Below are 144,179 nucleotides of genomic sequence, written 5' to 3' on the forward strand. Positions count from 1 at the left end.
CACCACAGAAAAGAAGCGACACCGTCATAAGGAAGATAGAAAGACACTAAAACTTTTTGATTTGATGAGTAAATTAGGATAATAAGGATTCAAAAGAAAGTACAACCATGTAAAGCAAAGTAATCAGCAAGTACAAGTTTGCAGGTTTAAAACCAGATTTCTAAATTGTCCAAAAGGCTATTTAGTGCCTCGTCAATACCAAAAGAGTAAGACGTCCGGTATACTTGACATTCCCGACCCGTTAGGAAGTCAGCGAGATCGCCTTTACTATTTATACGGCTGCGGAGGAAAAGGACTAAAAACAAAACTCCCCCCCAAAAAAAAAAAAAAAAAAAAACTGCAAAAAAAAGAAAAGAGCAGCATTGACTTCAATCCGACGAAATAGGTTATCGACAACGATTCCATGACCTACTTAGTCGGATCAAGCCTTTCATTCGCCATAAAAGAACTCATCTTAACTCGGTGAGTTAACCAGAGAGACTTGCAGTCACTCTGAGAGCCCTGGCATCCAGTTACCCTCAAACTCGTCCATGCTTCCTGTTTCTGCTTTGTCGTGCACCGCTGAAAGAAATAGAGTGGTGCACGACCTCTGGCGCCAGCGAGATCTACTATCCAATGCGACGTCATTTTGACACTGGCGCTCGACAGGTCGGGTGCGGCGACTGCAAAGAGGCCTTAAGTCTCATCAGTTGTCAGTAAGCCAATAAACACGCAACACACTTCTACCAAGATCAGGACTCAACGTTAGGTTTTCTTTTTCACTTGTCTGGTCAGGCAAGTGAAAAAAAAAAGTTCTACTTGCCCAAGGTCTATTTTTACTGGCCCCTATACAAATAGTTTTTATCGAAAAAAGGGTGAAAAAATTCAAAAGCTTAAAAAAAAGCATAAAAAACGGGAAATATAAACATCAAAATATTTATTTATGAAATGATAACGCTCAAACAGGCAAGTGGGTTGTTATATTAACTTGCCCGTTGGCGTTTTAGTTGCCCCGGGCCGTCGGGCAACCTTTTGTTGTTGAGCCCTGAAGATCCATCTACATTTCGTAAAGACATGCAGGAAGAACTCAGTACAGCCTCACAGAGCTGTTAGCATGTAGCATGTAGCTGTAGACTCTTCAGAGTCAGAATCAGAAAAGCTTTATTGCCAAGTACGTTTTACGTTTTACACATACAAGGAATTTGTTTTGGTGTTGATGGTGCATGTCACACATTCTCTAAATATAAGAAGCCATGTGTCCCATCTTTCCTGATTACCTAATCACTTTGGTCTTTTTTGCAGTGGACGATCCAGGAATGCAGAACAAAGCCCAATACCCATCCGTAAGTTAAAATAGAAATGGCAGACAACTAAGTGCATTCATTTTTGTAATTGTCACTTAAATTATCTTTATTTTCTGCTTGTTTGCTTATCCACATTTTTCACAAATTTTAGAGATCAAACAAGTAATTTATGAAACGCTCCTGGTTTTTTATTAGAATTAAGGACTGATATGGTCGTACTATTTGGAGACTTGTGTGAAACACTGTTCAGTGATGCTGCAACAGGAAATCAACATGCGTTTTTTTCCCCCCAGGAAAGTCTGATTTGATTAGCTCACATAATTATTTTGCTCGTATTACGCTTTTTGCCTTTCCTTTATTGTGCATGTTATAGGTTTACAAAGTGAAAAAGCCCAAAATTCCCACCCAAAGGGACTTACCATCTCCAACAGAAAACACTGTTCACAAACCGCTCCAAACAGCTCTATTGTAGTCCAGCCTTTACTTCAGAGACAAACGTTATAATGCTCGCCTAGCTGCTAGCGTGGCACGCCCTAATACTCTGCTTCTGACTGGCTAGTAGTCCTTACCTAGGTACTGTCAGGGCACGCCCTCATACTCTGCTTCTGACTGGCTAGTAGTCCTTACCTAGGTACTGTCAGGGCACGCCCTCATACTCTGCTTCTGACTGGCTAGTAGTCCTTACCTAGGTACTGTCAGGGCACGCCCTCATACTCTGCTTCTGACTGGCTAATAGTCCTTACCTAGGTACTGTCAGGGCACGCCCTCATACTCTGCTTCTGACTGGCTAGTAGTACTTACCTAGGTACTGCGCATGTGCGAATCCCAACAAAGATGTAACATAAGTGAGATGTCTCACTCTGTAGCTAAAACGGAGAGCTCAACACACAGGGTGAAAAGAGGAGCTGCAGCAATGTGCAGTACAATAAAAATATGGTGTTTTTTGAAAATTAAACCATGTAAACCTATTCTGGTACAACCTCTAAATAGAATTATGAACCTGAAAATGAGCATAATATGAGCACTTTAAGTATTTTATTTTCTGTTTTTTTTTTTTATTCTTTTGCTTTCTTTTTCCATAGATACCGAACCAGAGCCAAAAAAGTATCCCGGTAAGTAAAAGAAAAAAAGAACCCACAACAGCAGCTAAAGGGACAGACAGTAGAGACCAAAAACCGCTAAAAGAGAGAATATTAGACTGACATTCATCAGGTGAACACAAACACAAAGAATCCTGATGGATCATCATGTTGTTCTGTAACGGCTCAGTCTCACATTGCCAGACCTATCTCCACAGCGCTGCGGAGGAAGGTCTGGCAACGGGAGCATACACTCCTTGAAAGGGGTAAAAAAAATGCTCTGGGTTGTTTGCAGATATGCAACTATCCTGTAAGTGAACAGTCGTCGAACCAGACTAATAACAGACTAATAATGTCTGGATGTGGAAATAAGCAACAGTTTGCTAACAAATTAACATTTCAAGTGTTCAGGACTCAGTTATTACAGGTTGGAATATTTACTCAGATTGATTTTATTGCGTCTTTCTTGTTCCTTTTTTTTAAAACTCTGAAGTAAGTAACAACCCACATATCTCATCAGTTGAATGAGTTGGTTCAGGATATGTTTTGGAATCCCACAGTAAAGAACTAATCTTGACACATCACATCTATTCTCCAGGACGTGACAGTGACATTGGTATTGGCTACGTTTGCATTGCTGTGTTTGCTGCATTACTAGAGAAATATGGAACGATCAGTAAGTCACACATTTCTCCTCTCTTCATTCATCAGCTTTATCTTGCCATAATCGTTCCTTTTTTTCACATCGGACATTAAAAGATCCTTTGATGTGCTTTCAGTGGAAGTGATGGGAGTAAAACGATAAAAACTGGTTTTGTGTCACATAGGTACGAGTTCAAGAAGAGCCAGGAGAGGACGCAACGGTCAGACAAGAAAAGAGAAAATTAATATTCCTACCAACCTAAGCCCAGACAATATGTAAAAACACTTAAACATAACTCTTCAGCTACAAGCCAATATAAGCTACCAAATAAGAAAAAGCTTTTATTACATCCTTGTCTTTAATCAGGTGCCTCCAGGAAAACACACTGGTTGCTACAACAATGATAAAGCATTATTTTTCTATTTTTCTTCTCAAAAAAAGGCAACCCATAGTTTGTTTATTCTCTGTATCCTGGATGTACCTGATAGCAGCAGCTCCTCTGTTGGACCTCATGATGGTGCTGTTGGCGTACTGTTATTTTGTTTGAATACAGCTGCTCTGGGAGATAAAATGCACCTGAGACTACAGTACTGAGATTGCACAAACTAGTACGGATGGGCAAAAGAATAAGATACTGCATTATATCGCACATATTTTTTGTGGCAATACTGTATCGATACACAGATGAAAGTATTGGTCTTTGCTTGAATTGTACATGAGATTTTAACTTTTAGGTACTAGATGAAGGAAATCAATTGTGTTTACAGTCCACTACATGTTTTATCTTTTTAGATAACACAGACGTTGACCAAGTTTTCGTTTGGGGGTGTAATTTGAAGCTGAAAGAAAAAGGTCATAAATTGCAATATATCTGAATATATCGTGACAATATCGCATCAGGAAGGCCTCTGGTGCTTCCCACCCCTACAAACTAAGTTGCAAGGATGAAGGATGAAAGAAGGGATTACTCTGCTGCCTCAGTGTTTGGAAGGTCTGTTAGGTTATAGTTTACAGTTTAATCATGAAATGTTTAATTTGATATACGTGCTTTTTGATACTTGAGCTTTTGATACATTAGATCATGATTTTATAAATCATCTCAGGGATTTCTTAAAGTCTATATTGATTTTTAAATAGTTTTCCTTACTGTGCTGCCGTTAACAGTGCTTTTGCTTCACTTCATTGTATCATTGTTTTTTACTGACTGTGAAGAACTTTACATCTGTTCTGGAAAGCACTACTTAAGGTTGTATTTTGGAATTGCTCATTCTTTTATTCCACAACCAAAATCACACAACAATTGTGAGCTTTGTAAGCTGTGAAATATCTGGACACAGGATGAGGTGCTGGAATTTTTGATTGTTCGTTAATAAAAATATGTTTTCATCATGTAGGCTACGTGAGATTTTTCTTACAGTTTTAATTGAATTAACATTTCCTTCCTCATTGAATGATAAGATCTTTTTTTTCTTTTTAACACTTTAAACGTGTCAGATATATGGAGAAGACATTTGCAGTCTGTTCCCTAAAAGTCAATTCACCTAAAAGATACTTTTAGTTTTAGATTAGTTGTTGTCAGGAAGAGATTCACTTGATTTCTAGTTCAGTTTGTCATGAATGTGTAACAGCTATGCAGAGTAAGGAAGCTTGTTGTTGAAAAGCAAGAGAGAGAGAGAGGACAGAGAGAGAAACAATAAGAGAGCAGAGATCATCGCTCTACTTCGCAATGCCTGCAGACTGACTTTTTGAAACTAGAACTACTACCTTGCGATTGTTTGCTTCCACCAACCAGTCAAGTTGCAGTTTACATCGATCAGTACGTTTACATGGACATAATATTCCGGTTTTTGCCCTAATTCCGTAAAAGACAATATTCCGACTAAGCAGTTTACATGGTTAATGAAAGAGAATATTCCACTAATATTCACGTTTAAATGTATTCATGCAAAATATGATTTTTTTCAAAGTTTACCAGTGGTGGCTGACTTGTTGGACCGTGTGAACACAGTGTCCCTCTTTCATTCCTTCAACCAGCTTCTCGAAAAGGTCGTTGTAGCGATGTGTGCTCATATCCAAAAACCTGTTGATATCCAAGTCTTTGATAAGGTTTAAAAGTAGCTGTGTTTCTCCTTCTTATCGGGTCTGCAGCCCTGCAAACCGTTGGCTGGTTGGTTTGTGTACAGAAACCATAGCAACGCGCAGAGCTGACCATAAGCCTGTGGTAAAAACCCAGATTGAGTCACATATTCCAAATGTTCTGCATACATGTCCAAAGAATTCCTCTAAAACCCGAATAATACCGGCATATCCCATATGTCTTAATCAGAAAATGCTATATTCGGAAAAAGGCCTCATTCTGAATATCCAACCAAAATATGCTGTTTACATGACCTGTATCACATCCGGACTATTGTAATATTTGGAATAATAGTGGAATATTGGTGTGCATGTAAACGTACTGAGTTTCTGTCGGACTCATGTGTAGTGAAAACCTCGAAGCAATTTAATAAAAGGTATTAAGTGTATTTTTTGGTGAAACATGGATGCTTCACACCCATCTTTAACCTGGCAGCACAGAAGATCTGTACAATCACCATAGTTTCAAGACTAGTGCCAACCATTTAGTTTCCGAACAAATGTCTCCACTTTGCAGAGCGTTTTAGCAGAACGTTATGATGCCACGTTGAAGTTTACATTTTTCCTTTTGGATGTAAAATGGCATCACCTGATTATTTTATCCTATTAGAGATTGGTGTAAAATTGTGTCATAATTAGCGCAGGGATTGCTGAGTTATGGCCAAAAACATGTTTTGTGAGGTCAGAGTGACCTCTTGACCTTTGACCACCAAAATCTAATCAGTTCATCCTTAGTCCTTTCCCAATTCCCATCTCATCGCGTCTTAGTCCCGCCCACAGGAGATTCGAGCCGAGGAGTCGGGGCAACAGGCATAACAAACACAAGACATCTCTGCCTCCAAGCAGTCATTAAAAGCGAAGGCAATTATCTACATATGACGTGCCGCACCACTGCATCAGCTGTCCGTGGTTTTGTCATACGCTGCATTTTATGATCTCTGACAGAGGAGCAGAAGTGTTCATGACAACTTCTATATATTTACTTTGAATTCAATTCACAACGTGGATAAGAATGTACGGGGGTCATACATTTTTATTTGTTGTATTTAACACACACACACACACACACACACACACACACACACACACACACACACACACACACACACACACACACACACACACACACACACACACACACACAGGCCTATATATTTATAACAGCCTTGCCTACATACAAAGTATGGCTATATATTTACAAATGTTTGTTTGAAAAGAACTATACAAATATAAAGGCTAGTCCTATATTATATACCCACAAACACACTATTAATGCATGGATCAGCTCTCTATGCGAATCTACCTGTAAGCTTAACATCTACCACCTTCCACCCACCTGAATGAATTATTTTCTCCGATTTAGAAACCTGCATGGACGTTTAACTGGCCCTCGGGAGTCCCCATTGCATTTTAAATGATGTATTGTATACAGGTTATCTAGGTTATATAGTGTTGCTTTAATGTAACCTATGAGTGTTTTCTACAACAATTTCGTTTAAAGATCCAGGACTTAATCAAAAAAGTTCAACATCAACAACTTCTCAGTCCCTCCCCCCTTTCTGCTAAAGCCCAAAACGGTCTCCTAAGCCCCTCCCCCCACAAGGGAGAATGAATACGTGTGCATGAGCAGTGATTGACACGCAGTTAGACACCCCCCCGGCCCTGGTTGGTGAATCTGAACAGGGAGCTGTGGATTTTTGCAAATCACACTACAGGCTGTAGGAGGTGCCAGAGGAGCCAGATTTTTTTTTATTTTTAATGACCTGCTTCATGTAGTTCTACTGGAACATAGGATCAGTTTCAGCAAATACGACAGAAAGTTAGTTTTATAAGTCTTACCTACTGCACCTTTAAACTGATTAGAGATGCTGCTTGTAAACATTTCCATCCATCCACTGCAGTTGATATCGTCGGATATTTAAGCAGCAAAACCAACTGTAGTTATATAAACTGGAGAGAGTAAACAGAACTAGACCTTTAGATTCTGAAATAATCCTAATGAAGTTAAGATGCTGTTTCTCAAACCTCTCTGTCCATCTGTCCGACAGCAGCTCTGCTATGTTCACATTTTAGAGAACGTTAATACTATTTTCCTCATTGATTGTGTATTATTTCACCCAACCGCTATCAATCAGAATGTTAATTTGTATGATCTGATCGGCCTGATCCGTAATGTTAACCACGGAGCTGCGGACATTATCGCGCTCTCTCTCCTTTCCTTTATCTCTCTCTCCCTTTCTCTCTCTCTCTCTCTCTGCCCTTTTCTCTATCTCTCCTCCGTTCACTCTGGTACGCCTCTTTGTTTACATGCGGTGGGTGAAAAGTCTTCCACGAGGATATATCAGTGTATCCTAGATTTTAACTCCTCAGAGGAGCCTCCTCGATGCTCAATCCTCCCTCCTCGATGTGCATTTTAGGAATTGGGATGTCCTTCAAGGCGCGCTGAGAATTATTTCCGGGTCACAAGCTGGAGGATCGAGGAGTCAAGGAAGTACAAATTTGCGAATTGGGAAAAGCCCCTTGAGTCTCAGTGGACGTTTCTGCAAAAATTTGAAGAGATTCCCTTTAGGTATTCCTCAGATATCGCATTCACATGAATGGGACGGACGGACAACCCAAAAACATAATGCCTCTGGCTACGGCTACCGCTGGCATGAGGCATACTGTAAAAAGTGAATTGAACACAATTAAGCAGTAACTTTTCTCATTTACTTTAATTTCACCAAAAAACAACAAACAAAAAAACACATTTCTATCATACTTGCCAACATTGGGCTGTGAAAAAGAGTTTGATCCATTTTTAGTTCAGTTGACTCTTGACTCGAATGGAAACTTGAATGTTACGAGTGATGCACGGCACCTCAGGCGGGGTAGTTACATATCCTACAGTCTGGACATATTACAGAAACTGTGAAACACCCATTTGAGTCATATCACAATGAAATCAGGAGATTAGCGGGACAAATTACCAATCAGGGGCAGGGCAGGAGAAAAGGTTAAAAGCAAGTAGACTACTGCATATATCGAGAGTGTTGGCAGGTATGATTTTTATCCCACAAACATTAAAAGTATGATGCAAATGTGCCTGCTTATGCATGATCAACAATAAAGATCCCTGTTTTTTGTAGTTAACAATAAAAACTTAACAGTAGCAATCAACAGAAAACAGCGAGAGTAAAAATAGAGAATATGTGTTTAAGACACGACATGAAAAGGAATTTGATTTCATTGTAAGGCTTCTAGTTGAAAAAGTTTCCACCACATCCTATGTAAAAAAAGGTTATTTTGCCATTCAGGTTAAAGGATTATTAATATAGAGTTTACAATATGATTGAACAGTTGTTGAGTTAGAAAAAAAAACAGGTCTGTGTATTGCTATGGTGACAGAATTTTCTGACAGCATCAGAAAATTGCCGTCTTTGTATTAAAAGACCTGTTGATCAATTTCACAATGAAAGCAGATTACAAATTCTGCAGCCTTTGGTAGTAGAGCATTCCTTTTCTGACCTTAAATGTAAAGTAATAAAAATGGGCTGTAAATTATTGAAGACATAATATATTAAATTATACTATAGGATTGATTTAACTTTAAAAACACCAAAGCTTATTTGATCTGACATTGTGCAGCTTATTTTTGGGTAAGTGCACTTGCAACTTCTTCAATTTTAATTCAAATTGGCGATTTTCTACGTCATTCATTCAAATGTGACGAGAAAAAAGTTCAAAGTCGTATGATGACTTTGTCATAACTATACTATTCTTGTGTATAACTCCAAGCATATATGTAGTAATTAAAAGTGAAACATTTAAAATATTGCATGCACATTTTCTCAATTACTAAACATGTAAATGTGATTATAAAATGTGACAAATGGACAACATGAACTATCCATATTTGACTGGCATATTTACTGTAAAACTGATATAAAACACAACAGCTGTAGCTCCAACTTCTTGCTACTTTTACTGAAGTTGTCTCGAACGCTGTTCCTTCACCATTTTCTTCATGTCATTGGCTGGTTTGAGATCAGCTACGGTGAGCAAATCTTCTGGGTCACCCTTTGGATCATGTTTGTTTCTGTAAAATGATGTTCAGTTACTAGAAAATACAAGGAAGCATGCCCAATTTAAACCTTGGGGCCTTCTTTTTACGATGGGTGTAGTTTCAGGCTCACTACCTAATCAGCCCAATTGTGACCTATCCGTACATGCAATCTCATACAGTTCATATTGTACCTAAGCATTTGCATGGTTCACAGGTTTTATTGTATTATGACATTAAATTAAAATAAATTTAATGAGACGTTTTTGACACTGATCAACAGAAAAAAACCTTTAATCTCAAAGTGAAAACAGATTTCTACCAAGTGATCATAATTCAATTTTATATTTCATGCCAATCATCATTTCAGGACACTTAACAGATAGAGTAGGTCTAGACCACACTATAATTTACAGAGACCCAACAATTAAGTCTCCAGTATGGGTCAAGCTCCAAAAAACACTGGATGCTGCATTACCTAAAATGCAACTCAATGATTCAATGATGGGGGATCCCTCTCATTAGCAAAATGACCAATATATATCCCCCTTGTTAACCTACCATTACCCCTCTCCATCCCATAGTGTCATAGAGAGTGCAGGGGCAGACGGGGTTGCTTAGTTTTATATATGTTCATCGAGTCTGCCTGACTCATTGATCCTTTATCTGACTGAATATTGTGCAAAGAAAATTCTAACTTCTTTCAAACTCGCTTAACTTCGGTGAACTTTGACCACAGATTTGCACCTTGATCAATAACAAGCAGTCTTGACAGTTCCAACGTTTGAGGGACCACCTCCAGATTTGCTGTATTTAAAGGGAAACTTCACCGATTAGCATTAAGCTTTGTATCAGTAGAGACCTCGTAGTATTTTTGAATGACCGTGCTTCCCTCCCTCATGTCCCCCTGAGAAGGGAGACCTCTGTATTGTGGGTCTGGAAAAAAAGCCTCAGATGACGCAAAATGACGATTTTTGCATCATCTGAGGCTTTTTTTGCCCAGAGGCAAAAGACTACAGCCTGTAGTAGGAGCCACTTCCGCATAGCCCAAAGGGGGTTCACTGTCGGCTTTTTCCGGAGATTGCCGAGGAAAAAACGAGTGTCAGCCATCTTGAATCCTCGCTTAGCTTCTCAGCAGGAGCAGAAACTGTTCATCCCGACGGAAATTTTAGAACAACAATTATGTGCATTCAAAGTACCACACACGTGTACCACTGGGATACATTGGAACACATCGGAGAATATGCAGGACACTTTATTACAGACGCAATACTCCACACACTACGCGAGCTTTGCCTGCACGGAGACCAGCGGTGGTGCTCGATTCTTGTGGACGGTAAAGTGACCTCATCAGCGGGGAGCGTTGAACGAGTGTGCCGGTGGAAAGCTAACGCTAGCCGGCCATCTGTTCACCAATCCTGCTTGCAAGTGTCCGCTCATTAAACAAACTGGACTACATCCAACTTTAACGAAACTCCCAACGCGAGTTCAGAGACTGCTGTGCTGTGTTTTTGTTGTTGTGGAAATATTGCTGTATAATGCTGACAATTCTAGCTACATCCCACGCAAATGTACGGCTGTGTTTATACTCTATGTTTATACCACAGCCCACCAAGAGCTAATGCTAGTAGCTATGTGTTGGCCTTCTTTTATTACATGGCTTGTTTGAATTCTAATGTAGAATGCGGTCTGTTATTTCTTGATAACAGACCGTTGCTAAGGATAACACACCGTTGCCATGCATAGCAGAGCGTTGCCATGGACACAGTTCTGTTCACTCTGGAGCTATCAATCAATCCGCTGAAAGAAGTCCGGATAATGTATCAGCTGTGGCCAAAAAAAAGCATGTTTTAAATGTGTAACACCACTTGAGCCACGGTGAAACGTTTTTTTCGTGTATATGGTTGAAATGACAATAAAACACACTTGTTGAGTTGATCGTCTCACTGTCTGTCTGTAAAGGGTAGGCGTGGCTTGGGAGTGGCCTCATACAGCAGCAAAGCAAGTGCATTCTGGGATTTGGTGTCTTTCATCCATATGAGCCAAAAACACATTTTCTGGCTTATCTGGCACCAATTTCAATTTTCTTTTCACATTTCTACTACATTAGTGACCCAATTTACAGATATAGTCAGCTTTCCAGTGGTGAAATTTCCCTTAAGTCTCAGGTCTAAATCTAGATAACCCTGATTACATCCACAACAAAAAAAACTATAAGATATGTATATTCTGGCCTGGTACTTTCTTTTTGTGTTTTTGTGTGGTTGTTACAAAAATACACACAACTGCCTATCATAATGAGATTGTAGTGTATCGAGTATGGTATAAATGTTTCAGGTATTAAAATAAAATGAAACCCCAACAATAATGAAGGAAAAACACACAAACTTACGTTTTGAGGTATTCTTCAATGGCCTTCCGTTCGTACACGTTTCCGTTTTTTGTTATCACTGGTTCAACAAACATCTTTTTGGTGAATGAACAGATTAGATGTTGGGGTACAAGCTGCTTCCCAGGATCCACCAATTTCTTTTAAATTGGAAGTAAAGACAGTAAATATTAACACATCTTATTGATGTAAAAGTGTACCAATAGTGTGATACATAGAAAATGATATGCATGTTGCATGGTAACCCTAACTTTTGATCATAGGTGGTTTATAACCTCTTCTCCTAAGACCATCAATTATCTGACAGGAAACAAAACCAGTGCACAGCTTTGACTGTATACCCAATGATTCCCAAACCATCACTGACAAGTCATTGATGCTTCGACAGAACATTGCCTCTATTACCTTTTATTAAAAACGGTAACTACTGGACCAACTCTCTCCTAAGAAATTATGTTCCTATACAACGTAACTGGATTCTCACTTACGTTTTAAGAGAAAAGTATCTTCTCCCGGATTACACTAATTCGTACCAGCGACAGGCGCACATTGTTAAATGATTGCAGTTTTAAACATGTGAATTGAAACAAAACTATATTGTCAGGAGCGCCTGGTAGTTCACCGGGTAGAACATGTACCATCAAACTCAAGATCTCGAGTTTGTGACATGGAGGAAAAAAAAACAAAGAAATAAAAAATAATCAATATGGATGCTGGACTTTTGTGCTGCTTATGGATGCTTGAACGAAAGAAAAACAGCAAGGGATAACATTTCCCTGGTGAGAATGTGTTTTATGATATCGCCTTCGACCTGCTGATCTGAGCTCCAGTGGCAGCGGGGGGCGGAGAGTTCCGTGGCCGGCGGCAGCGTCTCTTTCCACGGGCAGGAACACAGCTTCGCCTCGCTGCTGCGCCCGTCCCCCGGTCATGTTTCGTCATCCACAGTCCGAGTCCCGCCAGACTCCCTTTAAGAAACCTGTGATTTAAACTTCAACAAGCTGTGACAGTCCGCTCTGCTAAATCCTAGTACTGGTTCTACCGGGCTTCCCTTCCCTCCAGAGGGCCCAACAGTACGTATTCCTGTATTCCTGCCCGGGGGAAGAGACGCTGCCGCCAGCCACGGAAATCTCCACCTCCCACTGACATCTGGATCACTTTGAAAGTCGAGATCTCGAGTTTGAAAGTCGAGATCTCGAGTTTGAAAGTCGGGATCTCGAGTTTGAAAGTCGAGATCTCGAGTTTGAAAGTCGGGATCTCGAGTTTGAAAGTCGAGATCTCGAGTTTGAAAGTCGAGATCTCGAGTTTAGTGTTTGCACCCTGTACATGTGTTTTTTATTTTTTCTCCATGTCACCTCCGGGGCTTCGTAATTAAGAATGCAGCTGGACTGTATAGGATTGTAATCTTTAGGAGCTGTCGCCCTTTTTGACACTTTGATCATTTACCTTCTCCATATCATCCCGTGATTGAGAGGCACTTTCCTCCGTGTGTTTTTTGGCCTCCTTTTCATACGTCTCACGGCTGGTCATGAATTCCTCAGCCAGAATGCTTGAAGGAAAAAGACACGTTATTAAATCAAATGCTTCACTGCCACTGGGATCTTAACATACTTGCATGGTTAATTGCAATTTTAAACACAATTACATGTATATATTAAAATACAGTAACTTACAGTATATTCATTATCCACTAGTTTTGTCTTTCTACCTAATGACAGGATTTAATCTTTATCTTATTATTAATTGATCATATAGCCTAGTAACATGTGAGTCTGTGCTATTTACACACGCACGCACGCACGCACACACCTGTTTAACACGCCCATCTCTTAAGACACACCCAGCACGGTGGTGTGGACAAGACAAAATTCTCACACACACACACACACACACACACACACACACACACACACACACACACACACACACACACACACACACACACACACACACACGTTATTCACTCCTATCTGTACTGACACACCCAGCACGGTGGTGTGGACAAGAGCAAATGTGAGGTTCCATTTACACAAACGGTCCTGGAATCCCCTACCTTTACTACCATAAAACTAGAGGCCTGTATGTCTCTTCTTTGGAAATGCATACATTATTAAAAGCACACAATTAGCCTATTAAGATCACAAAACATAAACTGAATGAATATTAAGTTACAGAGAGAGCTTATGAAGCCCTCCAGCCCCACCGCTCATTGTTTTTCTTGACCACATGAAGTTTGTGATAAATTTCTCACCAATATTATGTATTTAAAGTAATGTGAAGTGTTACGCTTATTTGTGTATTACTTTGTTCACATAGGGTTTCAGGGTTCAGCTAAAAAAAACACACACCCAACTAGAAATGGAGACTGCAGACCTCCACAAAGGCCTCGGATGGTCCCATTTCCCAAGTTGGGAAGTTGTTCTTGCGACTTTGGTGTGTTCACGAGCATTCAAGTCAGACACGTTGTTGTTCAGATTGTTTAAACAACACGTTGATAGCGGTTTCCATTATTTGAGTGACAACGAAGAGCATGGAAATGTGATCGAAAATCATTTTTCAATCATTTAACACCATGTGCAGGCAGCACAAATGCCCTATGTGGCAATGTTAACAAAAGTGAAAAATTATTTATGTATTCGCCTTTTGATTCAACTTTGCTCTAAAATATAATTGGTTCTTCCAAGGCCAATGCTTCACCCTTCCACCAAGTTTCATGAAATTCAGGTAAGTAGTTTTTCTGCAGTCCTGCTGACAGACAGACAAAGCAACCATCCAATAAACAGACGGACAAACCAAGCCCAAAAACATAACCTCCTTGGTGGAGGTAGCAAACAATGTATGGGTTTGAGACTGTGAATCAGCAGGTAGAGCTGGTTAATTAATAAAAACAAATGCCTACTCAGTTCTTGGAATATGATTAAAACTAAAATATGGGCATGCACAGTATTGGTGTATTATGTGTGTGTGGGGTCTTGAATCTAACCTGTCCAGTGGATCATCAGGCTCAGGCATGATGAGCAGTCCATATACAGCATTGAGGATATCTCTCATAGTGATTTGGGCATTGTAGTTCCGGTCAAATATGTTGTGGCAGATGCGCCCAACACTGTTGATGTTACAGTGGTACACCTTTGTTCATGTTAAGAAAATGACACTGCATTTAAAGAACATACATTTTCTACAATTATTTCAATTCAGGCAATTTTATTTGTCTATGAAGCAATGGTTTGCCATTGTTTAGACTACTGAAGCTGTTGGCTTATTTGGCAGGATACACGTGTGACAAAGCGAACAAGTGGAGGCTTCACTGGGTAGTCAGGACCAAACTGGCAGAACAACTCAAAGGCTCCTTTCTCATAAGCTGTGTCAGGAGGTCCATCCATTAGAATCTTCCAGAATGCTGAAAAGTTTGAGATGGCAAAATTGACATGTTTGCCCTTTATCCAATATTGCTCTAAATGAATTGACTGTTGACATATGAGAAGAGGATGTACACATTATGCTGAACATGACAAGTGTATTAAAAGAGATTTTAATGCATTATATGGGAAAAAGGATGGAAACAAGTACTTGCAAAGCAGTAGTTATTTTTACCTCAAGTTGTTTACTGGACTCACTAGTGCAAAAGCTCATGGGCACTTTTCACTTGACACACTGAGCTTCTCTATCAGGTGTGGATGTATCTTTAGTTGCATTGTTCTCAAACTGCAGAATACATGGACAGTGTTGGAACTTCTATTCCCAAAGAAGGAATCAACTGACCTGGGCAGGCTTAAATGGTACACCGGAAATGGCCACTCATTTTTCTAAAGCTAAAAGTTCCTCAGCTCCACACTTAGGAGTCGTAAAGTGTGCGCTTTGGTTTAATACAGCTCACTTTGTTATGTGCTTTTATTGTTGGTTTGATGAGAAGAGCAACAGCTGTTAGAATCTGATCTGTGATTTGATGATTGATAAGCAGTGTTGGGGTAGTTCCTCAAAAAAAAAAAAAAAATATATTTATAATAAAATCCTTGCCACTTACTGAAGTCAGATTCTGATGGGAGGATAGTGAAGTAGGGGTGTGGGTCACAATGCAGGCTCCTCAGCTCCTCCAGGATACGTTTGTCCTTTTCCATCAATTTCCCAATTTTGGCGTCCCGCATCTTCTTTTTCAGAGCACTAGTGTGAAAGATTAGATTTTTTGTGTTCCTCTGTCAAAGATTTTCAATGAATAACTCTCATTTGGTTTCTGGCATTGTTCTTCCATAACTATCTTATTGTACTCAGTAGATATTTTGAATATATACCCAATACTTACAAAATAATAACTTTATTCCAAATTCATTGGGTTGCAATGTATAATATGCAAGACAGACATGTTTCTCAAGGTGTGGCTTGAATCATAACTTAACCTGGCTACAATAAGGCTGCCATAATGCTTTCAAGGCTAAATAAATAAGGTTTTGGCCAGTGTTTTCCACCTTTTATGATCAACATTCTTCAAGTCAAGTCAAGTCAACTTTATTGTCAATTCTGCAATATGTGCCAGACATACAGAGCAATTGAAAATACATTTATCTCCGACCTATGGTGTAATAAGAACACATACATCAAGTATAATATAAAAGATAAGTAATATTTACAAATAAGATAAAGAAAGATAAGTAATATATACAACTTTCCTGGATCTGTAAAACTGCAATAGAGCAGCTTTTCAGGTGTATGTGTCTGAAACTTTATGACTGGGTTTGAGGCAGAGTGTCAAAATAATCAACTACTGACCCTAAATTCAAGAAAATAACAGTTAAAATGAAACCGTCAAAAGGTTCCTTTCTTAAAAAAAATTGTAAATGAACATTGTAAATGCTGTTTTTTAGAGGTTGACGAAAAGAAAAACAAAAGATTACATTTTCATACAGTGAAATCTATGAACACTGAACAATTCTACAAATTTCAAAGCAGTATCTTCCTTATTAGTTAATGCTTGATTTCAATGTTTGTTTGTTTACATGTCTGTTCCATGTGACCACTTAAAAAAGTGGGCCTGACATGATTGCTGATAAGGAAGCCAAACTATACAAGAAAGTTCTGTTGCTTACCTCTCTGTTACTGTCACTTTACTGCTCATCTGACTTGGTAAGACGGTCTCTGGAAATCCATCATACCCATGAGTAGCAGAGATGGTTGTTAAAAAACTCTGAAAAATACAAAGTGGGAAATTAACAAGCACATCATTACAATGTTCAAAAGTCATTACTGCGATGGTGTTTAATTCTCAGATCACTCCATTGGTGCACTCACTGTAGTGATGGAAGATGGGTCAGCTTTGTTCTTGGGTTTCCTCAACTCCAAAGAGAGAACAGTCTCGATCTCAAAAAGCTTCAGACCATCTTTGCTCGTCTCGGGTTTGAAACAGCAACCCCCTAAAAGCAATATAGATAAAAAAATAAGTAAAATAAATAAGTTAATTTACCACTAGTCTGGCACATAGGTGTCACCAGGTAATTTTTTTAATGTTTTGACTATAGCCCCGAATGTAATTTTAAATGTAGGCAACACAAAGTTTGGGTGCACAATAATAATGATTTTGTTACCACACTACATCTACAGTTCAGGCTTAAACATACAGAGCTCTAAAGCAGACCACCGTGTTACTTTGTGTCCACTCTCTCTGTAAAAATAGAGATGAGCAGCACGGCTTCTGGTCTGTGCAGCTTCAGGCAATCAAAATGGACGGCAGACACTGCGACCGTGCTCCATGTATTTCTATTTCCACCTCCGATGTAGAGCAGCGTACAGCCACTCCCCTAAACGTTATCTCATCCAGAGACCAGCATCTCAAACAGGGCTCTGTGTGAGATGTGCATTTGACTTCTGAGGAGACTTACTATGAGACAGCTAGATATTAAGATAAGTACTTACTTTATTAGGCTTATCTGCCCACTCTCATTGGATCTGCTGTCTTAAGGTTAAATTGACTGTGTTTGTTTTGCTGAGTTTGCTCATTCTGCTGCCTTTTGCGGTTTGCTACTTGGTTTTGCTGCTTTTCTTGCTTGACTCTTGTCGTTGCTGCTTTTACTGTGGGTTCTGCTGCTTCTTATACTTCTGCTGTGTGTTTTGCTGGAAATGCTGTGTTTTTCAGCCAGAATTGTGTGGTCTTACTTGAAGTGACTGAGACTGTTTAGGGTAATCAGACTAGGATTTGGGGAGTGGTGCTTAACAGGTGCTTTTCTCTGTACACCAACTCTCTCGGGTCTGTCATTCACTCGCACTATTTTTCTTATCACAGCTACGCAGATGACAACCAATTAATTCTCTCCTTTGCGGAGTCTGAAACGCAAGTAGCAGCACCTATCGCTCACCTGTCTGACTGACATTTCTTCTTAGATGTCCACAGACCATCTGAAACTCAACCTCGACAAGACTGAGCTCCTTTTCCTTCCAGGGAAAGGCTCTCCTACCCAAGAACGGACTACAACAATTGACAACTCTTATGGTAGTCCCCACCAAAACTGCTAGAACCTCGGTGTGACGCTTGACAACAAACTCTCCTTTACTGCCAATATTGCTGCAACCACCTGATCGTGTAGATACATGCTACATAACATCAGAAAGATTCGTCCCCTTCTAACGCAGAAGGCGGCTCAGGTTCTGGTTCAGGCTCTAGTCATCTCACGTCTAGACTACTGCAACTCCCTCCTGAATGGCCTGCCTGCATGTGCCATCCGGCCCCTGCTGCTCATTCTGAACGCCGCAGCTCGACTTGTCTTCAACCTCCTCAAGTTCTCTCACACTATGCCGCTCCTCCACTCTCTTCACTGGTTACCAATTGCTGCCTGCATCCGCTTCAAGACACTAGTACTTACATACAGGGCCACGGACGGATCAGCCCCAGTTTACATCCAGGACATGGTCAAACCCTATACCCCAACCCGCCCACTCCACTCTGCATCAGACTCAATGAAGTCCCACTAGTTGTTCTGGATCCTAAATGGTGGAATGAGCTCCCCATTGACATCAGGATGGCTGAAAGCCTACACATCTTCGCCGAAGGCTAAAAACACCTCTCTCTCTCTCTCTCTCTCTCTCTCTCTCTCTCTCTCTCTCTATATATATATATATATATATATATATTTTATACTTTTATATATCTTTTAATATATATATATTATTTTTACTATAATAAATAATGTAATTGTTAGATGGTACACAGTGTATAAGCACCAGCATTCTCTTGTAATTTCGGACTGTTCGGTGGCAATGTATCAACCAGCTCAGATAGCAACGATTCAAACCTAAAACTTGGTGCAACACTTTGGAACTTTTCTTTGGAACTTTTGCACAACAACGCCAAAAACAAAGTTTCTACCACAGCTTTAACGGACATCAACATGTCTAGGATCTTAAGTTATCTATTAAGCTTTTAAATAGACCCAGTTTCCATAATCAAATTCTGCTGTAACAATGCTAAGGCATAAGGCAAAGGGGAAATAAATTGTAGGTCAATAATTTTTCTCTACCATATAGCCTCTACTTAAAATTCTGCCATGTATTTGTTGATATGTACCCACTGCGGCTTTAAAGCTTTTATGCTGTACCTGTTGCATTGCTGATTCCACAGAGAATATTGTTCTCCACTTTTCCAAGAAGAATTGAATCCACAATGATGTTGGATTTTATCAAGTTGGCAGTAACAACATCAGGCTTGTTTAAAGATCTACGAACAAAGAATCATTCTCAATCATTTTTCATATTAAAAAGCAACATGACAAACTAAGTGACACAGATTTTAACATGAACCTAACCGTTGTTCTAAGCTTGACCTTAAAACCAATTTTATATTAATATTAACTTTCAAACAGTTCCTTAAAATAGTTTGTCTGGCCAAAATGTCCTAACAATGCAGAAATGTCCTCACTATGATGGTTTTAAAAGTATGAATGAAGACCTGATTGAGACAGAATATTTACATTGACCGATGCCTCGTGTTAGCAAAGGTATCATTTAAAAATAGCATAAAGAAAGAATTACCCAACATCATTTCCATCTGTGAGGCAAATAATCCGAAGTTTACAGTCTGGAAACTTCTTTGCTTTGTCCAACTCAAGCATTCCATGTTGCAGGGCATCGTACAGCTTAGTTTGTCCGTTTGCCTTAAGGGTGCGCACTTGTTCCTGGAAAAGTAAAAAAATAACTGTCTATTAAGGTTTAATAACATATTGTTTCATGGCACAGGAGCACATGTTCTATGACACACAGAAAGAACCGATCACAACCTTCAGTACAGCACGTACAGTACATAAATGAACAAGGATCTGATACAATAAATGTTGATCAATGTGCAATGTATTGAATTTACCTTGAACTTCTCAAGTGATTCTGTAAATGTGTGGAGAGTGTTCACTGTAGAGTCAAACTTCACAAGGCCAATGACATGATGGAAGTCATAAGCCATGGTCCGTGTTGCAAAGTTGTCAAAAAGCTCTTTAACAGCATGGATTTTCTGTATGTCCACACTTCCATAGCAATTCTCTGTCATGGATGAACTTGTATCTACCATCACCTGACGAAAGTAAAGTCAAGAAGTGATAAAAAAAAAAATAAATAAATAATGTGTTGGCTTTTCATACAAGAATTAAGCAAAACTTGAATAAATACTTCATAGGGATCCTGAAAGAGCACTATCTGACAAAAAACGGTTGGACAATGTCTCTCTGCCAGCATCTGTTAAGTCTAGTTACTGTTATCAGCTTAGAACTAGAGGTCTTTGACCACAGTTGAAAGCAGCAGGACTTTTTACTGTTGTTGATGCATGATGTAAGCAGAATAACCCACAGAGCTCCTGTTCAATATCTGATCACACTCAGTGACATTTAGAAATGAGAGTGGACCACAATGTCGTATCTTTGTACAGTATAGCTGTTCTTGAACACAAACATCTCAGAAACAGCTCCTGCTTGTTTCATTCAGCCCACTGCATAGCACATTGAACCAGATTAGTGTGGGTGTATTTACTGTGTAGTGGAGAATCAACATTACCAGTATAGCCTCTTTTGGAGTCCTGGTTGTGACAAATGAAGAATCATCCCTATGGTCACCAGTTCTGTACAAAAATTAAGAATTTCATCAAAAACTTAATATTACACTAATATGCATTTTAAACAAAAGAGATAACATTAGATGTCATTAGTCTGACAAATGTCTCATACTGTACATTTTTATTATATCTCGATGTCCTTAAGTTTATGACTTGTTGAGATTTTTACTGGGATAATAGATGTGTTGTTGAAGATGAAAAAAAGTTAGATCTTGTTTTTGTCTAGTTTAAGATAAAAATATTAAAGTACTTACATAGTTGCTAACACATCCACATCCATAGTTTTTGTTTTGCCAGCCAGACAATCATGCACTTCGATCATTGTAGGAGATGCCTTATTTTTATACAAATAGACACCAAGGTTGTCTGCCAAAAATAAAAGTACAGCAAGACATAACATTACGAGCACAAAAGGAAAAGCAAAATGGGAGACGTGGGGAATTCTGTACTTAGAACAAGCCAGAAATAATTAAAGTAATACACAAGGATTAAGTAAGTTAATTTATTTAAGTAACTCTTAAGTAAAGGTTTAAGGTCAAGTATCATAAGACTTCATAACCATAATTGCTGGTCATTCACTGACCCATTATTTTTGCAAGGATCATAGAGCCATAGTGACATTTTAACAAAATTTAACAAAAACAACCAAACGATCTGTGATCAGTCTAGTATGAGTGAGTCCAACAAACTTGAACTACAGTAATCATGAGAGGTGCAGTTATAATACAGATAATCTGGATCAACGACGATTCATTTACTGGATAGTTACGGCGTCTTCAAAATTTCCACAGTATGTCCCTCGCCCTCTGCTTTCTTTGTGTTGCCATTTTAACTCTGGTCGCTTGGGTAAACAACAACCAGAACCTCCGCCTAGCAAGCTAACGTTACACGCTGAGAGTTTTGAAGAAAATTAGAATCGTGCCAACAAGGCAGGCCTAATTTGTTCTTTCGGGGAATGATTGTAAAGATTTACAAAGAATATGTTTTGGCATTTACTCTATAACTGGGACGTTTTAGGACCGATTGGTGGGATTGCTGTGGAGGAAGTACACATGTGTGAAGTGAGGATTTGGGGAGTGGTGCTGAATGACTGCACTGGTAAGAGCAAATGAGGTTTAACCATGAACAGAACAGTCTTAGATGTCATGTTTAGAGTCATTACAATAGATCTATTCTGTTATTTAGGTAAAGGGGGTGTTGGACATATTTGATTAAGAACACTGACTTGAAGCTGCCTCTAACCAAAGCAGAACAGCTAGTCTTTGGGAAAACATGGACTCTCTGTCTGTATAGAGGTGGAGGTAGAGCTACAATGCAGCTTCCTTTAACAGCCTCTGGACAAATGTAGTATATTTATTGAATCATCAAATTCATGAAGTTAGGCATTCAGATTAGTGCAGTACCTTTACTCAGGTAAACCAGTTGTACATCATCCAAACCCAGTCCCTTCAGAAGCAGTGGTGGAGTGACAGTAAGTTGAGGAAAAGTTTTCAATTCCTCTGCCATGTCTCCAAATGTCTTCTCAGTATTTATGTGAAAGCTGTAATTTAATCAATTGAGTTGCTGTCAGAACTGTATTACAAGGTGAGATGGAAAACAACACTGTTTAAGTAAGTTTTTGAAGTAGTGCACTGTTATATCTAAATATCCAATTAGGACTTGTATAGGCTTACTACATTGCCCACACTAAGAACCAATCAAAATCAGTAAAACAAATTAATATTGATCAGTTTGGACAACTTACTGGAAACATCATTACCTATATTTTAATTTAATTTTTAAGGTCTGTGTACTAAATGTTGAATGTGTATGGTAATTGTTTGTCAACAAATGTGCATTTTTCTAATTGTATCACCTTTCATTAATATGAAATTTGACAATACATACTTCTGACCAGTCACACTGTCATGAGATATCCAGAGATGATATGTTTTAATTGATGGATGAACACTGAGCAAAATCCTCTCAATGTCAGTGGCTCTGGTGAGGGATGTTTCTCTCAAAACTACTTCAGGGCAGTTTGGAATCTTCTCGCCATCTTAAAAAAATAGAGAAAGTCAAAATAGTATACCCATCATTAAGCATAATCAGCCCTTAACCAATACCACATAGCAATTAAATAAATCCCAAATTAATTGTTCAACAAAAAACCCTGTGGCATATACATCTGGAACAATTAGTTAAAAGCCAGCCCAAGGCTATATCGGTTTAAGTATTTCTAAATTACTGTGAATTTACTATTTCACGGTTTGTACCCAAATTAAGCAAACATTCACAGCAGCTTGAAAACAGGAAACTGGCCCTCATTTATGAAATGTGCGTACAACCTAAAATATGCGTACGACGGGCATATGCCGATTCCTACGCAAAGCAAGGCATTTATCATTTTGAACGTGAGCGTAGCCTGCGATGCCATGTCTGGTCGGAACTCGTGTACACAAGTTTTCCAGTGTGACTTTTAGATTCTTCAAAGTAGCCACCCTTTGCTTTTTTTATTAATAAGGGGAAAAAATCCACTAATTAACCCTGACAAAGCACACCTGTGAAGTGAAAACCATTTCAGGTGACTACCTCATGAAGCTCATTGAGAGAACACCAAGGGTTTGCGCGAAAAAAGCTATTATTCAAAAGCTAGCGTTCTACGTGAGGAATCTAAAATATAAGACATGTTTTCAGTTATTTCACACTTTTGTTAAGTACATAATTCCATATGTGTTCATTCATAGTTTTGATGCCTTCAGTGAGAATCTACAATGTAAATAGTCATGAAAATAAAGGAAATGCATTGAATGAGAAGGTGTGTCCAAATTTTGGCCTGTACTGTGTGTGTGTGTGTGTGTGTGTGTGTGTGTGTGTGTGTGTGTGTGTGTGTGTGTGTGTGTGTGTGTATATATATATATATATATATTTATTTATTTATTACAGCAGCACTTTCATATGGCTCTTTGTAGTTTGGCTTATTTAAAGGGGTGATAGAATGATAATATAGGGTTATTTCACACTGTTCCTTATGGTCTCCTAATGGGTTATGTAACATTGGTTGGGCTGAAAATGGCCTGGTTGATATTTTATTGGCCCTTATGTATCCCTGTGTTTTGGCCCTATTTGTAACAAGAGCTTTTCTTCCAAATATGGTTTGGTCATGAATATTTAGATGAGCTGCGCGCTGATTGGTTGAGCGAATCCCCAATACACATACATTAGAGAAGCGACAGAATCTCATATTCCAGACACTGCAATGTTTCATTACCAAATTCACTTTTGAGACTTTTTAAGCAGGAAAATCAACTATATAAAGCTGAAATATGGGCCGTTTACAAAATTTGATGGCTAATTGCAAATTTGATAAGACGTGTCGGACTTTAGGAGCTCCACACAGTCTGGGGGACGAAAGGCAGCGCCTGCTGGGCTCCATACCCAGGGCAAAGTCACCCTTTGTGGATACTGCACTACGGGGCTCCGCAGCCAGCTGCCGGCATAACTATAATATATTTACGGTTTGAATTTCGTCACGCCACTTTGATTTTAAGGCATTTTTATGAACGTGAGGCATCTTTGTAGGACGAGCAGCTGCTTGCAATATGTCCCATTCATTACAATGGGGAAATACCGCAGCTAGCTAGCTACACTGTCGCCATAACTAAAGTATATTTACAGTTTGAATTTCGTCACCGCATGAATATTACAGGTTCCTCAAGGTCTTACAAAGCTTAGCTAACACTTGTCCGATTTCGGATTTCAATTGAATGTATTTTTGTGTATGTCAGAGTTAGGAGGAGGCTAGCTAGCTCTCATTGATGGACTCCATCTCACCGCGGCTCTAACAATGAGACTCGCAGCCAAAGAGGCTTTATTTCCCCGATTGTTTGTTTAAATAACTCAACACACATACCCATTATAAGATTTACTGGAACCCGCGGGCGCGCGGTAAAAGATTGCGGGCGTAACAAGCTTGCTGACACTGCGGTCAGGGGTGGTGTGTAGCAACCCAGGCTGCACCAACAACGGCACTAAACTCCGACACACAGTCGGAGAAAATTTGCAATTAGCCATCCATTTTCGTTAAAGCAGCCCATATTTGAGCTTCATATGGTTGATTTCCGCATAAAAAGTTTCAGAAGTGAATTTTGTAATGGAATAGAAGCGAGTTGATGGACCTAGCTAGATTCAGAAGACTACCTGATCTCAGGTCAGTTGTGTAGCCTATGTAAATGTTGGGGCGTGACAGTTCTCTTAAGGTTCCGGATTTTGAGATGCTTGCGTAAGCAACTCAGCTTTGTTGGGATTCGCCCGTTTTCAGCGGCAGTTTCAAAATATGAGATTTTCATAGTAAAGGGGTGTCAGTGGGACTTAGAGCTTCTATGTATGTCCTATTTACCAGAGCTTCTATGTATGTCCTATTTACCCACCGAACTGTCGTTATTCAACTATGACAGGGTAAAATCGGTTTTGCATTCTATCACCCCTTTAAAGCTAATGTACTTGCACTTACTTCTTGCTATCTGGAGTTTGTACCTTCAAGGTTGAAAGCATTTAAAGGTGCACTATGAGTTCCTGCGTGGTCTCAGCGCGTTTTCATTTTTGTCTCAAATCATAGGCATCTCTCCTTGATCCGCTAGCTGCCTGTCCCCTGAATACACTGTGAAAAAGCCTGGTCCCGGGAGACAACACAGGGGTCGTAAACAACAAACAAACACTAAGGGCAAAGGCTCGGCACCAAAATACAACAAAAATACAACAAGGGGGTGGGGGTTAGTGATCACTGTTCCCCCCGTTATACGCATGTGCACTAACCCCCACCCCCTCCCCCAACCATCTTGTCGGTGATTGGCTGGAACGTGGTTTGTTGTATTTTGGTGCACAGCCTGTGGCTCTAGTGTTTGTTTGTTTACGACCCCTGTGTTGTCTCCCGGGACAAGGCTTTTTCACAGTTTATTCAGGGGGCAGGCAGCTAGCAGATCATGGGACTTTTTGAAAGTACTCCTAGAGGATGGAACAAAACCTTCTCAAATTGGGTCAGTAGCATGTCAAGACATTCACCCTGCCAAATTGCACACACATTAAATTAAATTTTAATAGTGTGGTCTCCATATGATACACAACAAAATAACGTCTAATTAGTATGTGTTCACTAGGGCCACATAAGCAACCAACTATCAGCCAGTACCCCCAACGTGCTGGAAGGGGCGAGGGCCCGTTCATCGCTGCTCCAGCTATTATCACCTTTGTTATGTCATCTATATCTCATTAAGTGTTTAGGTGAACTGGTTCTGTGCTTTTTGTCCCTGCCCAACTGCTTGGCTTACTTGGCATACTGGACTTTGTTACAGTGGAACTGCATCCACACATATTAGCAATTAACTTTTTTGAAATTGGTCAAAACTACAATAACAAGAACCTTAAGTCCACTCAAAATACATAAATTGTTAGAAACTGTATTGGAAGGTTTGCTCATGTAATTTTAAACCATAAGATTTTACTTTTACCTTTGATTTTTTTAAGTACAACTGCTCTTTCAAAAACACCTGGTGTTCCAGGTACAGTTACTGGATCACAGAAACGGCTGCCTTCTTCAGACATCAGAGAAAATGGTGCGTAGTTCTCATGGTCTGACGTTTCTTTCTATGAAAATAAGGATAAACAAGGGGCATTAGGCAGTAACACTCAACTGGAAGTCTATAACATTTTGTATTGAGTTCAATTCAGTGTTCGTAATTATTATAGTTATTATTATATTATTATATATATATTATATAGTTTAAAGCGCAACAAAGTCTGTGAAGGGAGAAGGGATGAGTCATCAAACATACACAGGACTTTCACCCAAGACACCACTGTTTATGTCCCCTGGGAAACCTAAAGTCAGTGTTGTTATTTTTCAAGTTACGTACGCAAGTATGTAACTACATGCCACATTTATTTTAACCCAATCTATGATCTTTTTCTAAACCTAAACAAACAGTTCTGTTTGACAACATTTAACGACGTGTTTAAAACTGCGACCGCTTCACAACGTTAAATAGAAATGGTCATATTTCGTAAAAAATACGTTGCACATTTACGTATATTGTACATTCATGAATGCAAACCATACGGGAGAACACATGGCACATGTTCACACTAATCAAACAAACTGGACTTGGGGTCAATTCTACTCTGATCCGGACCAGGTCCCTAATACGAATACACCAGTAGTTAAAAGCCCCCTTACTGCATTACATTATGTTTTTATATTTTGAATTGTTACCTGTATTTTATTTTACATGAATAAAGATGTTTCCACCATAAATTGGTGCATTAAAATGTATCAGAATGCAGGAAATTAAGTGTTTGACGCTCAAAATTTCACCCCATAGTCAAGACAGGTCAAATAAATGGCCTCATCACCTCTGTGAATTCAGATTCTGCCTCCAAACTAATGTAGAAATACCTTTGCTTCAGATAAGAGGTGTGCCCAGCAGTATGTTGAATACTCAAAGACATCAAGGTCATCAATGATCTTGTCTCCACGTTTTGTTCCAAGCGTGGGCAAAAGCTCTCTAAAGAGCATGTACAAGCCTTCAACCACTGCGATCTAAGAAAAAAACATATTGTTACATGAAGAGGACAATAATATTTTTTTCAAGCCAAATAATGAAACAAAATAATTATGCTTCAGTTAAAAAACAATGCAGTGTTAATGTGAATGTATTCAAACCTTCAAAACGATCAGTGGTAGAAGTAGTATTCAGATCCTTTACTTAAGTAAAAAGTACTATTACCACACTGTAGAAAAATACTCTGTTACAAGTAGAAGTCCTGCATTGAAATTGTTACTTAAATAAAAGTATGTATCATCAGGAAAGTATTAAAAGTAAAAGTAGTCAATGTTGAAAAATCCTCCCATTTTAGAAAGTGTAAAGGATCCAAAAAGTTGCGTGTTTAATTAAAATAATTAATTCATTTCAGCAGGACTTGTAGGCTGTTATATTGTTGGCTAGTTTAGTCTATAATAATTTCTCTCTGAAATGTAGCGGAGTAGAAGTATAAAGTGGCATGAAAAGAAAGACTCAAGTGCAATACAAGTACCTCAACATTTGTACTGAAGTACAGCATGTACTTAGTTACATTTCACCACTGAAAAAGTGTCCATGCAAAGTAACTTTATTAATAAGGTGCCTTTTTATTTTCATAAAGAAAGTAATGAAAGTTATCTTGCAGTTTACCTTCTGATTCCTGGATATGACCTCATTCCTCCAGGTTAACTGACACAAACTTTGGGCCAGAGGGTTACATCCAGTCAGTTTTCGTACGTATGCAATCAGATTTTTGAATCCAACTCCTAGACCCCTTTTTTTCTGTAGTGGAAAATATCAAAATAATTACAAACTACATTGTGCACATACAGAGGGGAAAGAGCATCTAAAAGAGTTAAACAATGTAAAGAGTTTATAGTTCCTTTCTTGAAAAGTGTGTCCATTATGATGCCAATAAAACAAACACATATACACAGAGCAAAGGAGGAACACACATTTTCTTTTACACAACCTTTCTTCAAAGTTAATTTACTTTAGCATTGTATCCAGGTTTCTGCTGTTTGTCTGAATTGCATGTGTGTGAAATAAATAAATATGTGGCAGTAAATGTGTTCATACCTTTATAATGCATAGAATACTTAGCTATTAAAATAAAAATTGTTGGCATGACATTATAAATTTTGTTTTAATGTTAAACATGCACAGTGAATCTTTAGGATATACTGGATCTGTGGATGGCTACCTTAGCGACTATCTTAACTATAGGCCAGTAAGCCTATCAATGTTTTTTTTTCACAAATAGTAAATGTTAAGACATTTTAAATGGGCAAAGACAACATAAGTAATGAAAAAGCTGGCTTATCCCAAACAGTTCAGACAAACATGTGTGACTCTGCTGGGAACGATTTGACACATCGAAATAAATAAATAGGGCGTGTATCGTATATCGTGAAACTGTGCTTACAACGATATAAAGTGAAGACAAGAAAACACTGATTCCTTTAGTGGTTTGTTGCACTGAGGGCACAACATCATCGATGAAGAATGTTTTGTGGTCTGGAACGTCATCAGGAAATGTGGACAGGGAGAAGTGCACTGTCGACCCATCTGAGATTCCACAACTTTCCAATGTGTCGCCACTACCGTGTCCGCCTCTGAAAATATGAATAAGCACATCAGAATTTGTATCATTATTTAGATCAAAAGCCATACTATATATGCAATGCAATAATTCTGACATACTTGTAATGAAGAACATGTCCTGGGATTCCACTTTCATTGGCGAGCTTGTTCTTCAAATTAGCTATTGTGTCGCTTGCCAAATTCACCGTCACCTCAAAGTCTCCCTAAATCAAATATTCAAAATAGAAAATTATAGCACCACCTGCTGGTGGATGTGTGTAATTTATGGTGTCTTAGTCCATATAGTACCACCCCTGAAATTGGGGAAAGGGAGAAAGTAAGGGGATAGAAAGTAATTTCCTTTAAGTAGTTCACACCTCAGAAGTTACATTACATACATTACTCTTGTATAAAAATTAGGAGATGCATTGTACCAAGTTTTAGCACAATTGCTATTTTCTGCCCAAAGTACCTGGGCAGGTAGATAGAACATTGAATGAATAACAGAATTCAATGCTAATGGAAAACAAAACACCAGGTTATACAGTTTAACAAACAATACTGTTCACATTTCCCACTCCTAATCACGATAATTCACAAATATCTAAATAAAATTAACAGCAATAACATTATCAGGGGCTCGTCAATCCTACATCCTAAAACCATGCTTTAATGGAATATTTTTTACATATTTTTCTTTTACAAAAGGAAAAGCAGCAGGGACGAAAACGTAAACGTAAACTGATAGCCATTTTATTATATCCAGAAGTCTTCGATGCTGCTCAGTTAAGGGGAAGAAATTCCCTACAGTAGTGTACATAAACCTACCTTGAGCATGATGTGGCATCGAACTTTATCAGTCCCGTAGGTTTCAGTAACCTCTCGCATCAGCATGTGAGGAGCTGCTCTCAGGTTTTCCTTTGGCGTGAATATGGCATAGATTACATCCTTATTTTCAATATGTCTGTCTTTTAAAGACCCTGTAGGTGAAAACAAAACAAAAAACACTTTCCATATTTTGTTGCACTACAGAAAAAAACATTGCTGAGCTTCTACAGTCTCAGTGTACAGATAATTATCCACTGTGTCTGTTTTGATCAAATCCTACACAGAGTGGTGTTAAGAATTACAAACATATTTCCATTTTGTATTTTTGATATGATCCCCTAGAATCCATCTTACATGTGTTGAAGAAGGGATCATCTGTCAAAGGCATTCCATCCACTGTGTAGAGACAGACCCCTTTGGATTGATTTACACTTTCCATGTGACAGATCCTCAACATCAGATCTTCCACTGTATTTTGTGCAGGATCCATATCTGCAAATTCAAAATGGCAATGGTAAAAGTATAAAATGGCATGTGGGTGCTATATTTTTCACAATTACTGTCATATACAGTCCCCTCCAAAATATTGGAATGGCAAGGCAAATTCCTTTGTTTTTCTTGTTCACTGGGTTCACATTTGGGTTTAAGATCAAAAGATGAGTATGAGACAAGAGTTCAGAATGTCAGCTTTGATTTCCTGGTATTTACATCTAGATGTGTTAAACAACTCAGGACATATCACCCTTTGTTTGAACCCACCCATTTTTCAAGTGAGCAAAAGAATTGGTACATGTGACTGACAGATATTTCTTGTTGCCCAGGTGTTGCCTTTGAGGTTGATTGTTCAAACATTAAATAGCTCTGCATGACTAGGCTAAGTTTTCATCCTTGGTTTAAACATATAAAGACTGCATTTCTTGTTAAAGAGGATAAACCAACATGAAGACCAGAGAGCTGTGTATGGGATAAAAGCAAGCCATTTTAAATCTAAGAAAAGAAGGAAAATCGACCAGAGCCATTGGACAAACATTGGGCATAGCAAGCACAACAATTTGGAATGTCCTGAAAAAGAAAAACTACGGTCGAACAGGTCGGCCAAGGAAAACAACAGTAGTTGATGACAGAAATATTGTGAGAGCTGTGAAGAAAACCCCCAAAACATCAGTAAGTGACATCACCAACGACCTCCACAGTGCAGGGTTGAAGAAAAAAAGGAAATGTTTATCATCAGAATCGTACAAGCTCATCTGTAAAGCACGGTGGAGGTAATGTCATGGCTTGGGTGTACATGGCTGCTTCTGGAACAGGCTCATTAATATGTATTGATGATGTAACTAATGATGGTAGCAGCAGAATGAATTCAGAAGTGTACCAGTGTCTGCCAATTTACAGAGAAATGCAGTCAAACTAATTGGGAGGAAGTTTGTCATGCAGCAGGACAATGACCAAAAGCACACTGCCAACAAAACAAAGGACTTCATCAGGTGAAAAAAGTGGAAGGTTTTAGACTGGCCAAGTCAATTACCTGACCTTAACCCTATAGAGCATGCATTTCACCTTGTGAAGAGGAGACTGAAGGGAGAAACCCCCCGAAACAAACAAGAACTGAAAGAAGTTGTGGTAAAAGCCTGGAATAGCATCACAAATGAAGAATGCAACAGTTTGGTGATGTCGATGGGTTGCGGGCTTGAGGTAGTTATTGCATGCAAGGGTTATGCCACCAAATGTTAAATGTTATTTACTTTAAGATTATTTGTTCCAATACCTTTGCTCACCTAAAAATGCAGTGGTCTAATACAAACGATGATATGTCCTAAGTTGTTTAACACATCTAGATGTAAATACTAGCAAATAAAAGCTGAAATTCTGAACTCTTGTCTCATACTCATATTTTGATCTTATACCCAAATGTCTTCAGTGAACAACAAAAACAAAGGAATTTGCCTTGCCGTTCCAATACTTGTGGAGGGCACTGTAATTACTGTTATACACAGATTACATTGTATTTCTGCCAGTTATCCAAAGCTCTACTGAACCCCCTTTCACACATGCACTGCAGCGCTCAACTTATCTGGATATTTCTCAGAGGAGTTGTATGTAAAGGTGGTGTAGGTAAGATTGTGAAGATCCAGGACTTCCAGCCAAACAATTTGAACATCGACAACTACTCAGTCCTTCCCCCCTTTCCACTAAAGCCCAAAACGGTCTCCTAAGCCCCTCCCCCCACAAGGGAGAATTATTGTGTGTGCATGAGCAGTGATTGACACACAGTCAGACACCCCCCGTGGCCCTGATTGGTGCATCTGAACAGGGAGTGGTGGATTTTTGCAAATCGCACTACGAGCCAGATTTTTTTTAATTACTTGCTTCATGTAGTTCTACTGGAATATAGGGTAAATTCCAGAAGAAAGTTACTTTTATAAGTCTTACCTACTGCACCTTTAAACTGCAAAATGTCCGAATCAGGTGGACATTAAACAAATCTTTCCCCTGAAAACTCTTTAATACAAAGTCTGTGTAATGTCCGATTGAGTCCATGTGTGAATAGAGCAGCTCATTGTCCGGAAAATTCAAAGCGAAAGAGTGGGCATGCTGATGGCATTTCTATCATGTGACTTGCGCCCAACCGGAAGTAAACAGACATCTTAGGGTGAAGAAGAAGGGTGATTTACAGATCATACTTTCCCTCCCTCCCTTCACTTTCAGCCTTGTAGAAACTATATGTGGATGCTGCTCTCCCCAAACTCTTTTTGCATTCTCTCACCTAAACCAAAAAGAGTATTTCCAGGAAATGAAAACGCGTCTTACACGTTCTGTGTATTTTTGTATATAGACAGGCACTCCCCTTTTCAGAACTTAATGCCAACATGAGTGACATGACATGACACAGAAGTTCTGTAGAGCTTTGTTCAAAAATTCAATAAATTAGGTGAATTTCTTACCTCTGATATATTTTGGTTCAGGGCATTTGGGGTATGTGTACTGCAGACAGAAGGACTCCAATGACTTCTTCACAGACACTGCAGCCGCTGGAGCTCTAAGTCTGCGAATGTTGTCTTTCATGGCTGAAAAACGATTCCTTTCCACCTGACTTAATCCTGTTTGGAAATATGTATGATTATCACTTTATATTTTAATATGGAAAACTAGTTTTACTTGGACCATTACGTACTGTATCCTTTATAGTGTTAAACAAATGTTATATTATTAGCCTAGAAAATAAATAAATATTCCAAACATATGAGGAACATGTGTTGGAGTATAGAATAATTTATACCTAGCTTTGGAGAAAAATAAAAAAAATAGTCCATTCCATGAGGTCACCCCACAAACTGAAACACACATGCTTTTAATCGCAGTTCGCAGAAAAGGTTGTTTGAACATACACTGTCCTCTTAGATGATATCCCCCGTTTCTTTCATTAAACATTGTACGTATGTTACAGGTAAATTATTTTCTTTAACTTTAAACATAAATTGTGCAGTTTTGAATGTCCATAAATTTCAGCAAATGTGAATTTAAAAACAGATGATTCCTGTGCTCATAATACCCAGTGTGATGTATTATTATATTGCTCTTTTTTGCAATGTGCAAATATTTTGTAAGGTGCTTTTGTAGGTATTTCCCCAAACTTCCACACATTATAACAAATATGGTAAAATAAGTGTACAGTACAGAGTATGTAGTGTATTTTGGTTTAATATGTATCTAGTTTTGCTCAATATACCAATACTCCTGGCCATCTTCATGCATATATATCAGTTGGTGGTCAAGGACAACCCCCAGAAATGTACTTTCATAGACTCTTTCAATTATTTTGTTATCAATTACTATTTTAACTTTTGTATTTATAATAGGATTAGAACCTTTTTTTAGATCAATGAAAATCCTCACTTCATAGTTTTTGTTTTCAATACAATTTGTTAATCTTTCTACTAACTCAAGTGGGCAAATACTGCCTTTCAAAAGGTCAAGATCCATTCGTGGTTATGTAAATTAAATAAATGAATCATGTGGCAATCCTCAGTATGGCACACTATTTAATTAACTCACATTAGACGATGAACGTTTTCTGAAAAATCTGTTTTGCCGGTTTGTTGTTTGCCGTATGTTGTATAAACCTCAATCCTTTCTCTCTTTCTTCCAACAGTACATGGCTTTCTATTATTCAAGACCACAGTACATGTCTTTACATGAAAAAACAGAGAACAACTCATGATATAATGTAAAAATCTTTGATTGTTGTCTTTTAAGTTCAACAGATAATTGCTTCTGGAAACTATACTAAATACTTAAAGGCGCCCTGCCACACGTATTTCATTACTTTGTGGTGATGTCTGAAGTTCTACCATGGACTCTATAACATTTTGTTGTGGAAAAAATGCCTTGGTTACCTTGTTTCAAGCCATTCTAGTTTGGTATAGAAAGCCTGCAGGAAGACTTGATTTCTGCCAGTTCTCATTAATATTCAAAAGCTAAGCTGTTTTAATCTGACCAATGAGAGCCTGGCTGTCAGCATCCTTTACCCAGCACAACTGGGCGAGCTCATGAATAGTAATGAGCTCAGGCAGTATGATGTCAGACTGACCAGCTTTTGTAATTGGCCGGATTTCTCCGCTTATTTCTAGTCAGTGGCTAGAGCTGACAGAGGAGGTAGCAGTTCATTTCCACATTCACCACATAACACAAAAACACGTGTGGCAGGGCACCCTTAAATGTAAATGGGAAAATGTGTTTCATATGAAAACAAAGCATGTAACCAGCTTAGGTATTTTGTTTGTATTTGATATTTTAGGTATTTATATTGATAATATTACAATATGGAAAAACAAAGGAAAAGAGAGATATTTTGCATATTGTCAAAAACATTCTGCTCAGCAAAGACTGTCTCAAGAACAGAGAACAACTCATGTTATCATGTGTACATCTTTGGTATCTAGACTTGTAAATGCTTCAGTTATCCTTACCGATGTTGTTCAAGTCTTCATCTGTTACACCATCAATGAAATCTCTTTCATCCTTCACACCAAACTCAACAAATTTAAAGTAGTAAGAGTCCAGTCTGTGCTGCTCAAGTAAGTTGAATATTGCATCCATCTAAAATACATAGAAAAACACACAAACAGCAGAATATTCCAAATAAAACACATAACTACTCATAAGATATGAACTGATATCTTCACTTGTAATGTACAGAATATTTAAAGCAGGAAAACTTACCTTGCTGTGTTGAAGATGAAGTGCAACAGTTGTGCCTTTTAGTTTCTCTTTCCAGCATATATTCTAGCTCTGTGTGGCTGCTTTGAGGAAAACGAAACCTAAGTGAATGTGGCTATGGGGATTACACAACAGATATCATGAGGGAAATATGCAGAGGCCTGCTTGTGTTTACCCCTCCCTTTGTAGGGGTGTAGGCCTATTCCAGAAACTGGGTTTAGTAATTAAAATCGTTCCATTTTACAAAACACAGTGTGGCTTTTATTGTTAAACAGCCACAGGAAATGCAGTCTGTTTCTCGCTGACAGTAACACCGTTGTTTGGGGACTCAAAAACTAGACATGGCTATTTTGGGCAATCAAAAAAAAAACCAAAACTGAATGCCCATGGCATGTACACTAGCCTACTGGGTTGTCCAAAACACTTTGAGGGCCCCATAATGGCGAGTCTCCCTACGCAGCCGCTTAGTTCGCTAATAGGGAGGGCCGGCTCTGCCAAGTGTCAAGATTTTAGGAGTTAGAAGAGACAATGGGGCTGGTATTTCATGCTTTACTGAACTTTGTGTGACCCTTAACTTTCTTGAGTTTCTGTTTTCAATGTTTAAATACTGGTGATTTTTGTGTTTAGTGTTACACAGCTGCTTAATGAGAAGTAATGTAAAAAAAGCCCTTATTTGGCCGTCTGCCAAAGAGCTTATAAGTGAGCCTTGCTAAGTATGATGTAATGAGAAGTAGGCCGGGTCTGGCGTGGTAAAAAAGAACATGTTGCATGAGAAAATGAAAGCAGTAATTTCTTTGATTTGCAAGTCTAAAAATACTTATGAAAGAACATTTAGGAATGGTTTAAGTGTGGTTGTCTGAGCTTCTTCTCCATAGTCAGTGCGTTAGCTACAGAAGATGTTTGGAGAGTTTGGAGAAGCAGGCAGGAGTACCGACACAGAAGCTAAGAAATGTCCTGCTGTGGACGGGGAAGAAGTTAAACACATTTTAGACACGTAAAACATCTATATCAGTGGATGCTATTTTTAGACAGATGGTGAAATCAATTCAATCCCCTGCCAGGTATTTTTGAAAGTGCTTTCCCTTTTCATATGGTTCTGTGTGGTGTATGCATTTTTTGCATTTTAGTTATAAAAAGTAGTTTGTATTTTTAAAACCATGTAAGATTTTTGGTGGAATGTATCTTAGTACATTTACTCAAGTACTTAAGTCCAAATGTTGAGGTACTTGTACTTTACTTGAGTCTTTTCTTTTCATGCCACTTTCTACTTCTACTCTGCTACATTTCAGAGAGAAATATTGTACTTTTTACTCCACTACATTCATCTGACAGCTTTAGTTACTTTACACGTTAAGATTTCTTTATAACACATGTGGTTTATAAAATCTGATGTCTTCTTATAAATTAAACTAGCCAACAATATAACGGCCTACAAGTCCAGCTGAAATGATTAGACCATTAAACACACAACTGTTTGGATCATTAAGTACTTTTCGTACATTTTCCTGATCATACTTACAGACTTTTACTAAATTAGCATTTCCAATGCAGGACTTCTACTTGTAACAGAGTATTTTTACAGGGTGGTATTAGTACTTTTACTTCTTCCACCACTGGAATTTTTTAATGTGACCTTCCTGTTGTGACCATTGAACCCACCATTTCCTCCCTCATTAGGTTTCGATGATGAACCTAACTAACTTGAAATAAATTTTACTGTCCCAACAAGTTGCCACTTTACCATCATGGGGGGTGGGGGGTGGGTGGGAACCCTATTATACACGGCAGAAAAAGTCTGCAACATTGTTTTAGCCTGTTGGGTTCTGCACAACATCTCGCAGGAAAACAGAGTGCCATAAATGTAGTGATGGAGCCAGATGACCCGATGACCAGAGAGGAGTGTCCAGCACAGCCCCAACTGGGGGGGCTATACGAAGGAGACAGGATATTATTCTTCACTTTTAAAAGGTACATTGTTATGTTTGGCAATGATATTCTATACAGGAAACATGACGATGCACAAAATTTTTATTTATTCTTTAGGTTTCCGTTTCTCTTTTAAAGTGTCGTTAATGGCCACAAGTGAACGATTTATTTCTGCCATTGACCGACATATTTCGGCTTGTTTTTCCAGCCACTCTGCTGTCAGGAGACACTAAGTTGATTTGACAATGTTGTCAGTTTAAATTAATGTTTGTAGAACAACTCTTGGGCTTTGTGGTTTTAAAATGGAACAGGGTCTTCTATCTCTGTTCCACTTCTTAGAAATCAAACCGACCTACTTTCAATTTGAATAATCTCACCACAACTGACCGACACCGGCAGGAACGGCTGATTCAGTAAATCACTGACATTGGAACGGAAAATGTCTGACTCTTTCCTGTATGTATTTCAAAGTAACATTTATACTACAGAAGAACAAAAAAATGAGGGGTTTGACACAAGTTATTTCATCTGTGAAAGATTTCCTCAAGTCGATTCTGGACAGAGACTAAATGTCAACTAGAAAAAACAAAACAACAGGCAGTTGGACTAAAACTTCACACCTCTCATATTTGCAGGGTGAAAACAAGCCACAAACACCCTCCCCTTGCTTTTCACACTCGGCAGCGTTTAACACAACAGTTATGTATTTTGTAACCAACCCAATGTACAGTCCAAACCAGACTGTTCTGAGTGATACAACTTTCTTTATAAGCAACATTTTAGACACAAAGGTCAGAGGCCATAACACCCTAATGGGATAAAGGCTGCATTCTGTTTCTCTTTTGTTTCCCACTTGTCTCTTACCTGGCAGTAACTTAGAGGAAGCGAGTGACATAAGGAGGAAAGCAAAGCAGTCTATTCCAGATGTGATGGCCCAAATACAATCTTTACTTTAATAGCTCATCACCGGGGATTTATGAAGCAACATACATGAAAAAAAAAACTTACTTAAAAAGGTCCAGTGTGTAACGTGTTTAGGTGTTCATTATCAAAATCTTTGTTGCCTGTTCAATAAACTTGTCATTTTTCATGAATATTTACCACCACCATCAATTCCAAGTATTACTATTGGCTTGAAAGTTTAAACTTGCATTCGCATGAACTGGGGTAGACGCTCCATATTCATGCGCCATCTTGAAATGCGTTAGCCAGTAAGGGACATACAGGACATACTGCTCCGCCTTTCGCATTTTCGTTGTCACATGATAAACTCACAGGTGCTGCTAATGCTGCTAATGGGTATCGTCGCTTCCCAGCCCCAGCAACTTTGAAGAAAGAAACATGGAGTCTTCTATTTCTTCGCCCAGAAAAAGAAAAAGGATATTGAAAAGAGCAAGAGACCAGCTTTTTGAAGTGTGAAGGCTACCGTAGCTGTAATACGTACTTTTTTCTTTAATTCCCATACATTGGACCTTAAAATGTGATTTATTTGCATCTGAATTTTTAATTATTACAATACTGCATACTTTTATCTGGCCTGGCGGGGGTTCTCTTGGGCCTGAATCTTTCTTAAAGCCAAAATAACGGCAAAAATCCATTGAGTTTCACACAGAAATTAATTTTCAATGACGTTTCCCCTATATTCATTCTGTGCACCCCCATGAACTGGAGCATCGCACTGCAATAAGTCCATGAACGCAGTTGTCTGCGGATAGTTATTTTTTGTATACATACATGGGTAACAGCAGGACAGTCAAGTATGTTATCTAAACTGCTAAAGTCACTTGAAACGTTGGTAGCCTAACAGTAACAAACAGACTCGGTAGTAAACGACACGCTAACGTGCAGACCGAGTCGGTTATTTCAGCTGAGCTGGACCAGAGTATATTCGTTTAAAACCATTAACATATTAGTGGTGCTGTTTCACCCTTATTGGTATCTGTAAAGTTTGCTGGAAATAATGCGATGTTGCATTTTAGGTTGAGTGAGCACTGTGCCGGACTCTGATTCGCTGACCCATTCGCCAGGCTAAAGCAGTCAACCTAGGGGAAAAACTGCCTTCACTTCAATTGCTTATCACAGAGGTTTGATGAAGCAACAAACATGAAAAAGCTTGCTGAAATGTTCTTTATTTGCATCTGAATTTTTAAGTACTTGATTGTATTTCTCAATTAGTTCAGCTAAAGTAAGGTTGATGTTGCAGATCAGTCTTCAGATTTAAATAACTCTAGCTTGGATTAGAAAGAAAAAAACACATCAAAACATCATTTATATGTAGTCAGATAATACGACTGAACGCTGGAGGTCAAGGGGATGTCCCGTGGTGCATGTGATGCTGAGTTTCTTTGACACTTTTACCAGTTTGTAGGACTACACAACTATTTCCATGATGACATCGTTGCTGCCTCTTCTCTCTGCAACCACCCGAGCTGCTGCAAGCAGAAAGACATCAAGTTTCCATCAGAATAATGAGATTTTTTGTCTTAATAATCATCAATGATAATCAGCTGAAGGTTATACGAAAGATTAAGATGTTTGGGTTTCCTTTGAGAGCAACTCTTTCAGTACAGAGACTGATCAGTGATTTGTAAAAGCCACCTGCACATTGTGTTGCAATGTGCAGACGGCTGCAGAGTTTACGTCCAACCTCAGACCACAACACGTCGTTCCATATTGACATAAAAAACTAGAATTGCCGTATTTCTTTCTGACCAACATAAGAAAGGAGAATTAGGTTAATTCCTGCGAGCAACTGCCACCATGTCTCCTAAAAATGACTTTGACAGTAACTCCCCTTCCCACACAATATACAGCCAACATGAACACAATATTAGACTAAACAATGAAGTGAACTAAAATAACTCTTGAAGAACAGGATGTTTGCTTGTGGCCTAGCGTGAAATGTCAAAAAGGTGGACTGAGTGGTGAAATGTGTGAGTCACAGTTGAATCATATGATATATTAAACTTTATTCACATACATGATTATGTCCATGATCATCTCTACAAACATATCTATACAAAGGCCGAATCTTTTAGGCAATAGGACAAGATTTTGGTTTCGGAAGCTTTCTGATTTCCGTTTTGTTCGCAAACGGAAACCTTTGGCAACATCGACACCAACATTTCACTGCCTGATTGGATCTTATCGGTCACGACGTCTTGTTCTCTGAGACTAAAGCTACGAACGTTACTGTGGCAACTACCAGCAGCGGGCGGAGTATACATGCTGCCTCTTGTTTATGCCCAGTATACGAGAATGTTGATAAGATATTTTGGTTTGGGCGTGTTAGTTTAAACAGAAATTAGTTCTAACTCCGCTTAAAATCCAAAACGTTCGTACAATTCCCAGATTGAATCCAATCGCTGGAATCATCTTTTATGCAGATAATACAAGTGTTTTCAGCTGATTGTGTTTAAGTGATACTTTTAGGTTTAAATTCAAGTTTCATCAAAATATTACCCTAAAATGTTGAAAGATAGCCTAGTTGTAGTAAACAAAAGTAAAAAAGTATATCAGGGTCCAAACGAGCTAACTGATAGCACACCTAGCTAACAGCACTGTTTTGTTGTCATGGCGTGATCTTATTAGCTAAAACATCGTAGACAAGTATGACATATGACATTCTTGTCAAAGAATAGACAAGAATGCCTGCGTGGACACTTGCTGAAGTGTTCTTACCTCTGTTTCTGTCTCTGTATATGAGTCCCAGTAAGATAGTGGACACCACGTAAGGAGTTCCCACCAGCAGGTGAAACATCACCCTGGAGAAAGAAACTGAAAAGGAAGCTGCAGGCGGAGCTGAAGATGAAGAGAGAGGGGGACCTGTAGAGAAAAACTGATGTCAGAAACAATGTGAAGAAAAACTCAATCAATGACTAATAAAAAAGAAACTCACATTCCATTATTATATACATTTGTTTTTATGTCTCATTCAAGTTTTAATCTACCTAGTTGTGATTTGTGATGTATAAGAAATCTACATATTTAGCAGTATAGCAATTATTTTAAATACATGTTACAAAGTGCATTAGCATTTAAGAATGCAGCACAGAAAATAGACCTAAATACACAAAATGAATCCACAAAATGAATCAAGTTAACATTTGCAAAGACAAGTTTCAATAATTCCAATCCGTGGAGTTCAGCAGTCTTCTTCCCCAACTTTGTTTCCGTACGGTTTTGTTTCTCTGCAACTTTAAATCATTGGGAAACCATTGAAAGTATCAAAACACACAAAATGGTGGCCTGCTCATAAAAACATTACTCCACAGCGCTACTAGTGGTCAAAACCTCCATTTGTCCCTTTAATACCAGGCTGAAAAGCAGCGACTTCTCCGGTCTTCAGTACTACAACAATGCTCTGTAGCACCTGTAAGTGTACTGACACACCCAGCAGTCAAGTTGCATTGTGGGTAATGTAGGTGCCTGGTTTTGACAAGAAAGAAGAATGCGTGGAGTGAAAAAAGATGATTCTGCTGCATCGATTTGGATCAGTATAGAAATGCAATGCTGAACCAGAGGAGTATTTAGAGTTGCTTATTAAAAAACATTGTAGGCATCTGGGCTCAAATGTTGCCCTGTTGTGTAAGAACCTATTTATATATTTGACAGACTTTTTCTCAGTTATTTAACAAGGAGACGGTAAAAAGTTTATTTTACCTTCAACAGCCATCCAGTTGCCTAGTGACTCTTCATATCCAGGGATGCTGCATACGTAGAGTCCTTCATCAGATTTGGAAACACTTTGGAGGGTCAGCTCTCCTGTAGAGCTGCTGCCGATGACGCGGCCATCTTTATGGAAATCATACGTGTGATTGGGGGAGAGTTCGTATGCTTTACAGCGCAGAGTCACAGCAGCGCCCGCCAACACAGGGAGGCCGGGACTCTCCAGGAGCACATTGCGATCTTTGGAACAGAAAGAAAGTCAGTTTGTGCTTTCATCAAATACTTCTTCATAATTTCTAATACAACCCTTACTTTTAACATGAAGCTTTCGTACATATAAAGTAGCTACGAAAAAGTAAGGCACTGTAATTGGTATGTATTCCACGTATTTCTTGTCAGCACCACTTTGGGAAGGATGATGGGGTGGATGATGGTTTGGATGTTTGGGTCATAAAACAGGACTTTTAATCCAGGGAGCAGAGTTAGTGTCTCAAGGAAAACACAAGACTTTCACCCAGGAAACGCGTGTTCTTTCCTCGGGAGTGTTTTAATCCAAACCACAATCTTCTTCCTAAACTTAACTAGTCGTTTTGGTGCCTAAATAACTGTCGTCTCTGCGTGACGCTCACTTTTTGTCAGCTAAACTCAACTGCCACGGCCGCTGAAAGGTCATGCTCCGTAGCTGGCTCACAGTCACCTATTGTTCGGTCCCTCCAGAAAAACACGATTATGCGATCGCATAATTCAATGCATAATCGGCCAAAGTCCGCATATTGATGCGGGTGCCGCATTTTTTTCAAATACACCGCATAAATTGCCGATATCCGCGCAAAATATGCAGGGCTTGCATGATTTCATAATCCCCGCATTTTCGTTGCAAAAAAGTCACATATATCTTAGCAGAAAGTTTACTTCACACAAGAGCAACCATTTCCCCCTGTTGCCATAGGAATGTTATGAAGTGACGTAATTATGCGATTTGAACATCGAAAAGCAGGGTGTTGGGGGAAATCACTTTTTTTTCTCCTTTTCATCAAACCGCAGTTATTGCAAGTTCCCGCAATTTTCGGTTCGAGTACGGATCACGTTCTTACCACAAACGAACCGCTCCAGAGTTGGACTGAAAGCGTACCGAGAACCACCTCTTCAAGCAGGTCTCGGTACGCTTGTTTGGTCCGCTTGTGGTGCGCACCCAAGTTCGATTGCCGCGTTCTCACCTGCCCAAACAAACCACACCAGCGGGGCAAACAAACTCTAGTTCAATTCAACCGAACTAAAGGCCGTCGGTGTAAAAACGCCCTAAGTCTCTTCTAATTTTCAGAGCAGAACATGAAAACATCACGACTTGTTTCCGGGTGTTGTGTGCAGTACCGGTGACGGTGATGTTGACGCCGTTGCTCCTCTCCCCGCCCGCAGACTCGCACCAGTACACCCCGGTGTCTGATGGGTAAGTGTTTTTGATGACGCAGGTAGAGCTCGAGGAGGCGGTGCCCCAGCCGGAGGTGCAGGGTCGGACCCCGCCCTCCGGCGTTTTCCTCTTCACCTTCCAGCCGGTGGAGTTGAGCGGATCCTCGCAGCGCAGGGTGGCGGTCTGGTACCGGAAGAACTGAGACGTGTCAGGGCTGATCTGAAGACAGGCTGCACGGAGGGAGGACGGAGAGAACATTTTATGAAAAAGAGCCAATGAGAAAAGATGAGACAGAAAAAAGCAAACACAGACATGTTGAAAGAATGGCCGAAAGGCAGATGAAAAGGAAGTACAGATACATGTAAAGAAAGAAACAAAAGGAAGAAAGAAAGAAAGAATCAAAGAAAACAAAGTAAAGACAAGAAGAAAGTAGAGAAAGTGTAACAAAATAAAGTGTGACAAAATCATTTTAAGAAAGAAAGAAAGGAAGAAAGAAAGGATACACGAAAAAGTGAAGACAGGAAGAAAGTAGAGAAAGTGTAAAAAAATATGAAAGTGAGAAAAATGCATTTAAAGAAAGAAAGAATAAAAGAAAACAAAATGAAGACAGGAAGAAAGTAGAGGAAGGAAAAGTGTAAAAAAATGTGAAAGTGTGACAAGGATGGTGGAGGAAGGTGTGAAACGTGTCAAAGACAAAGTATGAAAAGTATAAAAGCAGAAAAAGTACAAAAGCACAGAAAAAGAAAAATGATAAAAAAAAATGAAAAGGAAGGTGAGAAAAGGATGGTAATATGAAAAAGAAAAAGGTTTGAGTGATGAAAACGAGCGAGAGAGAAGAGAAAAGACAACGACAGATTGGGAGAAAGACAAAATAGAAGAAAAAAATGTATTGAACATGTTTTGAACACACTGTGTACAAAAATAAATATCAACAAATTTGAAATCATACTTATTTCATGATTGAAAATTACTTACATTTCCTGACACAAAGACGAAAAGAAAATAGGACGAGAGGTAGGAATTCAACAAATAAAGACAAGAAGGCAAACAATGAAGCTGAAAATGACAAACAAATGAAATCGGGGCTTTCTGATTCATAACGACAGTCAAATATCACTTTAGCAGCATGTTAAGACTTTGAGAAAGACAGATTGTTTTTGACACAGTAAACAAAGAGTTTACTCACAGAGCACCAGGCAGAATGTTGTTAACTGCATCCTGTCTCACCGACGACTGACAGGACCGGTGGTCTGATCTCTGCACTTCCTCCCTCAGAAACTCCCCCCTCACTCACGTTAGGTGCCACGGTAGCTTCTTAAGTGCAACAACTTCAACAATTCAGTTTTCCTCTAAATGAAACATTAAGTTCCACAAAACAAACACTTTCATTTTCAGTTCCTCTCGATCGCTAAGACATAATTCATGAAACCCGCACCCATTCTTCTCAAAACTGTAAACACAAAACTAAATACTCAAACTATATATACAAAAAAACCTGGCAAAGTCAAACATGCTTTCAGATCATACACACAGCCAGTCAATACCTTAACGTTACAGAGCATTCATTAGACATTACCTTAAAAAATGAGAGAACACAGTGCTTGGCAGGGCATGTTACAGAAATTTTATACGGTAAACCCATTTTGAATATTGAATGTCTGTATATTAGGCACTTGTAGAACAATACAGGGGTCCGACTGCAAAAGGCCAAAGAACAAAGAAAAGTAAATGAAAAGCACATGACGGTACACTAAACAAATATCGTGAACCCACAAAATTGAACATCAACAGTCACTCTAAACTGGGTTATATTCTATACAACCGGTTTGATCGCCTCAGTAGAAACATGCGTTGTAAACGATGACAACGGTGTTCAATGTTTGCTGGCCGTGTTAACCATTTTGCAACACAAGTGCATCACAGAGTGAAATGTGTTTTAGTGAGTGAAATGTGTTTAGACTTTTGCAAGAAGAGTGATTGATTTGATAAATGGGTTTAGGCCGCTGAGCATTTGGTTCAGATAATGGGGTTTAGTGTTTTAGCAATTCAGAAAATCTGTAATTACTTTAAGGAAATACCTAAACATAAGACGGTAACACTTTACTTGAAGGTATCGACATAAGAGTGACATGACACTGTCATGACACATGAACCCTAACCCTAATTCTAACCCTAACTCTAACCCTAATTCTAACCCTAACTTGACATGACAAAAAACGAATGACACTTACTAAAAGAAGCGTTATGTCATAAACATTTCACTTGTTTATAATGTTTATGACACATTCATGACAGTGTCATTTCGCTCTTATGTAGATACCTTCAAGTAAACAGTAACCCATAAGACTTTGCATTCAGATTCTTTTGGCAACTTTTGGTTTAGCACAACAAGCTGTAAAAACTGTTGCCCATTGTTAATATATTTATTAATGTAGCTTTGAAAAGAAAAAAAAAGAAAAAGATTTTGAAAATCTGGCTGCCAGTGGATAAAAACAACGCAAAGCAGAAAGAAGTTTTGCATTGTTAGAAGTGATCCACCAGGGGGCACACTTTGTGTGTCATCAGTTGTCATCTTGTATTGTGTGAATGAAGGGAGCACTGAAATTAAGCAAAGAAAGTGCTTTATTGTGTCAGTGTAGAGGATATAAAAGGCAGATTAAAAAGTACAAAAATACAATTCCTATTTACATAATTTGTACAGAAATTACATTAAGAATACTTCATTACATACAACCCGAGACATCTTATTGTAAAACATTACAATATACAAAATATTTTTTAAAGGTCCCATATCATTCTCATTCTCCTACTTGTAGGAAAAGGCGGTAACAATCGGTGTCGTGAGCCCTCTTTCCAATCACTCGCGCTCCGACAGCTGAAGAGGACAGAACGCAACAGCTGTAAATTGTTGTTAAACGTTCTTTTCCCCGTTTTTGGACTTCGGGGAAGGGATGTGTGTAGCCCGGACACCCTGCAGCGGCCTAGTTTCCAGTAGTTTTTACACTACTAGAACATGTGTACATGCTTTAATTGGAAAAATAAATAATAATTTTCCAAATGCTGTCCGTCTGAATCTATACCTGTATTCACCCTCTGTCTGAACACTCTGTTTGAGCGACTGTCTATTTAAGCCCCCCTCTCGAAAAAGCCCAGTTCACTCTGATCGATCAGCATTTCGGGGTCTTCGCATCTGCACTCTATGCACCGTCATTGCAGTCGGAGAATAACTGTAACGGCACTGTAGCGACACTTTCTACCTATATATGGTATAGTTGTGACATCACACATACGGAAGTCGTGAAGGCTTGTTTAAAGACAGTTTCTGAATACGGGCTGTGTGTATTTCTCTGTGGGTTGAGCATTTCGATACTTTCACTTGTGTGGTATGCCTTGGTTTTGACTTTTTAAACAAAAGCCTACCTCATTTATATATTTGTATAGTGACTTTAAGAGGCTCTTTCATGTTTATTTATTCACCCGTTTTGCACTTTTGCTGATGTTTTTCACAAAAAGGACTGCATTCAATTTCGTACCAGTAAAAATGAAATAAAGACTCCTCTATTCTACGTTACCGACCAAATGTATATCTACGACCAAATGTATATCTACACCGACCAAATGGCCTCTAAAGCAGTGGTTCCCAACCTTGTTTCCTTGGCGCCCCTACTCACGTCTAAGAAAAGCGGAGCCACCCCCCTCCCCCCGAAACCGAAGTTGAGGTAACTCTCGAGATAGAGCCTTACTTTCTTTTTTGATACAGAGCAGTTATCAGCACTGTTACGTTTCCGCCATGTTTCATTCATAAAATAGTGACGCCATGGCGGCAGGAAAAACAATATATAGTTTTCATACAGACTTTTGTATACATTATATATTCTAATGTATTAACATAATTTGTTTAACATGTGCAAATATAATTTTTTTACCTCAACCTCAAACCAGATAAAGACTTGCACCCCGTGATCTTTGCCGCACCCCCTGGGGGTGCCCGGACCCCAGGTTGGGAACCACTGCTCTAAAGTATCGAGTAAGAGGAAAAATATCGAAAAATGCCTCCACATTCAATAGCACTTTTTCACGGCAGACATGTTGACATGTAAGAAAAAACTAGGGATGCACCGAATATTCGGCCACCGAAGATTTTCGACCTGCACGTGTGTCAGCACCCGATCCGTTCCACCTGCAAAGCGTCTCCTAAGCAAAGAGGTTGAGATGGACCACGGAGTGAAAACAATGAAAAGTGCTCTTAGAGTCTGTCAGCACACGTTTCAGTGAGATCTATTCGGATCCTCTGCACTTCATCGCGACTGTACTTGATCCGCGTTATAAAGACCATTACTTGGATGCGGAAATAAAGCAGGGTGCACGAGAAATGATCCAGGCCGCGATGGATGCGGAGAACCCGCGTGGAGACGGAGCAGCGCACGGAGCAGGAGGAGATTAGAGCGCAGAAAAAAAGAAAAGAAAAGACTAGTTACGTTTTAAAAGTGGAACCAAACAGGCCTTTGGTAGAGTCTGAATTGAAGTTTGAAATTTGAACCTGTTGGCAGCAGCATCCTGGAGAGTCACTCTTCGCGTCACAGTGAAACATTCGTGGGCATCTTCATCTCTTTTGGGTTCTTCGGCATGAATGTATTTTCCCCGTTCATCCAGAAAGTTGATCTGCGGCTCCGGCAGCCAACAGTTAGCCTCGCACTGCAGAGTCACCCCTCCACCCTCAGCTGACATCACCCAGACTTTTGGCTCAGAAACGGCAACTATAAAAAACAGGAATTACACAACGCGTGACCTTTGTTTTGTTTTTTAAAATTTTATCTTTTGGGCATTCTTAGGTTTTATATTTTTATATATATATATATATATTTTAATATATATATATATATATATTTATTAGTTTTTTATTCTTATTTTTTATTCTTCTATTATTTGACAGGACAGTTGAAGACGAGAAAGGGCAGAGAGAAGGGGAACGACATGCCGCAAAGGGCCATCCAGCCAACCGAGCCATCCAGGCGCCCACAACCTGTGACCTTTGAATGTTCCATCAAACGCTCATTACATATTAATACAGACAATACTTATTAAAGCTGGCTCTGTGAGACACTAAATCATCATTTAAACATTTGAAGTGTGGACGCAGAACTTCCAAGGGGTTCAACCATTCATTATTATAATACACACCTACCACACCCAGCCATGTTGGAGTGGTTATTAATCTTTTTATTTTATTTATTTAGGACAATGCACATTAATGAATGCGCCAGTGTTAGCCAAGGCTAATTTTCAACTGTAGTCCTAGTTGCCTAGCATGCATGTCTTTATGGTGGGAAGAAACTGGAGCACCCGGAGGAAACCCACGCAAACACGGGGAGAACATGCAAACTCCACACAGAAAGGCCAGAACCTTCTTGCTGTGAGGCAGAAGTGCTAACCACTGAGCCGCCGTGCTGCCTTAATGGTTTTTATTGCCAGGCTTGGGTTGTGACACTCCCTTCACTCTACCATAACACCTTATCATGGTCATTGCATCACATGATCAGTCCATACCAGACCTTTCTAATCACTTCACAAATTGGTAACTCTTTACAGTCCTGTGAGTGATTTTTATGTACGTGAGATATATGTGTGTTTGTTGCGTTATGGTTGTCTAAGCTACCGGATGCCTAAAATTTCCCCCCGGGATGAATAAAGTATCTATCTATCTATCTATCTATCTATCTATCTATCTATCTATGGTTTATTTATAGTTTCAGGAACTACTGAGGACAAGTTATCTTTTAATCAAAGATTAAATTGGAGTTAAAAACAACCATCTGAGAGTTTTTCCAAGGAAGATTCACCCATGCAGTACCATGTGCGTGGACACAGGCAGGTAATTATTACCAATTACAGCTACCACACCGGGCCATGTTGGATAGTAAATCTGTAACACCTTTTATTGTCAGTTTTGGCCTTGGCTTTTTTATAGTTTCAGGAACTACTGAGGGCAAGATATCGTTTAATTAAAGATCAAAGTAGAGCTATGAACAAACATGCCTGAGAGTTCTTGCGGGTAATCAAATATGACTCAATATAACTGATTGACACCCACAGCGTGTAATTCCATAATCACAGCTCAATGTTCTTTCATCTTGGTAAGATGTCCAGTGTAAACATGATATATTTGCCGCTAGAGTATCATTTTTATTATTTAATAATCTTTAGATTGGTTTAATCTGCAAAAATGTAAATAAATGTAATGAATGCTGCAATTCACCAGAGCCCGAGGTTACAACTTCAAACTGTTTGATTTAGCTAAGCCAACAGTCCAAAACAGAAAGAGTTTCAAATGACAATGATTTAAAAACATAAAAAAACAGCATTTGAGACACTGGGACCAAAGGATGTTAGGCATTTGCTTTCTTAGTAAATGATTGAAACTATCTAACAAATCTAAAATTGAACCAGAATCTGAATTAAACTACAGAATGTTCCAGAATGTGAAGAAAAGGTAGTTCCCAAAGTTAAGGAGGACAAAATGTCATCGGCCATTTTTACATGCCTATTTGATTTTGGAGTGAGCACACCACCGAGAATCTCCATTGTTACAACATAAACTACTGAGGGCCCTATTTTAACGATCTAAGCACACGGAGTGAAACGCCTGGCGCAGGTGTGTTTAGGGCGTATCCAAATCCACTTTTGCTAGTTTGATGGCGGAAAAAAAGGGTCTGTGCGCCAGGCGCATGGTTCAAAACGGTTGTACTTAGTGTCTTCATTAATTCATAGGTGTGTTTTGGGCGTAACATGCAATAAACCAATCAGAGATCATCTCCCATTCCCTTTAAAAGCCTTTGGACCTTGGCACACTGCTATTATGATGGAGGATTTGCACCGAAATATTTTTATTTGTAATCTTTTGCATGTTTGTGTGCTGCTGTACTTGCCTGTGTGTGTAACAAGCATAGTGTGCGCGCACTGTGCATAAGCCTAGGCACATTTTACAAATTGGCTGTTAAAATAACAATGAAATGCTGCGTTATTGACTTTAGACCAGGTTTTTGTTGGTCAATGGCGCGATCACTTCCCGCTGCCTCAAGATAGCAATACGCCCAGAATGCACCTGAACACACCTCCCTGTAAGACCAGCGTGCCCATGGGCGCAAAGATGGGCGCAGGTGCGTTTGCTATTTAAACGACGCGGGCGCTGGACAGGAAACTGACAACTGCATCGGTCTTAAACTAGCAAAGACACTTGCATTGGGCTTTGTGCTGTGCCGGGTGCAAGATAGGGCCCTGAATGTTTTATCAGCCTAAGTGAAGATCGGTCCCTGTCCAAACACTAGCACCACACCGGGATTGGGGCCTAACTGCCATTAATATTAGTTTTTCTCAGGCTATACTGTAGATGTTCTATTTTGTACCAGGGTTGTCCTCAAAGAACATCAGCCTGATATAATTAATAACAATTAACACATTGTGCTTTTCAGTGGTGGAATATACTCTTACTCAAGTACAAATTTGAAATACTTTGAGTTTATCCATGTTCTGCTACTTTCTGCTTGTACAGCTCAGGAGGTAAATATTGTACTTTTTACTCCACTACATTTGTCTGACAGCTTTGGTTACTTTTCAGACGACTGTTTTTCATCCCCAGATGAATGAACTTGACTGGACGTACCCACAACAAGCTCCACTGATGTAACGTCGTGGGTCCCCCTCAGCCTCTTGCATCGGTACGTCCCTGCATCGGACAGCCGCACGCTGGCGATCCTTAACGAGAAGTTTCCGTTCTTCTGCTCTTTTGCAATGAGGCTCGTCCTGTACCAGAAGGCCGGATGCTTCTCCTCATTAATCTCGTAGCCACCCCGGTACAAGAAGACGACGTCGGGGTGCAGGCCTTGCTTGGACCACTCCACTGTTGGGACGTCGGCGCTAGCGGGGAGGCTGAAGTTGCACGGCAGAAGGACAGCGCCACCAGCAAAGGCCAGGACCATCTTCGCTGGATCATCCACCGAGGATTCCCCTGGGGAGACACAGAGATAAATAAGTTCAAGACATACTTTACACATTGGGTTATAGTGTTATAGAGTGGAGCTGTTTCCAATATATAGCCTACCATAAAAATTTGTCTCAACAAAGACTGAATGTCTGGATCAACATTTCCAGGATAAAGCCAAATGTCAGGCTTTGCCCCTCCTGTCCGGCTGTCATTCTATTGCCATTCTCAAATTCCCTTCATTTCGGGAGACAACAACAACAACCTAACTAGCAAGCTACACGCTGAAAATGGCGAGTTTTTAAGACAATTTGGATCATGCAACAAGGCCGGCCTGTTTGGTTCTTTCGGGGAATGATTGCAAAGATTTACAAAGAATACATTTCCTTTCTAACTGGGACGTGAAGAAGGATAAAATAAGATCTGGAATCCCAGGCACTCAGGCCTCAGATTCTGATTCGGATTGCCTTACACTTCAACCCATCCCTCTTAAGCATATTCGTTTTGATGATCACTTAACCAGTGGACTGAAATAAATTACTGAGATGTTAATAATAAAATTAACACTTCTTTAGTAACAGCACTTTAAAATATATACAAATACACATGCTGGCCAAACATTCGGGCCTTAACTGTGACTCCTCGTGTCCACCAAGTTATGAGCAATGTTTCACAAAAGTCCAAATCCTTTATTCTCTCTGGGCTGTCCCTCTTGGTGTCCTCAGCGTGTGGGGGATTCTCCATCTCCACCCCGGGATGGCAAGGCGTTGGTTCATTCTCCAAATGGGTTGACAGAAACTCCTCACCTTCCTTCCTCATCCTCACGACCTCTCTTCTTGGCCTTTTTTCAACCGGGCATAAACTCACACATTCCTATGGGCTGTAAAACTGCAGCTAACCTGTCCCATAGACACACACACACACAACATCATGGTATACTTTAACCTTAACATACTATATGACTCATCTAGGGAAAATACATGTCTAAATAATAGAAATATATTAACAGGACGTTTGGGGACTGATTGGTGGGATTGCTGTGGATGAAGTACACGCGGAAATACACTGGTAAGAGCCAATGAGGTTTAACCATGTATCCAGCTAATTTAAATAGCTCACGTTACTGTATTACGTCAACAGTTAACTTAATTTAATATTGTATGTGGTGTTTTCTTTTGTGGGGTGCAAATGTTCCACCAAAACAAGTTACTTCCTGAGACTATGTTGCAGAGCCCCGTTCGCTGCGTCCGCAACTTGTGATTGGTTTAAAGAAATGCACACAATCCAGAGCCTTTTATTCTCATATAGCCCAGAATATAACTGTGGTGGAGCCAGTATGACACCAATGAAGGTATGATTCATCACAGGGATGTTTATGTTTAGTTGTGTTTTTAATAAACCTGGCTGTTGGAATAGTACAATGCCGAGACATTTCAAAGAGAGTTAGGATTTCTCCGCATTCTTCAGGCCTTTAACAATTATTTAAATTAAAGATCCTTTGGTTGAACCGGTCACAACTCAAAGACAACTTCATTTGAGGTGGTCATCTAGAAAGACAATTCATTTAACAAAATGAAGCACACACATACTTGAAATGTATCTTGCATCATAATAGCATTTTAGGCTGCACACTGCTATTAGTATTAAGTCATTGCTTACATTGTTATGCTATCTTTCTGTACATCTCCTCCTTGACATCTACGCACTTCAACTCCAAATTACATAACACCTACGCAGTTGGACTTTCCTGACTCTGAACTGGGCAGACAGGGGTGTGGAAGTGTGTTTAACTGTTTGTGTGATGATCTCCTCTCTCTTTTCATTTGTTTCCTTTAGTGTGCATCCTTGTCCAACAAATGCTTGTTACTAAACTAGAACTGGGGAGTTTACTCCCTGGGGTCCATTTGTTTCTTTTCGCCCAGAATATTCCGTGGCACCAAGAACTGGGTCCTGGGTGCAGCTGTCGCTGTGGTGCTGCTACACCCTGCTACGTCCTGCTGCGTCGCGTCTTCTGCGTCCACCCATGCTCTGCTGTGCCACGCTACATCTTGTAACGTCCTGCTGTGCCCTGCTATGACATGAACTACTATGACTACCATTGTAGTCACTGTTCCATTATCTTTATTGCCACTGTTCATCACACCCCCAACCGGCCCCGTCAGACACTGCCTACCAAGAGTCTGGGTCTGCCGAGGTTTCTTCCTAAAAGGGAGTACTTTCCTCGCCACTGTTGCAATAGCCACTGCTAATGCTTTCTCTTGGGGGAATTACTGGAATTGTTGGGGCTTTGTAAATTATAGAGTGTGGTCTAGACCTACTCTATCTGTAAAGTGTCTCGAGATAACTCTTGTTATGATTTGATACTATAAATAAAATTTAATTGAAGATTCACCCTGGCACCATGGTGCACGCACATATGAACAAGTCTGCAACTCCAAACTGGGGTGAAAATGTGAAGAGGAAGTTGGGCTGGGCAACATATCAATATTATATCGACAGGGCCTGAAATAAACACCCAACCATCAGCCAAATGCGGGTGAATTTTGCAATTGGTGGGTAACACTGTCAATCTACCTGCCACATTGACATTGGCAGGTAGCCAATCAGGGGCCCGCATCACTGGAAGACATTGATTGACACCCAGGGCCCCCTATTGCATTTTCATTACTCGCGACAATCCCAGCAGTCCCACGTGCAAAGTGAGAACGGGTCAAATTAATTTCCTTGTTTCTGTTATGAAGACGAGACGTGTGTGACTTGAACATCTCACATTTACCAACAAAATGTACACCGAAAGACGCTGTAATGATTTTTCACTCTAAAGCCGCTGTTTCAATCCTGTGTCAGCTGTCTGCTGCTCCCCACGACCGACCGACCGACCGACACACACACTCTAAATGCAGGAAAAACCGCAGATGAGACGTACACGATGATCGAAATTGAGGACAGCTACGTTATTGTAAGTGCAATGATAAGTTAAAGTCCAATAAGTACTTTAACAAACTGTATGTATGTGTCCCAGCCCATGAGTGAGTGAGTGAGTGAGTGAGTGAGTGAGTGAGTGAGTGAGAGTGAGTGAGTGAGTGAGTGACTGAGTGAGTGTCCCAGGCCAGGATAGGAAATTAACTAAAAATTGGTAAGGTTCCTAGGAAATCTCAGCCAGAGGAATTAATTGATAGTAATAATTATTATTCACCCCAAAACAAGTTTCCTTTTTAATTTTAAAGAACTACACAAAAACTTTCACTGTCTATGTGAATCCCTACACATAATTATCAGTAGTAGGCTACCATGAATAGGACAGCATCATAGAGACACAAGTCCCGTTTTTCACCTTTATGAGGCAAAAGAACTGGCTGGTAAAAAGTCACTGTGGCAGTTGGATTTAAAAATCCACCTGCCACAGTGACTGGTGGTCAAAAAAGTTAACTTCAGACCCTAGACATCGATATATGCAGCCAGATATGGTCTTACATTTTGGATCTTGTAATATCGTGATGTTACACAATTGTTGTCTTTTCCTGGTTTTAAAGGCTGCATCCCAGTAAAGTGATGTCATTTTCTGAACTTACCAGACTGTTCTAGCTGTTCTATTATTTGCCTTTACCCACTTAGTCATTATATCCAGATTATTGGTGGATATCATGACTATAAGCACCAATAGTCAACTCTACAATATCGCCACAATACTGACATTGTATTTGGTCGAAAGTATCATGAGGTTCGATTTTTTCCATATCACCCAGCTCTAAAAGGAAGCGCCGATAAAACCCAAAGGGTCGCGGCCCAAAAGGCCGCTCACCAAGAGCCAGGTTCTGTCTGAGGTTTCCGTCGCACCAAATGCTTGTTCGGGCGGGACTTGTTGGGTCTTAACTTCTGGTATGATTTGACACTATAAATGAAATTAAATTGTATCAATAGTGATTCAGCCATTTCTTTGGTTAATGATAATGGGAGGCACCACCTAACGGCATCCACACTTCTGAGAAACACCAGCCGGCTTCTACTAAAGTAAAATTTCATTAATGTATTTTTAAGACGTTTTCAGTTACAGTGGGACGGCTCGGTTGTAAACTTAGAACTAGTCATATTTTCAAATCACCAGTTAGCTTTGAGCACTGAGTTAATGTGCAGCCCTATGGAATCTGTGTGAAATCTCAATTTCGCAACTCCTACCATGACTCTGTTATCACAAAAAATATTGGGCTTTACATTCATGCTTGCCCTCTCGGAAAAAGAAAATACACTTTCCACCGGGTAAACAACATCTCTGGAGGAAACCCTGGATTATGTTAGTGTGATTCAACTAGGAGTACAGTGCTTAAGTAAATGTAGCTACTTAATTAAACTTCAACACTTGAAATGTAAACACACACACAGTTTTTATCTGCTTGATCATATTGGAATCCCTCTGATATCAGCTGATCAAGTGTGACGCAAACACAAAGTGCTTTCTGAGTGTTTTAGTGTGTAAATCTGTCCTTGCAAAACCTTTGGCATGTTGCAATAACTCGGCAGGCCACTTCACACATTATGGGAAACACATTCAAATATAGTTCTCGGTGATCAGCAGAAAATGTTCCTTCAGTAAACGATTATTTTCATTGTCGATTATTTTCTTTACTTGCAGCCCTAATATGAACTATTAACTAATGGTTATTCAGTAATTTTGGATTATTATAATAAAAATCCCATTAATCAATTGTTTGTTTGGTTTGTAAAAAAAAAATATAGTGAGAAATTAATTTGTTTTGTCCAACCAACAAAGTCAAGTACACAAGTCCCTTAAAACACTTGAGGAAATGTACTTCGTGACATTCCATAAGTGATTTCTAACCATTTTTTCAATGAGGCATACATTTTTAAATTCACGTGCAGCCTGTTAAACACTAAACTAGCATTTAAAATGACAAAAATAGTGAGAAATTTGTTTGTTTTGTCCAACCAACAAACCAAGCAGCCCTACCTCACATTTCATTCGTACATAATTTGAGTAAAATGGCAATATGTACGGTGTTCATTCACCTGCAGCCTTTCAAAGACTAAACTACCATTTGAAATGACATTAACTAATTGTTTGGTTTGCAAAATAAAAGTGACAAATGTGTTTGTTTTGTCCAATCAACAGACTCAAGTCGAGTACTGTACCTCACATGTGTACATAGTTTGAGCAAAGTTACATTCCACCACTGACACTATACACAATTATATCAGCCTGTTAAAGACTAACGTTGCACTTAAAATGACGACATAAACTTATTACATACCGGAACAACTTGGGAGCAGAGCAGCAAGCACAATCAGACGATAATACATCACCAAAACATTAAAACTGGGGTTTTCTGTTTGCTGGAAGAATTAAAAACATGAAAAGTTTGAGTAAAATACTCCAGCAGGTCAGCAGCACAGCAGCGGAGTCAAACTGTGTGGCGAAGAACAGAGAACTTCCCATTTAGGCGTGACTTGACGGTACGTTCAAGGATCACTGGGAAAAGCCAGAGACACACTGACTACGTTTGTTTTTTTAACCTTTTATTTATATATATATATAAACACACACATATATGATACATTTCACACATCCTGCCGCCTTTTTGAAATCTAGTTTCTTTACAAATTCAGCAGCTGCAAGGAGACGAACCGGTTGATGTGGTTCAGGTTTTGATTGAGAAGTGTGCTTTTTTTGGGCCATAAAAGCCAACTTATTTTCATTTAGACTAATTAGGGGTGTTACATTTGCCGCTGCCAAAATATCTATGCACACAACAATTTTTCATACCTCATTTATTGTGCTACATCATGGTCGCAGGCAAGTCGGTATGTGACCAAACCATTAGAGAGACTCTACAATTGTGCGCTGAAAATATTGGGCAAAAGTCAAACAAGATCACATCACTGTCACGTGCTGAGAGATCTGAACGTGTCAAGATTTGACAACTACATTGCATTCAAGTGTTTACATGAACAGGCTTCTCAGGCTCTCTGTGACATAGTGCAACCATTACAGGCATGTACAGGCCTTGTGTCTGAATTATTCTGCACCCGGTGCCAAACATCACACCTGATCCACATCAAACTGAAGACATGGCAGGACTGTGCGTAATTTCCTTCATCCTCTTCTGCTCATTGCTCTCATTCTTCGCGCGTAGTCTGAAATGTACTATTTCAACTTCTTTCCTCGTCCTCTGCATGAACAGTTTCCTTGTGAACAGCTGCACTCTGTTCAACCACAAGAGGACACAACAGGCATACAACAATCTTCAGGTCCTTGCATCTACCATGAGCCTATCAGGCGTCAGTATTCACTGATATCAGGCACACCCCTGAGTGTCAAAGTATATGGGAGCTGTACCACTTTTAATTTGGGTTTAGACCAAAAAGCATGGATTTCAAGCGTTTCTTCAGCCACTTCTGTCTACAACAGTCGAGAACCCTTTTGCAATTAGGTTAAGCACATAATGTAATCTGAAAACTGCTGCCCTGATTAAAAAAACAACGCAACTGATCTCAGCTGGTATTCTGTCTGGAATGGAAATTTATAAGTGACCCCAAACTTTTGATTGGTAGTGTACATACACATTGTTTCCCATTCTTAATATAAAGCTATTTGTTAATGTAGCTTTGAAAAGAAAAACACAAAAAAAAGTTGCAAGTCAAGTTCTCCTACATTTCCCAGACTCCTGTTCAACAACAACAACCTGAAATGAGAGTGAACTTATTACCATTACGTTGTGTTCATGTTTTTGCTACTTTTCCCAGAAGACACACACACACACACACACACACACTTAAGCAAAAGATGACCAGATTATTTCCCGATCAGACTCATTGCAAGACTTTATTTTAAATTTTGAAAATAACTTTTTTTAAAGATTACAATTATATCTATCAAACCAATTGGAAAGGTTTGGAAATTCTGGCGGTGCGCACAATTCTGGCGGGGCGCACTGTGTGTCATCAGGTGTCATCTTTTATTGTGTGAATGAAGGGAACACTGAAATTAAACAAAAAAAGTGCACTGTGATAAATTTCATTAGTTTAACTTGGAAATACAAGTTCCCCTGCTGCCTTGAAAATCGAAGTTCACTCAACTTGAAGACTGCTTTTGTTTCAACTTAGAAATTAAAGTCAATGAGATTGATGTAACTACAGTGTTCTAGTTTTGTTAAAGTTGTTCTTTTAGTTGATTTAACTTTGTATTACTTGGTTTAACTTCATACTTTAAGTTAAAAGAAATAATTTATTTTCTTTTATAATGCAAAAAACCTTCCTTGCCTAGTATAACAGACATACCTTTTAGCTTTTTTTCAACTCACAGTTTCAAGTTAAAACAACATTGACATTTGTCAAACACATTTATAGCAGAGATAGCATGGGTGCTTGGGTGGGGTCACCCCTGGGCCCCGTGCAAAATAGGGGCCCCTCTGCTGATCTTGCGTCACTTGACATAAAATGGCTGCTAGTGAAGTGACCAACATGGCATCATGACTTTGCGTAAATATATACGCCACTTTCATAAAGCCAAATGGCGTGTTATTTTACGCCATTTTCAGCTATCCACGTGTATGATACACGCTGGATACAGCTGATGTAAACAGACCCACCACGTGGCCTCGCCACGTTGCGCGTAATCACGAGAACGTGACGTACTATCGCGAGAACGCAACGTACTATCGCGAGAACAATGTCACACGCCTGTTAAAAAAAAAAAAATGGTTGAGTTTAGGAAAAGAACACAGAGAAAGGCTTTAGTAACAAAACAGTGACAAAAACACGGAAAATAACGACTAAAACACGGAAAATAACGACAAAAACATGCTTACGACCACAACAAATGGTTGGGTTTAGGAAAGAAACATTGGGTAAGGCTTATTAAGAAAAAAAACTTAAAAAAAAAAAAAAACGCCGAAAAATCACCACATGCCGGGCGCAAACCCAGCTCTCCCAGGTGAAAGTCCTGTGTTTTACCCATCCGCCACCGCAACCTACGCCTGGCGGCCGATTTGCGTTGATATACACGCAAAAATGCGATTATGCGTCTTGATAACACGCAAAAACGGAATACAAATTGGCGTGTCATACATTGACGCCAATTCATGAGATCAGTCTGGAAGTGACACGACGCAGATTAATGGCTGAAGGAAGCCTATTACTGCTCAATGTCTAACACCGTAACCCTCCACCACTTCTTATCAAACGTAACAGTCACTTAACTCATGGTTACAAATGTAAACCAGCACAACGACAATTACCAGGCAACAAAACACTACATTCTAAACACACGTTTAATAAACGCAATTCATAAAGTTACATTTGTATTTCGAACAAACTGCAAACTTTTCAGCAAATTTTAACACAACTCTATTTACCGCCTTGCATCATAGGAATTGGCCAGCCAATGAACTAGTTGCAGTCCTGACTGCAATTGGTTGATAAGTTAACTTACATACCTTAGTTCAAATCAACACATACATTTTTTTAAATAGTCAACCCAACGAATAAATGCAAGTTTAACTTTCAAAAACTCATAAAGTTGAGTTCAAAATCCACAACTTGTATAAGCTCGTTCAGTTAAAAATAAGAAATAAGTGGACATAAGTAAATGGGTCTGTAATATTTTACAGTGTGCTTTATTGTATAAGTGTAAAGGACATAAAAGGCAGATAGAAAAGTAAAAAAATACAATTCCTATTTACATTATTTGCACAGAAATTACATTAAGAATACTTAATTACATAAAACCCCAGACATCTTATTGTAAAATATTACAATATGCACATTTTCAGGTTCATATTTTAGGTTCCTACTTGTAGGAAAAGGCGGTAACAATCGCTCCGTAACAAGACACTTGACCAATCAGTGTCGAGAGCCCTCTTGTCAATCTCTCGTGCTCCGACAGCTGAAGAGGACAGAACGCAACAGCTGTAAATTGTTGTTCATTGTTCTTTTCTCCGTTTTCGGGACTCACTCGGGGGAGTGATGTGTGTAGGCCGGACACCCTGCAGCAGCCTAGTTTACAGTAGTTTTTATACTACTAGAACATATTTACATGCTTTAATGTAAAAAAAAAACTAATACTTTCACTGTGGTATGCCTCTGTTTTGACTTTTTAAACAAAAGCCTACCTCCTTTATATATTTTTATAGTGACTTTAATTCAATTCAATTCAGTTTATTTATAGTATCAAATCATAACAAAAGTTATCTCGAGACACTTTACAGATAGAGTAGGTCTAGACCACTCTATAATTTCCAAAACCCCAACAATTACAGTAATTCCCTCAAGAGCAAGCATTAGCAGTGGCTATCGCGACAGTAGCAAGGAAAAACTCCCTTTTAGGAAGAAACCTCGGCAGACCCAGACTCTTGGTAGGCGGTGTCTGACGGGCCGGTTGGGGGTGTGATGAACAGTGGCGTAATAGTCACATTAAAGATCACAGTGACTTCGAAGGTTATCGTGGAAGTTCATGTCAAAGCAGGGCACATCGTGTCATACTGAATAGTGCTGTCCCCTATACCGGATCCTGACTACTCTGTGCATAGGAACATCACAGCAGGGCGTTGCGGGATGTAACGTGGCGCTGCAGAGCACGGGTGGATGCGGCGGATGCAGCAGGACGCAGCAGGATGCGGCCGAGAATTGCAGAGAAGAAGAAACATAAGGACTCCGGGGAGTAAACTCCCCAGAGCTAGATTAGTAACAAGCAATTCTGTGACAGGATGCATACAAAAGTAACAAGTAGAGATGAGAGAGCAGCTCAGTGTGTCATAGGAAGGAAACAGGCAGGTTAAAGAGAGGTGCCTGGTTGGGCTAGAACTCTCCCCAACCGGATCGGGCTGTACTGGCCTGCCTCCCTCTACTCTCGCTATATTATTAATTATACAGTATATAAATATGATGACTACGAGGAGAAGCAGGTGGGCCGGGTTAGGTGGACGTTGCAACTCCTCAGTCCCTAACTATAAGCTTTGTCAAAGAGGAGGGTTTTCAGTTTACTCTTAAACTTTAAGAGGCTCCATGTTTATTTATTCACCTGTTTTGCACTTTTGCTGATGTCTTTCACAAAAAGGACTGCATTCAATTTCATACTAGTAAAATTGCAATAAAGACTCTTCTGTTCTACGTTTTCTATGAATCATAAACTGCTTTGAGTTTGGCTTTGTGCTCTTTCGGCTTGGGTACCTGAGGAGTAAATCTTATCAGCGTCAGTGAGCCAATATGCACGCAGCATGCTTCTACCAAGATGTTATAATGTTTGTACGTAAGTAAGTAAAGGGTATTAGTATAGCACCTTTCACAGATAAAAATTGTAAAGTGCTTCACAATAAAATACCATAAAATCCCATCGACTAACTAAAAGCCCGCTTGAATAGCAGAGTCTTCAATTGCTTTTTAAAAGATTCAACATAATTCATACAACGTAGAGAGTGAGGCTAGTCATTCCACAGACTAGGAGCCACTGCTTGGAATGATTGATCCCCTTTAGTGTTAAAATGGGTGCGGGGAACCACTAATAGCCTCTGACCTAATGACCTCATACTACAGGTGGGAGTATGAAGCTGAATCAAGTCAGAGATGTAGGGAGGAACTTGAATCAATCACTTGTTGTGATTGGCTGTCTAACGTTACACGTCGTAGAGGCAGGCAGGCTGAGAAATATCTCAAACAATTTGTAGTGTAGTGTAGGTGTAGTTTTCATAAAATTGGTATTGGTATGTTTTCTCCCAAACTTCTTCCAGGACATGAACACCTGTTTCATGGGTGAAAGTCTTGTGTTTTCTCCTAAACTTCTTCCGGGAAATGAACACCCGTTTCCTTAACTCACTGTGCCTGAGACAACCCTCCCTTTGGAGCTCAGTGCCGTCCAAGACGATTGTGATTGGCTTAAAGAAATCCAAACAACCCAGAGCATTTGTTTTCCTCGTATCCCAGAATGCATCTGTGGTGTAGCCAGACCTTACTCCATAGCGCTGTGGAGATAGAGCTGGCAATGCAAGACTAGTAAAAAGTAAACATGCTTTATGTGTCTGCATTTGGGTCTTTCACGTTAACTAGTTTCTGAATTGTTCTTAGTATTAACAGTTGTTGTAAAACCAGTTACAGACAGATTCAGCAAACTGTATGGCCTATTTCTCACTTAAAAAGGTTTTCAGAAATTTTTTCAATGAACAATTTTCGTAAAATACGAGATTGTATTCCGAACAAGCTGCCATTATGTTCGGCTTTGAAATTTGGGAGAAGCCAGACCCACGTGACGCATTCGTCATTTCTGGTTTTAATTTTTTGGGCGACAATACAGATTAGTGCCGCCTGCTGTTATGGAGACCTATTACGTCTCACGCACGTGCAGAACGTACGCTCAAGTCGGTGTAGCTTCGGTGCGTTCCGAGACACTTTTTGGACCGACGGGAGGCGAATGATCAGTCCGACAGCCTTTTCTGCTGACGGTCGGCTATCGGGTTTGTGTGTCAGGGCTTTAATACCTACCATACACTAGAATTCTTTGAAAAGACTAAAGTCTGACACCACCTCACATCTGACGTTGAAGACCGTCACAATATGTAAAGACTGGGGATGTTGCAGGGTCACAGATTGAAAGACTACAACTATACTCATTTTGAAAAATGAAACCAAGCTAGCTAGCTACCGCTAGCATTAGCTGGAAAGTTAACAAATATCCGTTCTGCCGACACTGGAATCGCTTGAAAAGTTGTTTGGTGCAAGGACAGCATTATTATGGCTCTTCTGTTAAATCTGCCAGGAGTGTGAAGCGGTTATTAGACGGTGGAAGAACCAAGGAATGTCGGCGCTGAGGCTTGGCGAATGGAAGAGGCTTTTCACGAGTTTCACTCTTCGTTCGGCCGATGCTGGAGAGCTTCATCTTCGAAGCGCTGACTGCAGAAGAACTGGTCAAGAAGTTCACAAGAGCCGGGCTGCTGTTCCTCCGACGGAACCTGTAGACCGGGGGGTCGGGCAATGGATCACTGCTCCGCCGCATATTGCCAGGCTTTGGTGTCTTTTTCTGCGGTACATGGACAGATTCCTGAGGGCTGCTGTCGGCGAAATCTGCGGGATTGTGGAGGAGCATCGGCTGGTCGTGCTGGCAAACATCCGGACTGAGATGAGATTTGTTTTCGCTCTGTAGCTGGCGGATTGTTTCTTCTTTCTCACGAAGCTTCGTCTTGAGGTCCTCTATCGTCTGCTTCTCACTGACGCAGTCGGCCTTCTCTACCATGACGCCGTGCAGCAGCAACTGATTCTCAGAGCTGCCACTTACCGTGCTTTGGTCTGGTCTGGTCACTGGAAATTTTTGTCCCTCCGCTGTGTGAATACAAAAAAGAAAAATATGCACCGTTAATATGCACATGATGACTTTGTTTGAAGTACTATTCCGGTTCTGTGCTGTGTCTCGTTTTGCATCAAGCTCTGCTCGAGTTTCTTGTTTATTTCTATTTTAAAAAGCCTTTTTAACACCGTGGACAGGGGACTACAAATTAAAAAAAATTGCCTTTTGGCTATCTCAGGCATTTTTAACCCATGTAAAATCAGACGTTTAATTAATTTGCATTGTCCCTTTCAATACTGAAATTGCGATTATTTAACACGATTACTCATTGTTTTTTTGGAAAGATATTGCATTTATTGAAGAAAAAAAACAACTTGAATCAACAATGAAAACACCATGAACTATGATATTTCCTTTTCCCGTTTGAACATGTTTTTTCTCCCCCATTCATAACACGAGACAAACTAAGAGTTTACTTGCAAAACCTAATGTGCAGAATAATCGGTTTTCTCGATTACTCTGTTTTTGAGCCGGAATTGTAATTGCCATTGAAGTTTCAATTATTGCACAGCCCTAGTCAATACCCAAACTAATCTTTTATTAAAAAGGACTTTCCGGTTTACCATATCTCTCTGGTTTAACCACAGTCTAACGATCGGTTACAAAAGTGTTGTACTCGCCGTGTTAATCACTGAGATCTGGGAGCACGGTGACAACGCAAAAAAGAAGGGAGACAGGGGGAAGAAATGAAGGTAAGGTAAAGATACTTTATTGTCACATACACATACAAAATTCATTCTCCGCATTTAACCAATCCCTTAAGGGAGCAGTAGGCAGCCATTTACAGCACCCAGAGACCAACTCCAGATCTGAGCCAGTACCTTGATTAGCCTCAATCTAGTCCCTGTTTTTTGATGGTGGGGGAAACCGGTGCACCCAGAGGAAACCCACACAAACATGGGGTGAACATATAATCTCCACACAGAAAGGCCTGGAACGACATGGATTCAAACCCAGAACCTTCTTGCTGTGTGCTAACCTTTGGGCCACCATGCTGGCAGTGATGTTTAAAACAAAACTCCAGGTTAGCCAATGTTGCAAACTTTACTATCCCCTAGGGGATAATAAAGTTTACCAATCTTAACCTCAAATAACGTTCAATGATTTGTGGTTTTAAACACTAAAACCTGGCAGACACACAGAGAGCACACAGCTAGTCAAACTCCATGCAAAATAGATTTGCACTTTTACTGCTTTTTCTAACTGAGCAGTGATTCTGTAGGCCAAATGCAGTACCGTGTCAGTGTTCGTGACTTACCAGATTTGCCACATCTCTTCCACAGACAGACAGCTAACCCACATAATGGAGCCGACAGAAGTAAAATGGTCACTCCGACAGCGATGGCAGCCGGCAGAAAGCAGGACCGCCCTACACCAACTGAAAGGATAATGAAAAAGACGCTGACGTGAGTCAATTTTCTGACATATTTTATCAAATATTATAAACCCCATGTTATTTGGCAATCCAGCCGTACAGAGAGTTCGAGCGGCAGCGTACCTGGAATGATAATCTCTGTTTCCCTGGTCTGGTTGGTCTCCGGCTGGTGAACTCTGCAGGTGACCCTGTGAGGAAAAGACTAGTTACGTTTTAAAAGTGGAACCAAACAGGCCTTTTGTAGAGTCTGAATTGAAGTTTGAAATTTGAACCTGATGGCAGCAGCATCCTGGAAAGTCACTCTTCGTGTCACAGTGAAACATTCGTTGGCATCTTCATCTCTTTTGGGTTCTTCGGCACGGATGTATTTTCCCCGTTCATCCAGAAAGTTGATCTGCGGCTCCGGCAGCCAGCAGTTGGCCTCGCACTGCAGGGTCACCCCTCCACCCTCAGCTGATGTCACCGAGACTTTTGGCTCAGAAACGGCAACTATAAAAAACAGGAATTACACAATGTGTGACCTTTTAAGATTATCTTTTGGGCATTCTTAGGCCATTATTTGATAGGACAGCTGAAAACATTAGCTACTTTCTGACCAAGTAGTTACAGGAACGTAGTTCTAGGAAAAGTCCACTTCTAAGCAGATCTACTAACTACTCTCCCCCAAAACCGTTTTTTCCATTTGCATTCACACTGGCCAAGTGGCCATATGGACTATAGGAAGTGTAAGGGAGTGATGCAAGCACGGCAATGGTCTTTATACCATTAAAATCAGAAAACAAATACACCAAAAAAAGTATGAACTAAATACTAAATCTAATCATCTAATGTTTGTCACAATTCAAACAAGTCTCCTGAAGAGAAATGGGTATCTCTCTCTCACTTCATGGAGCTTATCAACCCCAAAAACTTTGAAGCAAATTGTCAATTCAGCATCAATTTTCGCAAGACTGTCTATATTCGAAATCTAAACAGTTAATTTCTCGCCTAAAACGTTGTCAGAAGTGAATTTAGTGGTGAATAAGATGGCGAAAATTGTTAAAATTGTCCATTTGTTGGTCTGTCTGTACCGGAAACCCGACCCTCGTTAACCTAGGTTCCTATGTTGAAAAGGGAACAGAGAAAAAGAGTTTCAAATTATAATGATTTAAAAACATAAAAAGATGCATTTGAGACGCTGGGACCAAAGGATGTTAGGCATTTGTTTTCTTCATACCTGCAAACTCAGAAGGGCTGCAAAAGTTGACAAGTCATATCTCTCTTAAAATAAATAGAAAACACAACATTTTCCCAGTGCTGAAACAATACCTTTAAAACGGTGCCTGAACTGAAAGATTTATATATAAAAAGGAGCACCTTGTTTAATTATATTTGTCTGTTCAAAAATATAAAACAATAAAAAGTTGATCTGAAAAAACAAAATAGGAGCACAAACGGTGACATTAAAGAACAGCTTGTGTATTGCTAAGGCCACAGGGGTCAAAATTAAATCATTTATTAAAAATGTAATTACTTATTTCAATAATAGTAACTTATTTCACCAGTAAATTCCTGTTAACGACAAAAACAACCACTGGATGGGAAAAGGGTATTTTACAATTACTATGAATGCACCACGAGGTTGGCGAGGCAAAGCTGAGTCTGGTGTTATAAACCTCTCCAGTGAAATACAGACAAACGTTTACACCGTTTAGCTGTCAGCATTTTGGTCATTGTTTACTCCAGCAGCTTGCTAACAGTAGGCTAACGTTACCTGCTGTCGAGTGTAGTATTAACTAGCATCCCGTGCGGCAATGTTTCAGTTGCCTCTAACGTCCGTTTTTGGAGCATCAGAGAGAAGCGCCTAAATAAGGCACAGAAATCTGCGTTGCTATTCGGTCCGGTAGGTAACGGTCAATAAGGCACCGGTGCCATATTTGGGAACCCCCCCCAATAAAAAGTCTTTGGATCTACACGATTCAAGTGGACTACAATTTCCCATTCAAAACAGCGATTTTCGCAAAAAAGCGACTAGTTTGCAGGTATGTTTCTTAGCAAATGATTGAAACAATCTAACAAACCTAAAATTGAATGTTTCAAAATGTGAAGAAAAGGTAGCACACCTCAAGTTCCCAAGTTAAGGAGGACAAAACGTCATCAGTCATTTTGACATGCCTATTGGATTTTGGAGTGAGTACTCCACCAAGAATCACTCGGTCAAATCAATCTTCAGGCAACCAGGGTTGTCCTCAAAGAACATCAGCCTGACATAATTAATAACAATTAACACAGTGTGCTTTTCAGTGGTGGAATGTACTCCTACTCAAGTAGAAATTTGAAATACTTTACCTGAGTATATCCACGTTCTGCTACTTTCTACTTGTATTTCTCTAAATCTCAGGAGGTAAATATTGTACTTTTTACTCCACTACATTTGTCTGACAGCTTTGGTTACTTTTCAGACGACTGTTTTTCATCCCCAGATGAATAAACTTGACTGGACGTACCCACAACAAGCTCCACTGATGTCACGTCGTGGGGGGCATCGCCCCTCAGCCTCTTGCATCGGTACGTCCCTGCATCGGACAGCCGCACGTTGGAGATCCTTAAGGAGAAGTTTCCATTCTTCAGCTCTTTTGCGATGAGGCTCGTCCTGTACCAGAAGTCCGGATTCTTATCCTCAGGAGTTTCGTAGCCATACCGGTACAAGAAGACGACATCGGGATGCAGGCCTTGCTTGGACCACTCCACTGTTGGGACGTCGGCGCTAGCGGGGAGGCTGAAGTTGCACGGCAGAAGGACTGCAGCGCCAGCAAAGGCCAGGACCATCTTCGCTGGATCATCCACTGAGGATTCTCCTGGGGAGACACAGAGATAAAGAGGTTCAAGACATACTTTACACATTGGGTTATTGGGCCCTATGTTGCTCTCAGCGCAATTGACTTTGTACACCGACGCATGTATCATTCCTATTTTGCACCCGACGCACAGCAGACTTTTCCCTCCACAGATGCACGTCGTGTATTTGCGCTCCAGGGGGCGGTTCAGCGAAAAGAGGAGGCATGTTCAAGCGCAACTGTTCCCTGGTGCTATTTTGCAGTTTCAGAAAAGAACTCCGCCACTGACCAGGAAAAACCTGGTCTAAAGTCAGTGGCATGTTATTCAGATGCTATTTTAGGGGCGCATGCTTGGCCATAATCTAGCGTGGGCACAACACGTATACACCTTGCTTCTCTCATCTACACGGACGCAGCAGTTCCCATTTTTGCAAACCATACATAATTACAAAAGAAAAATATTACTGAAAATGCGCTTCAGGTGTTTGGATAGGTGAGGAGGCACTTTACAGTACAGTCCTCAAAAAGTCGCAGCATTCTTTGTGGCTTGTTGTGTTTTACACAACATTTACATGAATCATGGATGTGTTGATGACATAAATGGGGAAATATTAGAGGATTTAAGGAGATGTGATGTTGAATTTCGGTGGGATTGGACACTTGAGGGTCCTGGAGTGCCAATGCGCAAAGTTCTCTTAGTGGAGCAGGTGGACGGAGATGGAGTGGGGGGAGGAGGAAGGGGCACAACAGGAGCAGGTGGTGCGTTTGGAGGCCCACGCTTTCGGGGAATGATTGTAAAGATTTACAAAGTATACATTTCCTCTGTAACTGGGACGTTTTGGGACCGATTGGTGGGATTGCTGTGGACAAAGTACACATGGTGATACACTTGTAAGAGCCAATGAGGTTTAACCATGTATTCAGCTAATTTAAATAGCTCACGTTACTGTATTGTGTCAACAGTTAACTTCATTTAATTTTGGATGTGGAGTTTTCTTTTGCTGGGTGCAAATGTTCCACCAAAACAAGTTACTTCCCGAGACTATTTTGCAGAGCCACTGTAGCTGCGTCCAGAACGTGTGATTGGTTTAAAGAAATGCACACAATCCAGAGCCTTTTGTTCTCCTATCCCAGAATATATCTGTGGTGGAGCCAATACAACACTGGTGAAGGTAGGATTAATCACAGGGCTGTTTAGATTAGTTGTGTAATTAATAAACCTGGCTGTTGGAATAGTACAACGCTGAGACATTTCAAAGAGTTAGGACTTCCCCGCAACCTTCAGGCCTTTAACAATTATTTCAATTAAAGACCCTTTGGTTGAACCAGTCACAACTCAAAGACAACTTCATTTGAGGTGGTCCTCTAGAAAGACAATTCATTTAACAAAATGAAGCACACATACTTGAAATGTATCTTGCATCATAATAGCATTTTAGGCTGCACATTGCTATTAGTATTAAGTCATCTAGTCATCTACTGAACTGGGCTGACAGGGGTGTGGAAGTGTGTTTAACTGTTTGTGTGATAGGAGTCACCCTGGCACCATTGTGCACGCATGTATGAACAAGTCTGCCACTCCAAACTGGGGTGAATATGTGAAAAGGAAGTAGGGCTGGGCAATATATCAATATTATACTGACATCGATATATGAGGCCAGATATGGTCTTACATTTTGTAATATCGTGATCTGACTTTTCCTGCTTTTACAGGCTGCATCACAGTAAAGTGATGTCATTTTCTGATCTCACCAAACTGTTCTAGCCGTTTCATTATTTGCCTTTACCCTCTTAGTCATTATATCGACATTTTTGATGATTATTTATCATAACTCTCATTGTGTTTATATTTTATGAAAGCACCAATAGTCAACCCTACAATATCGCTGCAATATTGACATCGTTGTATTTGGTCAAAAGTAGGGTTGGGTACCGAAACCCAGTGCTAATACGGCACCGTGCCTTAACAACCGGTATCTACCGGACCGAATAGTAACGTGGATTTTGGTGCCTCATTTCGGTGCTACTGAAATGCCAGCGCTGCACTCTAATGCCCCGAAACGGACGTTAGAGGCAACAGAAGCATCGCTGCAGGTGCACCGACTGTCTTTTTGTGCTCCTTTTTTAAATATATACATATTTTTTAAGTATCGGTTTAGGTACTGGCAACATTTTAAAAGTATCGTTTTAGCACCGGTAAAACAACACAAAGACAGATACTGATCCACCCTGAAAAACGGACCCAAACACAAGAAAAGTAGTCTATGCTGTCCAATGCAGTGAGTAAATGCACAGACATGTGTGTTGGGGAAACCAAACAACCGTTACACAAACGCATGGCCCAACACTTCAGGTCAAGACTCAGCAGTTGACTTACATCTAAAGGATAAAGGACACTCTTTTGAGGAGTACCAGGTACACATTTTAGACTGAGAGGATGGCTGGTTTTAAAGGGGGGTGAAGAAAGATTACAGGGTTAGTCCCAGTGTTTGCAAGCCCACCAGGCTTAGTGTCTGTCAAATTCCATTAATGTATTTTTAAGACGTTTTAAGTTTCAGTTACAGTGGGACGGCTCAGTTGTAAACTTAGAACTTGTCATATTTTCAAATCACCAGTTAGCTTTCAGCACTGAGTTAATGTGCAGCCCTATGGAATCTGTGTGGAATCTCAATTTCGCAACTCCTACCATGACTGTTATCACAAAAAACATTGGGCTTTACATTCATGCTTGCCCTCTCGGAAAAAGAAAATACACTTTCCACCGGGTAAACAACATCTCTGGAGGAAACCCTGGATTATGTTAGTGTGATTCAACTAGGAGTACAGTGCTTAAGTAAATGTAGCTACTTAGTTAAACTCCAACACTAGAAATGTAAACACACACACAGTTTTTATCCGCTTGATCATATTTGAATCCCTCTGATATCAGCTGAGTCATTAAAGTGTGACGCAAACACAAAGTGCTTTCTGAGTGTTTTAGTGTGTAAATCTGTCCATGCTAAAACTTTGGCATGTTGCAATAACTCGGCAGGCCACTTCAAACGTCACTGATAGCAGGGTTTATGGGAAACACATTCAAATATAGTTCTCTGTGATCAGCAGAAAATGTTCCTTCAGTTAACGATTATTTTCATTGTCGATTATTTTCTTTACTTGCAGCCCTAATATGAACTATTAACTAATGATTATTCGGTCATTTTGGATAATTTTATCTTATATATGAAGATATAAGTTTGTTTGGTTTGTAATAAAAAAAAATTAATTTGTTTTGTCCAACCAACAAAGTCAAGTACACAAGTCCCTTAACACACTTGAGTAAATGTACTTAGTTACATTCCATAAGTGATTTCTAACCATTTTTTTCAATGAGGCATACATTTTTAAATTCACGTGCAGCCTGTTAAACACTAAACTAGCATTTAAAATGACAAAAATAGTGAGAACTTAGTTTGTTTTGTCCAACCAACAGACTCAAACCAAGCAGCCCTACCTCACATTTCATTTGTACATAATTTGAGTAAAATGGCAATGTACGGCGTTCATTCACGTGCAGCCTTTCAAAGACTAAACTAGCATTTGATATGACATTAATTCATTGTTTGGTTTGTAAAACAAAAGTGACAAATGTGTTTGTTTTGTCCAACCAACAGACTCAAGTCGAGTACTGTACCTCACATGTGTACAGAGTTTGACTAAATGTACTTAGTTACATTCCACCACTGACTTATTTACACATATCAGCCTGTTAAAGACTAACGTTGCACTTAAAATGACGACATAAACTTACTACATACCGGAAAAACTTGGCAGCAGAGCGGTGAGCAGAAACAGACGATAATACATCACCAAAACATTCAAACTAGGGTTTTCTGTCTGCTGGAAGAATTAAAAACATGAAAAGTTTGAGTAAAATTCTCCAGCCGGTCAGCAGCACAGCAGCCGAGTCAAACTGTGTGGCGAAGAACGGAGAACTGGGCTTGACATGATGGTACGTTCAGGATCACTGGGAAAAGCCATTAACACACTGATTACGTTTTTTATATATATATATATATATATAATGTTTATGATACATTTTAAACATTTCGCACATCCTGCTGCCTTTTTGAAATCTAGTTTGGCCCAGTATTTTATTTGTAACAAATCCCTCGGTGTGTCCCACCCTGTGTCAAACATGCAGTGATTAAAAGCAAACCTAAACCCAACAGTCCTTGTTAACTTCAGGCCTATATTCTTTTATACTGCAGGTTAAAACATGTTTAAAACCTCTGTTTTAAAACCGGTTGTTCTGGTTCAGGTTTTGATAGAGAAGTGTGCTTTTCAGTGGTGGAATGTACTTTTACATACGTGCTGTACTGAAATTTGACAAACAGGTTGAACAACTTAGAACCATGAAAGTTCATTTAGACTACTTACGGACTGTCTAACCTTTGCCGCTGCCAAAATATGTATGCACACAACAATTTTTCATACCTCATTTATTGTGCTACCTCATGGTCGCAGGCAAGTCGGTATGTGACTAAACCATTAGAGAGACTCTACAATTGTGCGCTGAAAATATTGGGCAAAAGTCCAACCAGATCACATCACTGTCACGTGCTGAGAGATCTGAACGGGTCAAGATTTGACAACTACATTGCATTCAAGCGTTTACATGAACAGGCTTCTCAGGCTCTCTGTGACATGTAGCAACCATTACAGGCCAGTGGATCTCCTTTAGAAAAATCTCCTTTGGCCAGACATCATTCACATTTAAGGGAGCCAAGGCATGGAATGAGCAGTTATGTCAGGTACTGTGTTTACTCTTTTCGTTTTTTTATCCATTGTGTCTGAATTATTCTGCACCTGGTGCCAAACATCACACCTGATCCACATCAAACTGAAGACATGGCAGGACTGTGCGTCATTTTCCGTCATCTTCTTCTGCTCATCGCTCTCATTGTTCATGTGTAGTCTGAAATGTACTATTTCAACTTCTTTCCTCGTCCTCTGCATGAACAGTTTCCTCGTGAACAGCTGCACTCTGTTCAACCACAAGAGGACGCAGCAAGCAACAATCTTCAGGTGCTTGCATCTACCATGAGCCTATCAGGCGTCAGTATTCACTGATATCAGGCACACCCCTGAGTGTCAAAGTATATGGGAGCACTTTTAATTTGGGTATGACGTTTAGACCAAATAGCATGGATTTCAAGCGTTTCTTCAGCCACTTCTGTCTAAAACAGTCGAGAACCCTTTTGCAATCAAGCACATAATGTAATCTGAAAACTGCTGCCCTGATTAAAAAAAACAACGCAACTGGTCTCAGCTGGTATTCTTTCTGGAATGGAGTGGAATGGAAATTTATAAGTGACCCCAAACATTTGACCGGTAGTGTACATACACATTGTTTCCCATTGTTAATATGAAGATATTTATTAATGTAGCTTTGGAAAGAAAAAAAAAATACAGTTGCAAATCAAGTTCTCCTACATTTCCCAGACTCCCATTCAACAACAACAACCTGAAATGAGAGTGAACTTATTACGTTGTGTCCATGTTTTTGTTACTTTTCCCAGAAGACACAAACACTGAAGCAAAAGACGACCAGATAATTTCCCGATCGGACTCATTGCAAGTCATGTTTTGAAATTTTGAAAATAATTTTTTTTAAAGATTAAAATTTTATCTATCAAACCTATTTGAAAGGTTTTGAAATTCTGACTGCTGGTGGATAAAAACATACAATGCAAAAGCAGAAAGAAGTTTTGCATTGTTAGAAGTGATCCACCAGGGGGAGCACTTTGTGTGTCATCAGGTGTCATCTTGTATTGTGTGAATGGAGCACTGAAATTAAACAAAGAAAGTGCTTTATTGTATAAGTGTAGAGGACATAAAAGGCAGATAGAAAAGTAAAATACAATTCCTATTTATATAATTTGTACAGAAATTACATTAAGAATACTTAATTACATAGAACCCAAGACATCTTATTGTAAAACATTACAATATGCAAAAAAAATGTTTGGGTTCCTACTTGTAGGAAAAGGCGGTAACAATCGCTCCGTAACAAGACACTTGACCAATCGGTGTCGAGAGCCCTCTTGTCAATCACTTGCACTCCGACAGCTGAAGAGGACAGAACGCAACAGCTGTAAATTGTTGTTCATCGTTCTTTTCTCCATTTTCGGATTTCGGGGAAGTGATGTGTGTAGCCCGGACACCCTGCGGCAGCCTAGTTTCCAGTAGTTTTTACACTACTACAACATGTTTACATGCTTTAACGTAAAAAAAACCCCTAATTTTCCAAATGTTGTCCGTCCGAATACGGGCTGTGTGCATTTCTCTGTGGGTTGAGCATTTCGATACTTTCACTTTAGGCCTGTTTTTTGACTTTTTAAACGAAAGCCTACCTCATTTATATATTTTTATAGTGATTTTAAGAGGCTCTTTCATCTTTATTTATTCACCTGTTTTGCACTTTTGCTGATGTTTTTAACAAAAAGGACTGCATTCAATTTCGTACCAGTAAAATTGAAATAAAGACTCTTCTATTCTGCGTTTTCTATGAATCATAAACTGCTTTGTGTTTGGCTTTGTGCTCTTTCGGCCTGGTTACCTAAGGAGTAAATCTCGTCAGCGTCATGTGAGCCAATACGCACGCAGCATGCTTCTACCAAGATGTTGTGTTTTTTAATTAAGTAAGTAAAGTTTATTAGTATAGCACCTTTCACAAATAAAAATCGTAAAGTGCTTCACAATAAAATGTAATACAATACGACACATTAAAATACAAGAACATTTAAATAAAAATAGAAACCAAAACAAACAACCATAAAATCCCCTTGACTAACTAAAAGCCCGCTTGAATAGCAGAGTCTTCAATTGCTTTTTAAAAGATTCAACGGAATTCATACAACGTAGAGAGGGAGGCTAGTCATTCCACAGACTAGGAGCCACTGCTTGGAATGATTGATCCCCTTTAGTGTTAAAATGGGTGCGGGGAACCACTAATAGCCTCTGACCTAATGACCTCATACTATGGCTGGGAGTATGAAGCTGTATCAAGTCAGAGATGTAGGGAGGAACTTGACCGTTGCGATTGGCTGTCTAATGTTTCACAACGTAGGAGCAGGCAGACGGGGCTCACGTAGTAGGGGCTGAGAAATATCAAAAACGATTTATAGTGTAGTGTAGCTGTACTGTTGTAGTTTATTTTTGTTTCATAAAATTGGTATTGGTATGTTTTCTCCTAAACTTCTTCCAGGACATGAACACCTGTTTCCTTAACTCACTGTGCCTGAGACAACCCTCCCTTTGGAGCTCAGTGCCGTCCAAGACAATTGGGATTGGTTTAAAGAAATGCAAACAACCCAGAGCATTTGTTTTCCTCCTATCCCAGAATGCATCTGTGGTGTAGCCAGACCTTACTCCACAGCGCTGTGGAGATAGAGCTGGCAGTGCAAGACTAGTAAAGAGTAAACATGCTTTATGTGTCTGCATTTGGGTCTTTCACGTTAAGTTGTTTCTGAATTGTTCTTAGTATTACTGGTGCGTTCTTTTTGTCTTGTAATCGCGACTAGTAGCGCGACTGTGACGTCACATCCGTGTCGAAAAACGAGAAACGAACTCGGGGTCCTCTGAGTTCAGACGACTTGACGAGTCGTATATATACGACCTCGGGGCCGTTCTTTTTGCAACTTCCGGTTCCTAACTCCGAAAACTGACTCGTACTTCGGTGGACAAAAACAACGCGTCATAAGTGTTGATGCAGAACAGTTGTTGATAAACCAGTTACAGGGGTGGGGGACTGGAGTCGCACAACTTGACTCGAGTCTGACTGGAGTTGCCCATTTGAGGTTTTGAGACTTGCTTGACTTACATTGATAAATGACTTGACTTTAACTATTGGTATTGGTAAATTGGTAGCGAAAGAAGGTATCATTTAAGAACTAGTGGCGAAGTCATGGTATTGGAAGGCTAAAAACACATATGCACGTATATACAGTATCTCACAAAAGTGAGTACACTCCTCACATTTTAGTAAATATTTCATTATATCTTTTAATGGGACAACACTGAAGAAATTACACTTTGCTACAATGTAAAGTATTAAGTGTACAGCTTGTGTTAATGTCTAAACCGCTGGCAACAACAGTGAGTACACGCCTATGTTAAATTCCCATAGAGGCAGGCAGATTTTTATTTTTAAAGGCCAGTTATTTCATGGATCCAGGATACTATGCATCCTGATAAAGTTCCCTTGGCCTTTGGAATTAAAATAGCCCCCCGTCATCACATACCCTTCACCATACCTAGAGATTGACATGGTTTTATTTCAGTTAGCCTAATAGCTGATTTGATTTCCATTGAGAGATGATTTTATGGAAAGTACCCCATGCCAATCTCTAGGTAAGGTGAAGGGGATGTGATGATGTGGGGGGGGCTATTTTAATTCCAAAGGCCAAGGGAACTTTATCAGGTCTGACACCACCTCACATCTGACGTTGAAGGCCGTCATAATATGTAAAGACTGGGGATGTTGCAGGATCACAGATTGAAAGACTACAACTATACTCGTTTTGAAAAATTTAACCAAGCTAGCTAGCTACTGCTAGCGTTAGCTGGTAACTTAAGGGAAAGTTAGCAAATGTTCGTTCTGCCGGCACTGGAATTGCTTGAAAAGTTGTTTGGTGCAAGGACGGCATTATTACGGCTCTTCTGTTAAATCTGCCAGGAGTTTGAAGCGGTTATTAGATGGCGGAAACACCGAGGAATGTCGGCGGTGAAGCTTGGCGAATGGAAGAGGCCTTTCACGAGTTTCACTCTTTGAACGGCCGATGCTGGAGAGCTTCATCTTCGAAGCGCTGACTGCAGAAGAACTGGTCAAGAAGTTCAAAAGATCCGGGCTGCTGTTCCTCCGACGGAACCTGTAGACCGGGGGGTCGGGCAACGGCTCACTTTTCTGCCGCATAATGCCAGGCTTTGGTGTCTTTTTCTGCGGTACATGGACAGATTCCGGATGGCTGCTGCCGGTGAAATCTGCGGGACTGTGGAGGAGCATCGGCTGGTTGTGCTGGCAAACAACCGGACTTAGATGAGATTTGTTTTCGCTCTGTAGCTGTAGGATCGTTTCTTCTTTCTCACGAAGCTTCGTCTTGAGGTCCTCTATCATCAGCTTCTCATTGACACAGTCGGCCTTGTCTGCCACGACGCAGTACAGCAGCAACTGATTCTCAGAGCTGCCACTTACTGTACTTTGGTCCGATGACTGTCTGGTCACTGGGGATTTTTGTCCCTCCGCTGTGTGAATACAAAAAAGAAAAATATGCACCGTTACTATGCACATGATGACTTTGATTGAAGGACTATTCCGGTTCTGTGCTGTGTCTCGTTTTGCATCAAGCTCTGCTCTGCTTGTGTTGTCTTTTTTTCTTGTTTATTTGTATTTTAAAAAGCCTTTTTTAACACCGTGGACAGGGGACTACAGATTAAAAAAATAGCCTTTTGGCTATCTCGGGCATTTTTAACCCATGTAAAATCAGACGTTTAATGAATTTGCACTGTCCCCTTTATAAAACAATCATTATCACGATTATTTTGGTCAATACTGAAATTGCGATTATTTAACATGATTGTTCATTGTTTTTTTGGAAAGATGTTGCATTTATTGAAGTAAAAAAAAAACTTGAATCAACAGTGAAAACACCATGAACTATGATATTTCCTTTAATACTTTTCCCGTTTGAAGATGTTTTTTTTCCCCCATTCATAACACGAGACAAACTAAGAGTTTACTTGTACAACCTAATAATCGTTTTTCTCGATTACTCTGTTTTTGAGCCGGAATTGTAATTGCCATTTAAGTTTCAATTACTGCACAGCCCTAGTCAATACCCAAACTAATCTTTTATTAAAAAGGACTATTCCGGTTTATCATATCTCTCTGGTTTAATCACAGTCAAATGATCGGTTACTAAAGTGTTGTACTCGGCGCATTAATGTCTGAGATCTGGGAACACGGTGACAATGCAAAAAAGAAGGGAGACAGGGGGAAGAAATGAAGGTAAGGTAAGGTAAAGGTACTTTATTGTCACATACACATACATGTAGCAAAATCCGTTCTCTGCATTTAACCATTCCCTCAACGGAGCAGTAGGCAGCCAGCAAACTTTGTGCACACCTGTATGCATGTCATTTTGTCTTTTATTCTCTGCTGTCTGTGAAACAAAATGCCCCCCAAGGGATAATAAAGTTTACCAATCTTAACCTCAAATAACGTTCAATGATTTGTCGTTTTAAACACTAAAACCTGGCACACAGAGAGCACACAGCTAGTCAAACTCCATGCAAAATAAATTTGCACTTTTACTGCTTTTTCTAACTGAGCAGTGATTCTGTAGGCCAAATGCAGTACCGTGTCAGTGTTCGGGACTTACCAGATTTGCCACATCTCTTCCACAGACAGACAGCTAACCCACATAATGGAGCCGACAGAAGTAAAACGGTCACTCTGACAGCGATGGCAGCCGGCAGAAAGCAGGACCGCCCTCCGTCAACTGGAATGATAATGAAAAAGACGCTGACGTGAGTCAATTTTCTGACATATTTTATCAAATATTATGAACCCCACGGTGTTTGGCAATCCAGCCGTGCAGAGAGTTTGAGCAGCAGTGTACCTGGTATGTTAATTTCTGTTTCCCTGGTCTGGTTGGTCTCCGGCTGGTGAACTCTGCAGGTGACCCTGTGAGGAAAAGACAGTTTTAAAAAAAATAAATTACTAGTTTACATTTTTGTAGAGTCTGAATTGAAGTTTGAAATTTGAACCTGTTGGCAGCAGCATCCCGGAGAGTCACTCTTCGTGTCACAGTGAAACATTCGTTGGCATCTTCATCTCTTTTGGGTTCTTCGGCACGGATGTATTTTCCCCGTTCATCCAGAAAGTTGATCTGCGGCTCCGGCAGCCAGCAGTTGGCCTCGCACTGCAGGGTCACCCCTCCACCCTCAGCTGACGTCACCGAGAATTTTGGCTCAGAAACGGCAACTATAAAATAACAGGAATTCACAACGTGTGACTTTTTTTAAGATTATCTTTTGGGCATTCTTAGGCCTTTATTTGACAGGACAGATAAAATCATTAAAGGGGAGAGACATAAGGTCCGCAGGTCGGAGCCGAACCCGGGCCCACTGCGCCGAGGAGAAAACCTCCGCATATGGGCGCCCGCTCCACCAACCGAGCCTTCCAGGCGCCCACAACGTGTGACCTTTGAATATTCCAACAGCCATTTTATCTCTCTGGCTCTGTGAGACACTAAATCATCATTTAAACATTTGAAGTGTGGACGCAGAACTTCCAAAGGCGTTTCAACCATTCATGATTATAATATACACCTACCACGCTCAGCCATGTTGGAGTGGTTAATCTCTAACAGTCTTTATTGTCAGGCTTGGTTTGTGACACTCCCTTCTAAATCTCTCAGCTTCATTTATAGTTTCTGAGGGCAAGATACGTATCGTTTAATTAAAGATCAAATTGGACCTATGAACAAACATACCTGAGACTTTTTCCAAAGAAGTTTCACCCATGCAGTAGCATGTGCATGGACAAAGGCAGGTAATTATTCCTAATTAAAGCTACCACACCCGGAAATGTTGGATAGTAAATCTGTAACAACTTTTATTGTCAGTTTTGGTTTGTGATACGCTTGGGTAAATTCCTTGGCTTTATTTATAGTTTCAGGAACTAATGAGGGCAAGATATTGTTTAAAGATCAAACTGGAGCTATGAACAAACATACCTGAGAGTTCTTGCAGGTAATCAAATATGACTCAATATAACTGTGATCCACACCCACAGCGTGTAATTCCATAATCACAGCTCAATGTTCTTTCATCTTGATAAGATGGCCACGATATATTTTCCACTTCAGTATCATTTTTATTATTTCATAATCTTTAGATAGTGCTTTTGAAAGAACTCGTTAAATGGTTTAATCTGCAAAATGTTAATAAATGCAATGAATGCTGCCCGAGGTTACAGCTTCAAACGGTTTGATTTATCTCACCAACAGTCCAAAACAAAGTTTTAAATTACAATGATTTAAAAACATAAAAAAAACTGCATTTGAGACACTGGGACCAAATGATGTTAGGCGTTTGCTTTCTTAGTAAATGATTGAAAAAATCTAACAAATCTAAAACTGATCAAGAATCTGAATTAAACTACGGAATGTTCCAACATGTGAAGAAAAGGTAGTTCCTAAAGGTAAGGACACAGTATGTAACATGAGGACAAAATGTCATCATGTTACATACTGTGAATTGATTTTTTGAATCAAGAATCATTTTTGAACTGAAAATTGATATCGAATCGTGAGACTAAAAATTGGAATTGAATTGTACACCCCTATAAAAATTTGTACTGTTTACTCCACTACATTTGTCTGACAGCTTTGGTTACTTTTCAGATAACGGTTTTTCATCCCCAGATGAATAAACTTGACTGGACGTACCCACAACAAGCTCCACTGTTGTAACGTCTTGGAGGGCCTCCCCCCAAAGCCTCTTGCATCGGTACGTCCCTGCATCGGACAGCTGCACGTTGGAGATCCTTAACGAGAAGTTTCCGTTCTGCAGCTCTTTTGCGATGAGGCTCGTCCTGTACCAGTAGGCCGGATGCTTCTCTGCATGAACCTCGTGGTCCCGGTACAAGAAGATGATGTAGGGATGCAGGCCTTGCTTGGACCACTCCACTGTTGGGTAGTCGCCGCTGGGGGGGAGGCTGAAGTTACACGGCAGCAGGACAGCACCGCCAGCAAAGGCCAGGACCATCTTCGCTGGATCATCCACCGAGGATTCTCCTGGGGAGACACAGAGATAAAGAAGTTCAGGACATACTTTACAAAGACTGACCGACTGGATAAACAACGGAAGTACATTTCCAGGATAAAGCCGGATGTCAGGCTTTGCCCCTCCCGTCCTGCTGTCTGTGTTGCCATTCTCAAATTCCCATCATTTCTGCAAACGACAACAACAACCTTCTAACTAGCAAGCTACATGCTAAAAATGGCGAGTTTTGAAGACAATTTGGATTGGCCGGCCTGTTTGGTTCTTTTAGGGAATGATTGTAATAAATTACAAAAAATACATTTCCTATCTAGCTGGGACATTTTAGGACAGATTGGTGAGACTGCTGTGGACAAAGATAACACGGAGATACACTGGTAAGAGCTAATGAGTTTTAACCATGTGTCCAGCTAATTTAAATAGCTCTGTATTGTATCAACAGTTAACTTCATTTAATATTGTATGTGGTGTTTTCCTTTGCGGGGTGCAAATGTTCCAACAAAACAAGTTCCTTCCCGAGACTATTTTGCAGAGTCACCGTCACTGCGCCCAGAACTTGTGATTGGTTTAAAGAAATGCACACAATCCAGAGCTTTTTAATCTCCTATCCCAGAATATATCTGTGGTGGAGCCAGTACAACACTGGTGAAGGTAGGCTTTATCACAGGGCTGTTTAGATTAGATTAGTGGTGTATTTAATAAATCTGGCTGTTGGAATAGTACATCGCCAAGACATTTAATAGAGTTAGGATTTCCCTGCAGCCTTCTGGCCTTTAACAATTACTAAGATCACGGATAAAAAGCAGTCTAGTATGCTGTCCAACGCAGTGAGTAAATGCACAGTTGCGTTTGCGGCTATGTGTTTGTTACACAAACGCATGGCCCAATACTTCAGGTCAAGACTCAACAGTACTTATATCTAAAGGATAAAGGACACTCTTTTGAGGAGCACCAGGTACACATTTTAGACTGAGAGGATGGATGGTTTTAAAGTGGCGTGAAGAAAGATTGCAGGGTTACCCCCAGTGTTTGCAAGCCCGGTGGCTTACCAGGCCTTAATTGGCCCCCACCATGCCTAAGTCTCTGTCAAATTTTATTCATGTATTTTTAAGATGTTTTCAGTTTCATTTACAGTGGGACTAACCTGACTCCGCCAGATGGATTGCTTTGAATTTGCTCGGCATATCCATCTGGGAACTTTTGGAGTTCCTTGGAGTTGGAGAACTTTTGGGAAGGGGCGAAAATACTGGTTAGCTGATTGGATAAAATTTATAAAAGTAACTGTGTGCACATCCCACCTTCTGGCAGGTGCAGGACAAATGAAAATACTTAAAACGAATATAATATAATATAATAATTTGCCTGAAGAAGACCCAGCTGGGTCGAAACGTTGCATTTTTATATTAAATATGGGAGTTTAAAGCAGTGTTGCGGACATTATATTATTTTCGTTTTTAGCTGATTGGATAAACCATCTTTCTATCACCTATGTTGGTGATAGACGGGCCAAATCAACCAATCAGAACAACGAAGTGTATGGAAATACAACAACAAGCCCCTGCTGCTGCAGGCAAAGCATAGCTCGTTAGCTCAGCAAGCAAGCAACATTTTGGTAAAGGATATTTGCCATTTGTGTAACGAGAATTTAAGAATAAAAGGCACCATTTCAGGATCCATATTCCAAAATAAGGATCGAAGCGAAAAAACATTAGCGAGCAGCTAACAGAATTAGGGCTACCGCTGTCTGAAAATGCTGGTTAGCTGATTGGATAAACCATCTGTCTATCACCACCTAAACCCGCCTCAAAACCAACGCTGATTGGCCTGGTCGTTTGGCGAACGGCTCCAAATTTTCTTTATCTCAAGCTGCCAGACTGATCTGGGAGGAGAAAACTGGAGCTCACCAGATAAGGACGGTCTCACGAGGCTACAGTGGGACGGCTCGGTTGTAAATTTAGAACTTCATATTTTCAAATCACCAGTTAGTTTTTAGCACTGAGTTAATGTGCAGCCCTATGGAATCTTTGTGGAATCTCAATTTTGCAACTCCTACCATGACTCTGTTATCACAAATATTGGGCTTTACATTCAAAAAGACACTTTCCACCGGGGTAAACAACTTTTCTGGGGGAAGCCCTGGATTATGTTAGTGTTAGTCAACTAAGAATACAGTGCTTAAGTAAATGTAGCTACTTAGTTAAACTGCAAAAGTGTCCCTGAATGGGACACTGAACCACAAGTTGCTCCAAGACACTACATGTATAGCTGTCCGCTGCTCCTAATCCTTAGGATGGGTTAAATCCAGCAATATAATTTCACTACAAGTTTGTTTTAAAAATTTAGTATTAAATATAGGGCTGCAGAAATAAATTGCAATTTTAAGGAAATCACACTATGGACAAGTGCGATATCCAAATCGCAGGGGTGGGGTTGTTAAGGGCGAAATATGTATCAAACCATTCTGAATGAAGTATTGTGGTGCCGCAGACACGTCCTAACCTACAAATCATATCCAACATACTGACGAAAACATCTTTGTTTGGTACAGATCCTCGCAGAAATAACACTATAATAACTTTAATTTTGAAAATGAAAACTATGATACAAAAATGATAATTAGCTCCAATATCGTGAATTATATTGCAATTGCAATATCAATCAAAATCAAGATCACAAAGGCTTGTATCATGTGGACGCACCAACAGTTTTGTTGTAATTACTTAGAATTCCTCATGGGGGAGGCAGAAACTACGCACTATAGCTTTAATCGCAAACTATTTTTAATAATATTTTATCAATTAATCGGTTTGAGTCATTTGTTGAAAAAAGTAAAACTTCTCTGATTGCAGCTTGTTAAATGTAAATATGTTCTAATTTAAACTAAATATTTTGAGTTATGGTCAAAATGAGCCATTTCAGGACATCTTCTTGGGCTTCTGGGAAACTCAGATTCACATTTTCCACCATTTTCTGACATTTTAGAGACCAAACAACTAATCCATTCATCCAGAAAATAATTGACAATGAAAATAATCGTTACTTGCAGCCTTAATATGAACTATTAACTCATAATTCTTCAGTCATTTTGGATTATTTTAATAAAAATCCCATTAATCAATTGATTGTTTGTTTGGTTTGTAAAAAAAATAGTGAGAAATGAATTTGTACAAAGTCAAGTACACAAGTCCCTTAAAACACTTGAGGAAATGTACTTAGTTACATTCCATAAGTGATTTCTAACGATTTTTCAGTGAGGCATACATTTTTTAATTCACGTGCAGCCTGTTAAACACTAAACTAGCATTTAAAAATGACAAAAATAGTGAGAAATTAGTTTGTTTTGTCCAACCAACAGACTCAAATCAAGTAGCTCTACATCACATTTCATTTGTACATAATTTGAGTAGAAGTAGGCCTACTTATTTACATTCTACCACTGATTTCTACCCATTTATATTACCCGTACAATGTCGGCTACAATGGCAATGTACGGCGTATGCGCAGCCTTTCAAAGACTAAACTAGCCTTTGAAATGACAGTAATTCATTGTTTGGTTTGTAAAATAAAAGTGTTTGTTTTGTTTTGTCCAACCAACAGACTCAAGTCGAGTACTGTACCTCACATGTGTACATAATTTGAGTAAATGTACTTATTTAAATTCCACCACTGATTTATACACATTTATATCAGCCTGTTAAAGACTAACGTTGCACTTAAAATTACAATAAACTTATTACTTACCAAAACAACTTGGCAGCAGAGCGGTGAGCATTAACAGAAGATAATACATCACCAACATATTAAAACAGTTTTTTCCGTTTGCTGGAAGAATTAAAAACATGAAAAGTTTGAGTAAAATACTCCAGCAGGTCAGCAGTAGAGCAGCTGAGTCAAACTGTGTGGCGATGAACAGAAAACTTCCCATTTGGGCTTGACTTGATGGTACGTTTAAGATCACTGGGAAAAGCCAGTGACGCACTGACTACGTTTACATGCACATATTGTGGTTTGCCCTAATTCAGAAGAAGACGATATTCCGACTAAGCGGTTTACATGGCTGTCAAGACATTGTTTATGTTAATAAAGTTGTCCCGTTTACATGTCAGCTGTGCGTTGCTCTGTGACCAAATTTTTTGCAACTTCTGAAATCTAAAATTATAGTTATCTAATTGCTGTCCTATCTCAGCCCCTGATGTCATCCTGATTGCACTGCATTTCCTTTCAAGAACTATTTGTTATGAATTTAGATCTTTCACACATACTGCCGCCTTTTTGAAATCTAGTTTGGCCCAGTATTTTATATGTAACAAATCCCTCGGTGTGTCCCACAGTCACCTGTGTCAAACGTGCAGTGATTAAAAGAACACCTAAACCCAACAGTCCATTTTTTTTATACTGCAGGTTAAAACATGTTCAAAACCTCAGTTGAGTTTCTTTACAAAATCAGCAGCTGTAAGGAGACCAACCGGTTGATCTGGTTCAGGTGTTGATTCCTGCTGTATAATAAAATTTCTTCATCAAAGTGTCACTTGACAACTGCGTCAACACAACCAAAACAACACAACTTTTACTGCTTTCAATTAGGTTTCGCCGCAGGCTGTAACGTATTTGTAAAGTTTATTTATGTAAGAAAGAAATCATCATCATCTTAAGTATCTATGACATACAGCACGATATCCAGTAACAGATATCCTCTGCTACTGTGCTAGAAAACAGGCTATACATCTGTATCCTTCTAACTTTTGTTGGCCTCACTGCTGATTTTTTGTAACCAGATCTGGATGTACTATATACTCAGCAAAAACAGGAACTTTGCTTTTATTTTCAGCCAACTTAACATGCGTAAAACTTTGTATGAAGATAAAAAGATTCAACTACTAAGAACTAAACTGAACATTTCACATACATGTGACTAACAGAAATGGAAAAATGTATCCCTGAACAAAGGATGGTCAAAAATCAAAAGTCACAGTCAGTATCTGGTGTGGCCACTAGCTGCATTTAGTACTGCAGTGCATCTCCTCCTCATGGACTGCAACCAGGTTTGCTAGTTCTTGCTGTGAGATGTTACCCTACTCTTCCACCAAGGCACCTGCAAATTCCCTGACATTTCTGTGGGGCATGGAAGGGTACCACATGAGGGAGGAGGATGTCTTCCCTGTAACATTCCGCAACTTTTGATTTTGACCATCCTTTGTTCACAGACACATTTTTACATTTCTGTTAGTCACATGTCTGTGAAACGTTGTTCAGTTTAGTTCTTAGTGGTTGAATCTTTTTATGTTCATACAAAGTTTTACGCATGTTAAGTTGGCTGAAAATAAAAGCAGTTGAAAGTGAGAGGACGCTTCTTTTTTTGCTGAGTATATAAGACAGAGCTGATCCAGCTGATGAATGACATAAGAAATAGAAGAATAAACGGGCCCGCAGCTCAGGCTACATATGTTTTGTTTTGTTAAGTCTCCAGGCAACCAGTCCTCAAACAACATCAGCCTATAATACATGCCAATTAATATAATTAGTAATAAATAACAAGCTTGAGAAGTGTGCTTTTCAGTGGTGGAATGTACTTTTACATGAGTGCTGTACTGAAACTGAAACAGGTGAAAATATATATATATATTCATTTAGACTAATTAGGGACAGTCTAACCTTTGCCGCTGCCAAAATATCTATGCACACAACAACTTTTCATACCTCATTTATTGTGCTACCTCACAGTCGCAGGAAAGTCTGTGACTAAACCATTAGAGAGACTCTAAAATTGTGCATTGAAAATATTGGGTAAAGGTCCAATCAGATCACATCACTGTCACGTGCTGAGAGATCTGAACGGGTCAAGATTTGACAACTGCATTGCATTCAAGTGTTTCCATGAACAGGCTTCTCAGGCCGTCTGTGACATGGTGCAACCATTACAGGCCAGTGGATCTCCTTTAGAAAAACCTCCTTTGGCCAGACATCATTTTCAATTAATGGAGCTAAGGCATGGAATGAGCAGTTATGTCAGGTACTGTGTCTACTCTTTTGTTTTTTTTATCCATTGTGTCTGAATTATTCTGTACCCGGTGCCAAACATCACACCTGATCCACATGAAACTGAAGACATGGCAGAACTGTGCGTAATTTTCCTTCATCCCCTTCTGCTCATTTCTCACATTCTTCTCGTGTAGTCTGAAATAAGTATAATAATAATAACTAAGTAGGCCTACTTCTACTCAAATTATGTACAAATAAAATGTGAGGTAGGGCTGCTTGGTTTGAGTCTGTTGGTTGGACAAAACAAACTAATTTCTCACTATTTTTGTCATTTTTAAATAGTTTAGTGTTTAACAGGCTGCACGTGAATTTAAAAATGTATGCCTCATTGAAAAATGGTTAGAAATCACTTATGGAATGTAACTAAGTACATTTCCTCAAATGTTTTAAGGGACTTGTGTTGGTTGGACAAAACAAATTCATTTCTCACTATTTTTTTTACAAACCAAACAATCAATTGATTAATGGAATTTTTTATTAAAATAATCCAAAATGACTGAATAATCATTAGTTAATAGTTCATATTAAGTTTGCAAGTAATGATTATTTTCATTGTCGATTATTTTCTGGATGAATGGATTAGTTGTTTGGTCTCTAAAATGTCAGAAAATGGTGGAAAATGTGAATCTGAGTTTCCCAAAAGCCCAAGAAGATGTCCTGAAATGGCTCATTTTGACCATAACTCAAAAATATTTAGTTTACTGTCACAGAGGAGAGAATAAGTTAGAACATATTCACATTGAACAAGTTGCAATCAGAGAAGTTTTACTTTTTTCATAAAAAATGACTCAGACTGATTAATTGATTATTAAAATAGTTTGCGATTAAAGCTATAGTGCGTAGTTTCTGCCTCCCCCATGAGGAATTCTAAGTAATGACAACAAAACTGTTGGTGCGTCCACATAATACAAGCCTTTGTGATCTTGATTTTGACTGATATTGCAATTGCAATATAATTCACGATATTCGAGGAAATTATCATTATCATAAATTATCAATTATAATATAATTTTTGTATCATAGTTTTCATTTTTTTAAATGAAAATGATTATAGTGGGATTTCTGTGAGGATCTGTACCAAACAAAGATGTTTTCTTCAGTATGTTGGATATGATTTGTAGGTCGGGATGTGTCTGCAGCACCACAATACTTCATTCAGAATGGTTTGATACATATTTCGACCTTAACCAATATTGGGGCCCCCCTGCGATTTGGATATCGCACTTGTCCATAGTGTGATTTCCTTAAAATTGCAATTTATTTCTGCAGCCCTATTTTTAAAACAAAATGTTTTGTAGTGAAATTATATTACTGGATTTAACCCATCCTAAGTATTAAGAGCAGCGGACAGCTATACATGCAGCATCTGGGGAGCAACTTGTGGTTCAGTGTCTTGCTCAGGGACACTTGGCATGACATGGGGCCAAAGGAGCCTGGGATTGATCTGCCAACCTTGCGGTTATGGGGCGACCATTCTACCTCCAAGCCACAACCCACCCCTTAATCATGTTCCTGATTATACTTGCATAATTTTACTGAAGGAATATTTTCTGCTGATGACAGAGAATTATTTTTAATTGCCTTTCCTCTGATTGGAAATAAACCCTGCTATTAGTGACGTGTGAAGTGGCCTGCCGAGTTATTGCAACATGCCAAAGGTTTTGCAAGGACAGATTTAAACACTACAACACTCAGAAAGCACTTTGTGTTTGCATCATACTTTAATGACTCAGCTGATATCAGAGGGATTCCAATATGATCAAGCGGATAAAAACGTGCGTGTGTTTACATTTCTAGTGTTGAAGTTTAACTAAGTAGCTACATTTCCTTAAGCACTGTACTCCTAGTTGAATCACACTAACATAATCCAGGGTTTCCTCCAGAGAAGTTGTTTACCCCGGTGGAAAGTGTATTTTTTTTCCAAGAGGGCAAGCATGAATGTAAAGCCCAATGTTTTTTGTGACAACAGTCATGGTAGCAGTTGCGAAATTGAGATTCCACACAGATTCCATAGGGCTGCACATTAACTCAGTGCTCAAAGCTAACTGGTGATTTGAAAATGCAACTAGTTCTAAGTTTACAACCGAGCTGTCCCACTGTAAATGAAACTGAAAACGTCTTAAAAATACATTAATGAAATTTGACAGAGACTTAGCCTGGTGGGCCACCGGGCTTGCAAACACTGGGACTAACCCTGTAATCTTTCTTCACGCCCCTTTAAAACCATCCATCCTCTCAGTTTAAAATGTGTACCTGGTGCTCCTCAAAAGAGTGTCCTTTATCCTTTAGATGTAAGTCAACTGCTGAGTCTTGACCTGAAGTGTTGGGCCATGCGTTTGTGTAACGGTTGTTTGGTTTCCCCAACACACGTCTGTGAATTTACTCACTGCATTGGACAGCATAGACTGCTTTTCTTGTGTTTGGGTCCGGTTAAGATAAGAAAATGTTAGCAAAATGTAGCCTAACCAACGAAACAGTGGCATTTTTATGGACTTTTAAAGCATTCCTAGAAAACTGTCTCCTGCTTCCATGGAAAGAAGCCGGCTGGTGTTTCTCAGGAGTGTTTGATGCCGTTAGGTGGTGCCTCCCATTATCATTAGCCAAAGAAATGGCTGAATCACTATTGATACCATTTCATTTCATTTACAGTCATGTGAAAAAATTAGGACACCCATGCTAAAGTTGACTAAAAAGAGGAATACAAAAATAATCTTTTGGAAATTGATCTTAATGCCTTAATTAAAAAACTAGGAAAAATCCAATCTTTAAGGACACCAATTTTCTTTGTGAATGAATAATGTATCGTAAATGAATAATGTATCGTAAATAAATAAATGTTCTTCCTTAAAATACAAGGGGCATAAGTAAGTACACCCATATGTTAAATTCCCATAGAGGCAGGCAAATTTTTATTTTTAAAGGCCAGTTATTTCATGGATCCAAGATACTATGCATCCTGATAAAGTTCCCTTGGCCATTGGAATTAAAATAGCCCCCCCACATCATCACATACCCTTCACCATAACTAGAGATTGGCATGGTTTTATTTCAGCTAGCCTAATAGCTGGTTTAATTTGCATTGAGAGATAATTTTATGGAAAGTACCCCATGCCAATCTCTAGGTATGTTGAACGGTATGTGATGATGTGGGGCTATTTTAATTCCAAAGGCCAAGGGAACTTGTCTTTGAGTTGTGACCGGTTCAACCAAAGAGTCTTTAATTGAAATAATTTTTAAAGGCCTGAAGGTTGCGGGGAAGTCCTAACTCTTTGAACTCTTCTCGTTAAGGATCGCCAATGTGGGCTGTCCAATGCAGGGATGTACCGATGCAAGAGGCTGGAGGGGGACGCCCCCCACAACGTTACAGCAGTGGAGCTTGTTGTGGGTACATCCAGTCAAGTTTATTCATCTGGGGATGAAAAACCATCGTCTGAAAAGTAACCAAAGCTGTCAGACAAATGTAGTGGAGTAAAAAGTACAATATTTACCTCCTGAGATTTAGAGAAATACAAGTAGAAAGTAGCAGAACATGGATATACTCAGGTAAAGTATTTCAATTTTGTACTTGAGTAGGAGTACATTCCACCACTGAAAAACACCCTGTGTTAATTGTTATTAATTATATCAGGCTGATGTTATTTGAGGACAACCCTGGTTGCCTGGAGATTTAGAAAACCAAATAAAACATCTACATACATCTCTATGTTTGGATCTGCTGGTGTGGGGGTATGAAAAGCACAGGTGTATTCAAAACCATTACTGATGGCTGCATTCCACTTAGGAGAGGTCCTGGTATTGTTCATGCTGACTCACTAAAATAGCTTACTGGGACAATTGATGGAATTGAGCCATCATTAAGGTTTTCAATTCCAGCTGTGCTTTTCCTACTACGACAAGTCAAAATGTCTGTTGTGAAAAAGGTCAATCCCGGTGTCGTCCCAGTGTTTAGACAGGGACCGTTCTTCACTTCGGCTGATAAAACATTCAGTAGCTCATCTTAACAATGGTGATTCTCAGTGGAGAGCTCACTCCAAAATCCGATAGGCATGTCAAAATGACTGATGACATTTTGTCCTCCTTAACTTGGGAACTTGAGGTGTGCTACCTTTTCTTCACATTTTGGAACATTCTGTTGTTTAATTCAGATTCTGGTTCAATTTTAGATTTGTTAGATTGTTTCAATCATTTAATAAGAAAAATACCTGCAAACTATTCGCTTTTCGGCGACAATCGCCGTTTTGAATGGGAAAATGTCATCCACTTGAATCATGTATATCCAAAGAGTTTTTATTGGGGGGTCGGTCCAAGACCCAGTGCTAATAAGCTAACAAGCCAAAACTGACAATAAAAGGTGTTACAGATTTACTATCCAACATGGCCGGGTGTGGTAGCTGTAATTAGTAATAATTACCTGCCTGTGTCTACACGCATGGTAAGGGAGTGTCACAAACCAAACCTGGCAATAAAGACTGTTAGAGATTAACCACTCCTAGCCATGTTGGGTAGGTGTATATTATAATTATGAATGGTTGAAATGCCCTTGGAAGTTCTGCATACTTCAAATGTTTAAATGATGATTTAATGTCTCACAGAGCCAGAGAGATAAAATGGCTTTAATAAGTATTGTCCCCATTAATATGTAATGAGCGTTTGATGGAACATTCAAAGGTCACACGTTTTGGGCGCCTGGATGGCTCGGTTGGTGGAGCGGGTGCCCATATGCGGAGGTTTGCTCCTCAGTGCAGTGGGCCCGGGTTCGGCTCCGACCTTGGGACATTTGCTGCACGTGGTTCCCCCTCTCTCACCCCTTTAATAGCCGCTTTCCCACCAGAGGGATTTTTGCAGTTCCTAGAACATAAAATTCCTAGAACCCTTTTTTTTTCTTGTGTTCCGACTGGACCAATTTGGGGATTGTTAAGTTCTTCTGACCACAGTTCCTGTAACTCTTTCAGCTCCTACTTCAGGGCAGGGTCTCTTCGCTGTTCTCTTTTCAACATAGGAACCTAGGTTAACGAGGGTCGGGTTTCCGGTACAGACAGACCAACAACGGGACAATTTTAAAAACTTTTGCCATCTTATTCATCACTAAATTCACTTCTGACAACGTTTTAGGCACGAAATGAACTGTTTAGATTTTGAATATAGGCTGTCTTACAGAAATCGATGCCAAATTGACAATTTGCTTCAAAGTTTTCGGAGTTGAGAAGCTCCATGAAGGGAGAGAGAGACACCCATTTCTCTTCAGGAGACTTGTTTAAATTATGACAAATAGGCTATGTACATTAGATTTAGTATTTAGTTCATACTTTTTTTGGTGTATTTGTTTTCTGATTTTAACGCTGTAAAGACCATTGCCGTGCTTGCATCACTCCCTTAACCCTCCTATAGTCCATATGGCCACTTGGCCAGTGCAAATGCAAATGGCTAATGTTTTCAGCTGTCCTGTCAAATAAAGGCCTAAGAATGCCCAAAAGATAATCTTAAAAAAAAAAGGTCACACGTTGCGAATTCCTGTTTTTTTAGTAGTTGCCGTTTCTGAGCCAAAATTCTCGGTGACGTCAGCTGAGGGTGGAGGGGTGACTCTGCAGTGCAAGGCCAACTGCTGGCTGCTGGAGCCGCAGATCAACTTTCTGGATGAACAGGGAAAATACATTTATGCTGAAGAACCCAAAAGAGATGAAGATGTCCACGAATGTTTCACTGTGACACGAAGAGTGACTCTCCGGGATGCTGCTGCCAACAGGTTCAAATTTCAAACTTCAATTCAGACTCTACCAAAGGCCTGTTTGGTTCCACTTTTAAAACGTAACTAGTCTTTTCATCACAGGGTCACCTGCAGAGTTCACCAGCCGGAGACCAACCAGACCAGGGAAACGGAGATTATCATTCCAGGTACGCTGCTGCTCGAACTCTCTGCACGGCTGGATTGCCAAACACCGTGGGGTTCATAATATTTGATAAAATATGTCAGAAAATTGACTCACTTCAGTGTCTTTTTCATTATCCTTCCAGTTGACGGAGGGCGGTCCTGCTTTCTGCATTTTTTTTTCACAGACAGCAGAGAATAAAAGACAAAATGACATGCATACAGGTGTGCACAAAGTTTGCTGGCTGCCTACTGCTCCCTTGAGGGAATGGTTAAATGCAGAGAACGGATTTTGCTACATGTATGTGTATGTGACAGTAAAGTACCTTTACCTTACTATACCTTCATTTCTTCCCCCTGTCTCCCTTCTTTTTTGCATTGTCACCGTGTTCCCAGATCTCAGACATTAATGCGCAGAGTACAACACGTTTGTAACCGATCGTTTATATAAGTTTGATATTTAGGGAAATATTTGTTGCGTAGTTAGATGTGAAAAAAGTGCCTACAAGCACCTCAAAGCTCACTAATTAAAACATGGTGTCTTCTTAGGCACATAACCCCCATACAACATGTAGTAGTTTAACTATGCAATATGATATCTTGTCTTCAGGTCCTTGACCGTTCACTGGATCACCTGTGAAATTAGGAGCCAACTTGATAAAATGTAAACTTTTCCCCTGACATGCAGGACAGTTTTCTACATACAACAGGAACCCAGCCCAAGCAGCCACACATCAGCTCCAACGTCTGACTATAATTCAGATCTTCCGCCAAAGACTTAAAGGTACACTGTGTAGTGTTTTAAGTATTTATTTAGCTAAAATCAATGTCTTCATTCATAAATATGTCCTCACTGGTGTAAAATTACCTCTGCCAATGATCTGACATATTTACATTGGATGGGCAAGTCCAAGGAGGCTTCCATGTCGTTCCGCTATTTTGAAAATCTATAATTGCTGAGAGGGACATAAAGCACAAGGCTACCTGTCTAGCTAATCCACAACGCCTTTTCATTCAGAGCCAGTGTCACATGACACTGGCTGATGACCAGCTGAAATGGAGAAGGAGATCAGTGAGAGGCGCAAGTTTGAAAGCCTGCATTGCCCTTTAGTTCATAATGGAGGATCGTACTTATGCCGAGCCACAGGAGAGCAAATGCTCATCACCAAAAAAGTGAAAAAGGGAATTAAAAAGGCAATGTGACACATAACGGCTACCGTAGTTGCAACACGCATTTGAAAAAAGCGAGGCGCTAGAGAGCACTATTCGTTTGAATGCAAAATATAATTTCACTGCTAGATGGGAGAAATTCCTACACAGTTTACCTTTAAGATCATTTCCCTGTTCTGATATCCTAAAACATACCAAGAGAAAAGGAAGCTCACCGCAGATGTGTTCGGGTTTCTTGTTACTCCTGTGGACATCATGTCTGTCTCAATACAATTGTCAAGTGCCAACACATCACCCCTGTTCTCAGAGCTTTGCACCAGCTTCCTATGAATAACAAAAAAGATTTCTAAATATTGTTATTGACGTACAAAGCACTGAATGGTTTGGAACCAAATTGCATGTGTGATATTCTGCTCTGTTACGAGACATCCAGAGCTCTAAGATCCATCTGGGTCAGAACCAAACGTGCAGAAACAGCTTTCAGTTCCTATGCACTGAATGTGGAATAAACTTCCACAACAATGTTCTTTTAAGTTAAGGCTTAAAACGTTTGTTTGCCATTGCTTTCCATATGATAATTTAGAGATGGCGCTGTGGAGGAAGGTCTGGCTAGTCCACACAGCAGCCCGGGACGGGAGAAAAACGTGCTCTGGTTTAAACCAATCCCAATCGCCTTGGGCGGTGCTAAGCGCCGGACGGAGCAACGGTGCCTCTGCAAAATAGCCTCGGGAAATATCTTGTTTTGGTGGAACATGTGTACGTTCAAGAGTTGTTTTAGGGCTCCTGCATGCTGGCTGCGTGGCGTGAGTGTGCCGTTTCTGTTGCATGTCAGTTGCGTGGTGGCTGCGTGGCGTTTTCTGTCCATGCACAACCGGAAATGTGTCTGACGGGGCGCTGCTGCTAGCTTTGTTTGTACACATGTATGATTACCATTGATAAAATGAAATAATAGCGTGTTCTTCAAATTTATTTTGTTTGTACATTTGTTTGCACATATTTAAATATGTTTTTATAGTTCAATTCCCTTTCCTGAGATAATAAAGTCCACGTTATTGTTTTATCAGAATCCAATTAATATTATTATTTTAAATTACATTTACAGTACAGGCCAAAAGTTTGGACACACCTTCTCATTCAATGCGTTTCCTTTTTATTTTCATAACTATTTACATTGTAGATTCTCACTGAAGGCATCAAAACTATGAATGAACACATATGGAATTATGTACTTAACAAAAAAGTGTGAAATAACTGAAAACATGTCTTATATTTTAGATTCTTCAAAGTAGCCACCCTTTGCTTTTTTTATTAATAAGGAAAAAATTCCACTAATTAACCCTAACAAAGCACACCTGTGAAGGTAAAACCATTTCAGGTGACTACCTCATGAAGCTCATTGAGAGAACACCAAGGGTTTGCAGAGTTATCAAAAAAAGCAAAGGGTGGCTACTTTGAGGAATCTAAAATATAAGACATGTTTTCAGTTATTTCACACTTTTTTGTTAAGTACATAATTCCATATGTGTTCATTCATAGTTTTGATGCCTTCAGTGAGAATCTACAATGTAAATAGTCATGAAAATAAAGAAACGCATTGAATGAGAAGGTGTGTCCAAACTTTTGGCCTGTACTGTATATCTGCATTTATATCAAAACATAGAGACTTTCAAACATCAAAATTTCATTTATTAAATGTATTTGAGTCAAAATTACATATAAACATCTTTTTGTGTTCTATTTTGCCTGGAAACGTTTCCAACATGCTTGCGTGTAACATGAAAAATTGACGTCGGTCCTATTTCTAACATGCACACGTTTTCGAGACATGAGTGTCCAGCAGGCAGTATACAAGTAACATGGGAGCCAAAATAATAATGGACACGCCAAGCAGCTGACACGCTCATGCCACGCTCACGCCACGCTCAGGCCACGCCACGCAGGCAGTGTGAAGGAGCCCTTAGTTGTGCAACAGAATACTCCGATTGGACAGAGAGTCTAGCTAGCTGTCTGGATTTACCCTGCAAAGATCTGAGGAGCAGTTGACCATAGTTCCACCGGAGGTTAGAACGCCAACACAAAGAAAGAGGAAGGGGACGGACATCCGGCCGAAAATGGGGAACGTCCGGCGCAATCCGGCAGCACTGGAGCAATACTGGAAACCAAACGTCGTCAATATAGACTACATGGCACCAAACCTGGCAACCTCAATGAAACAACAAGACGTCAGGAATATGTTGTTACATGGCACATATGCACATCAATGGTTCGCTGTGAAAAATATTGAATTTGGACAATCTGCTAAAACGGACCCTTCGATGCACAATACTGTTGTGCTGTCTGTTTTCCCACATGACTTGCAGATTTACACATGAATATCAATTAGCCAACACCCTAAACACCCTGTTGCCTAAAAACATTTTTGAAGAAGTAGAAGCTTATGAAAACAACTTCAACAGAGAAGTTGAGGTTTTAGGGTACTGTGTGAAAAGGACAAAAAAAATTATTTCACTTAATGCCAAGTCATTATTGGATACGATAAGACTGAAAACTAACAACACGATAATTCCAAACCTGTCAATTAAAAGCTCAACATAACAACATCACTGTCACCCTGTCTCTTCATGTTTATTTATATACTTGTTTTTTTTCCCCATTTACGTCGTGGTAAGAAACACAAATTACCACTTTCTAAAAGCCACACCACCCGAGTAACAGTTGCTACGCCCGTCAAGATGTGCTTTCTCGCACGACTCATATGCAGTCTACTATAAATGTATCTGCTGATGCAAATTAGACGCATATAAATCAAATATTTCGAGGAAACAGTGGAAAGTACAGTGGTCCAGAGAGCTTAACGCACTGCAAATTACAATGCAAGGAGACAAAACCCAGGCAAAATGAGAAAACCTTTGCTCAATGGTGTTTTAAGCCCCCAATGTCTCCTTCCAGGCAGCGCTGCGACCGTTGACTCCAAGGTACCTAACCCTAACCTTAACCCTAACCCTTAAAACACTGATAAACAAAACCTTTGGTCACCAATTTGACAACACGTAGCTGCAAATAGAGAAAACACACACGCAAGAAGTGCATCACTTTCATACGGAAGCCTGAAAAGTTAAGATGCAGGCACTGTTGGCCAAAACCTACGTTTATTTCCTACGTAGATGATAATCTTTCAAGTTTTTCTTCTAATTCAGAGATATTATCTTGTAAGCATGAGATAATCTTCTGGGCTTAATTAGACTATTTTGTGAGCGAGAATGCCGTGCTTGAATGAAGTGCTTAGTGCATGCAAAAACAAAAGGTTTTAACTTCTTAGGGGGCTTTCACACCTACCTGGTTTGCTCCGGACTTTTGGACTGTTCAGTTTGATCCAAACCTAAATTACAGGTGTGAAACCTCCCCCGGACCACGGTCCGGACCAAACTGCCGAAATTTGACCAAAAGAGATAGTCTCAGGGCGTTTTCAACTGCCTGCTGCTCTCCCCTACTGTCTCGGCTCTTTTTGTTTTGTTGTGATGTTGAGAAGAAAGACACAGGAACTTTCTGGAGAATTTATTTAGACACAAACGGAATGTGAATGCGCTCAGAGCAGACAGCTGTCGGCTATCAGAGCAGAGAATACATTAGCAGTTTACTTGTTAAGTGGTAGTAAATGTACAGTGAATATGCTGCAGCTCCTCAAACCCCACATAAAGTTCATGCGTCTTGCTTCTCAGCAACATAACAAAACAAAAACAGCCGAAGAGAAAGGATAGGAGAGGACAGGGAAAGGGAGACGCGGCTCACGTATGTGATGACGACAGGACGTAGTTTTGTCACATATAGTGTTTTAGTGCGCTTGCATAACTGCAGTCTGAAACCAAAACTTACCGGATCAAATGCAAAGACGTGAACATTGGTCCAAACGTTGGTTAACGAAATTAGTTGTGAAAAGCCCGTTATGTTAAAAAAAAAACCTTTTTTTTTTTTTTTTGTTTCTCAAAAAATTTTTTTTTTTTGTTTTTGAGTCGTTACAGACCTCCGTCACAGCTCGGCCGAATCAGGGGCAGTTAGTAGATGTGTTAGCCGCCAGGGCCGGTTCTAGCCCTTTGGTTGCCCTAGGCGAGATTGATTCACCCCCGCGTCTCGCATTGCCAGATCTCCACAGTGCTGTGTCAGCGATAGAGTAGCAATGTATGTTCATTTTAGTTTGTAGCTTCCATGTATGTTAGATGGCACCAACATTTGGTCTAATTGGAACTGGTCTGGCAACCCAAAGGCCAGTTTTTTGTTTCCAGATTTGTGTGCATGGTGACTTATGATGGGGGGGGGGGGGGTCTGGGGGTCCACCCCCTGAAAAATTTGAGCATTAAATACTTCATTTCCTGCATTCTGGTGAATTTTTATGCACTTTTTTTTATTTATTTTTTTTACCTTTTTCTGAATCAATTTATGCTGGAAATATTTTTATCTAAAGGGAAACAGAGATTACAATCCAAATATAAAAACATAATATTTTGCAGTAAGGCTCTCAGGCATTCTGTATTGCTTTCATCTATTTATTCTTCTTTGGATCGATGTTTGTAATTATATCTGAGTCAGCACACATGTAGCCTAGGCATCATTTACTCTTCCCACTTTTGCTTCTTTTGTTGAGGAAGTAACCTCCTTAAATGTGCATATTAAAATGATTCACCTGAATGATACATGAATTAATTTTGATGAATTAATAAACCCCTGGACTGTAATATTTCAGATGTGTTTGAGCAAGATTTCTCCTCATGTTCAAAACTTTGTGCACATTCAAAATACAGCATATCTCATCTGTGTTCTCTGAGGTTTGGAGGAGTAGTGATATGATGAGAAAAATAAAGTGATAATACAATAGGCTATTACAAGAATAAAGTCACTATTTCAGAAAAAATTCCATCTGCACCATAGTCTGCTGTGCATTACGTGATTGCTCTGCTGATCTCAGACCTGCTGCAAGACACAGAGCCCCGTTTGGGTCTCTGGTCTCTGAATGAGACAGTTTAGGGAAGTGGCTGTAGGCTACGCTGCTCTACATCGGAGGTGGAAACACAAAACTACGCAGAAATATGGACACATCTACCAGCATGTCCACAGCAGAGCGCGTCCATTATAATTATATATTATATTAAACATATATTATGTCTGTGCTGCTGCTTGTCTCTGTTTTTACAGCGAGAGTGGACACTAAGCGATGCACAGGTCTGCTTCAGAGCTCCGTGTGTTTGAGTCTGACCCGTAGACTGGAAACGTTGCGTAATGAAAGGTTGACAAGTAAACGTGTGACTGAGGGGGCGCCCTAGGATGATCATGTTTAATAAACACGTTTTATTTGGGAAGTAGACCTAAGGGCGACACGGCACCCCCAACACTTTTGACGCCCTAGGCAATCGCCTAGGTCTGCGCTCGCCGCCCGTTACTGCTACGGTAAAATTTAGGCAACAAAAAGTGAGTGTTATGCGGCGACGAAAGTTAAGTTTAGGCACCAAGATGACTACTTAAGTTTAAGAAAAAGATTGTGGTTTGGGTAAGCGTAAGGGTTAGGGTTAGGGTTAGCCTGCCCCTATATGTACGAATGGTTCATGCGAACAGCCTGTATACACATAGGGCCTATGGATTACTTAACTTATGTTAACAGGAGGTATAAAACATGTTACTTGTGTCCCTTATAGATTAAAAAGGAAATACCACTAAAATGTGAAGAACATGTCTTAAGTGTTTGATATATTCCGGTTGCTTAATGAACAACTTAATGAATCAATTCTGACTGATACATCTGAGTGGAGGACATCTCTGACTGCATACAGACACAAAACCATGCATTTTTATTGAATCAATGTAAAGATATTCCGAAGCAATAGTTCCCGTCTGCTCGATCTGGGACGCTTGAATGAATTTAATTGACATAAATGTGTATACAGCGATATTACAGTTGTAGCATCGACTGATTTAAACACGGAGGTGTAATTGATCGCTGGTTTGGCTGCATGACATTCCTAATCTCTAATAACCATTAATAATAACAGTTTGTTTTCTTGTGATAATGAGTTAGTTATCTTAAGGCGACAAAGCTTGTTTTCTCCAGATAACGGTCTCAGCTTCGTACAACGATGACCACATGCAGCAGTATGTTGTTCAAGTTTCTGAGAAAAACGTTTCTGTGTATGAGAACAGTCGCACATCTGTTCACACTTTTGAGAGATGATGAGATAAGAAGTGGTATTTAAGGGCAAGTCTTCCTCTTGTTCAGCACCTCGCCCACAGGACAGCTGAGAGAAAGGAAGAGAAGGAAATACTGTGGCAGGTTTTGTGACAAACTTTCTTATCATCTTCTGACTTTCCTTTACTGGACTGACAGTCTATAGGCATCGTCTGTTCCCTACACAAGTATCAGTAACATGTCTGTCTCTCTGTGTTAAAGCTATCACCTTCACCATGAAGACACTGACTCTGTTTGCACTGGTTTGTGCCATGATGGCTCTGACTGGAGCTGCTGGTGAGTATTAGGTATTAAGGATGTATTTATTGCCAATAAACTGTAACAATCCAAGTCAATAACTGCGTTGTCAAACTTCTTCCAGCTGTTCCAGAGGAAAAGGCCGATGAAGACCAAACAGGTGAGTGGATTTAAGATGTTCTCTTCGATAGATTGTACATTGTCGTGATGCTCTGCTGTGATGGCTTCAGCTACACTTTGCGTCTATGACCAGTTTCTCCTGATAAAAAACTACTTATCGCTGCTGAATTTTTCAAACCGCTGTTTTTCAAAATTTATAAAAGGCTCATTTGAAATTTTACTTCAGACTAAGTCAGATAAAATTGCATCGTCACATTTTAAATATGTTAGGAATACTCACAGACAGACGTAAAGGGTGACCAAAAGCATTGATTTATGAAAAAAATGAATGACGAAATATGGACATACAAGATTTCTGCTCGACAGTTATGTTATGTATTTTATTTTTACGGTCAACGTCGTTTTATGTTATGTATTTTAAATGTCGTCATACTGTTTTATGTCATGTTATTTTATCGTGCATCGTGCTACAGTGTGCTACATCAACTTATGTCATTATTACCGCCAGGGAGGCTAGGTTTTCGGCTCCGTTTGTCTGTCTGTCAGCAGGATTACTAGCCCGATTTTTATGCAACTTGGTGGAAAGGTGTAGCATGAGCCAAGGAAGAACCCATTACACTTTTAAGCGGATCTGAATTACATTAAATTACATTAACATCGTAAAATAGGGCATTTGTGCTGCAATCATGTGGTGTTGAAATAATCTGACTAATTCACACTTCCATGACACTGTGAGATGGGGCATGCTTTGGCGGAAAACAGTGCTCTCTGAGGGCCCTTTTTGTGTTAATTTATATTAATTTATATTGCGTTATATTATGCTTTGTTGTATTATGATATAACGTCTTCATACTATCAAAATAAATGGATTAAATATAAAAGTTATAAATAAAAGAGATTTCAACCCAACCAAACTATTTGTTCCTACAAATAGCTGATATTAATCTGGCCAAGAGGACATTTTGTTCGACAAGACGTTGTTCCAGTGGTTGGACTCCGTACAGTGGACGCTGTTTCCGCTTTGTTCGAAGACCAATGACCTGGGCTGCAGCTGAGGTAATGTTGGCGACTTTAACCTCTACAACAACTTCATTTAGTTTGCATACACATGGGCATTCGGTTACTTGGCATCTTTTGCTGCCTTGGTGTTGTCTTTCTTACTTTCTTTAAAACTCTCTCTCTCTCTGTCTGTCTTGCTTGTTTGTTTCCTGTACGGTAGAAAAACTGCATGTCCATGGGTGGACACCTTGTTTCCATTCACAACATCCTGGAGTACCTTAAGCTTCAGAATCTCATGAGCACCAATCGTGTGTACAAAGAAACATGGATTGGAGGAACTGACGCCCAAGAGGTATTTTATTCATCGTTGCATAGGTTGCAAATATTACATTTCTGTAACATCAATTTCCTCTCCAGGGATCAACGAAGGCATATTTTACCTCATCTCATCTTAAGTTACTTGAGTAAAACAACTTAAACCAGGGGTGTCAAGTATACGGCCAAAGGGTCCAATCAGGCCCACTGGATGACTTTGCAAAGTGTGAAGATTGCAGAGAATGAATAGTTCCAATTCCAAATGTACTACTTTAATCTCAATCTCAATCTAATATCAGAGTTCTTTAACACTTGTGTTAACTTCTCGTCGACCATGCAACTTTTGGTTTTTCTGCGCTTTATTTGTGTTTTTTCCCCATGTTTTTGAAGCTTTTTCAGACATTTTTGTCACTTTGTTTTCGCGTTCTATTATAAAACATTTTTCAAATTCTATGAAAATTGAATGAAACACCCAAATTCAATGAAAGTAGTGAAACGATCATTTATTTTACTTGTGAGGAGCATTGTATGGAACCATCCCAAACCCAAATTCCGGATAGTATCAGATTTGACCCAAGGTAAAAGTATTTTTTTTTTTTCTCTGAATATTACCCCTCTCTCCCGGGTCCGTAACATTATTTTACTTACATTTACATTACGACGATGGCCTTAGAACGCTGTCGTAGCAGAAGCAACTTGTGTTTGCCAACAACAAGCTGACAAGAATCTCTGTGGCAGATAAAGTTTCTGATCTTTCTGGAGAGGTTTACTGGTCCGGCCCACTTGAGATCAAATTAGGGGTATGTGGCCCATGAACTAAAATGAGTTTGACACCCCTGGTTTAAACCCTTTAATTTCATGTCATATTCACTTCCATTCTTGATTCCAGGAGAATCAATGGTTCTGGAGCGACGGTACACGTTTCAACTACATGAAATGGTGTCGTGGGGAGCCTAACAACAGCCTTGGCAAGCAGCACTGTTTGGACATTAATCATGAAGGTAAAACAACACAGTGCTTTTTGTAGCAGTGAGCCTGATAAAAGGTGAAGTGAAAAAAATACGAAATGATCTAATAATAATGTCAGACAGCTCAGATATAACGTACTGTATCTCGAGCGAAAACCTCTTTCTGAGTCAGATATCTTTTGGTTTCATCAAATCAGTAGATGGGTTAACCATAAACAGCATTACATCATTTACGTTTTGACAATGATTTGTATCTTGTCAGTAGCCATAGTGTTATCTGTAACAATTGGTCACGGTTAACAGTTTGAGGTTTTGGTTTGTGTAACATTCGCTGACATAACTTTTTTTCTTTTGTTCTTGCAGGTTACAAGTGCTGGGATGACCTGCAATGTAACCGCCAATCTCCGTCTATCTGCGCCAAGAAAATCTGATGATTCCTGGGCTGACCCAATGACGTGAAGTACCCCGTAAAAAGCACAAACACTGGTTTGGGTTTCTGCCTTTAAATACATCTGTCTTCACTCTGTCAGTCTCACATCTGAGCTGAACGGTCTCATTTAAATCTCATATCTTGATTTCTGTTCTATCGCTGTAACGCTACTTAAGGAAGGAAGCGACAGGTGACAATAAGGAGCTGGACTGTCTCTGAGGCTTTTGCCTTTAATAAGAGCAAACTGAATGTGTTATGAAAAAATTGCTTTTAGCACAACCTGACATGTATTCTTTTAGAGTGAACTCTTCTTTCTTGTCTTATGCAAAATTAAAAGCCTCAAGTACTGAAACAAGCTGGTCTGTGTTTTATCTCCTTTTTAGATAGAAATGTCTCGATCCATGGAGCTGAACGGACATATTTAAATGGTTTTCTATCGGCTGAAATAAAACCGATTTCTTTACTCTGCCCTTTTGTCCCCCTGAGGCTGCTAATGTTGGAACATATATGGCCTTTACGACAGTGCAGCAAGTAAAGTTTAGACACTGAGGTTAGAAAATGAACTCTGAACTTTAATGCAACATTGTGTTTTTATTTATGTGTGAGACTAACCCCAGGGTTGATTCGAGCATCAAAGACTTCATTTCCTGCATTCTGTTACACTTTTATGCACCAATTTCTGGTGGGAATACCTTTATTTATCCTATGAGAAGGAAAACAAAAATGACATTCAAAATGTATCCAAAATATAATGGAATATAAAGCAGTAAGGGGGCTTTCACATCAGTGACCTAAGCGTGGATCACAAAACTTGACCCTTGAACTTGAACTTACAAGGTCTATAGACAGGAAGGAGTTGATGATGCAGTGATAGAGCTGTTCCTGACCTGTCACAGAGCGCCCTCTGCTGTGTTTTTGGTGAGTTGAAAGCTGCCCCGGCTCGCAGGATAACATCTTCAAGTATTCTGAAGGAAATTGCTGTGCAGCTGTTGCAATTAGAATTACTAATTTCATAATGTAAAACATTTACAACGCACGCTTTTTATAAAGAGCATGCAGATTATGTTGTGCATTTGAAATTAATGTTGAATGATTAAAACTGACTACAGTGTGGTCAGTTTTAATCATAGAAATTAATTAATTAATTAATCATAGAAATTAAAGACATTTCGCTGAACCAACTGTTTTTTTTTACACTTTTATGAGTGGCTTGTTGATTAATAAATACATAAATAAATAAAGACACACAGGCAGGGACAGGTGATTGACAGATACATCACTTCATGTCATAGACAAATAAACAATTGACCATTTTGAGAACAGTTGCATAAAACCAAATGGATTTTGGGGAACAGAACCAATGAAACATCACATTTGCTTTGTAATTGTGGCATTTTTATTTTATTTTTTTTAAGTTTCAGCACAATAGGCCTTTTTTCACAGGCAACATTTTGACTCATCCTAGCAGGAAAAACCCAGGTGAAAATGTTACGGATCTAGCTCACCTACTGTAAATGGAATGCAAACGGTTTTTAATGTCACCAATAACACTCTGCTTTTCTCACTATGACAAGCCAAAATGTCTGCTTTAAAAAAAGGTCTATAGAAAGTATACATAGCTGAGTTGCATAAATTACACTTAATGGTTTAGAAATGTCACCCTTAGAGATCGTGTGAGAAGCTCAGTCATCCGTTAGGAACTCTGAGTAAATCTTTAGAGTCACAGGGTGTACAAATAACAAGGTCACTATGCTTTTACTATCACGCACAGAGATGAGAAGGGTATGTATCGACTTGTCTAACTCTGGTGGATACAGTGAATAGGAGCCGCTGCTCCTTTGCGTCGAAAGGAGCCAGTTGAAGTGGTTTGGGCATCTGGTAAGGATGTTAGATGAAATTCATGCCCATGAATACCAACACCTTAAATGCATGAATTAAATGCTGTATTCTAGCTATGTTGGCCTATCAGCTTGTTACAGCAGTTACCAGAAGTGGACGACCACGGTACCAAACCTGGCATCCTCACTGTAACAGCAACACAAGCTCAGGAATATATTGTTGCATGTGACATATGCACATCAACGGTTCACTGTGAAAACTATTGAATTAGGACAATCTGACTGCTTTTCTCTTGTCTTTATTAAACAAAGCATGTACACGGATGAAAAGGAACCATTCGATGCACAATACTGTTGTGTTATATGTTTCCCCGCATGACTTGCAGATATACTCATGAATATCTATCTATTATTGGTATCTTGTTTCTCAAAAACATTTTGAAGAACTAGAAGCTTCTGAAAACAACTTAAACAGAGAAGTTCAGGTTTCATCAAAAGGCATTGTTACTGTCTTAAAAGGTTACTCTTGATGCCAAGTCATTATTAAAGAAAAAAATGACACATAACTTTTGACATCCAAAGACTCAACACTACTCATGAAAAACACTGAGACGAAACAACAAGATAATTCCAAATTAATAATTCCAAACCTAATAAAGCAATACACATCCTCTAAATAAAAAATAACTTTCAGGGATGGATAACTCTCTGCATACATTTCACATTTTAAGGAGCAAAAGGACTATGTTTCACTACTCCATTTCTAAATACAGTCTTAAACTTTTTTAAAGCTTGTTTTACAATTTTACTTCAAAAATCCTGGTCAAGGATTCCATGCCACCACTGTTTGACAATTTACAAATTGACAAATAGCATGCCACTATTAATGATATTTCACGAGCTACATGTACGTACGCCCCATTGTCGTTCACATAGTTTAGCCGTCACATGAAAGTTAAGTTTAGCCAACAACTGGTCACCGTGAGAGGACAGCAGCCGTGACAGTTTAGCCACAATAGTTTGTTGTCATGCAACGATTGTGTCAGTTAACTTTTAGGTACCAAAATACTAGTTAAGAGTGTTGAAATAACGTTGAGAAACTGATTTTTATGATTATTCCGACACCACACGAATGGAGCACAAATGCCCCACCTCACAATGTTAACGAAAGTGAAAAATAACTAGTATATCCGCCCCACCAGAATTTAATGAGTTACTCTTTGGCCCATGCTACACCCTTCTTGAGTTTCATGAAAATTGGGCCAGTAGTTTTTCTGTAATCCTGCTAACAAACAACCTGAGCAGAACATAACCTTGGCAGAGGTATTATGAAAACTAAACTGAAGTAATCTTGTTTGGCCCTTCTTTAAAGTATCTCAGGAGATTCAACCATAATGATATTTGCTATGAAACTAAGTAATGCATTCTGTTCTTTACACTAAACGGTTGTTTACTGTATCTACTCTCGTTCTATGTGACACTTAAATATAAAACAGAAGTTGGGGAAGTGTTGCATCAGAGTTATTCTATCTGTGCTGCACAAATTCCACTGGGTCATTAAAGTTGGTTTTACATATTGCAAAATTATCCTTTAAGGCCTTCTTTACCAATGCAAAGTATGTTGTTACGTGTCCTTGGGCATTTTTAAGTGGGTATAGGGAAATCCTGGAGCTTTCTTAGTGGGTATGCTGCGTAAACCTGCATATCACGTAGACTACACCACTGCTCTGTGGTGTGCACATGAAGAATCATATGTTTATACAGACGAAGCTGCTCTTCCCAGCCGAATGTGTTGAAATGAAAGTGCAGTGGCCGCTATGGGCGCATGGATAAAAAAATTCAGAGGTGCATGACCCCGCGCCACGACAGTTTGCAGAGCCTTCGGGCTTGAAAATGACAGCCGTGGTGACGTCAACATATGGCTCACGCACCTCGTGCCGGGAACATCGCGACTACCATAAACTGAGCTTAAGCTGACAAAACGTGACTGTGAGCCGGGTACAGAGTGCCGGGTACAGAGTGCCGGGTACAGAGTGCCGGGTACAGAGCACCGTGAGGTGATGGTTGTTTCAGCGGTCGCAGTCCTTGAGTTTAGCCAACAAAAGGTTAGCGTCATGCAGCGACCATCCAAAACGACTAGTTAAGATTAGAAAAAAAGATTTTGGTTTGGGTTAAAACCAGTCCCCTTTCCTGAGTCAGTTTTGTATTTTTTTGATATTGACGCACCAGCAGCCACAATCCAGGTGCCACCACAATCCAAGGAAATCTGCGGGGCGAGAAAGCACAAGGACCATAGGGGAAAAGCTAAGTTAGTAACATTAATGGGACATTAATGAACACAGATTGAGAGAGAGAGGAGCTCAGTGTGTCATAGCAAGTCCCCCGGCAGTTTATTTAGAGATATTCCAAAGTAAAAGTTCCCCTCAGCTTCATCTGGGACGTTTGAATGCATTTAAATTAACATTAATGTAAGTATAGATGGCGACATTACAGTTGTAGCATGGCTGATTTGACCACGGAAATGTGAGTGACGGCTGGTTTGACAGCAAAGAATTCCTTATCTCTAATACAAAATAAATAAGGGTAAACAAGCTTTTGCTTTCTTCTCATAATGAGTTAATTATCTTGAGATACGCTAATTTTAACAAGATAACGGTCTCAGCTTCCATACAATGATGATCAACGCAGAATGTCATTCAGATATCTGAGAATACTATGACATCTGTGTATGAGAACAGTCATCTGTTGTCAGTTCCCTTTTTTTGGAGAGATGAGATAAGTAGCTGTATTTAAGTGCTGGTCTTCCTCTTGTTCAGCACCTTACCCACAGGATGGCTGAGAGAATAGAAGAGAAGAATATTATGCAGCAGGTTTTTGTTACAAACTTTCTTATCATCTTCTGACTTTCCTTTACTGGACTGGTAGTCAGTACGCATCGTCTGTTCCCTACACAAGTATCAGTAACATGTCTTTCTCTCTGCATTAAAGCTATGATCTTCACCATTATTTCAAGTTACTAAATACAATCCCAGAATTCCAATACCTATACTATCATGGTATTTAGTATGCCAGAAGAAAATGTAGTATGTCCCAATCATATTAATAAAATGGACCGAAAGGCCATTGAACAGTTTCCCATGGTCATTTGATTGGTACACAACAAAATGGCGATTGTTGTTAGTTGTCATAGAGACAATGCACGCTTGGAGGAGACGTTCTCCGGAGTTGCGGGGAGTGAGAAGGGATAGTTAGACCCAGCGGCAGTCAGGGACAGACTGACAATCTGTGCATTCGGGAAAAGTCCAGAACGGCCGTCGGCACAAAAAAAGTCTAATAAAGCGATATTAACAGCCAACAGCAGGGGGCGCAAATACAATCACTTACTGTATATGCTACATGTAAAAGAAACTGAGGAAGAAGAGTAGGCCTACTAGTCTGGCTATCACCATGGATGTAGGCTATCACCAATCCACAGCCTGGTCATGATGAGGGATGGACAGCAGAGTTAATTTCACATCAGCAAGAGGTACTGAGTGCCAGGAGCAGGGCATATTATAATAGGCTGCCTTTATCCCTATCTTAGCAAATTGCATAGTCAGCTATCAACATGGGTGTGCATCATGAAAATTATCATGCCATTTAGTGCTGTCAAACTTAACGTGTTTAATTTTAAACATTAAACGCGTTAGAAATGAATCGCGGGTTGACCGCTATTTCACTTCGTTGTATATGAGAGGTTGTAGTGAGCTCACTTTTGCTGCTAGGATGAATATTCTGGTATTGAATTAAACAGGAAAACATCAGGCATGCATTGGTACCAGAAACGTGCTAACAAACAGAGAAGAGGGCTAAATAATTCACTAAATGTAACCAAAAGTTTAACCAAAAATCCTAGCTTGCACTTTCTGTCTGTCTTCCACCAGAGTGCAGTTTTTCCTTGTCTTTCATATTTGTGTTTACTATTGTAGAACTGGCTAAGACCTGGTGGTTGGTTTTGAAAGCTTCACAGACAAAATTGATAGGGCCTAGTCATTTTCATCATTTCACAGCTTTAAAATCAATCAAAAGTGTAATATGACATTGACAAAATATTAAATAGGTTAGTCAATGCTAATTCTTTAACACAAAGCAACACATATTATATCAATAATAGCTAATAACCTGTCTTTAAAATCATTTGTTTATTCAGGTTGAAGATAGTTGCAGCACAAAAGATGACAGGGAGAGCGCAGGGAAGTGCCAGGATGTCCCAGAATGCTCTACATCACAATATTTCACGCAGCCTATACCTTGTCTGATAGGCTACAGTACTGTGGTATAGTGTGTGACATCCTGGCTAGTGTCTGTGGCGCCCGGCTAGGGGCGAATGGCCGGATGATGGGCCTATTTGGGAGAAAGTACAGGGCTGTTTTTTAGCCCCAGTCCGTCCCTGGCGGCAGTGGGTCAGCGGGCTGCTAACGTTAGACCCAGCAACAGTGGGTCAGCAGACTGCTAACGTTAGACCCAGCAACAGTGGGTCAGCAGACTGCTAACGTTAGACCCAGCCCGCTTTTCGCCTCACTGTCTATAAGCAAGCCAGCAAGCCAGATGTTAGTTGGCTAACGTTAGCTTGCTAGGAACATTTTTGTCTTAAAGTGCTCGATTCAACTTGATGAAGGCCACCTGTTCCGGAGAAGGTGCGTATTCATGATAACATCTAACCCTAATCCTACCCTCATCCTAACATACCCAATGCCCCTAAATGACTATTAAAAGTGTTAATATGTTCCACTCTATTTGTGGGCAAGTTACATTCACAACAATGTTAGTCAATAGTCAAAAGAAGAATTTCACACCACAGAAATTTGCTGATGAAAAAATATTTAGCATTGTCAGTAGTGTTTGGGGTCTTAAAAGTTTATAAAAAAATTATATTATTATTAATGTTAAGTTCATAGTATTGCAGAACTGTGATCAAAACAGTAAAGCTATAGTCAAAGTCCTCCATAGAGCTGAGGGGAACTGCAGAGTTTGATAATATTTTCCTGTGGGATCTTCACTATGAGCAACCTCTTTCATACACAAGTAGTCATGTGATCCATTGTTAATGTAAACATAATGAATTAAAGCATTTTTTAGAGACATTTCTATCTAAACAAGAGATAAAACACAGACCAGTTTGTTTTAATGCTTCAGGCTTTTAATTTTGCATAAGACAAGAAAGAAGAGTTCACTCTAAAAGAATACATGTCAGGTTGTGCTAAAAGCAATCTTTTCATAACACATTCAGTCTGCTCTTATTAAAGGCAAAAAGCCTCAGAGACTATGGCGTTATATATGTGTCACATTCCTGAGCGAGTAATTGTATTGTATTGTTTTGAGCGCAGAAAACTATATTTTGCAAGCACATTACATTGCATTTTGAACAGAAATTTACACTCGCAAAAAATTATTTAGTTTGAGTAAACAAAAACCTATTTCGGGCACAATAAATGTAAGCTGCTGCGCTCCGGTCACGTCTCACTTGCTCTCAACCTCTTCTCTCTGCGCGCTCAACCCTAGACACGCTCGCTCAGATTTTCACAGCGTTACAAGTGTGCCACAAAACCAACCAATCGCAGAATCAAAAGGTCAATTCTGATTGGCTGTTCGTCTCCAATTAGATTGCAATATCAGGAAACAAAAATCTAGGAGGAACCGTCTTTTTCAGTCAACACTAGTTGGTACGGCAAATACCGTCTACAGTGGAGCTGTTCGACTAATGTTACAGGATTAAAACACATTTCGGTCAGTATTTTGTATTATTGACATAGCTATATCACAGAAATGTCTTAATATTTGTGTGTACTATAATGCCGTTATATTGTTTGACTCATATCTCCTTATGTTTGACTCATCCTTCACAAGCAATCTAGCTAGCTCACACACAGCAGCCGACATGTCATCTGAACAGGCCTTGCAGCACTGTAACTAGCTAAGTTAGGTCTGAACAGCAGTAGGCCTGTCACACTATAGCCACATGTAAGTAGTTTTTAATACTTTGGTTACATTACTGTATTTTATTAACCTGAATTATGTTGCTATATTAGCTTGCGAATGAGCTATCCGTTGCTAATGCTAATTTATCTCAAAAAGCAGAAACGTTAGCTAACTACTGCCAAGATATGATTTTACGAGAGACCAGAGAGGTGTTATAAGACTCGTCAAGTGTTGTCATCTGTCTTAAAATGAAATCATATCTTGGCAGTAACGTTCGTTAGCTACTGCTTTTTGACATAAATAAGCTAGCTAGCTAACGTTAGCAACGGACAGCTACTTTGCAAGTCAATTGAACCAACCTTAAAGAATTAAGGTTAATAAAACACCACATCGATGTAACCAGTATTACAAACTTCTTTTACGTGGCTGTATTGTGACATTTTAGGTTTGTTCAGATGAATATGTTGGATGCATAAACTGTATCCATGCTGGGCTAGCTAATGTTAGATTTCTTGTGAAGGATGATGTTAGTCACACACGGAGATATGTAATTCAAAAAACGGTGTTGTGATTAACACAACTATTAAGGCATGTCTGTAATATACCGGTGGTCAATAATATAAAATACTGTGGATCAGTGCTTTCCAACCCTTCTGGTCTGAGGTTCCCCCACATCCCTGTCATATTAACTCACATACCCACCCCGTCAATTCCCAATGTGTTCACACTATCCTATTAAAGTGAATATTCTTACATTTTCATGCAATTGAACTATAGACATTTAGGTTGGTTTGGTCAGAAATTATACTAGCTAGGCCTTTTACTTGAAGTGTGGTTAATGTTTTAAAAGTCATCCATTACTTTTAACTAATCATTTAAACTGTTAGCTAAGTCAGTAGGCCACTTTTAGCTTTTTATTTCTACCATTGATTACTTCGCTATATGTTTAAACATATGTGTTGAGCTGTTTCAGCTGATATATTGTTTTAAATCAATCATAATTAAATTATTTTGATTAGTTAAGCTGCTCCACAATCTTTCCAAGTACCCACTAGCTACAGCAGAGATACCCCTTGCTGGGGAATCACTGCAGGTGTTGTGTCAAAAACAGTTTCCCTGTAGATATGTCTTTCCTGCTACTTGCGATCTAATTGGAGGTGAACAGCCAATCAGAATTGACCTTTTGATACTGTGATTGGTTGGTTTTGTGGCACACTTGTAACGCTGTGAAAATCTGAGCGAGCGTGTCTAGAGTTGAGCGCGCAGAGAGAAGAGGTTGAGAGCGAGGGAGACAGGACCGGAGCGCAGCAGCTTTTACCTGCGAGCAGAGAAAGACATGCAAATACATTTATTGTGCACAAAATAGGTTTTTGTTTACTCAAACAAAATATTTTTTTGAGAGTGTTAATTTCTGTTCAAAATGCAATGTAATGTGCTTGCAAAATATAGTTTTCTGCGCTCAAAACATACAAATACTCGCTCAGGAATGTGACACATATATAACGCCATAAGAGACAGTCCAGCTCCTTATTGTCACCTGTCGCTTCCTTCCCTCCTCCTCGTTACAGCGATAGAACAGAAATAAAGATATGAAACTTAAATGAGACCCTTCAGCTCAGATGTGAGACTGACGGAGTAAAGACAGATGTATTTAAAGGCAGAAACACAAACACACTCCCCAGTGTTTGGGCTTTTTACGGGTACGTTATGGTGTCAGACCAGGCATCTTCAGGGTTTCTTGGCGCAGACAGACGGTCTTGCATAGTTGCACTGACGGTCGTCCCAGCATTTCTGAGCTGCATGTACAGAAAAAAGGTGAGTCAGCGAATGTGAGTCAGCGAATGCTACACATAAACAAAAACTCAAACTGTTAAACGTGACTAATTATTCTAGATGGGTACAGTTAGGTAACACTATGATCAATGATAAGTTGCAGATCATTGCGAAAAACGTAAATGCTGTAACACTGTGTACGGTTAACCTACCTACTGATTTGATAAAACCAAAAGATATCTGACTCAGAACGACTTTTTTTCTCAAGATACAATATGTTATAAGAGCTGTCTGAACTATGAAATTGACCTTGAAATTCATCAGTATCACTACTACTGTACGATAATCAATATGTCGTTTTACCTCCATGATTTATTTGCAAACAATTCTGCCTGCCCCCGAGGTTATTAGGCTGTCCACGACACCAGTTGGAGTAGCGGAAAGGTGTGCCATCGCTCCACAACCATTGTTTTTCCTGGAAAAAAGAAAGTAATTCTTTCAAGCTATGAAATTAAAATATTTTAAATAAACCTTCATTGATCCCCAGAGGGAAAATGCAGTAGCACAAGGACAGAAATAAGGACAGATACATAAAAATAGTTTTTTTTATGATATATATGATGTTATATATATAATTATATGCGTGTGCATGTGAGCGACAGCGTTGGTTTTACACGCCGAGAGTTGTGACAAAGGTCATTTTTTTATGCTCCACCTATCTGGAACAAACTCCCAGAAAACTGCAGGTTCGCTGCAACTCTCACTTCATTTCAATCATGGATGATGCTGTCTTTTAAAAAATAAAATAAAAGTAATTGTTCATTTCTTACACAGCAGTGCAACTTTTATTCATGTATTTCATTCCTGTCTTATGCTATTTTACCTGTTTTTATATTCTCTTTAACAAATGTTTTTGACTGTTTTCAAATGCTCTTTAATGTTTTATGAAAATTACTTTAAATGGCCTTGTTGCTGAAATGTGCTCTATAAATAAAGCTGCCTTGCCTTGTTTGACAAAGTGTCAGTATTTGACAAGTTTGGGGAAAAAGCTGTGAGAGCTGTGCAGAGGCAATCCCAACCCACTATTTTTCAAATATAATATACAGTGAAATGGAGTAATATAGCATGTATACCGTATATAGAGTTTGTATATATATGTAGTGTAGTACAGCAATGGAGTATATAATATAAAGTATAAGTGTCAGTTTAGTATAATATATAATAAATAGTATGTCAATTTGGTTTGCAATATTTGCAACTTGTGAAATGATGCCAACATTACCTCTTGTGCATCACTGCCTCCAATCCAGGTTACTTTGTACGCATGACTGGCGATCACAATCAGCCTCTGAAGCTCGTGGTACTCCATGATGTTGCGAACGGACGCAAGGTTTCCTCCCATGGACACACAGTTTTTCTACAGTACGGGAGACAAAGACAGACAGACCAACAAAGATAGGAGTTGTTAAAGGAAGTAAGAAGGACGACACCAAGTCAACAAAAGATGCCAAGAAACCAAACGTCCATGTGTATGCAAACAAAATGAACTTGTTGTACAGGTTAAGGTCGCCAACATTACCTCAGCTTTAGCCCAGGTCATGAGTCTTGGAACGTAGAGGAAACAACGGCCATTGAACGTAGACCAACCCCCGAAGCATCCTCTTCTGACCCACCTCTTGACCAGATTAACATCAGCTATTTGTAGGAAAAAAAGTTCAGCGGGTAATGTGGAGGTTCCAGTTAAAGTCTCTTTTTGTGGAACTTTTATATTACAATATGAAATCAATTTATTTTGACAGTATGATGTTATAAATGCACAATAAACACAAAGCGTAGGTGAAGTCATCGCAGCAGAGCATCACGACAACGTACAAACCATCGAAGAGAACATCTATAATCCACTCACCTGTTTGGTCTTTATCTGTCTTTTCCTCTGGAACAGCTGGAAGAAGTTTGACACCGCAGTTACTGACTTGGATTGTTACGGTTTATTGGCAATAAATACATTGGTAACACTTAATACTCACCATCAGCTCCAGTCAGAGCCGTCATGGCACAAACCAGTGCAAACACAGTCAGTGTCTTCATGGTCAAGGTGATAGCTTTAACACAGAGACAAAGACATGTTACTGATACTTGTGTAGGGAACAGACGATGCCTATAGACTGTCAGTCCAGTAAAGGAAAGTCAGAAGATGATAAGAAAAGAAAGTGGAACAAAACCTGCTGCAGAATATGCTCTTCTTCTCTTCTTTCAGCCGTCCTGTGAAGAGGTGCTGAACAAGAGGATGACCAGCACTTAAATACAGCTACTTATCTCATCATCTCTAAAAAAACAGGGAACTGAGAACAGACTGCTTCTACTATCAGTTCTAGTCATAGATCTATTATCTTCATTGGTACTATAATTGCCACTGTTCATTATACCAACTACAATATTTATGATGAATCATTTATCTCCATATCTGTATATCTGTATCAGTGTCTCTCTGTCCCAACCGGCAGCAGCAGACGGCTGTCCACCACGAGCCTGAGTCCGAGGTTTCTGCCTGTAAAAAGGATTTTTTCCTCGCCACTATCACAGCAAATGCTTGCTCATGGGAAATTGTTGGGTCTTTGTAAATTATAGAGTGTGGTCTGCACCTACTCTATTTGTAAAATGTCCTGAGATGACTCCTGTTGTGATTTGACACTATAAATAAAATTGAATTGAATGGAATGTGTTCGTCCTGTGATCGTCATTGTATGGAAGCTGAGACCATTTTCTTGAGAAAATTTGCTTTGTCATCACAAGATAATTAAGTTATTATGAGAAGAAAAAAGATTGATTACCCTTATTATTTACGCTTATTAGAGATTAGGAATAGTTTGCTGTCAAACCAGTCATCACTTGCATTTCCCTGGTCAAATCAGCCATGCTACAACTGCAGTGCAGCAGTCTGTACTGATAATTATGTTAATTTAAATGCATCCAAAAGTCCTAGATATAACTGAGGGGAACTTTTACTTTGGAATATCTCCATATACACTGCTGGGAGACTTTTTATGACACTGAGCTACTCTCTCTCTCTCAATCTGCGTGCATTCATGTCCCACTAAGGCATGTTACTAATTTAGCTTCTTGCTCAGGATTCTTGTGCTTTCTCCCCTCAGAGATTTCCTTGGATTGTGGTGGCACTTGGATTGTGGCTGCAGCTGCGCCAAGATCCACTTAAGGAGGAGGTCGGAGTGGATTGGTCGGTCCCCAAACACAGTGCATTCAAGCAAGGGAGTGGTATTTGTGTCCCAGAAGAAGTTACGGGAAAAACACAAGACTTTCACCCAGGATACGTGTGTACGAGTGGTAATTTGCTTGTGTTTTGTGTCTCTTTGCAGTGTAATATGCAGTGCGATGAGCTCTCACTGTTTCCTTGAACTTTCATTTATATTAGACTAATTTAGATCAGCAGATACATTTGTCATTGTAAACATAACATTAGCCGTGCAGGTATGTAAATCTTGACAGACATTTTAGAAAGTGGTCACATAATTTGGAAAACAAGTACACAAACAAGATTTCTAAGAGATAGGGTTAAAGGTTAAAGTTCAGTTTATTATTTAAGGAAAAGAAGGCCTTAAAAGATGATTTTGCAATATGCAAAACCAATTTCAGTGACACAGCGGAATTTGTGCAGGACAGACAGAATAGCTCTGATGCAACAATTCTTCAACTTCTGTTGAACTTCTGTAAGTTCAAGGAACAGGATACATTACTTTGTTTTATACAAATATGATGACTGAATCTCCACAGATACTTTAAAGTCAGGTCAGTTTCATTTATATAGCACATTTAAAAACGACAGCAGCTGACCCAAAGTGCTTTCCATTATAGTTAGATGGGTTAGGATCTGCCTCATTACACTTATACAAAATGAAAGAAATAGAATGTGCATAAGCGGTAATAATACAAAATGTTAGAAGAAAATAAAGAGAAGGCATGACTAAAAAACAAATAACATGATAAAATTACAGTCGAAGGTATAGAACATTAATATAGAGCGAATTACAATAACCAAGCCAAGAGGTGATTAAAGCATGGGTAATGGTTTCCAGGTCCTTTAATTTGGCAAAAACTCTGCCCTTCACAACACAACTGGCTTGTCTGTTAAAATTCTAAGATTTTTAAAATGAATTGTAAATATGATGACTTCAGTTTAGTTTTTTATAATACCTTCACCAAGGAGGTTTGGTTTTCTGCTTGGTTTGTCTGTCTGTTTGTTTGTTAGCAGGATTACAGAAAAACTACAGGCCCGATTTTCATGAAACTCCAGAAGGGTGTAGCATGGTCCAAAGAATAACCCATTAAATTCCGTGGTATAGAATCACGTGGCGGATACACTAATTATTTTTCACTTTCATAAAAAATGTGAGGTAGGACATTTGTGCTGCATTCATGTGGTCTCGAAATAATCAGATGAGTTCCTCAACATATTTAATCACTCACTGAAACCCAGGAAACAGGTGTTCATGTCCCGGGATTGTTTTAACCCAAAACACAATATTTTTTCTGATCTTAACTAGTCGTTTTGGTGTCTAAACTGTCAACCTCACAGGTCAGCTAAACTAGGTGAACGACAATGGGGTGTACATGGTTTGTGAAATGTCATTAATAGTGGCATGCTATTCATACGCCTTCCCATGAGATCACATTGTTGCCTCAGATCATCTGCATTACAGTGATACATTTTTTTCTATTCCCAAAAAATGAAGCCAAGGGGAAGCATGTATAATGTGAATATGAGAGCTTAACCTTTAACCTTAGGAATCAGTGGTGGCATGGAATTCATAACCAGGATTATAAAAGTAAAGTTGTAAAACAAGATTTAATAAAATGTTGTAAAGATTGTATTTATTTACACAAGAAAGGGAGTAGTGAAACATAGTCCTGGTTTTGCTCCTAAAAATGTGAAATCTATGGAGAGAGTTATCCATCCCTGCTATATATTTTTATTTAGAGGATGTGTATTGCTTTATTAAGTTTGTGTTGTTTCGTCTCAGTGTTTGTCATGAGTAGTGTTGAGTCTCATTGTGTGTATGCATGTCCAAAGTTATGTGTCTTTATGTGTTTTTTTCTTTAATCATGACTTTGCATCAAGAGTAACCTTTTAAGACAGTAACAATGCCTTAGATGAAACCTCAACTTCTCTTTTGAAGTTGTTTCAGAAGCTTCTACTTCCTCAAAATGTTTTTGAGCAACGAGACACCGAGGCAGTTGGTTAATAAATATTCATGAATATATCTGCAAGTCATGCGGGGAAATATATAACAGTATTGTGCATCGAAGAGTTTGTTTTAGCTATCTGTATGCTTTGTTTAATAAAGATAAGAGCAAAGCATACAGATTGTCCAAATTCAATGTTTTCACAGTGAACCGTTGATGTGCATATGTCACATGAAACAACATATTCCTGAGCTCTTGTTGTTGTTACAGTGAGGATGCCAGGTTTGGTACCATGGTCGTCTATATCTGACAACTGCTGTAAAAAGCTAATAGGCCAACATAGTTGAAATACAGCATTTAATTCATGCATTTAAGGTGAGCCTTATTTAATGATCAGATCAGACCTCCAGTTTGGAGTTTGGTACTTGCATGTTGATCTGAACCTGTCCTTTAAACAAACTCCAGCTCTCACTAAAAGATGTTGCTTACTTTGACAAATCCTCTGACTTTCTGTGTCTGTGTTATATGTTGGAACCTTAACAAGAAGACAATACTGTATGTAGACTAATTTCTTGTATGCTGTATGTAATCAGATTGACAATATTGTTGTGGCATACACATGTAAAGTGACTAAAATGGTTAGATTTTTTTCACAACAGTCAATGGGTGATAAAACAAAACCCCAACTCAGCTGAAGTGAGTTTCCTAACACACACACACACACACTTTGAAACAAGAGTCAGTCTTTCTTGCTGTGTTTGTTCTTATAATTAATCCTATGAAAATGAGCCTGGCATGTCAACAGGACATCAGTGGTGGGTTAAACGTCAAAAGGTAGGCCACCTGACGATCAGACAGAGGAGCAACAAGAAACCCAAACACATCTGTGGCGAGCTAGTTTTTCCTCTCTGTATGTTTTAGTATATATCAGAACAGGGCAACAATCTGAGGTCTTTGGGGGAAGATTATGTGTAGCTGATTGGGCTGGTTTCCTGCTGTATTTAGGAATCAGTCCTTGGCTCCTCATTTCACAGGTGGTGAATACTGACGTCTGATAAGCTCATAGTTGATGCAAGGACTTGGAGACCAGATTGGTGGGATGTGACGTTTTCCAAAAGACAAGGACTCCATGGAATAATGGTCCTCTGGTTACCATGCAAACAATATTAGCACTGAGACACATTTCTCAAGTGTTTAATTGTTGTTGTTTTAATGTTATCAACTATCTTAAACTAATTCACTAATTAACAACTTTATATAATGGCTGGTGTGTGCGGGCTAACAGGGATAGAACCCAAACACAAACAAATTAGATAGATTGTATCAGTGCAGCGGTTTATTAAAGGTACTTATGTATCCAGCACGTGACTCATAGACCCAACAATGCCTCAGGTAAAGTAGTTTGACACATGTTTGTTGATTCAGCAGGATAATATTAAAGGTCCAATATGTAATATTTGTACTGTAATAAATCCAAAAATGACACCAATGCCTCATCAGATATTAAGGAAACATGTTAAGCTGAAATACTATCTTTTCTGACAACAATGCTAATGTCAGTATTTTTTCTTTTTGAAATTTACATTCCGTGACGGAATTTCTGTTTATGTTTTGATCTGTGTGTTGTTATCAACGGCCCAGTTTGACAGCCAGGCCGGGTTGCCAGATATACCTGTAAAAACGTAAACCCAGCACGCTACAGCTGTAACGGTAGTACAGCCATGAAAGCAGCACACAAACGAACAGGATAAATGGAGATAGATTCTACCCGACCTAAAAAAACAGTTGCGTGACCAGAGACGTAACAACCCCCTGGTAAATATTGGAGATGTATTTGAAAGATGGAGACAGCTTAGATCCCAAAAGGACGCAGAATTGGCTTATTTCCTCCTGAACAGGTAAGCATAGCTTCAGGCTAATTTATCACAGCCACTAGGGACGGGCATTTTAGGTCATTTCAACATTTGTGTACTCACATTGAATTATATAGCTAGAGTACCCGAGTTGGTTACGCACAAAACAATTGAGACATAGCCAGTAAAGTGATCCCGACTGGTCCTGGCTAACGCCGCCATGCTAACCCTGCTAACGTTACCGGAGGACCAGGCAAGCGGGCCATGGCTGTTTACAACGTGTAGTTCCAACCCGGTCTCCGCGGCAGTTCGTGTAAATATCAACGTTATTCTTAATCTATTGATACGTGTCCGCGGAGATATTTTTCTCGTTTTTTTGTGAACGCGTTATCAATAGATTAAAATAACGTCACTATTTACACGAACTGCCATGAGAGCCGGGCTGTTCAGTCGGCATGGTGGTGGTATTTTTGGTTCCTATTGTAATTCTAAGCGAGGAAGTGTGCCTGACTGGCGGGTGGAGAGAACGGTGAGGCTCTTTTCTTTTAGCAGTTCATACTGTAATTTTAAGCCGAAAAGTGTCTGTCAGTTGCTTACAGAGCTCCGTGTGCTCGCGGGCTTTCATGACTGTCAATATAGCCAGCATCTAACGTTAGCTACTCTGCTGTGCTGTGAAGTAATGTCTGGCTATGTGAGACTAGCATCTAACGTTAGCTACTCCGCTGTGCTGTGAAGTAATGTCTGGCTATGTGAGACTAGCATCTAACGTTAGCTACTCCGCTGTGCTGTGGAGTAATGTCTGGCTATGTGAGAAAAGCTACGTCTAGCAACATTGTTGTGAATGCTGCCGTCTCAGCCTGGCAACCTCCGTGAACTTCGAGTCTGGGCAGGAGGGGGCGGGGGAAACGACTCTCCAGTATTTTGAATTGTTAGTGCAGTAACTACTTTAACCGCTAGCTGCCAGTATTACATACAATATTACATATTGCACCTTTAAGGCTCTCAGGCATTCAATGTTTTCAAATATGTATTCTCCTGGATCAACATTTGTCATTATTTTCCATTTATTTTGAATTTTTGTTTGTGTTGTCCTTTACATGAATGAAGACATTTCCACCATGAATTGGTGCATTACTAGCCTGACAAGGCAGACCCACATCAAGATGTTGGGTCTGGGAACTTACCATTGACGGAGCTTAATCCAAGGGGCGGAATAAACGGTTGTCTTTCAAATTCCCTCTGCACGTAATAGGATAGCGCTACAACCAGGCAGAGCAACGAAGAAGGTAGCGGAACTAGTTGATAGATTAAACTTTTGGCGTATCCGGTTCGGCAAATGTCTCTATGCCTTCTGTTATCGGGAGACATTCATCGTGCCCTGGCCTGAAAATCAATCTTCGGGAATTGGAGATTTAACGACGGCGGGCATGGAAAGTGGCGGACACCGGAATGAGGGTGTGTTGGGCGCAGGTGTGTGGTGATGGAGTCGGAAGAAAAGTTTGAACAACTAACCGGCAGTGCGTGGAGATCGGGGAGCACCTTTCTGTGGGAGGCGGTGTGGATGGCTCGGTGGAGACCTGGCGGGAGGGAAGTTTCTTTGCCGTCCGGACGGGCGTGCCGACGAGTGGTCAGCGGTCGGAGGGCTTTGGCCGGGGCGCGGAGGGGTCTGTACAGACTCATGCTGGCTCTCGTGGTGGAAAAGATACAAACAGAGTCTCCGTTCTTGGACTTCAGTCTCACCAAAGGTCTACACATTGTGCACCTCAATGTTCGCAGTCTTTTTCTAAATTAGATGAGATAAGATTAATGATGTGTAATTGTAAAGCTGAGATTGTGTGTTTTCAGAGACCTGGCTGGGCCGATCAGTGATATAGAAATTGAAATTGAAAATTATGTTGTTTTAAGAAAAGATAGAAATCGTAATGGGGTGGAGTATGTGTTTATATTAGGGCTGATATTTGTTTTAACCGTGTACACAAGGTACCTGTTAGTCATCTGTGTTGCCTGGACATCTTTGTCAGACTACAACGAGGACCACAATGGAAATAAGTTTGTAACTTTCTTGTGTCATCCTCGACAGTTCTGATAAATGTACAATGTCACTGTGTTGGCATTTTGTTATGCATTTATTTCTGTTACTGTCTAATAAATAAATCTAAAATAAAAACCTCCGAACACATCTTCCTTTTTTAAGAATGATTTCTGTGCTGTTCTTTCTTCTTTTCTCAAAGAAAAGCTGAACTCCAAGTCTTCCAGAAGACTGCTGTTCCCAGCAGCAGCAGCCATAAGACCCGCCCACCGACTCTATATACGATGTGATTGGCCTGACCAAAATTTGGTTTTGCCAGCTCGCAAGCCAACGGAGAGTGCCTAGCCACCCCCCCCCCCCTGGCTGCAAAATAAATTTGCTGCCACTAGGGTGCGTCTAGATTTCTAGGCTAGTGCATTACAATTTGCAAGAAAAAAAGTTTTTGACGCTTAAAAGTCCCTGGGGGAGGTCCACCTCACCCACCAGTTTATTTATTTACCCATACATTTTAAAAAAGGAAATCTAAACCCTCTATACAATAAATAGTCTTCAATAGTTAGAAAATTAAGAGGAGTAGAAAGAAATGCTGTAGTTATAAAAATGTGTGGAGGCCAACAATGTACTTTTGAATATGAAAATAAGCTGTAGCTATGAATAATTCAGAAGTGCATCTGAATAACAACGGACCTCATGTAAAAAACAGTAACACAAACAGATTCACTCTTAAATAGCATGTAAAAGAGATTTAAAAGAACTCGTCATATCGACCAATTTTTCCTTTCGATATTTCTCTTTGTACATACAATTTAACCAGTGGTCTGGACCTTTTGTACGAGTTATGTACAGACTTAAAACAATTGTTTGACTAAAGGATTTTTATGCTCCTCCAGTCTACAAGTGTTTTGTGGACTTGGAGTACCCCCCAAAGAGTCATGTGGGGTGTACTGTAGGAGTATGGCCAGAGCCATCCAGTACTTACAGTGCCTTCAAAGTATTCGCCCTTGAACGTTTCGACCTTTGCCACATTTCAGGCCTCAAACATAAAGATATAAAACTGTAATTTTTGTGAAGAATCAACAACAAGTGGTCCCAATTATGAAGTGGAACGAAATTCATTGGCTATTTCAAACTTTTTAACAAATAAAAACTGAAAAAGTGGGCGCAAAATTATTTAGCCCCTTTACTTTCAGTGCAGCAAACCTCTCCAGAAGTTCAGTGAGGATCTCTGAATGATCCAATGTTGACCTAAATGACTAATGATGATAAATAGAATCCAGCTGTGTGTAATCAAGTCTCCGTGATAAATGCACCTGCTCTGTGATAGTCTCAGAGGTCCGTGTAAAGCAGAGAGCATCATGAAGAACAAGGAACACACCAGGCAGGTCCGAGATACTGTTGTGGAGAAGTTTAAAGCCAATTTGGATACAAAAGATTTCCCAAGCTTTAAACATCCCAAGGAGCACTGTGCAAGCGATAATATTGAAATGGAAGGAGTATCAGACACTACAATTAGAGACCGCCGCTCTAAACTTTCAGCTCATACAATGAGAAGACTGATCAGAGATGCAGCCAAGAGGCCCATGATCACTCTGGATGAACTGCAGAGATCTACAGCTGAGGTGGGGAGACTTGTCCATAGGACAACAATCAGTCGTATACTGCACAAATCTGGCCTTTATGGAAGAGTGGCAAGAAGAAAGCCATTTTTAAAGATATCCATAAAAGTGTCGTTTAAAGTTTGCCAAAAGCCACCTGGGAGACCAAACATGTGGAAGAAGGTGCTGTGGTCAGATGAAACCAAAATCGAACTTTTGGCAACAATGCAAAACGTTATGTTTGGCGTAAAAGCAACACAGCTCATCACCTGAACACACCATCCCCACTGTCAAACATGGTGGTGGCAGCATCATGGTTTGGGCCTGCTTTTCTTCAGCAGGGACAGGGAAGATGGTTAAAATTGATGGGAAGATGGATGGAGCCAAATACAGGACCATTCTGGAAGAAAACCTGATGGAGTCTGCAAAAGACCTGAGACTGGGACGGAGATTTGTCTTCCAACAAGACAATGATCCAAAACATAAAGCAAAATCTACAATGGAATGGTTCACAAATAAACATATCCAGGTGTTAGAATGGCCAAGTCAAAGTCCAGACCTGAATCCAATCGAGAATCTGTGGAAAGAACTGAAAACTGCTGTTTACAAACGCTTCCATCCAACCTCACTGAGCTCGAGCTGTTTTGCAAGGAGGAATGGGCAAAAATGTCAGTCTCGATGTGCAAAACTGATAGAGACATACCCCAAGCGATTTACAGCTGTAATCGCAGAAAAGGTGGTACACAAAGTATTAACTTAAGGGGCTGAATAATTTTGCACTCCAATATTTCAGTTTTTATTTGTTTAAAAGGTTTGAAATATCCAATAAATTTTGTTCCACTTCATGATTGTGTCCCACTTGTTGTTGATTCTTCACAAAAAATTACAGTTTTATATCTTTATGTTTGAGGCCTGAAATGTGGCAAAAGTCAAAGTTCAAAAGCAATACTTTCGCAAGGCACTGTATATGTGAGCTGTGTCTTGTATTCTTGGCAAAAATTCAAATATGTTTTCTTTGGGTGTTGGTATCTGCCAGGATTGTCTTTGAGGCAGATTCTGTTTCTAATTTGAATGCACAATATCTCAACGCAAAGCTGGGAGGAGCAAAGTGTCCACATTGGGATATCAGAATTGCATCACTGCTCTTTGCAGACAATGTAGTTCTTTTGGCTTAATCTGACTGTGACTTTCAACACGAAGGGGGTGGTTTGCAACCAGTAGATTGCTCCCTCTGGGTTGGAAGTGAGATGTTGCCCCAAGCAAAGGAATTCCACTTGTCTTGGGGTCTTTTTCATAGAGTTAGGAAAATAGAGCGTGAGATTGACGGGAAAATTGGTGCAGCATCAGCAGTGATGCAGGTGTTTTTAACGGACCGTTGTGGTAAAGAGGGAGCTGCGCAAGAATACAAAGCTTTTATTTTAACTATTAATCTACGTTCCAACCCTCACTTTGGGTGTGACCGAAGGAATCAGTTCACGGATTTCATGAACGTGCACGTCCTGAAGAGGTATTTTTTTCTACCAAACACTGAAGTGCCATTGTTCAGTGTAACCCCTGTGACTACTTGATGTTGTGTTGACTTGAATACTATGCAAGTTTGTTATTCTAGTGGTTCTTTTACATGAGGTTTTTTTGTAAGAGTGATTTTCATGTATTGTGAGTGTGTAGGATACAAATTGGCCACTAGATGTCACCTTTGTGCTGTGTGTCACATGTGTATTTAATCTGGGAAAGTTTTTTGTCAGGTAAAGCCTGTTTCAGACGGCAGGATGATTAGGCCGATTTTCACCCCTCCCGACAATCTTAAGGATGCTCCGATTATCGTAAAATAATCTGATCAGATATTCCTGCCGTGTGTGGTGTGTTAAAACTGCTCTCGTCTGCTCGGAAGGACGTCGAGACCGCTCCGATCTCAAATCGGGGATATCCAACATGTTTTTTGGCCCGATTTCTCCTCGTGTGTGGTGTCCCCCGGGGACAAACGAGCATGCAGCCTGTGTAAAATAAATAAAATCGATGGGCATAACTACATCCACAACTGCAGTCCACCAGAGTACATGGAAACGAATATATGAACGTTTATTTCAACGGTAATTAATCTGTGTAATACGTAACGACATTTCTATGAGAAAAAACTAATCACCTCCATATCATGATGTAGCAAGTATAGTCCATGCTCGCGTTGTCTTCTTTGACCATCGCCTTTTCTTTTGATAACGTTTTTTTTCGGTTAAAAAGAAACTGCAAACTATCGCCACTGCATTCTCTTCGTCCGCAATGATTGTGTACTCTGAAGTCACGTTTGATCTCGAGAGATTTCGCGAGGCTTAACAGGTGTGTTGCAGTCGGAGGACCACAAACAACTCTAAAACATTACATTCAGTGGCATAAGGAAACTTCCTTAAGTAATTTATTACACACAATGTCAACATTTAAACAGAGTGATCATGTTACTTCACAGAGGTAGTCACGTTTCCTGCTTTAAGCAGATAATGGGCCTCATGCAGAAACATTTTTGTCTTAAAATGTTCGATGAATGCCACCTGTTCAGAAGGAGGGCACATTCATGATATCCGCAGACTTTATTCTTTTAGTCACATTTGACTTTAGAAGGTGCTGTCAGACCCACACATCTTCTAACTTTGTTTGGGATCTTGTAATACACTTTGAATTATTTCAAGGCAAAAAACTATTTTTCCATGATTAAAAGTCAATTTTTGGCCTGCACACATTCTTTAAACTGCAAGCATTCTAGCTACTCATCTATTTTTCCACACTATTTAAGACTGACTGAATGCAGTCTACACAGACAATAGTATAGTGTAGTGTACATTCATCACACAGGGAACGCCACAATGCTTCTTAATCTTTTTATTTTGGTGCTGTCACTTGTCAGCTTGGAGCTGGGGAGAGGAAAAAAAAAAAACATGAATAATACTGTTCAAAACTCTTATTCGCTGATGGTGTTGGTTCACTGAACATCTAATGTGGTGTGCACATTTAAACACAGGATCCAGTGCCGTTCCAAGGTTTTATTGTTATCAAGGCAGGGAAAGGTTTACACTGGTGGCAGGTAATTGGATGAATGGATGCATGGATGAATGGATGATTTTGTCTAAACAAATAAGCACATAAAGGATATGTCACAGATCTAAACAGCCTTGAACAATCAATCATTACCAAATAGGTTGGATTCAGCTTGACTTACATCAGTAATGCATCCACAGTCTGCACTGCATCCACAATCTGTACTACGGTTTTCTCTTAACGTTAAGCAGGATGTCACCCTGAAATCTAGCATAAATCAAACAAGATACATTCAACTTCAAGGTATAACATTCAACTTCAAGGTATAACATTCAATCTGACCAAATAGTAAGGGTTATACAATGAAAAGGTCCATCAACTCACATCACTCCTTTCTTTGTTCTGCCTAGTTTTGTTTGGAGGGAAAAGAGGGCCACAGGCCTGAAGGGAGGAGTTATATAGAGTGGATAGGGGCGTGGTTTTAGTGGTGATTGACAGTCCATGAATGAGGCAAGTCAGGTGGGAACTTGATTTTTAACAGCCGCCCCTTCAAATGATACATTTGAAATTACTAAACAAATAACAAGTTAGTCTTTGCCATCAGGCTGAACTGATGATAGAACGACCAGTCGCGCCACTGGTCTCATTAACCTCTTGTCTTTAGATGTGACCTCCACTGTTCGGATCCTTGCATCCTGACTCGGTACGAGGCGTGTCACCTTGCCCACGGGCCACAGTCCTCTAGGTAGTTGGGGGTCCATTATCAGTACTACGGTTCCTTTCTTCAGATTTTGAGTGTCCTTATGCCACTTATTTCGTACCTGTAAGTTGGGAAGGTAATTTTTGATGAAACGGGACCAAAAGCGATCGGCTAGTATCTGACTATGCCTCCATCGTCTCCGTCCAAGCAAGTTGGTATCTGCATAAACAGCCTGAGGAAGAGAAGTGTCTCGCCGCCCCATGAGAAGGAGATTTGGGGTTATGGGGTCAGGGTCTGCTATGTCAGATGATACATATCCAAGTGGTTTGGAATTTAAGATTCCCTCTATCTCCACTAGCACGGTGTGTAAGACTTCCTAAAAAACAGTCTGACTTCCCACTGACACCCTGAGAGCAGCCTTAATGGACCTAATTTCCCTTTCCCACGTTCCCCCAAAGTGAGGGGCATTTGGAGGATTAAAGTGGAACTGTATTTGCGATTTACTCCGCTGTTCTCTCAGGTGTGGATTCATGGTTGCGAATGCATCTCTCAGCTCTCTGTCTCCTCCTTTGAAGTTAGTGCCACAGTCAGAAAGGAGCTCGTATGGACGTCCTCTACGTGCCACAAAACGTCTAAGGGACATAAGGAAACTGTCAGAATCAAGACCGTTCAATATTTCAATATGACTACATCTGGTTGTCATACACTTAAACAGTATCCCCCATCGTTTCTCTACCCGGCGCCCCACTTTAACGGTAATGGGTCCGAAGCAGTCCACTCCTGTAGACCAAAAAGGGTTTTTTTCTAGCCTCAACCTCGCAGGAGGCAAGTCTGCCATTTTTGGAAAAACTGGTTTTGCCCGCCATCGTCTACATTCAGTGCATGACCACTGATGTTTTTTGACAGCTTGTCTACCTCGAAGGATCCAGTAGGCACGTCGGAGCTCAGCGAATACCCTATCTGGTCCTGGGTGAAGGAGTCGCTCGTCATAATCCCTAATCAGGAGCTGTGTCAGATGATGTTTGGGGTCAAGCACTATGGGATGGATAGTATCAGGTTCAAGGTCTTTACTCCGTCGAAGTCTACCACCCACTCTGATGACTTCCAGTGTTTTATCAAACTCAGGGGAGAGAGGTAACAGGCGACTATGTGGGGTAATTCCTTTACCAGTTTTGAGTGCCTGAAACTCCTTGGGGAAAGTCTCAATTTGAGCCTGTGATATTAGAGCAGTTTCTGCTTTGGATCTTGATAAACGAGTAGGTTCAGAATTTGCATGATAGGTCGATGTTTGCATTATGTGGTGTGTGTCATCTACAAGATCTGTCCAAGTGTTGTAGTCTTTGGGATTAGGTAGATCAAATGGCTTAGTGGGTTGTGGGTGGCCGCAAAACAGGGGTTTTCTCAACTCCGTGCTTAACTCTTTGGCAGGAGCAGGACAGACAGGCCATTGATCAGAAGAAAGGTGAAGGAACGCAGGACCTCTATGCCATCGATATGTGGCTGTTAGGTCTTTCAGTGGCTTACCTCTGGTTATATCGTCAGCGGAGTTTTGCTTTGTGTCCACATACCTCCATTCATTGGCTGAGGTCAGTTCAAGAATCTCCAGTTTACGCTCAGATCTACGGAGAAGGGGCATTACAGATTGGAGTGGTGCATTTAGCTCAGGTGCAGCTTTCCTTCTCAACAAAGGGGTTGCATAACGTTCAGTTCCATCTGTGTTTACTCGTAAGGTCTTTGCCTGCAAAAGGTCCATGGCCTCCTTATCCTGCTTTGATCTAGTGATCAATTTCTCATTTCTAAAGGGGAAGATATCAATTTGCCACAGTTTCTCTACATGGTGTTTCAGCTCGGTGTAACAGTTGGCTTGTGATGTGAAGAGGCAGTGAGCAGAGTCAGATAACTCACCAAGGGAAGTAGGTCCTTGTAGAGCCCATCCAAGCCTTGTCTTCACCGCAGCTGGTGATCCCTTTGGACCACATTGGACTCTCTCGATAGGTGTTATGAGGAATGGATTGTCTGATCCGATCAGGATATGTGGCTGAACTTTTGAGAAAGAGCTCAATGGGAGACCATGTAAATGTGGATAGCGTTTTTTAAGTTTATCAATAGGGTAACTCTGCTCAACAAACATGATCTTGTCAGAGGTAAAAGCACCATCAATTGCGAATTGTCTCTCTGGCAATGAGGCAGCAGATACTTTGAGGTTTACGGTTCTTCCTTCCAATGTTTCTGTCTGCTGTCTCACTGTGCGCAACTCAAGTTTTTCTGTCTCTCCCTCCAAACCAAGGTACTTAGCAGCACCTGGTAGCAGCATTGTACGTTCTGAACCATCATCTAAAATGGCATAGGTATCAAATGTCTTATTCCTGTTACAAAGTCTAACTTTGACTACTTTAAGTAGTACTTTGGGTGACATACTCTGTGGGTTCATGTACAACACTCTAGATGCGCTTTTGTTTCTGTTAACATCATGTAATATGCCTAGGTGCTGGCCGTTACATCTGGGGCATGGTTTTCTCAAAGTGCAATCTGCTGCTTTGTGAGCTCTACTACATTTCCAACATCTGTTGTGTTCCCTCAACCATTTTACTACTTTATCTACACTCAAGTCTTTGAAGCTTTCACAGTGAGTCAGGTAGTGGGAGGTTGACTGACAGTATACACATGGGTACCTCATTTGGGATTGTGGCTGATGTCCGGATCCATTGTGTCCGTGTGGAGACTTCCGATCAGCCCCGTGGAGAATGGTAGCTGAAGGAGACCTGAATCTTTGGTTTGTATCCTTCCTTTGGGCCTGGGAAGCACGAATACAAAGGGTAGTGGCCTGCGCTACAACAGCTTGACATTCCGCCTCACCCTCAAGCCATGCAGAGAAGTCCACTAAGTCGAAATGAGCATTAGGAGAGGCTAAGCGGGCATGTCTAGCAAAGCTAGAAACTAGCTCTGCAGGGAGTTTACTCAACAACCGCTGAACATGTGAAGCACAGGCCAGTTCAGCAGCACTTTCTCCTGATCTGAGGGATTGTAGCATGCCCACTAATGACCTCACTCTAACTGCGAAACTTTGGAACCCTTCTGCATCCCCATGAGCCAGTTTAGGGAGATCTAATATGGTCTGGATCTCTCTGAGGGCCAATTGATGAGGTTGGCCATATTGTCGCTCCAAGGCCGCCAGTGCCATGGAGAAAGGTCATGGATCATGGGCATATGAAAGGGCGATATGGCGTGCAGAGGGAAGGTGTAGATGGTCCAACAGGATATGAAATTTGTACAATTCTGGTTCATCTTGTAGAAGGTTTATAAAGGCCATTTTCAACATGATAAACTCATGAGGGTCATTTTGAATGAAATAAGGGAATGAAGGCCCCTCTACTCTCGATGGATACCTTGAAGCCTGCTGTACAGGAGCCACAGGTGCTGAAAAGCTTGGGCCAGGGGGAATTCCAGTAAACCCTGGGGCATATGGCACTGGAAGTGGCCGGGACGTAAGGTATTGGGGTTGAGACTGCTGTACAGGTTGCTGAGTCACATGCTGAAACTGGTATGGATCTACATATCTAGAATGGTAAGCAGATGACTGTAAACTGGTTGATGTCACCTGAGTTCTAGGATGGGGATAAAGTGATTGACCGCGAGGGCCGTAGCCTACTGGGGCTGTGCTAACCCCCTGTGATGGTACTGGGATGTATATTTGGTGGGATGTGTCACGGACAGAAGAGGTTGGTGGCATATGGTCTGTTTGCACTTGTATGGGACTCTGATGTATTTGTGGGGATAAAGGAGGCTGAATCACAGGCATGTGCCCATGAGCTGATGAGGTTAAAAGGTAACATACCCGAGTGTTCCTGCAGTTGAAGCTCTGGACCATGTCTTGCATAGGAGGTTGGAGCAGGTCTGTTATGCTTACATTCCATAAGGAAAGAGGGCTTAGGGACGTAGGGATAAATGGTTTGGGCTGATTGGGAAACTTTTCCGGGGTTTACAGGTACTGCCTCAGACAGCTGCAGGTTAGGCTCGGATTGGGCTCTGTCCTGTTCCTCAGTACCAATCAGTGGCTCCGCCTCCGAGTCCTCCTCTGAGTAGCTCTGTTGTTCATACTGTTGAACTCTTCCTACTAATTCGTTCACCATAGCCTTTAATTGTGATACCTCCTGACGTAATAGAACCGTCTCTGAAGTCGCTGACGACACATGTTCTGCACACTCGGTTATGGGTCTGGATGGCCTGCCATAGAACTCGGTTTGGTAGTCTTGTAGATATGTCGGAGGCACACTCCCCCTGCGTGGCCTTCCTCCTCCTCCATGCTGTCCCTCTTCTCCAACTGAAACAGCTTCTGGGTCCGTCATCCTACATAGAGGTTCATCCCGTTCGAAGGACCATGTTCAAAACTCTTATTCACTGATGGTGTTGGTTCACTGAACATCTAATGTGGTGTGCACATTTAAACACAGGATCCAGTGCCGTTCCAAGGTTTTATTGTTTTCAAGGCAGGGAAAGGTTTACACTGGTGGCAGGTAATTGGATGAATGGATGCATGGATGAATGGATGATTTTGTCTAAACAAATAAGCACATAAAGGATATGTCACAGATCTAAACAGCCTTGAACAATCAATCATTACCAAATAGGTTGGATTCAGCTTGACTTACATCAGTAATGCATCCACAGTCTGCACTGCATCCACAATCTGTACTACGGTTTTCTCTTAACGTTAAGCAGGATGTCACCCTGAAATCTAGCATAAATCAAACAAGATACATTCAACTTCAAGGTATAACATTCAACTTCAGGGTATAACATTCAATCTGACCAAATAGTAAGGGTTATACAATGAAAAGGTCCATCAACTCACATCACTCCTTTCTTTGTTCTGCCTTGTTTTGTTTGGAGGGAAAAGAGGGCCACAGGCCTGAAGGGAGGAGTTATATAGAGTGGATAGGGGCGTGGTTTTAGTGGTGATTGACAGTCCATGAATGAGGCAAGTCAGGTGGGAACTTGATATTTAACAAATACATTGTTTTACAGGTATGCTTACAGTGTGGATTGAAGTCACTTCTTTTTCTAGTTTTTGTCCAGTCGTGTTTGTTCTGTATGAACATTAATTGTAGAAAGATATTTAGAATGAGACATAGCTCATAGAGATTTGTGCATAAGGTTGTAGAACATATTCTCGGATTATGAAAAAAGGGTTTAAAATTCAGCCTAGTCCTTAGGGTAAATTTCCCGAGGAACATTAATTCCCTCTGCTCACTTTTAAGGCAAAGTAGGCTAAATAATAATACATTTTATTTATATAGTGCTTTACATGGTAGGCTACTCAAAGACACTTTACACTGTACACATGATCCAAAGCACATTGGTGACACCTAGTGGACAATATGTGTCCTACACACACACACACACACACACACACACACACACACACACACACACACACACACACACACACGCACACGCACGATAGGCTACATGAAAATGTCTCATACAAACAAGTTACTAATGCTTTTGAAACAAGCTTTTTGATCAAATCATTCATTTAGCACATGAAACCTCATGTAAAAGAACTTCAAGAATCACAGACTTTCATTCTTATATAACATTAAAGAACAAGCATTTAAAATACACCATAATCATTATTTTGTTGCAGCACACAGGGTACATGCTAAAATGGCCCTGTAGTCTGGTTTATGATGGACAAACTAAAAGAGCTTTAAAGATTCACATATCTGAACCAATCAGCAGCCTCGAGGCCTGAAAAGTAAAGCCAATGCTGAAGGTCCTTAAACCTGCATTCTTTCTTATTTCTAGCAGGGGGCGACTCCACTGGCAACAAAAAGAAGTCTAGGACAAGGTCCCTACTTCTCACTTAATTTCTTACCTTAGTAAACGTTTTACTGACAAGTTTATTGTCTCAATCACTAGATTTGAGTTTTGAATTCAAGAATGGATTTCAATTCTTTGCTTTTTAGGTGGTTTAATGTTCATACAATCAACTTTGCTGCTGCTTCGGCCATGACTCTCAACAAAGAGCGACTTATGATGCAGGTGAACAAAACTGTGAGCAGTCAGCACCAAAGTCTGCGTGTGTTTGTTTAGTCATGAAATGCATCATGCATCAGTTGATGCCTTATACAAAATTGTTTGAATATAATTAATGCAAGCTCTCCATGCAAACCCATAATAGATATGATCAAACATACAGACAATTTACAGATTAAAGTTTTGACAAACCTTTGAAATATATGGAGGGTAACACAAACTCTCCAGGTGTTTAATATGGTATATAACAGAGGTTACCAAACCTATTAATCAAAGGGCATCTGAATTTTTTTTTATGGAACAATTGGCAATAATGAAATAAAATGTAATCAACTTACTTATAATTTTCATGCAACATACTTTCAATTTAAGTACCCGGTTGTTCTCTCTGAAATAACAAAAGAATCATTTTAGATGTAAAAATATGTCTATAGATGAGAAGGGTATGTATGGACTTATCTAACTCTGGCGGATACGGTGAATAAGCTAAAGTCTCAATAAGTCGGCGAGTTCCTTTAAAACTGTGTTTGTGTGTTAGACCTAATTCAGCCTCATCTCAGTTCAGTTTGGGTCTTAAAGCTATAGTGCGTAGTTTCCCCCCAATGAGGAATTCTAAGTAATGACAACAACACCGTCAGTGCGTCCACATAATACAACCCTTCCGTGATCGCGCCTGATACTCTTAAAAAGCTTTGTATCAACTCATTTGGCAATAATCGCGTGAATGTAACAGACGTTCATTAATGTAGAAAAGTTACGCCTTAAAGCTTTAAGTCTTTGACTGAGGTGTGGCTCCACAAAGAGAGCCGAAGTGACCTATTTTATTTCAAGATGGCCCCTTTAAAAGAGTCTCTCTTTGCCTGTGCGAGACGATAAATTATAGCAGGTTTAGACCCAAACGCAGTGATACCAATGACTTACAGCTCAAGTTAAAAAGGAGACAGGCAACAGCAGTACATCCAAAAGACACAGATAAACACAACTAAATACGAGGAAATAGGGCTGGAACGCAGGAAAACAAGGAACGAAAGGAAGCAACATGACATCTGAAACAGGGAAAACACCCAGATTAAAAACACAAGGGAGTAATTAACTAAACACAGGTGTGGTAGAAAACATTCAGGACGTAATAGGCTCCTTCGAGGGGAGCCAGGTCTGCGCAGAATTGATCACCGGCGATCGCCGCCCGTTGCATGCCGGTTAGATTTGTGTCCGACTTGATCTGACGTCATGCAAACTTGCTCATCAGATCAAGGTGGCCGCAGGTTTGAGACACAGGCGGCGCAGTTGCTTTTCAGCGACTGCGCGACCCAGGCGGACCCAGAGCATGCTGGGAAACGCCGGCCTCTCAGCTGATTTTACAGCTGATTGGTTCATAATCGACTCAACATGATGACGTTTTATATAAACATTTTATTGCTTTTGAATCGGAGGGATTTTAATTGCCATTTGTCTGATTTAAAGGCTTATTCTCTACAGAACACATGTTGTGTGGCTAATAGTTACATTTAGAAGTTAGATAGACTGAAACCGTTCAGATTACTGATCATCTATAGTGTGTTGTTTATTAACATCAGCAACAGATCACATGCAGAGAATTTTGACAGCTACTCTGTCATAATAAAAACAGCTGGAGACTGTGTACAAGCTGATATGTGTGTCTGATAACATTTTATTAAATCGGAATCAGACCTAACAGGATGTGAGTGTTTCTTTGACATACTGTTCAGCATGAAGGTTGCTGGAAACGGCTGGAAAATGGATGACTTTACCGCAGCTTTTTATCTTAGCCCCCCCCCCCCCGGCCGCTGCCGCCTGCTCTTGTCCACTTTACAGGCAAGGCGCAGTTCATCACGAACAAGCCTAATGTTTCAGGCAGAGGCACTTCAGAAATGAGCAGTATGAGAAATGTTACCACAGTTACCACAGCTGGACGCATGGCTCAGGCCTCACTAACTCTCAGTGCTCCGAAGCTGGAATATGACCTGGAAATGCAACAGTTTGAAGTGTTAATATGTTACATCTTAGTTTTCAGATTAAACAAACAAGATTTGTGTTAACTTGTTGATGGTTCGACATAGCTGATATGACATAGTTGATATGACCCCAGGTTTAAATTATTGGACCCCTTTTGTTCAGTCTGTAGATACTGCCACTGAAACACATCATTCAGATGTAATCACATTAACCACAACAATTTTCCCCGTTAAAAGACTTAGCTTAGCTTGGCATTTAACAAATGATGTCTTGTTTGGCACATAACATCCCTAAAATGTGTAGGCAAATGAAATTCCGTCACATCCTACCAATGTTCAGATCTCTGCAATAGCTTTTTGACAAACTATCAAATATAAAATATATACAAAATATAATTTTTCATGGTCTTACTTGTTCCTTAAAGATACAGAGAGAAAGAGAAGCTTACCACAGATGTTTTCTGGTTCCTCGTTGCTTGTTTCCTCTGTCTGATTGTTAGGTGGCGCTTCCTTTCACTGTTAAACCCATGTCACTCATGCCCTGTGGACATGTTAATGGCTCAAATTCATATGGTAAATTATAAGAACAAACAAGAAATAATTATCATGTGTTCAGAAACTCAGTTCAGCCGACTTGGGATTGGGATTCAACTGATAACATGAAATAAATAATGTAAATGCATTCTGTATTGTCACTTCACTTTGTTGCACTCACAGCCCATGTGGTTTGCTGATACACAGTTTACTATGTTAGCAGGGCACCTTCAAAATTTGTTTATGTGTGAGACCTTATACAGCCTAAACTCGGCTCAGTTGGTTCTTTTCCAACTCCCTGACGCAGATGTGGCTCAACAAAGGCAGCAGAAATGACACTTATATTTTCAGACTGTGAGTCTGTATTAAGCTCATTTAACTGTGACATCGCCTCTGTTCTAGAAAACTGTTTAATGAACATTTCAATTGCTCAATTTATATGTAAGAGCCTTGATGGAGTTAACATTGATGAGAACCACCAATGGTTATTTGCTTCGACAACATTGAATGTTTAAAGATGGATGGTGGGGATACCAAATATTATTCAACAGACTCTAGTCCCTACGTGAACTTTTAAATGGTGCTATGGTTAATGTACTAAACACATTGAAACATTTTGAAAGTTGTATATTTTAAAATGTCATCTTTGGTCAGAAGTAGAGATGATTGCTTTTAGACGTGATGCATACAGAATAGTTGCACATATAAGTCTTATGTGTAACACTGGTGGAATGCATGACTCTTGTGTCATTGCTTGTTGCTAATGATCACGTCTGAGTTCACGGAGTTTGTGCATTTGTCTAACCTCAATGTCTTTACATGCTTATGCAATGAAGTGCTGCAGGCTCGTATAGGAGAGCTGTGTTCCAACAATAGCAGCCTGAGGGGGACAAAAGGGCAGAGTAAAGAAATCGGTTTTATTCCATTATATTTTGGATACATTTTGAATGTCATTTTTGTTTTCCTTCTCATAGGATAAATAAAGGTATTCCCACCAGAAATTGGTGCATAAAAGTGTAACAGAATGCAGGAAATGAAGTCTTTGATGCTCAAATCAACCCTGGGGTTAGTCTCACACATAAATAAAAACACAATGTTGCATTAAAGTTCAGAGTTCATTTTCTAACCTCACTGTCTAAACTTTACTTGCTGCACTGTCGTAAAGGCCATATATGTTCCAACATTAGCAGCCTCAGGGGGACAAAAGGGCAGAGTAAAGAAATCGGTTTTATTTCAGCCGATAGAAAACCATTTAAATATGTCCGTTCAGCCCAAAGGATTGAGACATTTTTATCTAAACAAGAGATAAAACACAGACCAGCTTCTTTCAGTGCTTCAGGCTTTTAATTTAGAATAATACAAGAAAGAAGAGTTAACTCTAAAAGAATACATGTCAGGTTGTGCTAAAAGCAATCTTTTCATAACACATTCAGTCTGCTCTTATTAAAGGCAAAAAGCCTCCGAGACAGTCCAGCTCCTATTTATGTCATTTGTCGCTTCCTTCCTTAAGTAGCGTTACAGCGATAGAAAAGAAATCAAGATATGAGATTCAAATAAGACTGTTCAGCTCAGATGTGAGACTGACGGAGTGAAGAAAACCTCCCCCAGTGTTTGTGCTTTTTGCTTTTTCATCAGGCTTTCTTGCCACAGACAGACGGTCTTCGATAGTAGCACATAGAGTCATCCCAGCATTTCTGAGCTGCATATACAGAAAAAATGCGAATCAGCGAATGATACACATAAACAAACACAAACTGTTAAACGTGACTAATTATTCTAGATGGGTACAGTTAGGTAACACTATGATCAATGATAAGATACAGATCATTGCGAAAAACATAAATGATGTAATACTGTGTATGGTTAACCCACCTACTGATTTGATAAAACCAAAAGATATCTGACTCAGGAAGACTTTTTCGCCCAAGATACAATATGTTATATGAACTGTCTGAACTATAAAATGTACCTTGAAATTCATAACCATCACTGCTACTGTACAATAATCAATATGTCGTTTTACCTCCATGATTTATTTGCAAACAATTCTGCAAGCCAAAAAGGTTATTAGGCTCTCCACCACACCAATTGGAGTATTGGAAAGGTGTGCCATCACTCCACAACCATTGCCTTTCCTGGAATAGTGAAATTAAAATCTTTTAGATAACCTTTATTGATCCCCATAGGGATGCAGGTGTTGCAACAGCACAAGGACAGAAATAAGGACAGATTTTTATAAAAACGTGGGCCACGTGTGCATGTGAGCGAGAGCGTTGGTTTTACACGCCAAGAGTTGTGACAATGGTCATTTTTTATGGTTAACATATCAGGAACAAACTCCCAGAAAACTGCAGGTTTGCTGCAACTCTCACTTCATTTGATGATGCTGTCTTTTAAAAAAAAAAAAGAATAAAAGTAATTGTTCATTTCTGACACCGCTTACACAACTTGTATTCTTGTATTTCATTCCAGTAACACTTAACAATAAGGTCCACAAAAAAATAGGTAGTTAATGATTAGTTACTGTTTTTGAAAGAGTAACGTATGATTAGTTACTGTTTTTCAGAAGGGTAGTTACCCTTTTTCAGAAGGTTAACGAATGAATCATTTGTTACCCTTCTGAAAAAGGGTAACTACGATTCTGAAAAAGGGTAACTACCCTGTTGAAAAGATCCTTTTAAGTAACTATTTGTTGCTCTTTCAAAAACAGTAGCTAATCATTAACTACCTATTTTTTTGTGTACCTTATTGTAAAGTGTTAAACCTTCATTCCTGTCTCGTTCTATTTTACCTGTTTTTTATATTTTCTCTAACAAAAAATTACTTTAAATGGCCTTGTTGCTGAAATGTGCTCTATAAATGAAGCTGCCTTGCCTTGTTTGACAATGCATCAGTATTTGACAAGTTTGGGGATCAGGCTGAGAGAGCCGTGTAGAGGCAATTGCAGCCCACTATTTTTCAGTATTTTGAATACAGCCCCTTTATGATAGTATAATGTAATATAATGTAGTATAGAATATAAAATATACAGTGAAAGGTAGTAATATAGCAAGTATACCATATATAGAGTTTATATATATATATATATATATATATATATATATATATAATATGTAGTACAGCAATGAAGTATATAATATAAAGTATAAGTGTCAGTTTAGTATAATATTGAATAAATAGTATATATATTTGGTTTGCAATATTTGCAACTTGTGCAATGATGCCAGAATTACCTGTTTCGCATCAGTGCCTCCAATCCATGTATCTTTGTAATCATGACTGCCGGTCATGATCAGCCTCTGAAGCTCGTGGTACTCGATGAAGTTGCGAACGGACGCGAGGTTTCCTCCGATGGACTCACAGTTTTTCTACAGTACGGGAGACAAACAGACAGAAACCAAATGTCCATGTGTATGCAAAAAAAAAAAGGAACGTGTTGGAGAGTTTAATGTCGCCAACATTACCTCAGCATTAATCCAGGTCATGGGTTTTGGAATGTAGAAGAAACAACGGTCATTGAACCTAGTCCATCCCCCGGAGCAGCCACCGTTGGTCCCCCTCTTGACCAGATTAACATCAGCTATTTGTAGGAAAAAAAGTTCAGTGGGTAATGTGGAGGTTCCAGTTAATGTCTCTTCCTTTATAACTTTTATATTACAATATTAAATTCATTTATTTTGATAGTGTCAAGATGTTATAAATGCACAATAAACACACAGCGTAGGTGAAGTCATCGCAGCAGAGTTTCACGATAACGTACAATCGATCGAAGAGAACATCGAAAATCCACTCACCTGTTTGGTCTTTATCGGTCTTTTCCTCTGGAACAGCTGGAAGAAGTTTGACACCGCAGTTATTGGATTGGATTGTTACAGTTTATTGGTAATAAATACATCCGTAACACTTAATACTCACCAGCAGCTCCAGTCAGAGCCGTCATGGCACAAACCAGTGCAAACACAGTCAGTTTCTTCATGGTGAAGGTGATAGCTTTAACACAGAGAGACAGACATGTTACTGATACTTGTGTAGGGAACAGACGATGCCTATAGACTGTCAGTCCAGTAAAGGAAAGTCAGAAGATGATAAGAAAGTTTGTAACAATACCTGCTGCAGTATGTCCTTCTCTTCTTTTCTCTTAGCCGTCCTGTGACGAGGTGCTGAACAAGAGGAAGACCTGCACTTAAATACAGCTACTTATCTCATCATCTCTCAAAAAACAGGGAACTGAGAACGGATGACTGTTCTCATACACAGATATCAGACATAGTATTATGATAGATAGATATCTGAACGACAAAGGTTATGCTGGGGCAACATTGCTGACAAATGTAAGGTAGAAATGCCATTTATATAAAGTTGGAAACTCATAAACGAGGAGACCAAATGTTACACAATATAGACTTGAGCCCAAAACATGCACTTTTCATTGAAAACGGCAAAGTTCCTGCATGTGTAATGCAGGAGAGCCCAACATCTATTTATAAAATCAGCTTTAGGTCATTAGAATTATAAGTGTGCTATGGTGAGTGAGAAACAAACTGCTCAAATGTTGGAATTTTACATTAATATAAACAACAGGAACATTATAAAATACAAACTGTTACACTAACCTGGTTTAAAGAGACGTTCTTTATACTTTTATATTGTTCAGTTTATTTTTTAAGTAAAACAATGCCTTCAAAGATGATTTTGCAATATGCAAAACCAACCTCAGTGACACAGCGGAATTTGTGCAGCACAGATAGAATAACTCTGATGCAACAATTCTTCAACTTCTGTAAGTTTAAAGAACAGGATGCTTTGTTTTATATAAATATGATGACTGCATCTCCACAGATACTTTAACATCTGGTCAGTTTTATTTATATAGAACATTTAAAAACAACAGGAGCTGACGCAAAGTGCTTTCCAGTTGAGGCAGATGGGTTAGGAACTGCCTCATTACACTTAAGTGTCCGCCAAGATTTTTAACTTCATTATGCAAGTTTGGGCCTGAGCGCATTGGTTAGGTTAGTGACATAGCTAGAAGGCCCAAACATGATGACTTTAGTTTATTTTTCATAATACCTCAGCCAAGTAGGTTCGGTTTTTTGCTCGGTTTGTCTGTCTGTCTTTTTTTGTGTTAGCAGTATTAGAGAAAAACTACTGGCTATATATAGCTATACTATATAGCACATGATAAAAGTACAGTCAACATTATAGAACATTAATATATAGCGAATTAGAATAATCAAGACAACAGGTGATCATAGCATGGATAATGGTTTCTAGGTCCTGATGATATAAAAAAGGCTTTAATTTTGCAAAAAACTCATAGCTGATAAAAGCTGCCATTCACAACACAACTGGCCTGTTTGTTAAAGTTCAATGAAGTGACCGGGACGGACGAATGCTTACACATCTAAAAACACGGCTAAAAACATATCTCCTCCAACTGCACCTTGGATTATTCTTATTATTATTTTTTAAATAAAAATAAGCACTTACAGCTGCACTTTCTTGTGGCTCTTAGAAGGGCCAAACATGCTTTCTTTAGTTTGGTTTTCATAAAACCTCCGCCAATGTCTGTTTGTTAGCAGGATTAGAGAAAAACTACTGGCCCGATTTTCGTGAAACTCAAGAAGGGTGCTAGCCTGGTTGACACCAGACCCACTCTCAGTTGTAACTGAGAGTGGGTCTGGGCAAAGTTCATTCGCAGCGCATTTCCAAAGGGGCATCGCCAACGGACGCTGCTCAAATGCCTCTGGGCGCAATTGGATAGTCCTTCAACCAATCAGACCAACGATACGAGTGACAAAGCAGCGACAGCGGCATCAACGGGTTGCTGCCGAAGCAGTGGCCGTCATGTTGAATGTAAACAAAAAGCTGCTTGCCTTCGCTGCGCTATCGTCATCGTGTAAAGCCCACCTCAAGGGTTGGGATTGGTGCCTCAATTTGGAAAAATTGGAAATGGGCTCTTGGCCAGAATGACTTGCGGAGCAAATCTCAAATTTGTCAGAAGTTTGTCAGGGGTTTTTCCCAGGCTAGGAGGGTGTAGCATGGGCCAAAGAATAACCCATTGAATTCCGTGGTGTAGCATCGTGGGGCATATACACTAGTTATTTTTAACTTTCATTAACATTGTGAGGTAGGACATTTGTGCTGCATTTATGTGGAGTCGGAATAATCATTAAAATGAGTTCCTCAACATATTTAAAAACTCACCGGATCCCAGGAAAAAAGTGTTCATGTCCCGAGGCTGTTTTCCAACAAAACATAATATTTTTCTAATTTTAATTTGTCTTTTTGGTGTCTAAACTTTCAAGTCACTAGTCAGCTAAACTAGGTGAACGACAATGGGCCATACATTGCTCGTGAAATGTCATTAACAGTGGCATGCTATTAACAGTGGCATACACCTTCCCATGAGATCACGTTGTTGGCTCAGATTATCTGCATTACAGTGATACAAAATGTTGTATTTCCCAATAATGAAGCCAAGGGGAAGCATATATAATGTCAATATGAGAGCCTAACATTTAACCTTAGGAATCAGTGGTGGCATGGAATTCATAAACAGGATTTTAAAAGTAAAGTTGTAAAACAGGCTTTAATAAAATTTTGTAAAGATTGTATTTATTTACACAAGAAATGGAGTAGTGAAACATAGTCCTGGTTTTGCGTATGTATGGAGAGAGTTATCCATCCCTGATATATTTTTATTTAGATGTTGTGTAATGCCTTATTAGGTTTGGAATTGAATTATTAATTTGGAATTGTGTTGTTTCGTCTCAGTGTTTGTCATGAGTAGTGTTGAGTCTTATTGTGTGTATGGATGTCCAACGTTATGTGCTATTTTTTCCTTTTATAATGACTTTGCATAAAGAGTAACCTTTTAAGACAGTAACAATGCTGTCTGATGAAACCTCAACTTCTCTGTTGAAGTAGTTTTCAGAAGCTTCTACTTCTTCAAAATGTTTTTGGTAACGAGACACCGAGGCAGTTGGTTAATAAATATTCATGAGTCATGCAAGTCATGTGCACAACATTATTGTGCATTGAAGGGTTTGTTTTAGCTATATGTATGCTTTGTTTAGTAAAGACAAGAGTTTCAGCATACAGATTGTCCAAATTCAATGTTTTCACAGTGAACCGTTGATGTGCATATGTCACATGAAACAAAATATTCCTGAGCTCTGAGTGAGGATGCCAGGTTTGGTACCATGGTCGTCTATATCTGGCAACTGCTGTACAAAGCTGAAAGGCCATCATAGATGAAATACAGCATTTAATTCATGCATTTAAGGTGAGCCTTATTTCATGGTCAGATCAGACCTCCAGTTTGGAGTTTGGTACTTGTATGTTGATGTGAACCTGTCCTTTAACGCTGAACTGACCAAACTCCAGCTCTCACTAAAAGATGTTGATTACTTTGACAAATCATCTGACTTTCTGTGTCTGTGTTATATGTTGGAACCTTAACAAGACAATACTGTATGTAGACTAATTTCTTGTATGTAATCAGATTGAGAATATTGTTGCTGCATACACAATAAAAAGTTCATCAGTCACTACGTGGTGAAACAGAACCCCAACTCAGCGGACGTGTTTCCTAACACACACACTTTGAAACAAGAGTCAGTCTTTCTTGCTGTGTTTGTTCTTATAATTAATCCTATGAAAATGAGCCTTGGCATGTCCACAGGACATCAGTGGTGGGTTGAACTTTAAAAGGTAGGCCACCTGACGATCAGACAGAGGAGCAACAAGAAACCCAAACACATCTGTGGCGAGCTAGTTTTTCCTCTCTGTATGTTTTAGTATATATCAGAACAGGGCAACAATCTGAGGTCTTTGGGGAGGATAACTGAATTACAGTGAGACGCTGGAGCTGATGTGTAGCTGATTGGGCTGGTTTCCTGCTGTATGTAGAAATCAGTCCTTGGCTCCTCATTTAACAGGTGGTGAATACTGATGTCTAAAAAGCTTGTAGTTGATGCAAGGACCTGAAGAAAAGATTGGTGTGATGGGAAGTTTTCCTAAAGACATGGGATCCATGGAATAATGGTCCTCTGGTTACGATGCAAACCAAATTGTCACTGAGACACATGTCTCAAGTGATTAACTGACTTTGTTTCAATGTTATCAGCTATGTCGCTAATTAACAACTTTATATGGCTGGTGTGTGCTGGCTAACAGCGATAGAACCCAAACACAAACAAAGTAGATGCAGCGGTTTATTGAAGGTACTTATGTATTGTCTCACTGGTATGTACAGGAATCATTAAGCAGGCAAGAGTGACCTGTTACCTGACAAAAAAAGGTTCCTGTTTAAATACACCATGTAACCCATGGCACAATGATGACACATAGTGGACAATTTGTGTCCTACACACACACACACATATATTACATGAAACGTTACCAAATGCTTTTTTATACAAGCTGTTTGATCAAAACACTTATTCAGCACATGCAATAGCACTTTAAAAAACTTAAACCTTATTCAAGTCAATACCACGATACTAAAACAGTTCCACACCACTCACAAGGATAACACTAATCGATGCCATTTTCATTCTATTATTCCTTGATTCGGATTCCCCTTAGCTGCTAACAATAAAGCAGCTACTCTTTCTGGGGTCCACATAAAACAATCACAACATATACATAACTTGTTTTTTTGTTATAATATTAAATAACATTTAAAATGAACCTTAATATCCTTCATAAACTGCAGCTGCACATAAGATGTCCACATGCGGAAATGTCCCTGTCGTCTGGTTTATGTTAAACAAACTTAAAGAGGTTTAAAGATTTGCATAACTGAATCTTTCTGAGTTGGGGTCTTGTTATGTGTCTATGCATTCGTGACTGCTCGAGATGCACTAATAGCATTTTGTGGCACATTGCTCGGCCATTTGTATTGTACCATTACAAAGCAGTATGAAGGTCTTTTCACACATGAAGCGATTTTCGCCTCGTTTGCAGGAATCTTCATCTGATGAAGAGGAGCGCCCATCTACCCGTATCATCGCAGTGCAGCAGCCCTCAGACGCTGATGTGGCAGGTGCTTACAGTTACAAACAGACATCCTACTTAGATGTAATTCGGGTAATGTTAGCAG

At 39.8% G+C, this 144,179-nt stretch overlaps 7 protein-coding genes and 4 long non-coding RNA genes across 13 annotated transcripts in view; 3 read left to right on the forward strand and 8 right to left on the reverse strand.

The window, feature by feature from the left end:
* LOC120572956 overlaps positions 1 to 4,394 on the forward strand; it is a 7,487-nt gene extending 3,093 nt beyond the window's left edge. Inside the window, exons 4-7 of the long non-coding RNA XR_005641520.1 lie at positions 1,282 to 1,322; positions 2,366 to 2,395; positions 2,961 to 3,038; positions 3,190 to 4,394. This is a non-coding gene — a long non-coding RNA (uncharacterized LOC120572956). The remainder of the gene's footprint in view (positions 1 to 1,281; positions 1,323 to 2,365; positions 2,396 to 2,960; positions 3,039 to 3,189) is intronic.
* Positions 4,395 to 7,836: 3,442 nt separating this feature from the next.
* On the reverse strand, positions 7,837 to 34,959 carry LOC120572745. The gene is made up of 25 exons (XM_039822155.1): positions 34,835 to 34,959; positions 34,582 to 34,711; positions 32,557 to 32,712; positions 29,969 to 30,106; positions 29,615 to 29,766; positions 28,907 to 29,010; positions 28,629 to 28,818; positions 27,854 to 27,985; positions 27,079 to 27,222; positions 26,135 to 26,270; positions 22,536 to 22,686; positions 22,052 to 22,188; positions 20,903 to 21,014; positions 20,591 to 20,654; positions 19,911 to 20,114; positions 19,583 to 19,725; positions 19,150 to 19,268; positions 16,853 to 16,974; positions 16,651 to 16,748; positions 15,594 to 15,730; positions 14,845 to 14,969; positions 14,553 to 14,698; positions 13,016 to 13,118; positions 11,576 to 11,712; positions 7,837 to 9,219 (listed from the first exon to the last, which is right to left on the reverse strand). Exons 2-25 carry the CDS (start codon positions 34,709 to 34,711, stop codon positions 9,105 to 9,107), a joined length of 3,195 nt encoding a protein of 1,064 aa, XP_039678089.1. The 5' UTR covers positions 34,835 to 34,959; the 3' UTR covers positions 7,837 to 9,104.
* Positions 34,960 to 38,869: 3,910 nt separating this feature from the next.
* On the reverse strand, positions 38,870 to 56,231 carry LOC120572796 (high affinity immunoglobulin gamma Fc receptor IB-like). The gene is made up of 6 exons (XM_039822239.1): positions 56,079 to 56,231; positions 50,494 to 50,838; positions 42,797 to 43,063; positions 41,420 to 41,665; positions 40,439 to 40,582; positions 38,870 to 39,189 (listed from the first exon to the last, which is right to left on the reverse strand). Exons 1-6 carry the CDS (start codon positions 56,125 to 56,127, stop codon positions 39,128 to 39,130), a joined length of 1,113 nt encoding a protein of 370 aa, XP_039678173.1. The 5' UTR covers positions 56,128 to 56,231; the 3' UTR covers positions 38,870 to 39,127.
* A 5,273-nt stretch (positions 56,232 to 61,504) lies between these two features.
* LOC120572779 (butyrophilin subfamily 2 member A1-like) lies at positions 61,505 to 71,311 on the reverse strand. Its single transcript, XM_039822212.1, has 6 exons — positions 71,143 to 71,311; positions 67,019 to 67,369; positions 64,805 to 65,021; positions 64,656 to 64,720; positions 64,416 to 64,535; positions 61,505 to 63,132 (listed from the first exon to the last, which is right to left on the reverse strand). Exons 1-6 carry the CDS (start codon positions 71,189 to 71,191, stop codon positions 62,546 to 62,548), a joined length of 1,389 nt encoding a protein of 462 aa, XP_039678146.1. The 5' UTR covers positions 71,192 to 71,311; the 3' UTR covers positions 61,505 to 62,545.
* Positions 71,312 to 75,734: 4,423 nt separating this feature from the next.
* On the reverse strand, positions 75,735 to 84,454 carry LOC120572773 (butyrophilin subfamily 3 member A2-like). The gene is made up of 6 exons (XM_039822202.1): positions 83,915 to 84,454; positions 79,840 to 80,187; positions 78,155 to 78,371; positions 78,007 to 78,071; positions 77,767 to 77,886; positions 75,735 to 76,630 (listed from the first exon to the last, which is right to left on the reverse strand). Exons 1-6 carry the CDS (start codon positions 84,096 to 84,098, stop codon positions 76,038 to 76,040), a joined length of 1,527 nt encoding a protein of 508 aa, XP_039678136.1. The 5' UTR covers positions 84,099 to 84,454; the 3' UTR covers positions 75,735 to 76,037.
* A 7,372-nt stretch (positions 84,455 to 91,826) lies between these two features.
* Positions 91,827 to 92,251, forward strand: LOC120572982. The gene is made up of 3 exons (XR_005641555.1): positions 91,827 to 91,955; positions 92,040 to 92,104; positions 92,225 to 92,251. It is a non-coding gene; the product is annotated as an uncharacterized LOC120572982 (long non-coding RNA).
* Positions 92,252 to 99,496: 7,245 nt separating this feature from the next.
* On the forward strand, positions 99,497 to 102,904 carry LOC120572920 (ladderlectin-like). Of its 2 annotated transcripts, none has more exons than XM_039822441.1 (7): positions 99,497 to 99,564; positions 99,682 to 99,756; positions 99,842 to 99,877; positions 100,772 to 100,893; positions 101,057 to 101,188; positions 102,041 to 102,152; positions 102,483 to 102,904. In XM_039822441.1, the coding sequence occupies exons 2-7, from the start codon at positions 99,696 to 99,698 to the stop codon at positions 102,548 to 102,550; spliced, it is 531 nt and encodes a 176-aa protein (XP_039678375.1). In that variant the 5' UTR covers positions 99,497 to 99,564; positions 99,682 to 99,695; the 3' UTR covers positions 102,551 to 102,904. The 2 variants fall into 2 exon arrangements, with proteins under 2 accessions (XP_039678375.1, XP_039678376.1); XM_039822442.1 differs by having other exon boundaries at positions 99,542 to 99,560.
* A 9,006-nt stretch (positions 102,905 to 111,910) lies between these two features.
* Positions 111,911 to 114,227, reverse strand: LOC120572946 (ladderlectin-like). Its single transcript, XM_039822480.1, has 6 exons — positions 114,146 to 114,227; positions 114,025 to 114,060; positions 113,698 to 113,813; positions 113,401 to 113,535; positions 112,482 to 112,593; positions 111,911 to 112,141 (listed from the first exon to the last, which is right to left on the reverse strand). Exons 1-6 carry the CDS (start codon positions 114,204 to 114,206, stop codon positions 112,074 to 112,076), a joined length of 528 nt encoding a protein of 175 aa, XP_039678414.1. The 5' UTR covers positions 114,207 to 114,227; the 3' UTR covers positions 111,911 to 112,073.
* Positions 114,228 to 125,739: 11,512 nt separating this feature from the next.
* Positions 125,740 to 126,457, reverse strand: LOC120573003. The gene is made up of 3 exons (XR_005641578.1): positions 126,206 to 126,457; positions 126,003 to 126,088; positions 125,740 to 125,909 (listed from the first exon to the last, which is right to left on the reverse strand). It is a non-coding gene; the product is annotated as an uncharacterized LOC120573003 (long non-coding RNA).
* Positions 126,458 to 130,987: 4,530 nt separating this feature from the next.
* LOC120573005 lies at positions 130,988 to 131,600 on the reverse strand. The gene is made up of 3 exons (XR_005641580.1): positions 131,374 to 131,600; positions 131,171 to 131,256; positions 130,988 to 131,077 (listed from the first exon to the last, which is right to left on the reverse strand). It is a non-coding gene; the product is annotated as an uncharacterized LOC120573005 (long non-coding RNA).
* Positions 131,601 to 136,398: 4,798 nt separating this feature from the next.
* LOC120572921 (ladderlectin-like) lies at positions 136,399 to 139,228 on the reverse strand. Of its 2 annotated transcripts, XM_039822443.1 has the most exons (7): positions 139,178 to 139,228; positions 138,986 to 139,060; positions 138,865 to 138,900; positions 138,535 to 138,650; positions 138,304 to 138,438; positions 137,094 to 137,205; positions 136,399 to 136,769 (listed from the first exon to the last, which is right to left on the reverse strand). In XM_039822443.1, exons 2-7 carry the CDS (start codon positions 139,044 to 139,046, stop codon positions 136,702 to 136,704), a joined length of 528 nt encoding a protein of 175 aa, XP_039678377.1. In that variant the 5' UTR covers positions 139,047 to 139,060; positions 139,178 to 139,228; the 3' UTR covers positions 136,399 to 136,701. The 2 variants fall into 2 exon arrangements, with proteins under 2 accessions (XP_039678377.1, XP_039678378.1); XM_039822444.1 differs by lacking the exon at positions 137,094 to 137,205.
* Positions 139,229 to 144,179: the final 4,951 nt, after the last annotated feature.

Source organism: Perca fluviatilis, chromosome 14 (genome assembly GCF_010015445.1).
Source record: "Perca fluviatilis chromosome 14, GENO_Pfluv_1.0, whole genome shotgun sequence".
NCBI classification, from domain to species: domain Eukaryota; kingdom Metazoa; phylum Chordata; class Actinopteri; order Perciformes; family Percidae; genus Perca; species Perca fluviatilis.

Bases quoted from the DNA above. Each gene is read 5' to 3' on its own strand.
- LOC120572745 (XM_039822155.1), bottom strand. From the start codon at position 34,711: ATGGATGCAATATTCAACTTACTTGAGCAGCACAGACTGGACTCTTAC. The intron at 29,011-29,614 runs GTAGGTTTATGT...TATTTGATTTAG, and splicing joins GATGCCACATCATGCTCAAG to GGAGACTTTGAGGTGACGGT. The intron at 19,726-19,910 runs GTAAATTCAATA...TTACTTTTCCAG, and splicing joins AATCACTTGAGAAGTTCAAG to GAACAAGTGCGCACCCTTAA.
- LOC120572796 (XM_039822239.1), bottom strand. From the start codon at position 56,127: ATGTATTATCGTCTGATTGTGCTTGCTGCTCTGCTCCCAAGTTGTTCC. The intron at 43,064-50,493 runs GTACGTCCAGTC...CCCTCCGTGCAG, and splicing joins ATCAGTGGAGCTTGTTGTGG to CCTGTCTTCAGATCAGCCCT. The intron at 41,666-42,796 runs GTACTGCACACA...TCTGTTCCAAAG, and splicing joins CGTCAACATCACCGTCACCG to ATCGCAATGTGCTCCTGGAG.
- LOC120572779 (XM_039822212.1), bottom strand. From the start codon at position 71,191: ATGTATTATCGTCTGTTTCTGCTCACCGCTCTGCTGCCAAGTTTTTCC. The intron at 65,022-67,018 runs GTACGTCCAGTC...TGTTTTTTATAG, and splicing joins ATCAGTGGAGCTTGTTGTGG to TTGCCGTTTCTGAGCCAAAA. The intron at 64,721-64,804 runs GTTCAAATTTCA...TTTTCCTCACAG, and splicing joins CAGGATGCTGCTGCCATCAG to GGTCACCTGCAGAGTTCACC.
- LOC120572773 (XM_039822202.1), bottom strand. From the start codon at position 84,098: ATGGGAAGTTTTCTGTTCATCGCCACACAGTTTGACTCAGCTGCTCTA. The intron at 78,372-79,839 runs GTACGTCCAGTC...GTTATTTTATAG, and splicing joins AACAGTGGAGCTTGTTGTGG to TTGCCGTTTCTGAGCCAAAA. The intron at 78,072-78,154 runs GTTCAAATTTCA...TTTTCCTCACAG, and splicing joins CGGGATGCTGCTGCCAACAG to GGTCACCTGCAGAGTTCACC.
- LOC120572920 (XM_039822441.1), top strand. From the start codon at position 99,696: ATGAAGACACTGACTCTGTTTGCACTGGTTTGTGCCATGATGGCTCTG. The intron at 99,878-100,771 runs GTGAGTGGATTT...TCCTACAAATAG, and splicing joins GGCCGATGAAGACCAAACAG to CTGATATTAATCTGGCCAAG. The intron at 101,189-102,040 runs GTATTTTATTCA...TCTTGATTCCAG, and splicing joins GAGGAACTGACGCCCAAGAG to GAGAATCAATGGTTCTGGAG.
- LOC120572946 (XM_039822480.1), bottom strand. From the start codon at position 114,206: ATGAAGACACTGACTGTGTTTGCACTGGTTTGTGCCATGACGGCTCTG. The intron at 114,061-114,145 runs GTGAGTATTAAG...AACTTCTTCCAG, and splicing joins GGCTCTGACTGGAGCTGATG to CTGTTCCAGAGGAAAAGACA. The intron at 113,536-113,697 runs GTAATGTTGGCG...CCCGTACTGTAG, and splicing joins TGACCTGGGCTAAAGCTGAG to AAAAACTGTGTGTCCATGGG.
- LOC120572921 (XM_039822443.1), bottom strand. From the start codon at position 139,046: ATGAAGAAACTGACTGTGTTTGCACTGGTTTGTGCCATGACGGCTCTG. The intron at 138,901-138,985 runs GTGAGTATTAAG...AACTTCTTCCAG, and splicing joins GGCTCTGACTGGAGCTGCTG to CTGTTCCAGAGGAAAAGACC. The intron at 138,651-138,864 runs GTGAGTGGATTT...TCCTACAAATAG, and splicing joins GACCGATAAAGACCAAACAG to CTGATGTTAATCTGGTCAAG.